The 144179-nt window shown below is 46.5% G+C and overlaps 1 protein-coding gene, 1 long non-coding RNA gene and 1 pseudogene across 3 annotated transcripts; all 3 read left to right on the top strand.

The window, feature by feature from the left end:
* The first annotated feature begins 411 nt into the window (after positions 1 to 411).
* Positions 412 to 18770, top strand: LOC147119872 (uncharacterized). The gene is made up of 3 exons (XR_015078093.1): positions 412 to 498; positions 16987 to 17149; positions 17309 to 18770. It is a non-coding gene; the product is annotated as an uncharacterized LOC147119872 (long non-coding RNA).
* A 58587-nt stretch (positions 18771 to 77357) lies between these two features.
* On the top strand, positions 77358 to 82861 carry LOC147119871 (uncharacterized). Its single transcript, XM_085985286.1, has 2 exons — positions 77358 to 77895; positions 81819 to 82861. The coding sequence occupies exon 2, from the start codon at positions 81914 to 81916 to the stop codon at positions 82757 to 82759; it is 846 nt and encodes a 281-aa protein (XP_085841412.1). The 5' UTR covers positions 77358 to 77895; positions 81819 to 81913; the 3' UTR covers positions 82760 to 82861.
* A 5790-nt stretch (positions 82862 to 88651) lies between these two features.
* LOC147119870 (uncharacterized) lies at positions 88652 to 99288 on the top strand (annotated as a pseudogene). The gene is made up of 2 exons (XR_015078092.1): positions 88652 to 93454; positions 98227 to 99288. The product of XR_015078092.1 is annotated as an uncharacterized LOC147119870 (transcript).
* Positions 99289 to 144179: the final 44891 nt, after the last annotated feature.

Below are 144179 nucleotides of genomic sequence, written 5' to 3'. Positions count from 1 at the left end.
ATATAAATAGAGACAGGGTTCAGTGGAATATAAACAGAGACAGCGTTCAGTGGAACATAAACAGAGACAGGGCCTAATCTATACATATAAAGCGGCTCTTCTGTCTGTCCCGATGTCTGTCTGTCCGTTCTCTATACGTTTGAAAGTTACAGAGCGTACCATCGCGCGCGTCGCCTCAAAAGAAAGCTTGCGATTCCGGACCGGTCATAGGCATATTTACGTTTCGGCCGGACAAAAATCCCGCCCGCGGTATCCCGAAAACGTTCAGCGTTCCGCTCATTAGCATCTCATTAGCGACCGTGTGACGTCGAGGTCCACCAATCGGACGGCGGGTTCCTTCCTACAGTTGAGTGTCGAGTGACTCGACGATTGACCAATCCTACGCTTCGGTGACTGCGTGTGTGGGCGGGCCTTATCCTTCTGAACCGAGGTGACTGGCCGCCATCTTGATTTTTCACAATTTTTTCCCCCACACTTTCTGTGTGTTAGGGAACTAAGGTAAATATTTTAATGATGTGTTAGGGAATTAAATAACAATTTAATAGCGGGGGGGAGAGCCTCGGGAAATCGCGGGGGGGGGAAGAGAGCCTCGGGAAATCGCGGGGGGGGGGGAGAGCCTCGGGAAATCGCGGTGGGGGGGAGAGCCTCGGGAAATCGCGGGGTGGGGGGAGAGCCTTGGGAAATCGCGGGGGGGGGGGAGCGCCTCGGGAAATCGCGGGGGGGGGAGCCTCGGGAAATCGCGGGGGGGGAGAGCCTCGGGAAATCGCGGGGGGAGGTGAGCCTCGGGAAATCGCAGGGGGGGGGGAGAGCCTCGGGAAATCGCGGGGGGAGGTGAGCCTCGGGAAATCGCGGGGGGCTCGCGCCGCCCGCACTGACCGCGCATGCGCCGCCCGCCCACAGCGGCCGCCCATCAGCCGCGCGATACGCGGGGGACCTCAGCTCCGGTCCGTCCCGGCCCGGCCGCTATCGCAACGGCACCGGACCTCAGGCGCTAGGCAGGGGGAGGGGCCGGAGAGAGGGACAGAGGGGAGTGGGGGTGGGGGAGGGGACGGAGACAGGGGAGGGGAGGGAGGGAGGGAGACAGGGTAGGGGAGGGAGGGAGACAGGGGAGGGGGGGAGGGATAGGACAGGGAGAGGACATGACAGGGAGAGGGGAGACACACAGGGGCAGGGAGACCAAGCGCCCCAAAATTGCCCTCGCAACGCGGGGCTCCCCAGCTAGTGTAATATAAACAGAGACAGGGTCTAGTGTAACATTAACAGAGACAGGGTCTAGTGCAACATTAACAGAGACAGGGTCTAGTGTAATAGAAACAGAGACAGCATCTAGTGTAATATCAACAGTGATAGGGTCTAGTGTAATATAAACGGAGAGAAGGTCTAGTTTAATATAAACAGAGACAGGGCCTAATGTAATATAATCAGAGACAGCGCCGAGTATAATATACACAGAGGCAGGGTCTAGTGTAACATTAACAGAGACAGGGCCCAGTGTAATATAAAGAGAGACAGGGTCTAGTGTATCATAAACAGAGACAGGGTCTAGTGTAAGATAAACTGAGACAGGGTGTAGAGTAATATTAACAGAGACAGTGCCATTGTAATATTAACAGAGACAGGGACTAGTGTAATATAAACAGCGTCTGGGGCTATTGTAAGATAAACAGAGATAGGGCTGAGTATAATATAAACAGAGACAGGGTCCAGTGTAATAGAAACTGAGACAGGGTCTAGAGTAATATAAACAGAGACAGGGTCTAGTGTAATATAAACAGAGAAAGGGTCTTGTGTAATATAAACAGAGACAGGGCCTAGTTTAATATAAACAGAGACGGAGTCTGGTGTAATATAAACAGAGATGGGGTCTAGTGTAATATAAACAGAGACAGGGTCTAGTGTAAGATAAACAGAGACAGGGTCTAGTTTAATATTAACAGAGACAGGGTCTACTTTAATATAAACAGAGACAGGGCCTAGTTTAAGATAAACAGAGACACGGCCTAGTTTAATATAAACAGAGACTGGGGGGGAGAAATTGGGTGAGTAGCGCCACCTGTTAGTGCCTAAAGAGACAGTCAGTGGCTGTAGCGCCACTGGCTGCGTCTCCGGCGATATTGAGTAGGGGCTCTAATGGTGGCGTTAGGCATTTGCGCTGCGCCGCCACCGATGACGTCATCGGTGTGCGCAGCGCCCCATTCATGCCCCGTTCGCGATATTTGGTAGCGAACGCCGCAGTTGCGCCGCTCGCTACCCGCACCCGGTTCACGGGGCCTTACTGTGCCGGCAGCAGCGCAAGTTAAGGTGGAGGTGCGGGGCGGCTGCCTGCCAGCATCTCCGTCCCCGGCCTCCTAACCCCGCCCCCCCGCGGCATTGCCGGCTGTTTCCCGAGAGCCCGGAACTTCTCCTTGGTGCCGGGCTCATTTACCGGCACTCGCGATCGGGGATCGAGCTGTTGCAGGCACCTCCCCCTTAACAGTGGGAGGAAGGCCTGCAGTCCTGCAGCGTGCCATGCTGCAGCGTGTGGCGCTGTGGCACGTTGCGCTGTGATAATCAGTTTCAGCGCCCTAAGAGGGACGAGGAGCGCCTCGAGCCTCGCCCCGTCTCCCTCGAGGGGCACTGAAACTGTATTTCTGGCGATCGGTATCACACCGATCGCTGGTCTAAATCCTGCGCTCAGCCGACTTTTGCGCCACTTGGCGCCCCAACCCAATTTCTAGGCCAGCGTCTAGTATAACATAAACAGAGACAGGGGCTAGTTTAATATAAACAGAGACAGGGTCCAGTACAATATAAACAGAGACAGTGTCTAGTGTAATATAAACAGAGACAGGGTCCAGAGTAATATAAACTGAGACAGGATCCAGTGTAAGATAAGCGGAGCCAGGGTCGAGTGTAATATAAACAGAGACAGGGCCTAGTTTAATATAAACTGAGACAGTGTCCAGTGTAATATAAACTGAGACAGTGTCTAGTGTAATATAAACTGAGACAGTGTCCAGTGCAATATAAACTGAGACAGGGTCTAGTGTAATAAAAACAGAGACAGGGTCTCGTGTAATATAAACAGAGACAGGGTCGAGTGTAATATAAACTGAGAATGGGTCTGGTGTAATAGAAACAGAGACAGGGTCTAGTGCAACATAAACAGAGAGAAGGTCTAGTGTAATATAAAAAGAGACAGGGCCTACTTTAACATAAACAGAGACAGGGACTAGTTTAATATAAACAGAGACAGGGCCTAGTTTAATACATACAGAGACAGGGCCTAGCTTAATATAAACAGAGACAGGGCCTAGTTTAACATAAACAGAGACAGCTTCTGGTATAATATAAACAGAGACAAGGGCTAGTGTAATATAAACAGTGACAGGGCCTAGTTTAATATAAACAGAAGCAGCGTCTAGTGTAATATAAACAGAGACAGGGTCTAGTGTAATATTAACAGAGACAGGGCCTAGTATAATACCAGCAGAGACAGGGTCTCGTGTAATATAAACAGAGAAAAGGTCTAGTGAAATATAAACTGAGATACGGTCTAGTGTAATATAAGCAGAGACAGGGCCTAGTGTATTATAAACCGAGACAGGGTCCAGTGTAATATAAACAGAGACAGGGTCGAGCATAATATAAACAGCGACAGGGTTCAGTGGAATATAAACTGAGACAGGGTCTAGTGTAATACAAACAGAGACAGGGCCTAGGTTAACATACACAGAGACAGGGCCAAGTTTAATAAAAACAGAGACAGGGTCTAGTTTAATATAAACAGAGACAGGGTCCAGTGTAATATAAACAGAGACAGGGTCTAGTGTAATATAAACAGAGAAAGTGTCTAGTGTAATATAAACAGAGACAGGGTGTAGTGTAATATAAACAGCGAGAGGGTCTAGTGTAATATAAACAGAGACAGGGCCTAGCTTAATAAAAACAGACACAGGGCCGAGTTGAATATAAACAGAGGCAGGTTCCAGTGTAATATAAACTGAGACAGGGTCTAGTGTAATATAAACAGAGACAGGGTCTAGTGTAATATAAAAAGAAGCAGCGTCTAGTGTAATATAAACAGAGACAGGGTCAAATGTAATATTAACAGAGACAGGGCCTAGTTTAATACCAACAGAGAGCGGGTCTAGTGTAATATAAACAGAGACAGGGTCTAGTGTAATATAAACAGAGACAGGGCCTAGTTTAATATAAACAGAGACAGGGTCTAGTGAAATATAAACAGAGACAGGGTCTACTGTAATATAAACTGAGACAGTGTCCAGTGTAATATAAACAGAGACAGGGTCCAGTGTAATATAAACAGAGACAGGGTCTAGAGTAATATTAACAGAGACAGGGTCGAGTGTAATATTAACTGAGAGAAGGTCTAGTGTAATATACACAGAGACAGGGTCTAGTGCAATATAAACAGAGAGAAGGTCTAGTGTAATATAAACAGAGACAGGGCCTAGTTTAATATAAACAGAGACAGGGCCTAGTTTAATATATACAGAGACAGGGCCTAGTTTAATATAAAGAGAGACAGGGTCTACTTTAATAGAAACAGAGACAGGGCCTAGTTTAATATAAACAGAGACTGGGGGGGAGAAATTGGGTGAGTAGCGCCACCTGTTAGTGCCTAAAGAGACAGTCAGTGGCTGTAGCGCCACTGGCTGCGTCTCCGGCGATATTCAGTAGGGGCTCTAATGCTGCCATAGGCATTTGCACTGCGCCGCCACCGATGGCGTCCTCGGTGTGCGCAGCACTCCATTCATGCCCCATTCGCGATATTTGGTAGCGAACACCGCAGTTGCGCCGCTCGCTACCCGCGCCCGGTTCACGGGGCCTTACTGTGCCGGCAGCGGCGCAAGTTAAGGTGGATGTGCGGGGCGGCTGCCTGCCAGCACCTCCGTCCCCGGCCTCCTAACCCCCCCCCACCCCCCCGCGGCATTGCCGGCTGTTTCCCGAGAGCCCGGAACTTCTCCTTGGTGCCGGGCTCATTTACCGGCACTCGCGATCGGGGATCGCGCTGTTGCAGGCACCTCCCCCTTAACAGTGGGAGGAAGGCCTGCAGTACCGCAGCGTGCCATGCTGCAGCTTGTGGCGCTGTGGCACGTTGCACTGCGATAATCAGTTTCAGCGCCCTAAGAGGGATGCGGAGCGCCTCGAGCCTCGCCCCGTCTCCCTCGAGGGGCACTGAAACTGTATTTCTGGTGATCGGTATCACACCGATCGCTGGTCTAAATCCTGCGCTCAGCCGACATTTGCGCCACTTTGGCGCCCCAACCCAATTTCTAGGCCAGCGTCTAGTATAATACAAACAGAGACAGGGGCTAGTGTAATATAAACAGTGACAGGGCCTAGTTTAATATAAACAGAGACAGTGTCTAGAGTAATAACAACAGAGACAGGGTCCAGTGCAAGATAAACAGAGCCAGGGTCGAGTGTAATATAAACAGAGACAGGGCCTAGTTTAATATAAACTGAGACAGTGTCCAGTGTAATATAAACTGAGACAGTGTCTAGTGTAATATAAACAGAGACAGGGTCCAGTGTAATATTAACAGCGATATGGCATAGTGCAATATAAACTGAGATAGGGTCTAGTGTAATATAAACAGAGACAGGGTCTAGAATAATATAAACAGAGACAGGGTCTAGTGCAATATAAACAGAGAGCAGGTCTAGTGTAATATAAAAAGAGACAGGGCCTAGTTTAACATAAACAGAGACCGGGCCTTGTTTAATATAAACAGAGACAGGGCCTAGTTTAATATATACAGAGACAGGGCCTAGTTTAATATAAACAGAGACTGGGCCTAGTTTAACATAAACAGAGACAGCTTCTGGTATAATATAAACAGAGACAAGGGCTAGTGTAATATAAACAGTGACAGGGCCTAGTTTAATATAACCAGAAATATGGTCCAGTGTAATATAAACAGAGACAGTGTCTAGAGTATTATAAACAGAAGCAGCGTCTAGTGTAATATAAACAGAGACAGGGTCTAGTGTAATATAAACAGAGACAAGGTCAAGTGTAATATTAACAGAGACAGGGCCTAGTGTAATACCAGCAGAGACAGGGTCTCGTGTAATATAAACAGAGACAGGGCCTAGTGTATTATAAACCGAGACAGGGTCCAGTGTAATATAAACAGAGACAGGGTCCAGTGTAATATAAACTGAGGCAGGGTCTAGTGTAATATAAACAGAGACAGGGTCTAGTTTAATATAAACAGAGACAGGGCCTAGTTTAAGATAAACTGAGACAGGGTCCAGTGTAATATAAACAGACAGAAGGTCTAGTGTATTACAAACAGAGACAGGGCCTAGATTAACATACACAGAGACAGGGCCTAGTTTAATATAAACAGTCAAGGCCTAGTTTAATATATACAGAGACAGGGCCTAATTTAATATAAACAGAGACAGGGTCTAGTTTAATATAAACAGAGACTGGGCCTAGTTTAATATAAACAGAGACAGTGCCTAGTTTAATATAATCAGAGAGAGGGTCCAGTGTAATATAAACGGAGACAGGGTCTAGTGTAATATAAACAGAGAATGGCCTAGAAATTCAGTTGCTTTCGCCAGCCGTTAATGCCATAAGAGGGGTAGATTTCCAGCGCTAGGCAGTTAGCGCCCGGGCGCAGGTCGAGCTGCGCCTACGCCCAACTTCAGTTGACATTTAGCGCCGGCGCAAAGTGTTTGCGCCTGCTCAGCTGCTCTCGCAGCTTCTGACGTCATTTCGTCGTGCAACGCTGTTTGTGCGCCCCAAACCGGAAATTCAGTGGCGCCCGCCCAATGTGGGTGTGGCGCTGTTAAGAACTGTGAAGTGGAACGCAGCAGAGGCCCTACGGGCCTCGGGGAGCGCTAATTAAAGGGCACTTACACTGAACTATAAAGGCCAGCCATTTTGCTGCAATGACTTCAGTGCTTTGGATTTCTGTACAGAGACCAAGGAACAGACCTTACTGATTTGGGACAACATAGGAGAGGTATTTTGGGCTTCTGGCCAGAGCTTGGAAATTTGACTCTTGTGATTTCACTGTTTGCAAGTTTATTATGGGGGCTGCATGGGGTTCCAACCCTCAGTTCCAGCATTATGTGCGAAGGGCTCGCAGACGCTGTGTGAGAGGGGCAGCCATGCCTAGACGCAGAGGGGCCATCAGGCGTCAGCAACGTAGGCCTTACCCACTCAGGGAATACCGGCAGCAGGTGTCCTATCTCACCATGACTGCCGCGCATTGTGTTAAGAGGCTGCGCTTCAGAATGGAGGTGGTTGCAGAGACCTGCCAGCTGCTTCACAGAGATCTGCGTCCACAGCTGATGTGCAGGACGTCTCTGTCGGTGGAAGTGAAGGTCACGGTGGCTCTGAACTTTTGTGCAAGCGGCTCCTTCCAAGCCGCTGCTGGGGACATAGCGAACATCTCCCAGTTCGCCGTGCATCGCTGCATCTGGCAGGTCACCGATGCCCTTTTCGCAAGGAGACACCAATTCATCTCCTTCCCCATGACCCTAGAGAAGCAGGAGCAGCGTGCAGTCGGATTTGCCAGGATCGCCGACTTCCCCATGGTGCAGGGCGCCATTGACTGCACACATGTGGCTATGCGGGCACCTATCGACAATGCCGAGGATTACCACAACCGGAAGGGCTACCATTCCCTCAATGTACAGCTGGTGTGTGACCACAGGCAGCGCATCCTAGCTGTCAATGCCCGCTTTCCAGGAAGCAGCCACGATGCATTTATCCTGCGCCAGACTACTGTGGCTGACATGTTCGAGGCACAGCCTCCACCAAGGGGATGGCTTATTGGGGACAAGGGCTACCCTTTGTGTACATGGCTCATGACCCCGCTCCGCGCGCCCAGGACCCCTGCGGAGGAGGCATACAACGAAAGCCATCAAGCCACAAGGAACATCATAGAGCAAACGATTGGCGTCCTCAAGCAACGGTTCCGCTGCCTGGATCGTTCCGGCGGATCTCTACAGTATTCGCCGGATAGAGTCTCCCAGTTCGTCATCGTTTGCTGCATGCTGCACAACCTGGCTATCCGCAGGACTCAGGCACTGCCACCTCACGTTGGACCACCACCTCAGGAGGACGAGCAGGAGGACCATGAGGAGGAGGAGGAGGAGGAGGAGTACCAGCCCAGGAGGGAGCCACAAGGTCCAAGGGCCGTCCGCCGGCGGCTTTTTGAACGGCACTTCTAGGCCCCGTCAGGGAATGGCTTGTGGCAATGAACGCACCTGAATGCAGCCGCTCCGCAAGCCCTCAGCCGGTTAACGCAACAACCACTTGAAACATGACACCTGGACAAGCTGAATAAATAAAAAGCTTTATTTAACAAACTCAGGGCCCTTCCCACATGAAACAGAGAAACAGACAAAAACATCTCTCACTCCCACAACCTGGGGAGGAATAACAAAACTTGTCAATAACATTTGCCTTCATCCTCGGCCTTCCCAAAATAAGCCCCCCCCTCCAGAACACAACCACCCCCATATAAAAAAAACAGTTGGCAACACACTCTACTTGGTGTGCCGAGAGGGCGAGTCCTTGTGCAGGCTTCTCCGGCCCCTGCCCGACCTGTTGCTCCGCCTCAACCTGGGCCCTGTGGGTGTTGCAAGGCTGGGGGAAGGCTCCTGAGGGGCACAATGCGTGACGGAAGATGCCCTTGGGGGTCGGCCTAGACGAGGTCCGGCCCTGTAGGGGCCGGCTGCTGACTGCTGCAGCTGTGGCTGGGCAGCATCAGTCTCTGCATCAGCTCGTCGCACCTTGGCTGGGGGAGTGGCAGTGGCGGCTGCAGCAATGGGGGCAAGCTGGCTGATGCCAGGCGCTCGCTGGTCGCCAGAGACACTGGCACTCGGCCGGGCTGGCACTGCAGCAAGCGCAGCAATCTGGTGGAGGCCAGACCGCTGTGCTGCAGCAGGGCGGCGGGTGCCCTGGCGATGCTTCCGTGACACCGCGAGTGTGGCAGAAGTGAGTGCCCGAACTGCCCTGGTCTGTGGCCGCATCAGATCAGCCAGTGTCTGGATGGCACCACTCATGAACTCGCGACTCGCGTCCTGTGCTGCCGCGAGTTGGTCGACACCCGTGGCCTGTGCTGCCGCGAGTTGGTCGACACCCCTGGCCTGTGAGTCCCTGAAAGCGGCCACACTATGAGCCAGGGACTCAATGGCCTGAGGCATCTGTCCCACAACCCCCATGAACTCGTTGTGGCGCCGCTCCGAGGCCGCGGACATTTCATCAAGGAGGCGCACCTCCTGGGCGAGGACCGTCTCCGGACTGGAGGGCGGACTCTCCCTCTGGGGAGAAGGCCGCCGAGCTGCCCGACCCTTCCCGCGTGCCTGGACGCCACTGGGCCCAGCAACTGCCCTCCCCTGCAACACTTCCCCCCTCTGGGGAGAAGGCAGCCGTGCTGCCCGACCCTTCCCGCGTGCCTGGACGCCACTGGGCCCAGCAGCTGCCCTCCCCTGCAACACTTCCCCCCTCTGGGGAGAAGGCAGCCGTGCTGCCCGACCCTTCCCGCGTGCCTGGATGCCACTGGGCCCAGCAACTGCCCTCCCCTGCAACACTTCCCCCCTCTGGGGAGAAGGCAGCAGTGCTGCCCGACCCTTCCCACGTGACTGGATGCCACTGGGCCCAGGAGCTACACCCCCCTGCAACACTTCCCCCTGGCTCTCCTCCAGGCAAGCCGTGTCCCCTCCATTGCCATCCCCTGGCGCGGATGAGGATTCCCCCAATGTGCCGCCTTCCTCTTGGTCCTCGTCGTCCTCCTCTTCCGAGGGACTGGCACTCTCAGCTTCATGGACCTCCTCCTCACCAGCTGAAAGCAGGGAGGCACAAGAGTAGCTTTAGAGTGAGGACAGGGCGTCTGCGAGGGAGGCATGAGTGGTGGCATTATGCGCGTTGGTCAGACAGTGGCAAAGGATGTAGATCTGAAGCGCAAGGGGAACGAGAGAGGTCCAAACGGTCATGGCCTTACCATTGGGGCCCAGCACAGGGTCCGCATCACCAATAGCAACGGGGCCAACCACCCGGCCACGCATGAGTCGAGCCACACGCTCCTCCAGCTCACTGAGCTCCTGGAACTGGGCACGGCCTCCCCCGGTGACATTCCGGTTCTTCATATTCTGGGCCAGCTTGGCCTGCAAGAGAAAGGACGGCCTCTAAGTACAGTGTGGTGCCCTGTTGTTGTGTGCACTGCCTCCCATGGTGGAATAGCTTGGCCAGTGTGGTGCCCTGTTGTTGTGTGCACTGCCTCCCATGGTCGAATAGCTTGGCCAGTGTGTAAAGTGCAGAAAGTGCTATTGATGATCATGCCAGTGCCATAGCTGTGGGAGGAGGGATGGCCATTAGGCCTTTGAGGTCCCTTTGCCCATAATGTGAGGTGCACATGCAAGGATGAGGAGGACACTGGAAAGGCTACTCACCTTGACCAACCGAGTGAGGTCGTTGTACTTCTTGCGGCATTGGTCACCAGTCCTGGGGACATCGCTGGTGGCTGACACCCTGTGGGCGATTTCCCTCCAGGCTCTCCTGAACTGCCTCCTGGGAGCCTTCTTGCCACTGTCCGGGCACAAGATCTCTCTTCTCTTTTCCAAACCCTTAAGCAGCACCCACAAAGCAGGCTCTGAGAAGCGCTGCACTCGTTCACGGGCCTTCTGCATGGCTTCAGGCGCTATTTGGGTCCACCAGCAGTGTTGAGGCCTAGCTGCAGGGCTCCACTATCCAGGGCGTGGCAGCAGACAAAGTCGACCCTTCCCCCTTTAAGAGCTGGCCGGCGTCAGGGTGTCTGCTGTCAATCAAAACATGACCGCACCTGCGCTGCGCCCGGCCTTGGCGTTATCAGTCCGCACCGCCAGCTTAGCGCCTAAAGATAGGAGTGCAACGCCAGTTTCAGCGCTCGCCCAAACTCTTGGCCAGAGCTACTGAATTTCGGCGAAGTGGCCTACACTTTCCGGCGGGCGCTAACTTTAGCGACCGCCCGACTTTAGCGCCCCAAAAGTGGCGTGACTGAATTTCTAGGCCAAAGTTTCTAGTGTAATATAAACAGAGACAGGGTCTAGTGTAATATAAACAGAGACAGGGTCTAGTGTAATATAAAAAGAAGCAGCGTCTAGTGTAATATAAACAGAGACAGGGTCAAGTGTAATATAAACAGAGACAGGGCCCAGTATAATACAAACAGAGACAGGGTCTAGTGTAATATAAACAGAGACAGGGTCGAGTGTAATATTAACTGAGACAGGGTCTAGTGTAATATAAACAGAGACAGGGTCTAGTGCAATATAAACAGAGAGAAGGCCTAGTTTAATATAAACAGAGACAGGGCCTAGTTTAATATGTAGAGAGACAGGGCCTAGTTTAATATAAAGAGAGACAGGGCCTAGTGTAATATAAACAGAGACAGGGTCTAGTGTAATATAAAAAGAAGCAGCGTCTAGTGTAATATAAACAGAGACAGGGTCTAGTTTAATATAAACAGAGACATGGTCCAGTGTAATATAAACAGAGACAGGGCCTAGTTTAATATAAACAGAGACAGGGCCTAGTTTAATATATACAGAGACAGGGTCTAGTGTAATACAAACAGCGACAGGGCCTAGTGTAATATAAACAGAGACAGGGCCTAGTGTAATATAAACATAGACATGGTCTAGTGTAATATAAACAGAGACAGGGTCAAGTGTAATATTAACAGAGACAGGGTCCAGAGTAATATAAACTGAGACAGGATCCAGTGTAAGATAAACGGAGCCAGGGTCGAGTGTAATATAAACAGAGACAGTGTCTAGAGTAATAAAAGCAGAGACAGGGTCCAGTGTAATATTAACAGCGATATGGCATAGTGCAATATAAACTGAGACAGGGTCTAGTGTAATATAAACAGAGACAGGGTCTAGAATAATAGAAACAGAGACAGGGTCTAGTGCAATATAAACAGAGAGAAGGTCTAGTGTAATATAAAAAGAGACAGGGCCTAGTTTAACATAAACAGAGACAGGGCCTAGTTTAATATATACAGAGACAGGGCCTAGTTTAATATATACAGAGACAGGGCCTAGTTTAATATAAACAGAGACAGGGCCTAGTTTAACATAAAGAGAGACAGCTTCTGGTATAATATAAACAGAGACAAGGGCTAGTGTAATGTAAACAGTGACAGGGCCTATTTTAATATAACCAGAAATATGGTCCAGTGTAATATAAACAGACACAGTGTCTAGAGTATTATAAACAGAAGCAGCGTCTAGTGTAATATAAACAGAGACAGGGTCTCGTGTAATATAAACAGAGAAAAGGTCTAGTGAAATACAAACTGAGATACGGTCTAGTGTAATATAAACAGAGACAGGGTCGAGCATAATATAAACAGCGACAGGGTTCAGTGGAATATAAATTGAGCCAGGGTCTAGTTTAATATAAACAGAGACAGGGCCTAGTTTAAGATAAACTGAGACAGGGTCCAGTGTAATATAAACAGACAGAAGGTCTAGTGTAATACAAACAGAGACAGGGCCTAGATTAACATACACAGAGACAGGGCCTAGTTTAATATAAACAGTCAAGGCCTAGTTTAATATATACAGAGACAGGGCCTAGTTTAATATAAACAGAGACAGGGTCTAGTTTAATATAAACAGAGACAGGGCCTAGTTTAATATAATCAGAGAGAGGGTCCAGTGTAATATAAACAGAGATAGGGTCTAGTGTAATATAAACAGAGAAAGTCTCTAGTGTAATATAAACAGAGACAGGGTCTAGTGTAATTTAAAGAGAGACAGGGTCTAGTGTAATATAAAAAGAAGCAGCGTCTAGTGTAATATAAACAGCGACAGGGCCTAGTGTAATTTAAAGAGAGACAGGGTCTAGTGTAATATAAAAAGAAGCAGCGTCTAGTGTAATATAAACAGAGACATGGTCTAGTGTAATATAAACAGAGACAGGGCCTAGTATAATACAAACAGAGACAGGGTCTAGTGTAATATAAACTGTGATACGGTCTAGTGTAATATAAACAGAGACATTGTCTAGTGTAATATAAACAGAGACAGGACCTAGTTTAATATAAACAGAGACTGGATCTAGTGTAATATAAACAGAGACAGGGTCTAGTGTAATGTAAACAGAGACAGGGTCTAGTGTAATATAAACAGAACAGCTTATCATGTAATATAAACAGAGACAGGGTCTAGTTTAATATAAACAGAGACAGGGTACAGTGTAATATAAACAGAGACAGGGTCGAGTGTAATATAAACCTAGAAAGGGTCTAGTGCAATATAAACAGAGAGAAGGCCTAGTGTAATATAAAAAGAGACAGGGCCTAGTTTAACATAAACAGAGACAGGGCCTTGTTTAATATAAACAGAGACAGGGCCTGGTTTAATATAAACAGAGACAGGGCCTAGTTTAACAAATAAAGAGACAGCTTCTGGTATAATATAAACAGAGACAAGGGCTAGTGTAATATAAACAGTGACAGGGCCTAGTTTAATATAAACAGAAATATGGTCCAGTGTAATATAAACAGAGACAGTGTCTAGAGTATTATAAACAGAAGCAGCGTCTAGTGTAATATAAACAGAGACAGGGTCTAGTGTAATATAAACTGAGACAGGGTCAAGTGTAATATTAACAGAGTCAGGGCCTAGTGAAATATCAGCAGAGACAGGGTCTCGTGTAATATAAACAGAGACAGGGCCTAGTGTATTATAAACCGAGACAGGTTCCAGTGTAATATAAACAGAGACAGGGTCGAGCATAATATTATCAGCGACAGGGCCTAGTTTAATATAAACAGAGACAGGGCCTACTTTAATATAATCAGAGAGAGGGTCCAGTGTAATATAAACAGAGACAGGGTCTAGTGTAATATAAACAGAGAAAGTCTCTAGTGTAATATAAACAGAGGCAGGGTCTAGTGTAATATAAACAGCGACAGGGCCTAGTGTAATATAAACAGAGACAGGGTCTAGTGTAATATGAAAAGAAGCAGCGCTAGTGTAATATAAACAGAGACATGGTCTAGTGTTATATAAACAGAGACAGGGTCAAGTGTAATATTAACAGAGACAGGGTCTAGTGTAATATAAACAGAGACAGGGCCTAGTTTAATATAAACAGAGACTGGGTCTAGTGTAATATAAACAGAGACAGGGTCTAGTGTAATATAAACAGAGACAGGGTCTAGTGTAATATAAACAGAACAGCTTATCATGTAATATAAACAGAGACAGGGTCTAGTGTAATATAAACAGAGACAGGGCCTAGTTTAATATAAACAGAGACAGGGTACAGTGTAACATAAACAGAGGCAGCGTCTAGTGTGATTTAAACAGAGACAGGGTCCAGTGTCATATAAACAGAGACAGGGGCTAGTTTAATATAAACAGCGACAGGGTCTGGTGTAATATAAACAGAGACAGGGTCGAGTGCAATATAAAGAGAGACAGCGTCTACTGTAATATAAACAGAGACAGGGCCTAGTTTAATATAAACAGAGACAGGGCCTAGTTTAATATATACAGAGACAGGGCCTAGTTTAATATAAACAGAGACAGGGTCTAGTGTAATATAAACAGAGACAGGGTCTAGTTTAAAATAAACAGAGACAGGGTCTAGTTTAAAATAAACAGAGACAGGGTCTAGTGTAATATAAACAGAGACAGGGTCTAGTTTAATATAAACAGAGACAGGGTCTATTGTAACATATACAGAAGCAGCGTCTAGTGTAATATAAACAGAGACAGGGTGTAGTGTAATATAAACAGAGACAGGGTCAAGTGTAATATAAACAGAGACAGGGTCTAGTGTAATATAAACAGAGACAGGGCCTAGTTTAATATAAACAGAGACAGGGTCTAGTGTCATATAAACAGAGACAGGGTCTAGTTTATTATCAACAGAGACAGGTTCTAGTGTAATATAAACAAAGACATGGTCCAGTGTAATATAAACTGAGGCAGGGTATAGTGTAATATTAACAGAGACAGGGTCCAGTGTAATATTAGCGGAGACGGGGTCTAGTGTAATATAAACAGAGACAGTGTCTAGTGTAATATAAAGAGAGACAGGGTCTAGAGTAATATAAACAGAGAAAGGGCCGAGTTTAAGATAAACAGAGAAAGGGTCTAGTGTCATATAAACAGAAACTGGGCCTAGTGTAATATAAACAGAGACAGGGTCTAGTGTAATATAAGCAGAGACAGGGCCTAGTGTAATATAAACAGAGACAGGGCCTAGTGTAATATAAACAGAGAAAGGTACAGTGTAATATAAACAGAGACGGAGTCTAGTGTAACATAAACAGAGACAGAGTATAGTGTGACATAAACAGAGACAGAGTCTCGTTTAATATAAACAGAGACAGGGTCTAGTGTAATATAAAGAGAGACAGGGTCTAGTGTAATATAAACAGAGAAAGGGCCTAGTTTAACATAAACAGAGACAGCACCTAGTTTATTATGAACAGAGACAGGGCCTAGTTTAATATAAACAGAGACAGGGCCTAGTTTAATATAAACAGAGACAGGGTCCAGTGTAATATAAACAGAGACAGGGCCTAGATTAATATAAACAGATACACCGTCTAGTATAATATAAACAGTGACAGGGCCTAGTTTAATATAAACAGGGACAGGGCCTAGTTTAATATAAACAGAGACAGGGTCCAGTGTAATATAAACAGAGACAGGGCCTAGTTTAATATAAACAGAGACAGCGTCTCGTATAATAAAAACAGAGACAAGGGCTAGTGTAATATAAAGTGACAGGGCCTAGTTTAATATAAACAGAGACAGGGTCCAGTGTAATATAATCAGAGACAATATCTAGAGTAATATAAACAGAGACAGGGTCCAGTGTAATATAAACTGAGACAGGGTATAGTCTAATATAAACAGAGACAGGGTCCAGTGTAATATAAACTGAAACAGGGTCCAGTGTAATATAAAATGTGACAGGGTCTGTTTAATATAAACAGAAACAGGGTCTTGTGTAATATAAACAGGGTCTTGTGTAATATAAACAGAGTCAGGGTCTAGTGTAATATAAACAGAGACAGGCCTAGAAATTGGGTATAGCCCCGCTTGAGGCGGTAGAACTGGCGGTGCGCATAGTTTATAGCCAGACAAAACTTATCGCTGCCTGGTGACATATTGGGTTGCATCACCCCCAAAGGGGATTGAGGCGTTAAATCAGCCATTGCACGGTGCTCCGAAGGCGCAAAAGTTCAGGCGCTACTCAATATCGATGCGGATGGGCGCAGCGCAGGTGATCTCAATTACGGGAAACCACGAGACTTCCAGGCGCCGGCCGGCTCTTAAAGGGGTGGGTCAGTCAGCCTGAGCTGCCACACCCAACGCCCTGTAGGCCTCAGCATCGGCGCTCGCGCTTCTCTGGCATTAGAAACTTGTTGAGCATGGAGAAGTTTAGACAGAGAGCGGAGCACTTCAGCACTGAGGCTCTGGACCAGTTGGTGGCTGCAGTTGAGCGCCGTCGAGATGTCCTGTATCCGGACAATGGCAAAAGGCCGAATCAGAAGGCTTACCGAAGATCTTGGGGGGAGGTTGCTGTGAGGGTCAACTCCAGCAGCATGGCGACCAGGACCCCTGTTCAGTGCAGGAAGAAATTCAACAACCTCACACGGATCGTTAGGGTGAGTGATGGTTTAGCAAACTTCTGATTCCCTCCATCTGCAGCTGACTTCGGGCACCCTGTTGCCATGATGCCCCAATGGCCATCTGTCAGCAAGCACCCATGGCCCTTTCAGGCCACACACATGGACAGATGTCTCAAGGCCTCATGTAAGGTCTCTTTCACCATGGGGGGCATGCGATGATGTCTCAAGGCCTCATGTAAGGGCTCTTTCACCATGGGGGGCATGCGATGATGTCTCAAGGCCTCATGTAAGGGCTCTTTCACCATGGGGGCATGCAATGATGTCTCAAGGCCTCATGTAACACAACTTCCCCTTCTTTCCTCTCCAGGCCAAGCTGGCGGCGCGGCGAAGGGACCACTTTCAAACCGGTGGCGGGCCTCCACATGTGGTCCCTCTCACGGATCTGGAGGAGAGAGTGCACCAGTTTCTTGGAGGATGTCTGCCTGGTCCTGTGACCACTGCATCTGCCGACCCCATTTCCGACAGCGAGGGTAAGTCTCTCACCTTTTTCACCTGTTGCCTTCCACTTGGTCCCCCCGCCAGCATGCTTCCTCAGTGTGCAGCCATGTCAGAGCCTTGCCGCAATCTGGCATGCCTTTCCGCAAACCTGTCCTTTTGCTAAAGCCACTCTTCCAACTCCCTGCTTTCAGATGAATCAGCACCAACTCGGGCTCAACGCACTGAAGCTGCCAGTGCCAGTGCCATCGGAGGCGAGGAGCAGGAGGAATCCGGACCAGCCATTGCAGAATCCAGGGAGCGGACACATCTACAGACTGGGGATAGTAGTCCCCTGGAGGGGAGCGGGGGGGGGGGCGGCTCTGAGGATGAACCAGCAACGCAAGGGGATAGGCAAGTTCGGCCACCGTCTCCCCGGAGGGCAAGGCAGGTAGTTATGACTGCTGCTCAGAGTGCAGAGGAGGTGCGTCGCCTGGGTGAAATGAGCAACAGGCCCGGCTCAGACAGACGGAGCTGATGGCTGCAGTGGAGAAGATGCCTCAGTCAATAGATACATTGACTAAGAGTATGTTGGACTTCGGGGCAACAATGGAGAGGACTCTCCAGGGCTTCGGGGCAACAATGGACAGGACTCTCCAGGGCTTCAGTGCAACAATGGACAAGTCTATCCAGGGCTTCGGCGCAACAATGGACAAGTCTATCTAGGGCTTCGGGGCAACAATGGACAGGTCTATCCAGGGCTTCGGGCCAACAATGGAGAGGACTATTCAGGGCTTCAGCCCAACAATGGAGAGGACTGTCCAGGGCTTTGAGGCCGCTATGGAAAGGACTGTTGAGGGCTTCGGACAATCCCTGGAAAGGTCTGTCCAGGGCTTGTCCGAGGCAGTGGAGCGGTCGGCACCTGCCTTGTCCGAGGCAATGGAAAGAACTGTCCAGGGCTTCTCCGAAGCACTGGCACCTGGCACACAGGTCCTCACTGTTGCCATGCAGTCACTTGCTGGGCTCGTCCACACCCAGATTGAGGCAACGCGATCTCACTGCAGCCACCCTCTCTGCATCAGTGAGGATCACCCCGGGCCCTTCCAGTCCCATACAAGGCCAGGAATCAGTGGAGCATGCGATTGTGGCAGATGAGCCGAGCCGCTCCCCTCAGATAGCCGGCGTGTCATCTGACAATGGTGCAGGTGTCCTCTCTCGGCAGGAGACCATTGAACATGCCAGCGCTGGGACGTCTGCAGGGCACACTGCTTCCAGCCATGGTCACATCAAGCATCCTGCATCCGCACCCTCCAAGCCCAGAGGTCGGCCAGGCCGTCCCTCAGGGGCTTCTGCGCTTCCACATAGTCAGCAGGCGTCCCCCAGCCTTGTCCCCGCCACTGGCATCCAATTATGTAGGAGCAGCAGGGAGGGAAGGGGCCGGCCACGAAAGAGAAGTCGTTCTCCCTCAAGGGGCCAGTTGTAGAGGGAGGTGCTGAAACGTTTCTTTGTCCAAATTCAAGGACACCCTCACCTGTTGTTATATTTGCAGAAGGTTTGTTGATTTTGTGGCTTTGCTGAAGAGTTCACAGTTATTTTGTTAGTTATGGTTTCTGTTGACATGATGTTGTTTTGCTGTAATGAAAGACTTTTGTGACAATAAACAGAAGTTTCAATGTGGCATGGTGCACGTGACTACTTTCAGTGATGCTGGCATTCAGAGGCCGTCAAACATCTAAAGTGCGCAGGAGTTAAGACTCTCATCATTCCGACAGATCGGTCTCGAAATGAGTCCTGATGAGCCTCTGACGTATGGCCCTTCCACTTTCAGGAGCCTTTCCATCTTCCTGCTCCTCCTCCTCCTCCTCCGCCTGCTCTTCCTCCTCCTCCTCCTCCTCCGCCTGCTCTTCCTCCTCCTCCTCATCCTCCTCCTCCTCCACCTGCTCTGCTGGTCGTTGAGGGACAGGTGGAATTGGCTGGGTGCGTCGAATCGCCAAGTTGTGGAGCATGCAGCAGATGACGACGATGTGACCCACTTGCTCCGGCGAGTACTGCAGGGATCCCCCCGAAAGTTCCAGACATCGGAAACGCTTTTTGAGAGCACCAACAGTGTGCTGTTCACTGTGTCTGGTCGCCTGATGGCCGCTGTTGCTCAGCTCTTCTGTTGGGGTGTCGGCCACACGGAGTGTTGTCATCAGCCATGAGCAGAGAGGATAGCCCTTGTCCCCAGTAAGCCAGCCTCGTCTTCGAGCCAGCCCCTCAAAAAGGTCACAAACTGAGGTCAACCGCAGGATAAAGACAGCGTGGCTGCACCCTGGGAAATGCGCGTTGACTGCCATGATGGTTTGGCGGTGCTCACAGACCAGCTGAACGTTGAGGGAGTGGAACCCCTTGCGGTTGCGGAAGTCCTAAGGATGCTGGCATGGTGCCTTCAAAGCTACGTGTGTGCTGTTAGTCGCCCCCTGCACCATGGGGAAGTCCGCAATAGAAGCGATACCCTGCACGCGCTCCGCCTGCTTGTGCAGGGTCAGAGGGAAGGTCATGAATTGACGCCTTCGCCTGTAAAGGGCATCTGTCACTTGCCGGATGCAACAGTGGACTGCAACCTGAGCGATAGTCGCAATGTCCCCAATGGATGACTGAAAGGATCCGTTGGCATAAAAATTGAGGCCATCAGTCAGTTTAGCGAACACGGACAGAGAGGTTCTGCACCGTTCACGCGGCTGCAGATCCTCAGCAAGCAGGTGGCACAGATCAGTAACAATGTCCCTCCAGAATCGGAGCCTTCGCAAACACTGCTCCTCCGACATGTCAAGGCTTGACACCTGCTGCCTAAAGACCCTTGCAGCATACCGTCGGATAGGCCGATCTCCCAATTCAGGCCCTCTTTCCCGCCGTCTCTCTGCCCCTTCACAGTGTTCGGACATGAGGCCGTCGCCCTCCAAAGCAGCTCCCATTCCGATGCCAGTTGGTCAAAAGGCTGTTAGGTGTAGTGCTCCATCTGCTCCGGACAGGTTTGAAGGTCCCAAGTACTGTAATGCTAAATTCCCAAAACTCTGCTCCACAGTAGCTCGCCAAATCTCTCCAGCAACGATCGCAATGTGCAGGCCAAGTTGCTGAAGCTTCTGCACAAGAGCTGTCCCCTTTAAATAGCGCCCCCCTAATCCGAGAAGGGCCGGCTAGCACTCCCTCGAACTGTCACTAATAGCGCTAGGCGTTAAGGCTCCGGGCGCCACCCAATATGCGCTCAGGCGCTCCTAAAAGGCGTTGCACACTGAAATGACGTCATGATCTGCTTGCACTCGCGGGCGCGTGCAAGCACTTAGCGCAGGCGTTAAATGTATAGTCAATATGCGAGTTGTCACCAACTTCATAGCGACCGCCCCAACATAGGGTATCGCCACAATTCTAGGTCTCTTTAGGCGCTCAACGCCGGCGCTACCAACCGAATTTCTAGGCCACAGGGTCTAGTGTAATATAAACAGAGACTGGGTCTAGTGTAATATAAACAGAGAAAGGGTCTAGTGTAATATAAACAGAGACAGGGTCTGATGTAATATAAACAGAAACAGGGTCTAGTGTAGTATAAACAGAGACAGGGTCAAGTGTAACATTAACAGAGACAGGGCCTAGAGTAATACAAACAGAGACAGGGTCTAGTGTAATATAAACAGAGACAGGGCCTAGGGTTGAGCATAATATAAATAGTGACAGGGTCTAGTGTAATATAAACTGAGACAGGGTCTAGTGTAATATAAACAGAGGCAAGGTCTAGTGTAATATAAACAGAGAAAGGGTCTAGTTTAATATAAACTGAGATAAGGTCTAGTGTAATATAAACAGAGACAGGGTCTAGTGAAATATAAACAGAACAGCTTATAGTGTAATATAAACAGAGACAGGGTCCCGTGTAATACAAACAGTGACAGGGCCTAGTTTAATATAAACAGAGAGAGGGCCTAGATTAATATAAACATGGAGAGGGCCTAGTTTAATATAAACAGAGACAGGGCCCAGTGTAATATAAACAGAGACATGGTCTAGCATAATATAAACAGAGACAGGGTCCAGTGCAATATAAACTGAGACACGGTATAGTGTAATATAAACAGAGACAGGGTTGAGCATAATATAAACAGTGACAGGGTCTAGTGTAATATAAACAGAGACAGCCTCTAGTGTAATATAAACAGAGACAGGGTACAGTGTAATATAAACAGAGACGGAGACTAGTGTAACATAAACAGAGACAAAGTCTAGTTTAATGTAAACAGAGACAGGTTCTAGTGTAATATAAACAGAGGCAGGGTCTAGTTTAGTGTAATATAAACAGAGACAGGGCCTAGTGTAATATAAACAGAGACAGGGTCTAGTGTCATATAAACAGAGACAGGGTCTAGTCTAATAAAAACAGAGACAGGGTCTAGTGTAATATAAAGAGAGGCAGCGTCTAGTGTACTATAAACAGAGACAGGGTCTAGTGTAACATAAACAGAGACAGAGTCTAGTTTAATGTAATCAGAGACAGGTTCTAGTGTAATATAAACAGAGGCAGGTTCTAGTGTAATATAAACAGAGACAGCCTCTAGAATAATATAAACAGAGACAGGGTACAGTGTAATATAAACAGAGATGGAGTCTAGTGTAACATAAACAGAGACAGAGTCTAGTTTAATATAAACAGAGACAGGGTCTAGTGTAATGTAAACAGAAACAGGGTCTAGTGTAATATAAACAGAGACAGGGCCTAGTGTAATAAAAACAGAGACAGGGTCTAGTGTAATATTAGCTGAGAAAGGGTCTAGTGCAATATAAACAGAGATAGGGTCTAGTGTAATATAAACAGAGAAAGGGCCTAGTTTAACAAAAACAGAGACAGGGCCTAGTTTAATATAAACAGAGACAGGGCCTAGATTAATATATACAGAGACAGGGCCTAGTTTAATACAAACAGCGACAGGGTCTAGTGTAATATAAACAGAGACAGGGCCTAGTTTAATTTAAACAGAGTCAGGGCCTAGTTTAATATAAACAGAGACAGGGTCCAGTGTAATATAAACAGAGACAGGGCATAGTTTAAGTTAAACAGAGTCAGGGCCTAGTTTAATATAAACAGAGACAGGGTCCAGTGTAATATAAACAGAGACACGGCATAGTTTAATATAAACAGAGACAGCGTCTCGTATAATATAAACAGAGACAAGGGCTAGTGTAATATAAACAGTGACAGGGCCTAGTTTAATATAAACAGAGACAGGGTCCAGTGTAAGATAAACTGAGACAGTGTCTAGAGTAATATAAACAGAGACTGGGTCTCGTGTAATATAAACAGAGAAAGGGTCTAGTTTAATATAAACAGAGACAGGGTCTAGTGTAATATAAACCGAGACAGGGCCCAGTGTAATATAAACAGAAGCAGCGTCTAGTGTAACATAAACAGAGACAGGGTCTAGTGTAATAGAAACAGAGACAGGGTCAAGTGTAACATTCACAGAGACAGGGCCTAGTGTAGTACAAACAGAGAGAGGGTCTAGTGTAATATAAACAGAGACAGGGTCTAGTGTAACATAAACAGAGACAGAGTATAGTGTAACATAAACAGAGACAGGGTCTAGTTTAATGTAAACAGAGACAGATTCTAGTGTAATATAAACAGAGGCAGGTTCTAGTGTAATATAAACAGAGACAGGGCCTAGTGTACTATAAACAGAGACAGGGTCTAGTGTCATATAAACAGAGACAGCATCTAGTGTAATAAAATAGAGACAGGGTCTAGTGTAATATTAACAGAGGCAGCGTCTAGTGCAATATAAACAGAGACGGGGGTAGTGTAATATAAACACTGATGGGGCCTAGTTTAATATAAACAGAGACAGCGTCCAGTGCAATATAAACAGAGACAGTGTCTAGTGTAATATAAACAGAGACAGCCTCTAGAGTAATCTAAACAGAGACAGGGTAAAGTGTAATATAAACAGAGACGGAGTCTAGTGTAACATAAACAGAGACAGAGTCTAGTTTAATATAAACAGAGACAGGGTCTAGTGTAATATAAACAGAGACAGGGTCTAGTGTAATAGAGACAGGGTCTAGTGCAATATAAACAGAGACAGGGTCTAGTGTAATATAAACAGAGAAAGGGCCTAGTTTAACATAAACAGAGATAGGGCCTAGTTTAATATAAACAGAGACAGGGCCTAGTTTAATATATACAGAGACAGGGCCTAGTTTAATATAAACAGAGACAGGGTCTAGTGTAATATAAACAGAGACAGGGCCTAGTTTAATTTAAACAGAGTCAGGGCCCAGTTTAATATAAACAGAGACAGGGACCAGTGTAATATAAACAGAGACAGGGCATAGTTTAATATAAACAGAGACAGCGTCTCGTATAATATAAACAGAGACAAGGGCTAGTGTAATATAAACAGTGACAGGGCCTAGTTTAATATAAACAGAGACAGGGTCCAGTGTAATATAAACAGAGACAGTGTCTAGAGTAATATAAACAGAGACAGGGTCCAGTGTAATATAAACAGAGACTGGGTCTAGTGTAATATAAACAGAGAAAGGGTATAGTTTAATATAAACAGAGACAGGGTCTAGTGTAATAAAACCAAGACAGGGTCTAGTGTAATATAAACAGAAGCAGCGTCTGGTGTAATATAAACAGAGAACGGGTCTAGTGTAATAGAAACAGAGACAGGGTCAAGTGTAACATTAACAGAGACAGGGCCTAGTGTAATACAAACAGAGACAGGGTCTAGTGTAATATAAACAGAGAGAAGGCCGAGTGTAATATAATCAGAGACAGGGCGTAGTTTAATATAAACAGAGACAGGGGCCTAGAAATTCAGTTGCTTTCGCCAGCCGGTAGCGCCTTAGGAGGAGGAGATGTTGGGCGCTAGGCGGCTAGCGGCCGGGCGCAGCGCGATCTGCGCCTCTCCCCAACTTCACTAGAGATTTAGCGTCGGCGCAAAGTCTTTGCGCATGCTCAGCTGCGCGCGCAGAACCTGACGTCATTTCATCATGCAACGCCCTTTGTGCGCCCCAAACCGGAACTTCAGTGGCGCCGCCCTTCTTTGCGCCTGGCGCCCCCAGCGACTGGTAGAGGGGAACGGTTCCCAGTCGCTGCGGGGTGCAGGGGGCGCTATTTAAAGGGGACTCCTCCTGCATTATAATTGACAGCCATTTTGTGCCAGTCCTTCTGTGTGAGAGACAAAGGCAGAGAGCTTTCTGCTTTGACTCAGCGCTCGCACAGGTACTTCTGGCTTCAGGCCAGAGCTTTGCACTTGGATTTCACTTTCAGTGCCAAAGCCTTGAGTCGCCACATATACTGTAATGGGGGCTACAATGGGTGGAAACGTTGGCTTTCTGCATTGCATTCAAAGGGATCAGAGACGTCGTGAGATAGTGCCAGTCATGGCCAGACGGAGAAGGGCCAACAGGTGTCGGCACAGGAGGCCTTACCCACCTAGGGTATACCGCCAGCAGTTCTCATATCCGAACATGTCTGAGGAGCAGTGTGTTTGGAGGCTGCGATTCAGAAGGGAGGTGGTCACTGAGATCTGCCACCTGCTTCGCAGAGATCTGCAGCCACAGCTGAGGAGCAGGACGTCTCTGTCGGTGGCAGTGAAGGTGACGGTGGCTCTCAACTTCTATGCCACCGCCTCCTTCCAATCCGCTATTGGGGACATTGCCAACATCTCCCAGTTCGCGGTACATTGCTGCATCCGACAGGTGAACAATGCCCTTTTCAGAAGGAGACGTCAGTACATCTCCTTCCCCATGACCCTGGACAAGCAGCAAGAGCATACAATGGGATTTGGAAGAATAGCGGGCTTCCCCATGGTCCAGGGCGTAGAACTGATGAACCAGCATTGGTCGGGCCTTGCTTCAGGGCTGCAGTGCACAGGGCATGGCAGCCAGACACGTCCACCCTCCTCCTTTAAGAGCTGACCGGCGCCAGAGTGTCTGCCGTCAGGGTCCAGTGTAATATAAACAGAGACAGGGTCTAGTATAATATAAGCAGAACAGCTGATAGTGTAATATAAACAGAGACAGGGTCTAGTCTAATAAAAACAGAGACAGGGTCTAGTGTAATATAAAGAGAGGCAGCGTCTAGTGTACTATAAACAGAGACAGGGTCTAGTGTAACATAAACAGAGACAGAGTCTAGTTTAATGTAATCAGAGACAGGTTCTAGTGTAATATAAACAGAGGCAGGTTCTAGTGTAATATAAACAGAGACAGCCTCTAGAATAATATAAACAGAGACAGGGTACAGTGTAATATAAACAGAGATGGAGTCTAGTGTAACATAAACAGAGACAGAGTCTAGTTTAATATAAACAGAGACAGGGTCTAGTGTAATGTAAACAGAAACAGGGTCTAGTGTAATATAAACAGAGACAGGGCCTAGTGTAATAAAAACAGAGACAGGGTCTAGTGTAATATTAGCTGAGAAAGGGTCTAGTGCAATATAAACAGAGACAGGGTCTAGTGTAATATAAACAGAGAAAGGGCCTAGTTTAACAAAAACAGAGACAGGGCCTAGTTTAATATAAACAGAGACAGGGCCTAGATTAATATATACAGAGACAGGGCCTAGTTTAATATAAACAGCGACAGGGTCTAGTGTAATATAAACAGAGACAGGGCCTAGTTTAATTTAAACAGAGTCAGGGCCTAGTTTAATATAAACAGAGACAGGGTCCAGTGTAATATAAACAGAGACAGGGCATAGTTTAAGTTAAACAGAGTCAGGGCCTAGTTTAATATAAACAGAGACAGGGTCCAGTGTAATATAAACAGAGACAGGGCATAGTTTAATATAAACAGAGACAGCGTCTCGTATAATATAAACAGAGACAAGGGCTAGTGTAATATAAACAGTGACAGGGCCTAGTTTAATATAAACAGAGACAGGGTCCAGTGTAAGATAAACTGAGACAGTGTCTAGAGTAATATAAACAGAGACTGGGTCTCGTGTAATATAAACAGAGAAAGGGTCTAGTTTAATATAAACAGAGACAGGGTCTAGTGTAATATAAACCGAGACAGGGCCCAGTGTAATATAAACAGAAGCAGCGTCTAGTGTAACATAAACAGAGACAGGGTCTAGTGTAATAGAAACAGAGACAGGGTCAAGTGTAACATTCACAGAGACAGGGCCTAGTGTAGTACAAACAGAGAGAGGGTCTAGTGTAATATAAACAGAGACAGGGTCTAGTGTAACATAAACAGAGACAGAGTATAGTGTAACATAAACAGAGACAGGGTCTAGTTTAATGTAAACAGAGACAGATTCTAGTGTAATATAAACAGAGGCAGGTTCTAGTGTAATATAAACAGAGACAGGGCCTAGTGTACTATAAACAGAGACAGGGTCTAGTGTCATATAAACAGAGACAGCATCTAGTGTAATAAAATAGAGACAGGGTCTAGTGTAATATTAACAGAGGCAGCGTCTAGTGCAATATAAACAGAGACGGGGGTAGTGTAATATAAACACTGACGGGGCCTAGTTTAATATAAACAGAGACAGCGTCCAGTGCAATATAAACAGAGACAGTGTCTAGTGTAATATAAACAGAGACAGCCTCTAGAGTAATATAAACAGAGACAGGGTAAAGTGTAATATAAACAGAGACGGAGTCTAGTGTAACATAAACAGAGACAGAGTCTAGTTTAATATAAACAGAGACAGGGTCTAGTGTAATATAAACAGAGACAGGGTCTAGTGTAATAGAGACAGGGTCTAGTGTAATAAAAACAGAGACAGGGTCTAGTGTAATATTAGCTGAGACAGGGTCTAGTGCAATATAAACAGAGACAGGGTCTAGTGTAATATAAACAGAGAAAGGGCCTAGTTTAACATAAACAGAGATAGGGCCTAGTTTAATATAAACAGAGACAGGGCCTAGTTTAATATATACAGAGACAGGGCCTAGTTTAATATAAACAGAGACAGGGTCTAGTGTAATATAAACAGAGACAGGGCCTAGTTTAATTTAAACAGAGTCAGGGCCCAGTTTAATATAAACAGAGACAGGGACCAGTGTAATATAAACAGAGACAGGGCATAGTTTAATATAAACAGAGACAGCGTCTCGTATAATATAAACAGAGACAAGGGCTAGTGTAATATAAACAGTGACAGGGCCTAGTTTAATATAAACAGAGACAGGGTCTAGTGTAATATAAACAGAGACAGGGTCTAGTGTAATATAAACAGAGACAGGGTCCAGTGTATATAAACAGAGACAGGGTCTAGTGTAATATAAACAGAGATAGGGCCCAGTGCAACATAAACAGAGACAGGGTCTAGTGTAATATAAACAGAGACAGGGTCTAGTGCAAAAAAAACAGAGACGGTCTAGTGTAATATAAACAGAGACAGGGTCGAGCGTAATATAAACAAAGACAGGGTCTAGTGTAATATAAACAGAGACAGGGTCTAGTGTAAAATAAACAGTAACAGGGTCAAGTGTAATATAAACAGAGACAGGGCCTAGTATAATTTAAACTGAGACAGGCTCTAGTGTAATGTAAACAGAGACAGGGTCTAGTGTAATATAAACTGAGACAGGGTCTAGTGTAATATAAACAGAGACAAGGTCGAGTGTAATATAAACAGAGAAAGGGTCGAGTGTAACTTAAACAGAGACAGGGGCTAGTGTAAAATAAACAGAAACTGGGTCTAGAGTAATAGAAACAGAGACAGGGTCTAGTGTAATGTAAAGAGAGACAGGGTCCAGTGTCATCTAAAAAGAGACAGGGCCTTGAGTAATACAAACACAGACAGGGTCTTGTGTAATATAAACACAGACAGGGTCTTTTGTAATATAATCAGTGACAGGGTCTTGTGTAATATAAACAGGGACGGTCGAGTGTAATATAAACAGAGAGAGGGTCTAGTGTAATATAAACAGAGACAGGGTCTAGTGTAATATAAACAGAGACGGTCTAGTGTAATATAAACAGTAACAGGGTCTAGTGTAATATAAACAGAGACAGGGCCTAGTGTAATTTAAACTGAGACAGGCTCTAGTGTAATGTAACAGAGACAGGGTCTAGTGTAATATAAACAGAGACAAGGTCGAGTGTAGTATAAACAGAGTCAGGGTCTACTGTAACTTAAACAGAGACAGGGGCTAGTGTAAAATAAACAGAGGCAGGGTCTAGTGTAATATAAACAGAGACAGGGTTTGGTGTAATATAAACAGAGAAAGGGTCTAGTGTAATAGAAACAGAGAAAGGGTCTGGTGTAATATAAACAGAGACAGGGTGTGGTGTAATATAAACAGAGACAGGGTCTAGTGTAATATAAAGAGAGACAGGGTCTCGTGTAATATAAACAGAGAAAGGGTCGAGTGTAATATAAACAGAGACAGGGTCGAGCGTAATAAAAACAGAGACAGGGTCTAGTGTAATATAAACAGAGACAGCGTCTAGTGTAATAAAAACAGAAACTGGGTCTCGAGTAATATAAACAGAGACAGGGTCTAGTGTAATATAAACAGAGACAGGGTCTAGTGTAATATAAAGAGAGACAGGGTCCAGTGTCATCTAAAAAGAGACAGGGCCTTGAGTAATACAAACACAGACAGGGTCTTGTGTAATATAAACACAGACAGGGTCTTTTGTAATATAATCAGTGACAGGGTCTTGTGTAATATAAAAAGGGACGGTCGAGTGTAATATAAACAGAGACAGGGTCGAGTGTAATATAAACAGAGAGAGGGTCTACTGTAACTTAAACAGAGACAGGGGCTAGTGTAATATAAACAGAGACTGGGTCGAGAGTAATATAAACAGAGACAGGGTCTAGTGTAATATAAACAGAGACAGGGTCTAGAGTAACATAAACTGAGACAGGGTCTAGTGTAATATAAACAGAGACATGGTCTAGTGTAATATAAACAGAGACAGGGTCTCGTGTAATATAAACAGAGACATGGTCAAGTGTAATATAAACAGAGACAGGGTCTAGTGTAATATAAACAGAGACAGGGTCTAGTGTAATATAAACAGAGACAGGGTCCAGTGTAATATAAACAGAGACAGGGTCTAGTCTAATATAAACAGAGGCAGGGTCCAGTGCAATATAAACAGAGACAGGGTCTAGTGTAATATAAACAGAGACAGGGTCTAGTGTAATATAAACAGAGACGGTCTAGTGTAATATAAACAGAGACAGGGTCTAGTGTAATATAAACAGAGACAGGGTCCAGTGTAATATAAACAGAGACAGGGTCTAGTGTAACATAAACAGTAACAGGGTCTAGTGTAATTTAAACTGAGACAGGCTCTCGTGTAATGTAAACAGAGACAGGGTCTAGTGTAATATAAACTGAGACAGGGTCTAGTGTAATATAAACAGAGACAAGGTCGAGTGTAATATAAACAGAGTCAGGGTCTACTGTAACTTAAACAGAGACAGGGGCTAGTGTAAAATAAACATAGACAGGGTCTAGTGTAATATAAACAGAGCCAGGGTTTGGTGTCATATAAACAGAGAAAGGGTCTAGTGTAATAGAAACAGAGAAAGGGTCAAGTGTAATATAAACAGAGACAGGGTCTAGTGTAATATAAACAGAGACAGGGTCTAGTGTAATATAAACAGAGACAGGGTCCAGTGTAATATAAACAGAGACAGGGTCTAGTCTAATATAAACAGAGGCAGGGTCCAGTGCAATATAAACAGAGACAGGGTCTAGTGTAATATAAACAGAGACAGGGTCTAGTGTAATATAAACAGAGACGGTCTAGTGTAATATAAACAGAGACAGGGTCTAGTGTAATATAAACAGAGACAGGGTCCAGTGTAATATAAACAGAGACAGGGTCTAGTGTAACATAAACAGTAACAGGGTCTAGTGTAATTTAAACTGAGACAGGCTCTAGTGTAATGTAAACAGAGACAGGGTCTAGTGTAATATAAACTGAGACAGGGTCTAGTGTAATATAAACAGAGACAAGGTCGAGTGTAATATAAACAGAGTCAGGTTCTACTGTAACTTAAACAGAGACAGGGGCTAATGTAAAATAAACATAGACAGGGTCTAGTGTAATATAAACAGAGCCAGGGTTTGGTGTCATATAAACAGAGAAAGGGTCTAGTGTAATAGAAACAGAGAAAGGGTCTAGTGTAATATAAACAGAGACAGGGTCTAGTGTAATAAAAGCAGAAACTGGGTCGAGAGTAATATAAACAGAGACAGGGTCTAGTGTAATATAAACAGAGACAGGGTCCAGTGTAATATAAACAGAGACAGTGTCTAGTGTAATATAAACAAAGACATGGTCTAGTGTAACATAAACAGAGACAGGGTCTAGTGTAATATAAACAGAGACTGGGTCTAGTGCAATATAAACAGAGACAGGGTCTAGTGTAATATAAACAGAGACAGCGTCTAGTGTAATATAAACAGAGACGGTCGAGTGTAATATAAACAGAGACAGGTTCCAGTGTAATATAAACAGAGACGGTCGAGTGTAATATAAACAGAGACAGGGTCTCCTGTAATATAAACAGAGACAGGGTCTAGTGTAATATAAACAGAGACAGGGTCTAGTGTAGTATAAACAGTAACAGGGTCTAGTGTAATATAAACAGAGACAGGGTCTAGTGCAATATAACTAGAGACATGGTCTAGTGTAATATAAACAGAGACAGGGTCTAGTGTAATATAAACAGAGACAGGGTCGAGTGTAATATAAACAGTAACAGGGCCTAGTGTAATATAAACAGAGACAGGGTCTAGTGCAATATAAATAGAGACAGGGTCTAGTGTAATATAAACAGAGACAGGCTCTAGTGTAATATAAACAGAGACAGGGTCTAGTGTAATATAAACAGAGACAGGGTCTAGTGTAATATAAACAGAGAGAGGGCCTTGTTTAATATAAACAGAGACATGGTCTAGTGTGATATAAACAGAGACAGGGTCTAGTGTAATATAAACAAAGACATGGTCTAGTGTAATATAAACAGAGACAGGGTCTAGTGTAATATAAACAGAGACAGGGTCTAGTGTAAGATAAACAGAGACAGGGTCTAGTGTAATATAAACAGAGACAGGGTCTAGTGTAATATAAACAGGGACAGGGTCTAGTGTAATGTAAACAGAGACAGGGTCTAGTGCAATAAAAACAGAGACAGGGTCTAGTGTAATATAAACAGAGACAGGGTCTCGTGTAATAAAAACAGAAACTGGGTCTAGAGTAATATAAACAGAGACGGTCTAGTGTAATATAAACAGAGACAGTGTCTAGTGTAATATAAACAGAGACATGGTCTAGTGTAAAATAAACAGAGATAGGATCTAGTGTAATATAAACAGAGGCTGGGTCTAGAGTAATATAAACAGAGACAGGGTCTGGGGTAACATAAAAAGAGACAGGGTCTAGTGTAATATAAACAGAGACAGGGTCTAGTGTAATATAAACAGAGACAGGGTCTAGTGTAATATAAACAGAGACAGGGTCTAGTGTAATATAAACAGAGACAGGGTCTAGTGTAATATAAACAGAGACAGGGTCTAGTGTAATATAAACAGAGACAGGGTCCAGAGTAATATAAACAGAGACAGGGTCTAGAGTAACATAAACTCGGTAAAATCATTGGACTCAAGGCGGATAAATCACCTGGACCTGATTGCTTACATCCTAGGGTCTTGAGGGAAGTGGCGGTAGGGATTGTGGATGCATTGGTAATAATTTTCCAAAACTCCCTGGACTCGGCAAAGGTCCCGGCAGACTGGAAAACTGCTAATGTAACACCCTTATTTAAAAAGGGCAGTAGACAGAAGGCTGGAAACTATAGGCCGGTTAGCCTAACATCAGTGGTAGGTAAAATTTTGGAGTCCACTATTAAGGAGACAGTAACAGGACATTTGAATAATCATAATTTAATAGGACAAAGTCAGCATGGTTTTATGAAGGGGAAGTCATGTTTGACAAATTTGCTGGAGTTCTTTGAGGAAGTAACATATAGGGTGGATAAAGGGGAACCAGTGGACATAGTGTATTTAAACTTCCAAAAGGCATTTGACAAGGTGCCACACAGAAGATTATTGCTTAAGATAAAAAATCACGGGATTGGGGGTAATATTCTGGCATGGATGGAGGATTGGCTATCTAAAAGAAGGCAGAGAGTTGGGATAAATGGTTCATTCTCAGACTGGCAATCAGTAACTAGTGGTGTTCTGCAGGGGTCCGTGCTTGGTCCCCAACTCTTTACAATGTATATTAACGATTTGGAGGAGGGAACCGAGTGTAACATATCAAAGTTTGCAGATGATACTAAGATGGGAGGGAAAGTAATGAGTGATGAAGACATAACAAACCTGCAAGGGGACATAGACAGGCTAAGTAAGTGGGCAGAGATTTGGCAGATGGAATACAATACTGGAAAGTGTGAGGTTATGCACTTTGGCAGGAAAAATCCTAGAGCAAGTTGTTATCTTAATGGCAAGAAACTGGAAAGTACTGAAGTACAAAGGGATCTGGGGGTCCTGGTGCACGAAACTCAAAAGGTTAGTATGCAGGTGCAGTAAGTGATTAAGAAGGCCAATGGAATGTTGGCTTTCATTGCTAGGGGGATTGAATATAAAAATAGGGAGGTATTGCTTCAGTTGTACAAGGTATTGGTGAGACCGCACCTGGAATACTGCGTACAGTTTTGGTGTCCATACTTAAGAAAGGATATACTTCCTCTCGAGTCATTACAAAGAAGGTTCACTCGGTTAATCCCGGGGATGAGGGGATGGACATATGAGAGGTTGAGTAGATTGGGCCTCTACTCATTGGAGTTCAGAAGAATGAGAGGCGATTTTATTGAAACATATAAGATTGTGAAGGGGTTGGATCGGGTGGATGCGGGGAGGATGTTCCCGACGATGGGTGAAACTAGAACTAGGGGGCATAGTCTTAGAATAAGGGGCTGCTCTTTCAAAACTGAGATGAGGAGGAACTACTTCACTCAGAGGGTGGTCGGTCCATGGAATATGCAGCCCCAAAAAGCTGTAGAAGCTACATCATTACATAAATTTAAAACAGAAATAGACAGTTTCCTAGAAGTAAAGGGAATTAAGGGTTATGGGGAGCGGGCAGGAATTTGGACACAAGTCTAGGTTCGGTTCGGTCATGGCCCTGTGGGTAGCGGAGCGGGCCCAGGGGCCGTGTAGCCTGATCCTGCTCCTATTTCGTGTGTCAAATTCTGTTAGGTTCAGGAGATGGTTCTGTGATACTGGATTGGCGGTTAGGATCAGATCAGCCATGATCTTATTGAATGGCGGAGCAGGCTCGAGGGGCCAATTGGCCTACTCCTGCTCCTATTTCTTATGTTCTTATGTTCTTATGTTCTTAAACTGAGACAGGGTCTAGTGTAATATAAACAGAGACATGGTCGAGTGTAATATAAACAGAGACAGGGTCGAGTGTAATATAAATACAGACAGGGTCTTTTGTAATATAATCAGTGACAGGGTCTTCTGCAATATAAACAGGGACGGTCGAGTGTAATATAAACAGAGACAGGGTCGAGTGTAATATAAACAGAGACAGGGTCTACTGTAACTTAAACAGAGACAGGGGCTAGTGTAATATAAACAGAGACTGGGTCTAGAGTAATATAAACAGAGACAGGGTCTAGTTTAATATAAACAGAGACATTGTCTCGTGTAATATAAACAGAGACAGGGTCTCGTGTAATATAAACAGAGGCAGGGTCTAGTGTAATATAAACAGAGACAGGGTCTAGTGTAATATAAACAGAGACAGGGTCCAGTGTTATATAAACAGAGACAGGGTCTAGTGTAATATAAACAGAGACAGGGTCCAGTGCAATATAAACAGAGACAGGGTCTAGTGTAATATAAACAGAGACAGGGTCTGGTGTAATATAAACAGAGACAGGGTCTAGTGTAATATAAACAGAGACGGTCTAGTGTAATTTAAACAGAGACAGGGTCGAGTGTAATATAAACAGAGACAGGGTCTAGTGTAATATAAACAGAGACAGGGTCTAGTGTAACATAAACAGTAACAGGGTCTAGTGTAATATAAACAGAGACAGGGCCTAGTGTAATTTAAACTGAGGCAGGCTCTAGTGTAATGTAAACAGAGACAGGGTCTAGTGTAATATAAACTGAGACAGGGTCTAGTGTAATATAAACAGAGACAGGGTCTAGTGTAAAATAAACAGAGGCAGGGTCTAGTGTAATATAAACAGAGACAGTGTCTAGTGTAATATAAACAGAGACAGTGTCGAGTGTAATATAAACAGAGTCAGGGTCTACTGTAACTTAAACAGAGACAGGGGCTAGTGTAATATAAACAGAGACAGTGTCGAGTGTAATATAAACAGAGTCAGGGTCTACTGTAACTTAAACAGAGACAGGGGCTAGTGTAATATAAACAGAGACAGGGTCTAGTGTAATATAAACAGAGACAGGGTCTAGTGTAATATAAACAGAGACAGGGTCTAGTGTAATAAAAACAGAGACAGGGTCTAGTGTAATATAAACAGAGACAGGGTCTAGAGTAATATAAACAGAGACAGGGTCTAGTGTAATATAAACAGAGACTGGGTCTAGAGTAATATAAACAGAGACAGGGTCTAGTGTAATATAAACAGAGACATGGTCTAGTGTAATATAAATAGAGACTGGGTCTGGAGTAATATAAACAGAGACAGGGTCTAGTGTAATATAAACAGAGACAGGGTCTAGTGCAATATAAACAGAGACAGGGTCTAGTGTAATATAAACAGAGACAGGGTCTAGTGTAATATAAACAGAGACAGCATCTGGTGTAATATAAACAGAGACGGTCGAGTGTAATATAAACAGAGACAGGGTCCAGTGTAATATAAACAGAGATGGTTGAGTGTAATATAAACAGAGACAGGGTCTACTCTAACTTAAACAGAGTCAGGGGCTAGTGTAATATAAACAGAGACAGGGTCTAGTGTAATATAAACAGTAACAGCGTCTAGTGTAATATAAACAGAGACAGGGTCTAGTGTAATATAAACAGAGACAGGGTCTAGTGTAGTATAAACAGAGACAGGGTCTAGTGTAATATAAACAGAGACAGGGTCTAGTGTAATATAAACAGAGATAGGGTCTAGTGTAGTATAAACAGAGACAGGGTCTAGTGTAATATAAACAGTAACAGGGTCTAGTGTAATATAAACAGAGACAGGGTCCAGTGTAATATAAACAGTAACAGGGTCTAGTGTAATATAAACAGAGACAGGGTCCAGTGTAATGTAAACAGAGACAGGGTCTAGTGTAATATAAACAGAGACAGGGTCTAGTGTAATATAAACAGAGCCAGGGTCTAGTGTAATATAAACAGAGACAGGATCTAGCGTAGTATAAACAGAGACAGGGTCTAGTGTAATATAAACAGAGACAGGGTCTAGTGTAATATAAACAGAGACGGGGTCTCGTGTAATATAAACAGAGACAGGGTCTAGTGTAGTATAAACAGAGACAGGGTCTTGTGTAATATAAACAGTGACAGGGTCTAGTGTGATATAAACAGAGACAGGGTCTAGCGTAGTATAAACAGAGACAGGGTCTAGTGTAATATAAACAGAGACAGGGTCTAGTGTAGTATAAACAGAGACAGGGTCTAGTGTAATATAAACAGAGACTGGGTCTAGAGTAATATAAACAGAGACAGTTTCTAGGGTAATATAAACAGAGACAGGGTCTAGTGTAATATAAACCGAGATAGGGTCTTGTGTAATATAAACACAGCAGGGTCTTGTGTAATATAAACAGTGACAGGGTCTAGTGTAATATAAACAGAGACAGGGTCTAGTGTAATAAAAACAGAAACTGGGTCTAGTGTAATATAAACTGAGACAGTGTCTAGTGTAAAATAAACAGAGACATGGTCTAGTGCAATATAAACAGAGACAGGGTCTAGTGTAATATAAACAGAGACAGGGTCTAGTGTAATATAAACAGAGACTGGGTCTAGAGTAATATAAACAGAGACAGGGTCTAGGGTAATATAAACAGAGACAGGGTCTCGTGTAATATAAACAGAGACAGGGTCTAGTGTAATATAAACAGAGACAGGGTCTAGTGCAATATAAACAGAGACAGGGTCTCGTGTAATATAAACAGAGACAGGGTCGAGTGTAATATAAACAGAGACAGGGTCTAGAGTAACATAAAATGAGACAGGGTCTAGAGTAATATAAACAGAGACAGGGTCTAGAGTAACATAAACTCGGTAAAATAATTGGACTCAAGGCGGATAAATCACCTGGACCTGATTGCTTACATCCTTGGGGCTTGAGGGAAGTGGCGGTAGGGATTGTGGATGCATTGGTAATAATTTTCCAAAACTCCCTGGACTCAGCAAAGGTCCCGGCAGACTGGAAAACTGCTAATGTAACACCCTTATTTAAAAAGGGCAGTAGACAGAAGGCTGGAAACTATAGACCGGTTAGCCTAACATCTGTGGTAGGTAAAATTTTGGAGTCCACTATTAAGGAGACAGTAACAGGACATTTGAATAATCATAATTTAATAGGACAAAGTCAGCATGGTTTTATGAAGGGGAAGTCATGTTTGACAAATTTGCTGGAGTTCTTTGAGGAAGTAACATATCGGGTGGATAAAGGGGAACCAGTGGACGTGGTGTATTTAAACTTCCAAAAGGCATTTGACAAGGTGCCACACAGAAGATTATTGCGTAAGATAAAAAATCACGGGATTGGGGGTAATATTCTGGCATGGATAGAGGATTGACTATCTAACAGAAGGCAGAGAGTTGGGATAAATTGTTCATTCTCAGACTGTCACTCAGTAACTAGTGGTGTTCCGCAGGGGTCCGTGCTGGGTCCCCAACTCTTTACAATCTGTATTAACGATTTGGAGGAGGGGACCGAGTGTAACATATCAAAGTTTGCAGATGATACTAAGATGGGAGGGAAAGTAATGAGTGATGAAGACATAAAAAACCTGCAAGGGGACATAGACAGGCTAAGTAAGTGGGCAGAGATTTGGCAGATGGAATACAATACTGGAAAGTGTGAGGTTATGCACTTTGGCAGGAAAAATCCTAGAGCAAGTTATTATCTTAATGGCAAGAAACTGGAAAGTACTGAAGTCCAAAGGGATCTGGGGGTCCTGGTGCACGAAACTCAAAAGTTTAGTATGCAGGTGCAGTAAGTGATTAAGAAGGCCAATGGAATGTTGGCTTTCATTGCTAGGGGGATAGAATATAAAAATAGGGAGGTATTGCTTCAGTTGTACAAGGTATTGGTGAGACCGCACCTGGAATACTGCGTACAGTTTTGGTGTCCATACTTAAGAAAGGACATAGTTGCTCTCGAGTCAGTACAAAGAAGGTTCACGCGGTTAATCCCGGGGATGAGGGGATGGACATATGAGAGGTTGAGTAGATTGGGCCTCTACTCATTGGAGTTCAAAAGAATGAGAGGCGATTTTATTGAAACATATAAGATTGTGAAGGGGTTGGATCGGGTGGATGCGGGGAGAATGTTCCCGATGATGGGTGAAACTAGAACTAGGGGGCATAGTCTTAGAATAAGGGGCTGCTCTTTCAAAACTGAGATGAGGAGGAACTACTTCACTCAGAGGGTGGTAGGTCCATGGAATATGCAGCCCCAAAAAGCTGTAGAAGCTACATCATTACATAAATTTAAAACAGAAATAGACAGTTTTCTAGAAGTAAAGGGAATTAAGGGTTACGGGGAGCGGGCAGGAATTTGGACACAAGTCTAGGTTCGGATCGGTCATGGCCCTGTGGGTAGCGGAGTGGGACCAGGGGCCGTGTAGCCTGATCCTGCTCCTATTTCGTGTGTCAAATTCTGTTAGATTCAGGAGATGGTTCTGTGATACTGGATTGGTGGTTAGGATCAGATCAGCCATGATCTTATTGAATGGCGGAGCAGGCTCGAGGGGCCGATTGGCCTACTCCTGCTCCTATTTCTTATGTTCTTATATTCTTATGTTCTTAAACTGAGACAGGGTCTAGTGTAATATAAACAGAGACATGGTTGAGTGTAATGTAAACAGAGACAGGGTCGAGTGTAATATAAACAGAGACAGGGTCTCGTGTAATATAAACAGAGCCAGGGTCTAGTGTAGTATAAACAGAGACAGGGTCTAATGTACTATAAACAGAGACAGGATCTAGTGTAGTATAAACAGAGACAGAGTCTAGAGTATTATAAACAGAGACCGGGTCTAGTGTAATATAAACAGAGACAGGGTCTAGTGTAGTATAAACAGAGACAGGGTCTAGTGTAATATAAACAGTGAGAGGGCCTTGTTTAATATAAACAGAGACAGGGTCTAGTGTAATATAAAGGGAGACAGGGTCTTGTGTAATCTAAAGAGAGACAGGGTCCAGTGTCATCTAAAAAGAAACAGGGCCTTGAGTAAGACAAACACAGACAGGGTCTTGTGTAATATAATCAGTGACAGGGTCTTCTGTAATATAAACAGGGACGGTCGAGTGTAATATAAACAGGGACAGGGTCGAGTGTAATATAAACAGAGACAGGGTCTACTGTAACTTTAACAGAGACAGGGGCTAGTGTAATATAAACAGAGACTGGGTCTAGAGTAATATAAACAGAGACATGGACTAGTTTAATATAAACAGAGACAGGGTCTAGAGTAATATAAAGAGAGACAGGGTCTAGAGTAACATAAACTGAGACAGGGTCTAGAGTAATATAAACAGAGACAGGGTCTAGAGTAACATAAACTGAGACAGGGTCTAGTGTAATAAAAACAGAGACATGGTCTAGTGTAATATAAGCAGAGACAGGGTCTCGTGTAATATAAACAGAGACATGGTCTAGTGTAATATAAACAGAGACAGGGTCTTGTGTAATATAAACAGAGACAGGGTCTAGTGTAATATAAACAGAGACAGGGTCCAGTGTAATATAAACAGAGACAGGGTCTAGTGTAATATAAACAGAGACAGGGTCCAGTGCAATATAAACAGAGACAGAGTCTAGTGTAATATAAACAGAGACAGGGTCTAGTGTAATATAAACAGAGACAGGGTCTAGTGTAATATAAACAGAGACGGTCTAGTGTAATATAAACAGAGACAGGGTCGGGTGTAATATAAACAGAGACAGGGGCCTAGAATTTGAGTTTGCCTCCGCCAGGGATGTAGCGCCCGAAATTTAGCACCAGCGTTAATTGCCGCTGCGCCCGCCAAAAATTCAGCTGCGCCGCGCCCAGATGGCTGCGGGCGCTAATGGAGGGTGTCAGCGCATCGCAATGGGCGCTGAATGCAGGATTGCGGCGCTAATCCCCCGCTGCGGCACCCGATGCGGTGCGGCAGGCTGGAGTACTGCAGGCCTCCTCCTTCTGTTAAGGAGGAGCTGCCTGCAGTCGACCGCTGGCCGGTGGAATCGCACGAAAAATGAGCCCGGCACCTCGGAGAAGTGCCGGGCTCGAGGCCCACACATATCTGTGCCGCGGGGGGGTGGTGGAGGAGTCCGGGGAGCGAGGTGCGGGCAGGCGGCCGCCGGGAAATCGTCTGGCCGCCGCGCCACCTTAATGCGCCGGCGCTAAGTCCAGCAAGAAACTTTTGAAAAATTGTTGGTTGCGGCTGCCACGGGCGAGGCGGCCGCAACTGAATTTCGGCGTCCGGCCGCGTTACCACGGCAACCGGGACGCTGCGCACACCGATGACATCATCGGTGCCGGCACAGCGTGACCGGCTAATGCCGATGGTAAGGCCCAAATCAATTTCCGAAGCAGCTATAATTCCGGCGCAAGGCCCTCTCGCGCCTCTAATTGGGCGCTAACCCCACTCAATTTCTAGGCCAGGGTCTAGTGTAATATAAACAGAGACAGGGTCTAGTGTAACATAAACAGTAACAGGGTCTAGTGTAATATAAACAGAGACAGGGCCTAGTGTAATTTAAACTGAGACAGGCTCTAGTGTAATGTAAACAGAGACAGGGTCTAGTGTAATATAAACTGAGACAGGGTCTAGTGTAATATAAACAGAGACAAGGTTGAGTGTAATATAAACAGAGTCAGGGTCTACTGTAACTTAAACAGAGACAGGGGCTAGTGTAATATAAACAGAGACAGGGTCGAGTGTAATATAAACAGAGACAGGGTTTGGTGTAATATAAACAGAGAAAGGGTCTAGTGTAATATAAACAGAGAAAGGGTCTAGTGTAATATAAACAGAGACAGGGTCTACTGTAATATAAACAGAGACAGGGTCTCGTGTAATATAAACAGAGAAAGGGTCTAGTGTAATATAAACAGAGACAGGGTCGAGTGTAATAAAAACAGAGACAGGGTCTAGTGAAATATAAACAGAGACAGGGTCGAGTGTAATATAAACAGAGACAGGGTCTAGTGTAATAAAAACAGAAACTGGGTCTAGAGTAATAGAAACAGAGACAGGGTCTAGTGTAATATAAACAGAGTCAGGGTCTAGTGTAATATAAACAGAGACAGGGTCTAGTGTAATCTAAAGAGAGACAGGGTCCAGTGTCATCTAAAAAGAGACAGGGCCTTGAGTAATACAAACACAGACAGGGTCTTGTGTAATATAAACACAGACAGGGTCTTTTGTAATATAATCAGTGACAGGGTCTTGTGTAATATAAACAGGGACGGTCGAGTGTAATATAAACAGAGACAGGGTCGAGTGTAATGTAAACAGAGACAGGGTCTACTGTAACTTAAACAGAGACAGGGGCTAGTGTAATATAAACAGAGACTGGGTCTAGAGTAATATAAACAGAGACAGGGTCTAGTGTAATATAAACAGAGACAGGGTCTAGAGTAACATAAACTGAGACAGGGTCGAGTGTAATATAAACAGAGACATGGTCTAGTGTAATATAAACAGAGACAGGGTTTCGTGTAATATAAACAGAGACATGGTCTAGTGTAATATAAACAGAGACAGGGTCGAGTGTAATATAAACAGAGACAGGGTCTAGTGTAATATAAACAGACACAGGGTCCAGTGTAATATAAACAGAGACAGGGTCTAGTGTAAAATAAACAGAGACAGGGTCTAGTGTAATATAAGCAGAGACGGTCTAGTGTGATATAAACAGAGACAGGGTCGAGTGTAATAAAAACAGAAACTGGGTCTAGAGTAATAGAAACAGAGACAGGGTCTAGTGTAATATAAACAGAGACAGGGTCTAGTGTAATATAAACAGAGACAGGGTCTAGTGTAATCTAAAGAGAGACAGGGTCCAGTGTCATCTAAAAAGAGACAGGGCCTTGAGTAATACAAACACAGACAGGGTCTTGTGTAATATAAACACAGACAGGGTCTTTTGTAATATAATCAGTGACAGGGTCTTGTGTAATATAAACAGGGATGGTCGAGTGTAATATAAACAGAGACAGGGTCGAGTGTAATATAAACAGAGACAGGGTCTACTGTAACTTAAACAGAGACAGGGGCTAGTGTAATATAAACAGAGACTGGGTCTAGAGTAATATAAACAGAGACAGGGTCTGGTGTAATATAAACAGAGACAGGGTCTAGAGTAACATAAACTGAGACAGGGTCGAGTGTAATATAAACAGAGACATGGTCTAGTGTAATATAAACAGAGACAGGGTCTCGTGTAATATAAACAGAGACATGGTCTAGTGTAATATAAACAGAGACAGGGTCGAGTGTAATATAAACAGAGACAGGGTCTAGTGTAATATAAACAGAGACAGGGTCCAGTGTAATATAAACAGAGACAGGGTCTAGTGTAATATAAACAGAGACAGGGTCTAGTGTAATATAAACAGAGACAGGGTCTAGTGTAATATAAACAGAGACGGTCTAGTGTGATATAAACAGAGACAGGGTCGAGTGTAATATAAACAGAGACAGGGTCTAGTGTAATATAAACAGAGACAGGGTCTAGTGTAACATAAACAGTAACAGGGTCTAGTGTAATATAAACAGAGACAGGGCCTAGTGTAATTTAAACTGAGACAGGCTCTAGTGTAATGTAAACAGAGACAGGGTCTAGTGTAATATAAACAGAGTCAGGGTCTAGTGTAATATAAACTGAGACAGGGTCTAGAGTAATATAAACAGAGACAAGGTCGAGTGTAATATAAACAGAGTCACGGTCTACTGTAACTTAAACAGAGACAGGGGCTAGTGTAAAATAAACAGAGACAGGGTCTAGTGTAATATAAACAGAGACACGGTTTGGTGTAATATAAACAGAGAAAGGGTCTAGTGTAATAGAAACAGAGAAAGGGTCTAGTGTAATATAAACAGAGAGAGGGCCTTCTTTAATATAAACAGAGACAGGGTCTAGCGTAATATAAACAGAGACAGGGTCTAGTGTAATATAAACAGAGACAGGGTCTAATGTAATATAAACAGAGACAGGGTCTAGTGCAGTAAAAACTGAAACAGGAATAAAAACAGAAAATGCTGGAAATGCTCAGCTCAGGCAGCATCTGAAGAGAGAGAATCAGAGTTAACATTTCAGTTCAATGTCCTTTCGCCAGAACTGGCAAAAGTTAGAGATTTAACAGATTTTAAGCAAGGGCAGGGGCAGAGAAGGTGGGGAGGGGAGGAAATAACAAAAGGGAAGGTTTGTGATAGGGTGGAAGGCAGGAGCAATCAAATGACAAAGGTACGATTGTACAAGGCCAAAGGAGATGGTAATGGGACAAGTAAAGAAACAAAAGATGAGTCTAGAGGAGGTGTAAATGGGAATGGGAGAATCATTAACAGCTGCCGTCTCAAAAATAGGGACAGAGGTTACAGTCTGAAATTGTTGAACTCGATGTTGAGCCCAGAAGGCTGTAAAGTGTCTAATTGAAAGAGGAGGTGCTGTTCCTTGAGCTTACGCTGAGCTTCATTGGAATACTGGACAAGGCCGAAGACAGAGGTCAGAGTGGGAGTGGAGCGGAGAATTAAAGTGACAGGTGACTGGAAGCTCGGGGTCACGTTTACAGACTAGCCGGAGGTGTTCCGTAAAGTGGTCACCCAATCTGCATTTGGTCTCCCCAATGTAGAGGAGACCACGTCGTGAGCAGTGAATACAATATACTAAATTGTAAGAAGTACAAATAAATCGCTGTTTCACCGAAGGAGCATTTCGGGCCCTGGACAGTGGGAAGGGAGGAGGTAAAAGGGCAGGTGTTGCATCTCCTGCGCTCGCACGGGAAGGTGCTGTGGGATGGGATGGGATGGGATGGGGAGAGGGTGCTGGGGGTGATTGAGGATTGGACCAGGGTATGGCAGAGGGCGTGAACCCTTCGAAGTGCTGAAAGGGGAGGGGAGGGGATGATGTGTTTGGTGGTGGGATCACACTGGAGGTGGCGGAGGAAGATCCATTGAATGTGGAGGCTGGTGGGGTGAAAGATGAGGACAAGGGGAACCCTCTCGTGGTTCTGGGAGGGAGGGGAAGGGGAAGGGGTGAGAGCAGAAGTGTGGGAAATGGAACGGACATGATCAAGGACTCCTCTTTCACCCCTACTCTCCAACCCCCCTCACCCCATCTCCTCTTTCACCCCAACTCCTCTTTCACCCATAATCTTCAACCCCTCACCCCAACTCCTCTTTCTTCCCTACTCTCCAACCCCCCTCACCCCAACTCCACTTTCACCCCAATTCCACTTTCACCCCTGCTCTCCAAGCCCCTCACCCCAACTCCTTTCACCCCGACTCTCCAACCCCCTCACCCCAACTCCTCTTTAACCCCAACTCCACTTTCACCCCTACTCTCCAACACCCCTCACCCCATCTCCATTTTCACCCCTACTCTCCAAGCCCCTCACCCCAACTCCTTTCACCCCTACTCTCCAACCCCCCTCACCCCAACTCCTTTCACCCCTACTCTCCAACCCCCTCACCCCAACTCCTCTTTAACCCCTGCTCTCCAACCCCTCACCCCAACTCCCCTTTCACCCCTACTCTCCATCCCCTCACCCCAACTCCCCTTTCACCCCTACTCTCCAACCCCTCACCCCAACTCCCCTTTCACCCCTACTTTCCAACCCCTCACCCCAACTCTCCAACCCCTCACCCCAACTCCTCTTTCACCCCTGCTCTCCAACCCCCTCACCCCAACTCCTCTTTCACCCCTAATCTTCAATTCCTCTCGAAGGTAGAACTGAAATAATCTCGAGTTAGAAAAGACCCAAAAATGCAGCAGTCAGTAACAGGATATCGATTATTCTCCTCTTATCTTGGAGACAGCAAATATCGACACACTGTGTTATTTGAAATATCAAAATATTAAACTCCAGTCAGTTATAGTGGTTATTAACATCAGCAGAAACAAACCCCAACTTTCAGAATGAACACGATTCAGTCCAGGATGCGATTAACAGCAGGAACAACAGCAGAATCCAACCCCTGATGTCATTGTGAGTTTGCTGGTGTCATGGCAGGTGGGATAACGCAGTGAATCCCTTCCCACACACTAAGCAGGTGAACGGCCTCTCCCTAGTGTGAACTCGCTGGTGTGTCAACAGTTTGGATGAATGGGTGAATCCCTTCCCACACACTGAGCAGGTGAACGGCCTCTCCCCACTGTGAACTCGCTGGTGTAACAGCAGGTCGGATGACCGAATGAATCCCTTCCCACACTCAGAGCAGGTGAACTGTCTCACCCCAGTGTGAACTCGCTGGTGTTCAGTGAGGTGGGATGAACACTTGAACTTCATCCCGCAGTGAGAGCAGGTGAACGGCTTCTGCCTGATGTGACTGCGCCGATGAGTTTCCAGCTGGGACGGGGAAACAAATCCCTTCCCACAGTCCCCACATTTCCACGGTTTCTCCGTGGTACAGGTTTCCATGTTTTCTCCGTGGTACGGGTGTCCTTGTGTCTCTCCAGGTTGGATGATCTGTTGAAGCCTCGTCACACACAGAACAGGTGTACGGTTTCTCCCTGCTGTGAATGGCACTATGTTTTTTCAGGCTGTGTATCTGGTTAAAGCTCTTTCCACAGGCTGTGCACGGGAACACTCTCACTCAGGTGTGTTTCTTGGTGCTTTTCCAGTCACACTGATGTTTGAAATCTTTTCCCACAGACAAACAATTCTTCTTCCACATTCAAAGGCTGATGATATTCAGGTCCTGTTGAATCGAGTGACGCTGTCAGATCTTGACGTGATGTTTGGATTAAGTTTCCCTTCTGCAAATCCTCCCCTTCAAATAATCTGTAAAAGGAGTTTACAAAACTCATCACTGTAAGTACATGACAGAAATTCATAACAAACAATTCTAGTTTCTATGGAACATTCTTTCCTCTCTTGTGCCTCCAAATCCCCGCCCACACATTGTCCCTCCTCCCTGTGCTAAAATCCAAATACATTGCACGTCTCAAGGCTGTTTGTTCTCCGCTCCCAGTTTTCACCAACTCTGGCTGGGTTCAGATCTAAACTCAAGGGTTCAGATCTACACTCAATGGTTCCCCTCCCTCCCCTCCCCTGAAGGTGCTGACTCTGGCTGGGTTCAGTTCACTTACTGGTTCCCCTCTCTCTCCTCCCCTGAAGGTGCTGACTCTGGCTGGGTTCAGTTCACTCACTGGTTCCCCTCCCTCTCCTGCCCTGAAGGTGCTGACTGGCTGGGTTCAGTTCTACACTCACTGGTTCCCCTCCCTCTCCTCCCCTGAAGGTGCTGACTCTGGTTGGGTTCAGTTCTCACTCGCTGCATCCCTGAAGCCCCGCACACTACTGGTTCCTTTTCAAAGATGGCGGCACATGCGCTCTACTGCTCAATGAAGCAAGATGGCGATGAACAAAACCTCAGTTTTTCTTCGCAAAGATGGCTGCCATTAACCTGGGCCTGCTACCGGGAAAAAGCCTCCGAGCTGCAAACGTGGAACCTGTAGATTCTCATTCCGGGCTTGCAGCCTACATCAGGTATTTATGAAGCCCTGCCACTGGGTGCGTTACCTCCCTGCGCCCTGTTGATTCGCAATCGGCGCAAAAATTGCGACTGCAACCTTTCAACGCTTGTCGCCCTACCTGGCACTGATCACAGTGACACTGCGCGTGCTCCAAATACTGGTGGGCACTGGGCTCCTGCAGTGTGAATAGGGCACAATGCTGGGGAACAGCCCCGCCATTGAAAGCCGCAATTAGTGAATGGAGAATGAGTTTCTGTGATCCCATTGAGAGAGAATTCATCAATAATTCACACAGAAACCCAAGTGCATGGGCACTCTGCCATGGTTCAGTCCTGGATGTGATTAATAACAGAATCCAAACCCCTGCAGTCACATGTGAACTCACTGGAGTCTCAGCAGATGGGGTGAATTTCTTCCCACACACAGGATATTGAATGTGTATCTCTCTCCAGTATCAATGCGCTGATCGTGCATCAGCTGCTTTGAACTGGAAAAGCTTTTCTCACAGTCAGAGTATTTACAGCAACTAGTACAATAGCAAAATACTGCAGATGCTGGAAATCCGAAATACCAACAGAAAATGCTGGAAAAACTCAGCAGGCCAGGCAACATCCTAATCTAGAGCCGTCTGTTGTCTCCACTAGTCCTATCACCATCTCGTCTCGTTTTGAATACCTCTTAATGTCTCTTCTTCTCTTTTGTTCTCTCCCAGCCTGGCCTCTTAATCTATTTCATTTCCTGTGCTTCTTTAGTCTTGACAAAGGGTTTTCACCCGAAACGTTGACTCTATTTTCTCTCCACGGATGTTGCCTGGTCTGCTGAGTTTTTCCAGCATTTTCTGTTGTTATTTACAGCAACTGTTCTCAATGTGGACACTCTGGAGTGTCAACAGTTGGGACAACGGAGTGAATCCCTTCCCACACATGAAGTATCTAAACGGTCTCTCTCCGGTGTGACTGTGCTGATGTGTCAGTAAATGGGATGATCGATTGAATCACTTTCCACACACAGAGCAGTGAATGGATTCTCCCCCTTATGAATATGTTAGGGTGGGAATAGATGAGATAAGTGAGTGACTCTCTATCCACGCTCAGCTGGTGAACAGCCTCTCCCTGGTGTGACTGTTTCGATGAGTTTGCACCTCAGACGGGCAACTGAATCCGTTCTCACATTCCCCACATTTTCACTGTTGATTCAGGTGGGCTCACGTGTCTCACAGACTAGATGATTTGTTAAAAGTGGATCCAGGCACAGAACATGTGCCCTGTTTCTCCCCGCTGTGATTGGTGCTTTTTCATTCTATATAAGGTGGATGAATTAGCTGCGCAAATAGAGGTAAATGAATATGATTTGGTTGGGATTATGGAAACATGGCTCCAGGGTGACCAAGGCTGGGAACTCAACATCCAGGGGTATTCAATATTCAGGAAAGATAGGCAAAAAGGAAAAGGAGGTGAGGTAGCATTGCTGATTAAAGGGGAGATTAACACAATTGAAAGGAAGGATATTAGCTCTGATGATGTGGAATCTGTATGGGTAGAACTGAGAAATACCAGGGGGCAGAAAATGTTAGTGGGAGTGGTGTACAGACCTCCAAACAGTAATGCGGAGGTTGGGGATGGCATTAAACGGGAAATTAGAGATGTGTGCAATAAGGGCACAGCAGTTATCATGGGTGACTTTAATCTACATATAGATTGGGCTAACCAAATTAGTAACAATACTGTGGAGGAGGAATTCCTGGAGTGTATACGGGATGGTTTCCTGGACCAATATGTCGAGGAACCAACTAGAGATCAGGCCATCTTAGACTGGGTATTAAGTAATGAGAAAGGATTAATTAGCAATCTTGTTGTGCGAGGCCCCTTGGGTCGGAGCAATCATAATATGATAGAATTCTTCATTAAGATGGAGAGTGAAGTAGTTGACTCAGAGACTAGGGTCCTGAATTTAAATAAAGGAAATTATGATGGTATGGGGCGCGAGTTGGGTAGGATTGATTGGGGAATGTTACTCAAAGGGTTGACGGTGGATAGGCAATGGCAAACATTCAAAGATCGCATGGATGAACTACAGAATTTGTTCATCCCTGTTTGGCATAAAAATAAAACAAAAAAGGTGACTCAACCGTGGCTAACAAGGGAAATTAGGGATAGCATAAGATCAAAGGAGAGGACATATAAATTGGCCAGAAAAAGTAGTAAACCTGAGATTGGGAGCAGTTTAGGATTCAGCAAAGGAGGACAAAGGGATTAATTAAGAGGGGGAAAATAGAGTATGAGAGTAAGCTTGCATGGAACATAAAAACTGACTGTAAAAGCTGAAGTAATCAAATTACTGTTGTACTTTAGTTTTGTATGTTAGAATATGTATAATGTAGCACCAATGTACAAGGTGGAGATAATGAGTTAATTCATACCCTGAGTTAAACGATATATAGTTCTGTATATTGCATTTACCCAGTTAAGCTTTAAAAACATGATTAAGTGACTTCAAATGCTGAGAAATCAAACTGCAGTGCAACTCGTGGGAAGATTGGGGAGGATGTCTGTTCGGCCAGGTGAGGCAACACATTTTCAAGATAACATACGTCAGAATTTGTTTGTTTGTAAACTCACAACAGGGTTCCATTACATCAAAGTATGGTGGGACTAATCAGAATGTGCTTGCTTTGCAGAAGTAACCCGAGGCAAGGTCAAAAATCTGTGCTTTGCATAGACTGAATGAGGACTGTTATCTTAAGAAAACATGTAACAGCAAACCACCTGGCTAGGGACAAACAGATGGTTGTAAAGCAATAGATTAAGATGAGGCCACAGTCACAGAAGGCCACGGGACCAACTGATAACAGGACTGTGATTTGTAGGTGGCAGGATGGATGAAATGTCACAGTTTATAATTGCCATTTGGCAATAAATCTGTATATGCTGATAAGCTTTGCACCCGCCCCTAGGGCAGGGATTTGATTTTTGTATAATTGTGAACGTTGCTAGGGAATCGGTAGAGTCGGATCTGAGAAGGGTCTCAGAAGGTTCTCCCCAGGCCAGTGAATAAAGTCCGTTTTGAAACAACCTTCACTCGAAGTCTGTCATCTGTACCAAAGCTAAGCGTCGACTTTGTATATCACATGGTACGCTTTTGGCTCACATCAATTGGCGTAGTCGGCAGGATCACAGACTCTGACCAGTACACAGGAACGTTGAGCTAAGAAGGGTGAGTACATTTTAAATTAACTCCCATAAATTAGAAAGCTCAGAACGTACTGTGAGATCTGGTAAGGCTGTGATTAAAAGAACTAAATTAGAGACAGACTCGAGAAAGGGGGGTGCAGTCTGGTGAGCCGGGAGGTGGCAAGCCTCTAGGATAGAGAGGCAGATAAGTGGGCGATAAAGACCTACAAGGGAGCCGGGAGGCGGCAAACCAAATCCTCAGAGCCGTTAAGGTGGCAAAGCCTCTTGGGTAAAGAGGGGGTTAAGTGGGTGATAACGTCCTACGAATAGTGGATCCTTGGGAGTCACGGGGTGATCGACACGGACAAGGGTGGTTGACTATCCCAAACACCTAGCCTGAGCCCGAATTAAGAGGACGTAGTCCCACGTGACGGCCAGGACCAAGTAGGTGTAGGGAACGAAACACCACAGGATCGTGATCGCATGACGAGTGAGTGTGCGCAAAATAAGTGTGTGTGGGTGAATGATAGGGTAACATAAGAACCATTGAGAAGTAATTCGGAAGCTATATAGAATGCCTAAAAAGGATGCAGAGATACAGGAGGAGGGACCGTCCCCTTGGGGAGATCCCGACTCCGTCACCCACTATTTAGCGGACAGGAATCAAACACTTATCGAAACTATGAAAAAGAAAGGATGGGATCCCGAAGACAGTGCAGAGAGCCAAAGGGCTTGGTGGAGGGGACAAACCAAAGATAAAGAGGGAAAATGGGGAATGGTAGTCTTAGCTTGTTACCAGAAAACATTTAAGGAGTTGAAACAGAAGGGAGAGGGGGAAAGGGAAGAGAAAGAAGTAACAGCTCCCAAACCAGGAGGGAAGAGACACCCGGTGGCCAGTTCCAGCAGTACGCCCGTATACCCAAAACTACCAGAAAAAGGTAATATAGATGGGGGTGGGTTAGAAAAGGAAACAGCAGGAGACAGTAAGGAAAGGGACTGGCCGGAGCCATTGCCCTGGCCAGAAGAAAATCATTTCCCACCACCCTATAATCCGGTGTACCGCACGGTAAAAACAGCCCCGGTAAAAACTGAAGTAATCCCAGTACACCCAGTTCCGGCAAGACCCCAGGTAATTCGAACTACCTACCAGCCCTTTAAACCCTTAGAGAAACAAATTCTGGTGGATAAATTAGCCCAGCTGCAACATCGGGGGAATAACTACCCATTTTGGCAAAAGATGAGGGAATTGAGGATCAGTCATAATTTACACAAAAAAGTGTAATTTACAGTTGTTGCGAGCAAAAATTTTGGATGACCATTGGGACCAATTGCCCGTGAATTTCAGGGACGGAACTTGGTGCCTGGAGTGTAATCCCGCCCCGCAACAGTCAGACCAAATCTACGAGGCATTCAAGCGAGCAGTAGAGGAGGTTATGGGACAGGTCCCGGTGAACTGGGCAGCCATAAGCAATATAACTCAGGAGAAGGGGGAATCTGCCGTAGACTATAGTAAACGGAAATGGGAAAGGTTTGTTGGATGTTCCGGCATCCTAAACCCCACCACAGAGAACCAATGTTTCCTGCAATCATTTAAAGCCGGACTAGGTCCCGCATATCAGGCAGCCATACGATTAGGAATTCTTACAATGAACAACAATGAGGATTTAATTAGGTGGGCGACAGAAGTGGATAACATGCAAAAGGCTAAGATAGCTGCCGCAGAGGTGTTGGGGGAACAAGAGGAAGCAGTGGGGATAGCAAGCTGTTATGCTGGCGGGGAGGAGGGACATTTCGTTAAAGAAACCAAACAGAAGCAGAGAAGAGCAGTGAGGCGAGAAGGAGCCCGGTATAAAAACCGGCGTGAGCACCGAGGCCCGACCAGTTCCAAGGAGCAGTGAGGCGAGGAGGAGCCCGGTATAAAAACGGGCGCGAGCACCGAGGCCCGACCAGTTCCAGGAAGCAGTGAGGCGAGGAGGAGCCCGGTATTAAAACTGGCGCGAGCACCGAGGCCTGACCAGTTCCAGGGAGCAGTGAGGCGAGGAGGAGCCCGGTATAAAAACCGGCGCGAGCACCGAGGCCCGACCAGTTCCAGGGAGCAGTGAGGCGAGGAGCCCGGTATAAAAACCGGCGTGAGCACCGAGGCCCGACCAGTTCCAGGGTGCAGTGAGGCGAGGAGGAGCCCGGTATAAAAACCGGCGCGAGCACCGAGGCCCGACCAGTTCCAGGGAGCAGTGAGGCGAGGAGCCCGGTATAAAAACCGGCGTGAGCACCGAGGCCCGACCAGTTCCAGGGAGCAGTGAGGCGAGGAGCCCGGTATAAAAACCGGCGTGAGCACCGAGGCCTGACCAGTTCCAGGGAGCAGTGAGGCTTACCAACTCAGCAGCGGGGAGAGAGGTAAAAAGTAATCAGAGTGTGACATCACCAGGGAGCAGGTAAGTGATTGGTTGGTGAGTATTTCTCTTTTTTAAACTTTAACTCTGTGGTTTATAGCTGCGGCTACTAGCAGACCGCATTGCGGCGCTGGAGCTGCGGATGGATGAGCTTTGGAGCATTCATGATGCTGAGAGGGTCGTGGATAACACGTTTGATGAGGTGGTCACACCGCAGGTAAGGGCTGCACAGGCAGAAGGGAAATGGGTGACCATCAGGCAGAGCAGTAGAGGCAGGCAGGTAGTGCAGGGGACCCCTGTGGCCATCCCCCTCTCCAACAGGTATACCGATTTGGATACTGTTCAGGGGGATGACTTACCAGAAGAAGGCAGCAGCAGCCAACTTCCTGGCACCAGGGGTGCTTCTGCTGCTCAGGAAGGGAGGGAAAAGAGTGGGAGAGCAATAGTGGTAGGGGATTCTATCGTAAGGGGAACAGATAGGCGTTTCTGTGGCCGTAGACGTGACTCCAGGATGGTTTGTTGCCTCCCTGGTGCCAGGGTCAAGAATGTCACTGAACGGCTGCAGGGCATTCTGAAGGGGGAGGGTGAACAGTCAGAGGTCGTGGTTCACATTGGGACCAATTACATGGGTAGGAAGAGGGATGAGGTCCTGCACCAAGAATTTAGGGAGCTAGGTAGCAGATTAAAGAGCAGGGCCTCAAAGGTTGTAATCTCTGGATTACTCCCGGTGCCACGTGCTAGTGAGTATAGGAATAGGAGGACAGAGCAGGTGAATGCGTGGCTAAAGAGTTGGTGCAGGAGGGAGGGCTTTAGTTTCCTGGATCACTGGGCCTGCTTCTGGGGAAGGTGAGACTTGTACAAGTCGGACGGGTTGCACCTGAACCAGAGCGGGACAAATATCCTTGCGGGAAGGTTTGCTAGCACTGTTCGGGGGGGTTTAAACTAAAATGGCAGGGGGTTGGGAACCTGAGCAGGGAGACAGAGGAAAGGGAAACAGAGATAAAAGCAAAAGATAGGAAGGAGAAAAACAAAAGTGGCAGTCAGAGAAATAAACGGTTTAAATCAAATGTGGCCACAGTAAATAATAATTCTAATAGGTCTAAGAGCGTTAAAAAAACAAGCCTGAAGGCTTTGTGTCTTAATGCGAGGAGCATTTGTAATAAGGTGGATGAATTGGCTGCGCAAATAGAGGTAAACAAATATGATTTGGTTGGGATTATGGAAACGTGGCTCAAGGACGGCCAAGACTGGGAACTCAACATCCAGGGGTATTCGATATTCAGGAAAGATAGGCAAAAAGGAAAGGGAGGTGGGGTAGCATTACTGGTTAAAGAAGGGATTAATACAATTGTAATGAAGGATATTAGCTCTGATGATGTGGAATCTGTATGGGTAGAATTGAGAAATACTAAGGGGAAAAAAACATTAGTGGGAGTTGTTGTATCCGTGTGTTAATGGAGACACGGAATGCAGGAGTAGGTTTCACAGGTGTTTACTGAACAAAGTCTGGAGGTGAACTAACAGATACAAGACACTATACAGGCTTATATAGCCCGAGTGGCCATTACCGGCATTACAGTATACAGGGGCTCTTAAAGGCACATACACCACAATTCCTCCCCTTTTAGACAACCAGGACATAATATTTTAAGTAATCATTAATTAACATATTACAAGAACAATAATCTATACATTTGCTGCAGTTAATCAATTATAAGTCAGTCTCTCTGGAGGCTTCCTGACTCGGTCCGGATAACGCCTCGGTGGTGTAGTAGGTTTTGGTGGTGTAGTAGGTTCTTTTGGCAAGGTCGATTCAGCTTGAATGCCAGTGTCGGGTTCATCTGGTTCCAGTATCACCGGATCGGAGGTAGATACTATGGGTATCTCTACTTCATCATTAGGTGTATAGAGTTGTGGTGTAGGTTGTCCCTTTTCGGAGGACTCTATGATCTGGTCAGCATGGCGCCTTATTATGCTTTCTCCAATGTCCACGGTATACATCAGCGGTCCTAGTCGTGTGCAAATAGTTCCAGGCTGCCATATCTCAGTACGGTAGTCCCGGGCCAAAACTTGTTGACCTATCTGGAAGGTTCTAGTTGGCCTTTCATTCATGCCTTGAAATTGCCGGTTCTCCACGTCCCTTCTGATGTTTGGCTTGATCAAATCCAGCCGGCATCTTAGGCTTCTATTGAAGAACATCATGGCGGGTGTTTGGTTTGTAACCACATGTGTTGCATTCCTGTATGCAAACAAGAAGTTATCTACCTTATGCTGAAGTTTTATGTCTTCGTTACCCATGGCCTTTATGGCCTTCTTGAAGGTCTGGAAAAACCTTTCAGCCAATCCATTGGTGGCGGGATGGTATGGGGCGGACGTGTAGTGCTTAACCCCATTGTTTTTTAAGAACGTCCTGAATTCTTCGGACACAAATTGCGGTCCATTATCAGAACAGATCTGTTCAGGCAGCCCATTCCTGGCAAATATGGTCCTTAATACTGTGATGGTTTTTTCCGTGGTGGTGGAGGACATCTTTATTACCTCCAGCCACTTGGAGTGTGCATCAACCGCGATTAAGAACATTGGGTCCATAAATGGACCAGCAAAGTCGATGTGTACCCTTTGCCATGGAGATGAGGGCCACTCCCATGGATATAGAGGGGCTTGTGGTGGGGCGTTTTGGACCTTCTGGCATCCTAGGCAGCTCTTGGTCATTTCTTTGATGTCTCCATCGATACCTGGCCACCACACAAACGCTCTGGCTAGGTTCTTCATTTTCACTCCACCCAGATGCCCCTCGTGAAGCTCCTTTAGCACTTTATCCTGGAGTTTGGGTGGAATCACCACTCTGGATCCACACATCAAGGTTCCTCGGCACACTGACAGCTGTTCTCTTCTTTGCGAGAAGGCTGGCAACAGTGGTTCGCCATGTGCTGGCCATCCCTTCACCGTTAAATCGTAGACTCATGAGAGAGTCGGGTCTTTCCTTGTTTCCTTTTCAATGGCAGAATTTGTTACTGGTAGACATTCCACTATGGTTGAGTGGAACATCTCCACTGGGTCCACTGTAGGTGCCTCTTCTACCGTTGGCAACGGTAGGCGCAATAAACCATCAGCATTCCCATGCTGTTTTGATCCTTTGTATTCTATGTCATATTGGTGCGCCCCTAGGAAAAGGGACCACCTCTGTAGCCTTTGCGCTGTCATAATGGGAACACCCTTTTTAGGGTTGAATATGGAGACGAGGGGTTGATGGTCAGTCAATAAGGTAAATTTTTGTCCGTGTAGGTAATGGTTGAATTTCTTCACTCCCCACACCAGGCTAAGTGCTTCCCTGTCGATCTGGGCATAGTTACGCTCAGCTGAGTTCAATGAGCATGACGCAAAAGCTATTGGCCGCTCCGAGCCATCAGGGAATTTATGCAATAATACCGCTCCTACGCCATAAGGGGATGCATCGCACGCCAGTCTGATTGGCGGTGATGGGTTGTAATGAGCCAAAACTTCCTTGGACGTGATCAAGCCTTTGCATTTATGGAAGGCACGTTTACAGTCTTCGCTCCATTTCCAAATTACTCCCGTTTGTAGCAGTTCGTTAAGAGGGTGCAGAAGAGTTGACAAGTTCGGTAAAAATTTATGATAGTAATTTATCAATCCCAGGAACGACCTTAATTATGAGACATTTTCAGGTGCTGGGGCTTTAATGACCACTTCAATTTTTTCAGGTGACTTATGCAACCCTTCCTCATTAATTATGTGGCCACCATATGATATTTGTTTCTGGAAAAATTCGCACTTGTGGCGATTTGCTCGTAGGCCCCGTTCTCTCAACCTAGTGAACACCTGCTCCAAATTGGCAAGGTGCTCGTTGTCATTTTCTCCTGTTACAAGGATGTTATCTAGGTAGCATTGAGTCCCCGGAATCCCTTGGAGGACTTGCTCCATAGCTCTTTGCCAGATAGCTGGAGCTGATGCTACTCCGAAAACCAGTCGATTGTACTGGTACAGGCCTTTGTGTGTATTTATCGTGAGATACTTTTTAGAGGCCTCTTCAACCTCCATCTGTAGATATGCCTGAGCCAAGTCAATTTTGGTGAAACGTTTTCCTCCGGATAGTGAGGCGAAAATATCTTCTATCCTCGGAAGAGGATACTGTACCATGTGAAGGACCGGGTTTACAGTCACCTTGAAGTCCCCACAGATGCAAATTTTTCTCTGTTCTTCAGATTTATCATTATTCAACGTTTTCTTCATGACCGGGACGATGGGTGTTGCCCACTCGCTCCAATCTATCTTGGATAATACGCCTGCCTTTTCCAAATTCTCCAGCTCTGCCTCGACTGCTGGACGAATTGTGTATGGCACCGGCCTTGCCTTAAAAAACTTGGGAATTGCCGCATCTTCCACTTTTATTGAGGCGGTGACGCCTTTCAAGGTTCCTAGTTCCTGTTGAAACACTTCCTTGGCATTGACCAAGATGTTTTTTAATCGTTCAGGTATGACGTCATCCTCACTTTTTTTCTTACTGGTCACCGTCAGTGCCTGAATGGAGTGCCAGTCTAAATGTATCTTCCTGATCCATTCACGTCCCATCAGCGGTGGACCACCATCTTGCAGAACGTATAAATACAACTTCTGTATTTCCTTGCTGTTGTATACAACAGGCATCTTTATTTTCCCTTTTGGGTATACTTTCTGCCCCATATATGTTTTCAAGATAATGGATGTGTCTTTCAAAGGTATAAGCGGAAATAGCCGCTCGTAATCCCATCGACTTATGACGGTCAGAGCTGATCCTGTACCTAGCTCCATTTTAACTGGGGACCCCGCTATCATGAGGGTAACCCAAATGGTCTGGTAATCTTCTTTGGCAATTACATTATGTAATTTGAGACAGCTTAGTCTCTTGTTTCTGGAGTCGCTATCGCTCTTCTGGTCTTCGGAGCTACTGTCCGTCATCATTTGTACCTTTCTGTACTTTTCCTTATTGATTTTTTTCCTGTCCGTGCATTTTTTGTGTCCAGATCGGCATACACGTGCAATGTGTCCAATCTTTCCGCATTGCCTGCATGCTTTGTCCTTGAACGAGCAGTCCCTCTGGTTATGGGTGGATCTGCCGCAGCGATAACATCTCTCGAAACCCTGTGTCATTTCATGGGTGCCGAAGTCCTGTGGCTTTTGCTGTATCTCTGCAGCTCCTCTTGCGGCTGCTTCGTATGATACAGCCATACTGAAAGCCTTGTCCAGTGTCAAATCTTTCTCAGAAAGTAGCCTTTTCTGTGTTCCTTCACTTAGGAGACCGCAGACGAATTTGTCTCGAAGAGAATTCGGCAGTCCTGCCCCGAATTGGCAGTGCTTTGACAGCTTCCTTAATTCGGTGAGGTAATCAGCGTTACTTTCATTCTTGTGCTGATTTCTCTTGAAGAATTTGAATCATTCCACTATCAGCAGCAGTGTTGTGTTTAAGTGCTCCTGTAGGGTATCAACAATCTCCTTAAAATTCTTGTCCTTTGGTTTGGCTGGAGTGATTAAGTTTCGTAACAGCCCGTATGTCTTTGCGCCCATTAGATTTAGAAGTGCTGATGCCTTTTTATTATCTTCTATTTCATTTGCTGTGCAACATACCTCCACTCTTCCCACATATGTGGTCCAATCCTCTATATCGCTATCGAAAGCATTAATATTGCCAGCCTTAGGCATCCTGGAAAAAAAATGGTGCCTCCCGCACTTTCCTTTCTTCCCTGCAGACAAAAAATGGCGCTTCCCGCATTTCCCGCCGCTGTTGCTGCTGACAACGATTTTCTCCGTGGTTTTTATTTACATCGGTTTTTTCAATTAGTGGAGACTCGTTCCCGCCGGACTCTCTGGGACTTTTCCCTCCCTCTGCTTGATCCGAACGCCGACCTGCTTTGCAGCGCCGGCCGTCTCCCGAGTGCTCCCCCCCTCTGTCTCTGTTTACCTCTGCCTTCGCTGCTTGGCTCCGCTGCAGAGCCAGCCGATGGAGCCCCAGCCCACCCAGGAAGGACAACTGCAGTACCTGCCACCAGCTCGGCCAGCCGGTGAAACCACAGCCTTTCCCTTATTTCTTTTCTTTCTTGTTTTTCTTTGACTTTCGTCTGAGGAATCGATCCCCTTGAGGTGCTGCCGAATTGCAGGTAAGTCCATTTCCAATTCGTCGCCACTGTTGTATCCGTGTGTTAATGGAGACACGGAATGCAGGAGTAGGTTTCACAGGTGTTTACTGAACAAAGTCTGGAGGTGAACTAACAGATATATAGCTTATATAGCCCGAGTGGCCATTACCGGCATTACAGTATACAGGGGCTCTTAAAGGCACATACATCACAGGAGTGGTATATAGACCTCCCAACCGTAAGGCGGTGGTTGGGGATGGCATGAAAAGGGAAATTAAAGAAGCATGCAATAAGGGCACAGCAGTCATCATGGGTGACTTTAATCTACATATAGATTGGGCCAACCAAATTAGTAACTATTAAATCCGTGTGTTAATGGAGACACGGAATGCAGGAGTTGGTTTAACAAGTCTTTACTGAATGGAGACAATCTGGAAACTGAAACTACAGAAGCCTGCCAGGGCCTTTTATACAGGGATGGTCACTGCCGGTACTGCAGTCTGAGACCAGTTATTCCCTTAAAGGGACATACACAACAATTCCTCCCCTTTTAGATAAACAGTACATAACATTCATTTAACAACTAAATAATAACTAATTACAATTACAATTACGGTTGCTAGATACATTAGTTGAAGTTAAGCAATTATAAGTTCAGTCTTTGAGGAGGCTTCCTGATTCTGTCTGGATAACGCCTCTTTGGGATATCAGGTTCTTCTGGTAACGTTGAGTCGGGATCAATGTTGTTGTTTGGTTCATCTGCTTCCAATATCACCGATTCTGCGGTAGATGCAATTGGTACTTCGGTTTCATCGCCAGGTGTCTCAGATCGTGGTGTGGAGTTGAGGTTTTCCAGTGACTCTAGAATCTGGTCAGCATGGCGTCTTACAATGCTTTCTCCAACATCCACGGTATACATTAGAGGTCCTTGCCATGTACAGATCATTCCTGGCTGCCATTTCTCTGTGCGGTAGTCCCGGGCCAAAACTGGTTGACCTATCTTAAAATTCCTGGTCGGCCTTTCATTCATATTCTGAAACTGCCTGTTCTCCACATCTCTTCTGATGTTTGGCTTAACCAAATCCAAGCGGCATCGTAGTCTTCGATTGAAGAACATCATGGCTGGAGTTTGGTTGGTAACCGCATGTGTCGCATTCCGGTAGGCAAACAAGAAGTTATCCACCTTGTGTTGTAGGGGTATATCTTCATTACACATTGCCTTGATAGCCTTCTTGAATGTTTGAACAAACCTCTCGGCCAATCCATTAGTGGCTGGATGATATGGGGCGGATGTGTAATGCTTTACACCATTGTTCTTTAAGAACCTCTGGAACTCTTCAGACACAAACTGTGGTCCATTGTCAGAGCAAATCTGTTCAGGCAGCCCATTCCTGGCGAATATGGTTCGTAAGACTGTGATAGTTTTTTCTGTGGTGGTTGAGGACATTTTTATTACCTCTGGCCACTTTGAATGTGCATCCACCCCAATTAAAAACATCGAGTCCATAAAGGGACCAGCAAAATCAATGTGCACCCTTTGCCATGGAGATGAAGGTTTTACCGTGGAGTTTGCACATTCTCCCCGTGTTTGCGTGGGTTTCCTCCGGGTGCTCCGGTTTCCTCCCACAGTCCAAAGATGTGCGGGTTAGGTTGATTGGCTATGATAAATTGACCCTTAGTGTTAGGGGGATTAAATACGTGGGGTTACGGGGATAGGATGGGATATGTGTTGGTGTAGGGGTTACAGGGATCGGGTGGGATATGTGTCGGTGCAGGCTCGATGGGCCGAAATGGCCTCTATCTGCACTGTGGGGTTTCTGTGATTCTGTGATTCTGTGAGGGCCACTCCCATGGATGTAGAGGGGCTTGTGGTGGGGAGTTTTGGACCTTCTGGCATCCTGTACAGCTCTTGGTCATCTCTTCGATTTCTCTATCGATTCCCGGCCACCACACAAATGCTCTGGCTAAGTTCTTGAATTTTACCCCTCCCAGATGACCCTCATGAAGCTCATTGAGCACTCTATCCTTCAATTTGGGTGGAATTACTACTCTGGATCCACACATCAAGGTTAATCTGCACACTGACAGCTGTTCTCTTCTCGGCGAGAATGCTGGCAGCAGTGGTTCGCCATGTGCTGGCCATCCCTTCACCGTTAAATCATAGACCCTGGAGAGCGTCGGGTCATTTCGTGTTTCCTTTTCAGGGAATTGGATGCAATATTTCCAAATTCGCTGACGACACTAAACTAGGAGGAGGGGTGGGCTCTGATGAGGATGTCAGGAGGCTACAGTGCGATTTGGACAGGTTGGGGGACTGGGCGGATACGTGGCAGATGCACTATAATGTGGATAAATGCGAGGTTATCCACTTTGGGGGTAAAAACAGGAGGGTGGATTATTATCTAAATGGCAATAGATTGGGAGATGGGGAAGTGCAGAGGGACCTGGGTGTTCTTGTGCACCAGTCACTGAAGGAGAGCATGCAGGTGCAACAGGCGATTAAGAAGGCAAATGGTATGTTGGCCTTCATATCAAGGGGGTTCGAGTATAGGAATAGGGATACCTTACTACAGCTGTACAAGGTGCTGGTGAGACCGCATCTGGAGTATTGTGTACAGTTTTGGTCGCCCCATCTGCGGAAGGATGTTCTTGCCATGGAAAGAGTGCAGCGGCGATTCACCAGGCTGATACCTGGAATGGCGGGAATGACCTACGAGGAGAGATTGAATAGTTTGGGCTTGTACTCACTGGAGTTTAGAAGATTGAGAGGGGATCTCATCGAAACATATAAAATTATGGCAGGCCTGGACAGGCTGAATTCAGAGAGAATGTTTCCAATGGCAGGGGAGCACAGAACCAGGGGCCACAGTCTAAAAATAGCGGGCAAATCATTTAAAACAGAGATGAGGAAGAATTTCTTCACTCAAAGAGTGGTGAGCCTGTGGAATTCCCTGCCACAGAGGGCTGTGAAGGCTAATTCAATAAATATTTTCAAGAGAGAATTGGATATATTTCTGAAGGCTAAGGGGATTAAGGGTTACGGAGAAAAGGCGGGGACGGGGTACTGAACTGGTAAGATCAGCTATGATCTCAGACGAAGATCAGCCATGATCTCATTGAATGGCGGAGCAGGCTCGAAGGGCCGAATGGCCTACTCCTGTTCCTATCTCTATGTTTCTATGTTTGCATTTGTCGCAGGGAGACATTCGACAATAGTCGAGTGGAATAACTCCACTGGATCCACTGCCAGTTCTTCTTCCACCATCGGCAACGGTAGGCGCGACAATCCATCAGCATTCCCATGCTGTTTAGTTCCTTTGTACTCGATGTCATATTGGTGTGCCCCTAGGAATAGGGACCACCTCTGTAGCCGTTGTGCCGTCATTATCGGTACGCCCTTCTGAGGGTTGAAAATGGAGATGAGAGGTTGATGATCAGTTAGTGGAGTAAATTTCTGACCATGCAGGGGTGATTGAACTTCTTCACCCCCCACACCAGCCTGAGGGCCTCTCTGTCAATCTGGGCGTAGTTACGCTCGGCTGAAGTTAACGAGCATGATGCAAAAGCTATCGGCCTCTCAGAACCATCAAGGAATTTATGTGACAGTACCGCCCCAATGCCGTAGGGAGACACATCACACGCCAGTCTTATCGGTAGTGATGGGTTGTAGTGAGCCAATGCTTCTCTTGAAGTGATTAGGTCCTTACTCTTCTGAAAGGCCCACTTACATTCATTGCTCCATTTCCATGCTACTCCCGTTCGTAGTAGGGCGTTCAGTGGATGCAGAATTGTGGACAAATTCGGCAAAAACTTATGGTAGTAATTCACCAATCCGAGGAATGACCTCAGTTGTGACACATTTTCAGGTGCTGGAGCCTTAACTACTGCTTCAATTTTGTCAAGGGACTTATGCAACCCCTCTTCATCAATCACTTGGCCACAATACGATATCTGTTTCTTAAAAAACTCGCACTTGGGGCGATTGGCTCATAGCCCATGTTCACGTAGTCTAGTGAGCACCTGCTCTAGGTTGGCAAGGTGTTCACTGTCATCTTCACCTGTCACTAGGATGTCATCCAAGTAACACTGAGTCCTCAGAATCCCTTGCAGGGCTTGTTCCATCGCTCTTTGCTATATCGCCGGAACTGATGCTACTCCGAATACCAGTCGATTATACTGGTAAAGACCTTTGTGAGTGTTTATCGTGAGATACTTCCTAGAGGATTCTTCAACCTCCATCTGCAAATATGCTTGCGCTAGGTCAATTTTTGTAAAACGCTTCCCTCCGGATAGTGAGGCGAAGATATCTTCTATCCTTGGAAGAGGATATTGTACTGTGTGAAGGACTGGGTTCACTGTCACCTTGAAGTCCCCACAGATGCGAACCTTCGTTGGATCCTCAGACTTATTGTTTAACGTTTTCTTCATGACATGAACGATGGGTGTCGCCCACTCGCTCCAGTCTACCTTAGATAACACGCCTGCATGCTCCAGATTCTCCAGCTCTGCCCCGACGGCTGGGCGAATTGCATATGGTACCGGTCTTGCTTTGAAAAACTTGGGAATTGCATTCTCCTCTATTTTTATCGAGGCGGTTACGCCTTTAAGAGTGCCCAGTTCTTGTTGAAATACCTCTTTGGCGTCAGCTAAGATTGTTGACAATCGTCCAGGAGTGACGTCGTCATCCTTTTTACCAGCCACCGTCAGTGCCTGAATGGAGTGCCAGTCTAAACTTATCTTTCTGATCCATTCACGTCCCAATAACGGTGGTCCACCATCTTGCAGAATGTAGAGATACAATTTCCGTATTTTCTTGCCGTTGTATTCGACAGGCACCCTTATTTTTCCTCTGGGGTATACATTTTGCCCTGTATACGTCCTCAAGACAATGGATGTCTCTCTCAAGGGTATGTGTGAGAATAGCCGCTCGTAGTCTCGTCGATTCATGATGGTTAGAGCTGATCCTGTATCCAATTCCATTTTGACTTGAGACCCTGCTATCGTGAGGGTGACCCAAATGGTTCGGTGATCCTCTTTTGCGATTGTGTTGTGAAGTTTGAGACAGCTTAGTCTCTTGTTCCCGGATTCACTATCGCTCACCTGGTCTTCGGAACTACTGTCCGTCATCTTTTGTAGTTTCCTGTATGGTTCCTTAGTAGCCTTTTTATTGTCGTTGGTCTTCTTCTCAGACCTGCAAACTCGTGCAATGTGTCCCATCTTTCCGCATTGCCTGCATATTTTGTCCATGGATCAGCAGTCCTTCTGGTCATGGTTTGTTCTGCCGCAGCGATAACATTTTGCAAATCCCCATGTCATTTTGTGAGTGCCATGTTCCTGTGTCTTTTGTTGTATTTCCACAGCTCCCCTTGCTGCTGCTTCGTACGATACTGCCATGCTGAAAGCCTTATCTAGCATCAGCTCTTTCTCTGAGAGTAACCTCTTCTGGGTTCCTTCACTCAGGAGTCCACAGACAAATTTGTCCTGTAAGGTATCTGCCAGTCCTGCTCCGAACTGGCAATGCTTTGATAGCTTGCGTAGTTCCGTAAGGTAATCAGCATTGCTCTCATTTTTATGCTGATTTCTCCTGTGGAATTTAAATCTTTCTGCTATCAGCAGCGGTGTAGGATTTAGGTGTTCCTGTAGGATAGCAACAATTTCATTAAAACTCTTCGCCTTCAGTTTGGCTGGAGTAATCAGGTCCCGCAATAGGCCGTACATTCTTGCGCCCATTAAATTTAGCAATACCGATGCCTTTTTCACCTCGGCTATTTCGTTTGCCTTGCAATATACCTCGACTATTTCCACATACGTGGTCCAGTCTTCTAATGCTTTATCGAAGGCAGTGATATCGCCAGTCTTTGGCATCTTGAAAATCTAAGATGGCGTCTCCCACGCTTTTCCTCTGTCCCCGATGGATCAAAATGGCGCCTCCCGCGCTTTTCCTTCTTCCCCGCCGAGTTAAGATGGCGCCTCCCGCGCTTTCCCACCGCTGCCACTGCTGTCAACGCCGCTCTCCGCGGTATTTTTATTTTTAACCGTTCCCGTCATGGAGCGGACCCTCTGGGACACTTCCCTCCCTCTTCTTAGGTCCGAACGCTGCCCGGCTGCGAAGCACCGGCCGCGCCCTGTGTGCTCCACCCTCTCTCTCTCTCTCTTTGCTTCCCGACTCGCTGCCCGGCCCCGTTGCAGAGCCACCCGATCGAGCTCTAGCCCGCCGCAGCCCAGGAAGGATCAGTGCACTACCTGTTACCAGCCCAATTAGCTGGGAAACCACAGACTGGGGAACCAAGCCTGGCTCTTGACAGTCTCCCCTGCAAGTTTTCAATCCAATGATTTGGAGGGCGGTTGACCACGGTCGACGCCCGTTTCTCGAGTTTCTTTGGATTATTTTTTTTTTTTCTTTTCTGGCTTCGACCTTCAATAACGTCGTCTGAGGTGCTGCCGAGTTGCAGGTAAGTTCGTTTCTTACTCGTCGCCAGTATTAAATCCGAGTGTTAATGGAGACACGGAATGCAGGAGTTGGTTTACCAAGTCTTTACTGAATGGAGACAATCTGGAAACTGAAACTACAGAAGCCTGCCAGGGCCTTTTATACAGGGATGGTCACTGCCGGTACTGCAGTCTGAGACCAGTTATTCCCTTAAAGGGACATACACAACAGTAACAATACTGTGGAGGAGGAATTCCTGGAGTGTTTACGGGATGGTTTCCTGGACCAATATGTCGAGGAACCAACCAGAGATCAGGCCATCTTAGACTGGGTATTATGTAACGAGAAAGGATTAATTAGCAATCTTGTTGTACGAGGCCCCTTGGGTCGGAGCGATCATAATATGATCGAATTCTTCATTAAGATGGAGAATGAAGTAGTTGACTCAGAGACTAGGGTCCTCAATTTAAATAAAGGAAACTACGATGGTCTGAGGAGCGAGTTGGGTAGGACTGATTGGGGAATGGCACACAAAGGGTTGACGGTGGATAGGCAATGGCAAACATTCAAAGACCGAATGGATGAGCTACAGAATTTGTTCATCCCAGTTTGGCATAAAAATAAAACAAAAAAGGTGACTCAACCGTGGCTAACAAGGGAAATGAGGGATAGCATAAGATCCAAGGAGATGACATATAAATTGGCCAGAAAAAGCAATAATCCTGAGGATTGGGAGCAGTTTAGGATTCAACAAAGGAGGACAAAGGGATTAATTAAGAAAGGGAAAATAGAATATGAGAGTAAGCTAGCAGGAAACATAAAAACTGACTGTAAAAGCTTTTATAGATATGTGAAGAGAAAAAGATTGGTGAAGTCAAGCGTAGGTCCCTTGCAGTCAGAATCAGGGGAATTTATAATGGGAAACAAAGAAATGGCTGACCAACTAAATTCATACTTTGGTTCTGTCTTCACAAAGGAGGACACAAATAACCTCCCAGAGATGCCGGGGAACATAGGGCCTGATGAAAGGGTGGAACTGAAAGAAATCAGCGTTTGTAGGGAAATGGTGTTAGGAAAATTGATGGGACTGAAGGCCGATTAATCCCCAGGGCCTGATAATCAACATCCAAGGGTACTTAAGGAAGTGGCCCGAGAAATAGTAGATGCATTGCTGGTCATCTTCCAGAACTCGATAGACTCTGGAACAGTACCCATGGTTTGGAGGGTAGCTAATGTTACCCCACTATTCAAAAAAGGTGGTAGAGAAAAAGCGGGGAATTATAGACCGGTAAGCCTGACATCGGTAGTGGGGAAAATGCTAGAATCTATTATAAAAGATGTAATAGCAGAGCACTTGGTAAGCAGTGACAGGATCGGACAAAGTCAACATGGATTTACAAAAGGTAAATCATGCTTGACTAATCTACTGGAATTTTTTGAGGATGTAACTGCTATAATAGATAAGGGAGAACCAGTGGATGTGGTATATTTGGACTTTCAGAAGGCTTTCGATAAGGTCCCACATAAGAGATTAGCGTGCAAAATTAAGGCACATGGGATTGGGGGCAAGGTATTGACTTGGATAGAGAACTGGTTGGCGGACAGAAAGCAAAGAGTTGGAATAAACGGGTCGTTTTCCGAGTGGCAGGCAGTGACTAGTGGGGTACCGCAAGGATCGGTCCTAGGACCCCAGCTGTTCACAATATATATTAATGATCTGGACGAGGGAATTGGATGTAATATCTCCAAATTTGCAGACGACACAAAGCTGGGTGGGAGGGTAAGCTGTGAGGAGGATGTCGTGAAACTCCAGTACGATTTGGACAGGTTGGGTGATTGGGCAGAAACATGGCAAATGCACTATAATGTGGATAAATGTGAGGTTATCCACTTTGGTGGCAAAAACAGGAAGGCAGATTATTATTTGAATGGCAATAGATTGGGAGACGAGGAAGTGCAAAGAGACCTGGGTGTTCTTGTGCACCAGTCGCTGAAGGTAAGCATGCAGGTGCAGCAGGCGGTTAAGAAGGCAAATGGTATGTTGGCCTTCGTAGCAAGAGGGTTCGAGTACAGGAACAAGGATGTCTTGCTACAGTTGCACAGGGCCTTGGTGAGAACGCACCTTGAGTATTGTGTGCAGTTTTGGTCGCCTTACCTGAGGAAGGACGTTCTTGCCATGGAAGGAGTGCAGCGAAGATCCACCAGGCTGATACCTGGGATGGCAGGAATGACGTATGAGGAGAGATTGTGCCGATTGTGCTTATACTCACTGGAGTTTAGAAGATTGAGAGGGGATCTCATCGAAACCTATAAAATTCTGTCAGGCCTGGACAGACTAGATGCAGGAAGGATGTTTATGATGGCCGGGGAGTCCAGAACCAGGGGTCATAGTCTGAGGATAAGGGGTAAGCCATTTAGGACTGAAATGAGGAGGAATTTCTTCACCCAGAGAGTGGTGAACCTGTGGAATTCTCTGCCGCAGAGGGCGGTGGAGGCAATACATTAAATATATTCAAAAAAGAGTTGGATATATTTCTTAAGGCTAAAGGGATCAAGGGATATGGGGAGAAGGCAGGGACAGGGTACTGAATTTGGATGATCAGCCATGATCTCATTGAATGGCGGAGCAGGCTTGAAGGGCCAAATGTTCTTCTCCTGCTCCTATCTTCTATGTTTCTATGTTCCTATGTAAGAGCTGTCAGACCAGCATCGGATACAAAATTAATTTGCTATAATTGTAACAAGCCAGGACATAAGAAATTAGACTGCTGGAGGAAAGGGGGAGGAAGGGAAGGACAGGGGCCAAACCAAAGTGGGGAGGTCCCCAAAGAGGACAGCCAGGAGGAGACGGGGAAGGGAGGATTTTAAAAGATGGATGAGGGAAGAAAAAGAGGAACAGAAGGAAAGGGATAGAACAGAGATAGAGATAGGGAAAGACAGAGATGAAGGGATAGAGAAGAAAGGGATTGGTGAAGTCAAGCGTAGGTCCCTTGCAGTCAGAATCAGGGGAATTTATAATGGGGAACAAAGAAATGGCAGACCAATTCAATACATACTTTGGTTCTGTCTTCACAAAGGTGGACACAAATAAATTCCCAGAGATGTCGGGGAACATAGGGACTAATGAGAGGGCGGAACTAAAAGAAATCAGTATTTGTAGGGAAATGGTGTTAGGGAAATTGATGGGATTGAAGGCCGATAAATCACCAGGGCCTGATAATCTGCATCCTAGGGTACTTAAGGATGTGGCCCTAGAAATAGTAGATGCATTGCTGGTCATCTTCCAAAATTCGATAGATTCTGGAACAGTTCCCATGGATTGGAGGGTAGCTAATGTTACCCCACTGTTCAAAAAAGGTGGTAGACAGAAAACGAGGAATTACAGACCGGTAAGCCTGATATCGGTAGTGGGGAAAATGATAGCGTCCATTATAAAAGATGTAATAGCAGAGCACTTGGAAAACAGTGACAGGATCAGACAAAGTCAACATGGATTTACAAAAGGTAAATCGTGCTTGTCTAATCTACTGGAATTTTTTGAGGATGTAACTGGTAGAATAGATAAGGGAGAACCAGTGGATGTGGTGTATTTAGACTTTCAGAAGGCTTTTGATAAGGTCCCGCATAAGAGATTAGCGTGTAAAGTTAAGGCACATGGGATTGGGAGCAAGGTACTGACATGGATAGAGAACTGGTTGGCAGACAGGGAGCAAAGATTTGGAATAAACAGGTCTTGTTCGGAGTAGCAGGCAGTGACTAGTGGGGTACCGCAGGGATCAGTGCTAGGACCCCAGCTATTCACAATATATATAAATGATCTAGACGAGGGAACTAGATGTAATATCTCCAAGTTTGCAGATGACACAAAGCTGGGTGGGCGTGTGTGCTGTGAGGAGGATGCTGAGAAACTCCAGTATGATTTCGACAGGTTGGGTGATTGGGCAGAAGCATGGCAGATGCAGTATAATGTGGATAAATGTGAGGTTATCCACTTTGGTGGCAAAACAGGAAGGCAGATTATTATCTGAGCGGCAATAGATTGGGAGAAGAGGAAGTGCAACGAGACCTGGGTGTCCTTGTGCACCAGTCGCTGAAGGTAAGCATGCAGGTGCAGCAGGCAGTTAAGAAGGCAAATGGTATGTTGGCCTTCGTAGCGAGAGGGTTCGAGTACAGGAATAAGGATGTCTTGCTGCAGTTGTACAGGGCCTTGGTGAGACCACGTCTTGCGTACTGTGCGCAGTTTTGGTCGTCTTATCTGAGGAAGGATGTTCTTGCCATGGAGGGAGTGCAGTAAAGATTCACCAGACTGATACCTGGGATGGCAGAAATGACGTATGAGGAGAGATTGGGTCGATTGGGCTTATACTCGCTGGAGTTTAGAAGAATGAGAGGGGATCTCATTGAAACTTATAAAATTCTAACAGGACTAGACAGATTAGATGCAGGAAGGATGTTCCCGATGGTCGGGGAGTCCAGAACCTGGGGTCATAGTCTAAGGATAAGGGGTAAGCCATTTAGGACAGAGATGAGGAGGAATTTCTTCACCCAGAGAGTGGTGAACCTGTGGAATTCTCTACCACAGAGGGCAGTGGAGGCCAATTCATTAAATATATTCAAAAAAGGAGTTAGATATATTTCTTAAGGCTAAAGGGATCAAGGGATATGGGCAGAAGGTAGGGACAGGATACTGAATTTGGATGATCAGCCATTATGTCATTGAATGGCAGAGCAGGCTAGAGGGGCTGAATGGCCTACTCCTGCTCCTATCTTCTATGTTTCTATATCCAAAGGCCGATAATATTCAGGTCCTGATAATCCAATTAATATGTCAGATCTTGGTACAATCGTCTGGGATTTTGTGTCTCCCCTTCTCTCCAGAAGGAACTGAATCTGGCTGGGTGCAATTAGTTAACCTCTACATTTTGGTAGGAAGAACGAGGAGAGGCAATATAAACTAAAGGTACAATTCTATAGGGGGTGCCTGAACAGAGAGACCTGGGGGTTTATGTGCACAAATCGTTGAAGGTGGCAGGGCAGGTTGCGAAAGTGGTTATAAAAGTATACGGGATCCTGGGCTTCATAAATAGAGGCTTAGAGTAGAAAAGCAAGGAAGTTATGATGAAATTTTATAAAACACTGGTCCGACCTCTCTGGAGTTTCGAATAATGAGAGATGATCTCATTGAAACATTCAAGATTCTGAAGGGGATTGACAGGGTAGATGCTGAGAGGTTGTTTCCCCTGGCTGGAGAGTCTAGAACTAGGGGGCATAGTCTCAGGATAAGGGGTAGGCCATTTAAGACCGAGAGGAGGAGGAATTTCTTCACTCAGAGGGTTGTGAATCTATGGAATTCTCTGCCTCAGAGGGCTGTGAATGCTGAGTCTTTGAGTATATTCAAGGCTGAGAGAGAGAGATTTTTGGACTCTACTGGAATCAAGGGATATGGAGATCGGGCGGGAAAGTGGAGTTGAGGTCGATGATCAGCCATGATCTTATTGAATGGCGGAGCAGGCTCGAGGGACCGTGGGACCTACTCCTGCTCTTATTTCTAATGTTCTTATGAGCTCAACTGGAGTATTGTGTCCAATTCTGGGCACCGCACTTTAGGAAGGACATGTAGGACTTCAAAATAGTGTGGAAAAGATTTGTTCCAGAAAAAATAGTACCAGGGACGAGGGACTTCAGTTACGTGGATAGACTAGAGAAGCTGGGGTTGTTCTCCTTGGAGCAGAGAAGGTTGAGAGGAGATTTGATAGAGGTGCTCAACATCATGAGGGGTCTAGACAGAGTAGATAGAGAGAAGTTGTTCCCATTGCCGGAAGGGTCGAGAACCAGAGGACACAGATTTAAGATGATTGGCAGAAGAAACAAAGGTGACATGAGGCAAAACTTTTTTACGCAGCGAGTGGTTACGATCTGGAATTCACTGCCTGAAAAGGTGGTGGGGGCAGATTCAATCATGGCTTTCAAAAGGGAATTGGATAAGTACCTGACGGAAAAATGTTGGCAGGGCTACGAGGAAAGGGTGGGGGAGTGGGACTAGCTGAAGTGCTCTTGCAGAGAACCGGCACGGGCTCGATGGGCCTCCTGCTGGGCTCTAACGAGTCTATGATTCGATGATTCTAGAGCCTCACCATCAGCCGACTCAGTGAGTGTCAGCAGTGACAGCAGTCCAATCCTGCCCTCAATGGACATCCATACACTTCCCAGTTGATGTCACTGGCTCTCCATCAAGAGTAGGGGCAGTGGCTGATTCTTACGCTTAGTTAGCCCAGTGGTACTGAGGATAATTATAGCCCCTGAACTGCTGCCTTGTTCGAGATCAACTAACAGCCCAGATCAAGGATTGAACTGGGTACCTTCCTTGTCAGTAGCGCAGAGTGTTTTAAAGTGGAAGGGGGAGGGGGAGAACAGAATATTTTGAAACAAATGCTATTCCACCTTTAAACAAAAGCTTTGTCACACTGCCAAAATCTGAAGACTTTCAATATTAAACAAACAAGTCAAATGTATCTTCAATAATAGTGAGGCATTTTAGAAAGGCTGAAGCCACTGAAACAGACAGGTTACAATCAATGTACAGTACAGAAGGGAGCGACTGTTAATGGGAGCTCTGTTAGTGAAGTCCGTCGACACTCCAAGATAAACGGGTCTGTCCCTTTAACTATAAATAGGCAGAGAAAGGAGAGTCCCTGTCCCTTTAAATATCTGGCCCATTCCCCCAAGCAATGGGAGGAGGAACAGCGCACGGTCTCTTTGGGCAGGATTTTTAATGGGCCGTGGAGGCGGGATTGGAGGCGTGTGGGGGGTTAAAATCCCAAAATCGGGGGGCACCAACCCATCCCGCCTCCATGGCGTTTCAAAGGAGGCGGGTACCCGACCTGCACTGGGACCCGCCTCCCCGAGGCGGGAAGGGGATTAGTGCCAATTAACTGCCTGTTAACCTAATCCCTATTTTCATTCTTGAAGTGTAGGATTCCCGACGGCTCCAAACCACGCCAAGTTAGTGAGGCAGGCCATCGAGCTGAAGGGCTTGCAGGGGTCGAGATGTCCGGTGTTCAGGTGAGTGATGGGCGCATGAGTGCAGAGGTAAGTGTGTTTGGTGTGTTTAAAGTGTTTAAAGAAGTTTTACTTACCTTTACAGCCTTCCTTCCTTCAGGTCTCGGGAATCCCTCATCTCACCGGCACAGAAAGCAGAATGGCCGTGAGCTGTCAAAAATTGCAGCATTTAGCTTTCTGTTCCAGTGAGATCTCTAAATCATCCTGAGAGGAAGGAAGGAGTAGGGTTTCGACCCAAAACGTTGACTCTATTTCTCTCTCCACAAATGTTGCTTGGCCTGCTGAGTTTTTCCAGCATTTTCTGTTGTTATTTTGGATTTCCAGCATCCACAGTATTTTGCTATCATAACTTAGAGTGCAGTTTGTCAGTGTTTGACAGCTTCAAACAACTGTGAAACGCTGATATTTCACCTGTCAAAAGGTCTTGACAAATGAAATGTCAATCTGTGACGTCACTTGTTGTCGGGTGGCCCTTAATTGGCCTGCTGAGCCCGGTGGCGGGCTCAACAAGGTCAATCAAGTCAAAATCACGTGGGTTGGCGAGAACTCGATGGAGGCGGGATTACAACCCCGAAAGTTACAGTCCCGCCTCCTACCTGCCTCCTCAATGAAAATCCAGCCCAATATATCCTGACCCAGCGGGAACCCGCTCTGTGTGGGGGCGGGGCCTGGAGAACCCGCTCTGTGTGGGGGCGGGGCCTGGAGATCTCGCTCTTTGTGGGGGCGGGGCCTGGGGAACACGCTCTTTGTGGGGGCTGGGACTGGGGAACCCACCCTGTGTGGGGGCGGAGCCTGGGGAACCCACCCTGTGTGGGGGCGGAGCCTGGGGAACCCGCTCTGTGTGGGGGCGGGGCCTGGGGAACATGCTCTGTGTGGAGGCGGAGCCTGGGGAACCCACCCTGTGTGGGGGGCGGGGCCTGGGGAACCCACCCTGTGTGGGGGTGGGGCCTGAGGAACACACCCTGTGTGGGGGCGGGGCCTGGGGAACCCACCCTGTGTGGGGGCGGAGCCTGGGGAACCCGCTCTGTGTGGGGGGCGGGGCCTGGGGAACCCACCCTGTGTGGGGGTGGGGCCTGAGGAACACGCCCTGTGTGGGGGCGGGGCCTGGGGAACCCACCCTGTGTGGGGGCGGAGCCTGGGGAACCTGCTCTGTGTGGGGGCGGAGCCTGGGGAACCCACCCTGTGTGGAGGCGGAGCCTGGGGAACCCGCTCTGTGTGGGGTCGGGGCCTGGGGAACCCACCCTGTGTGGAGGCGGAGCCTGGGGAACCCACCCTGTGTGGGGGGCGGGGCCTGGGGAACCCACCCTGTGTGGGGGGCGGGGCCTGGGGAACCCACCCTGTGTGGGGGTGGGGCCTGAGGAACACACCCTGTGTGGGGGCGGGGCCTGGGGAAACCGCCCTGTGTGGGGGCGGGGCCTGGGGAACCCGCTCTGTATGGGGGCGGGGCCTGGGGAACCTATTCTGTAAAGGGACCACTTACACGGAGACACCAGATTCCGCGACAACTTACATTGAGACACCAAATTCAGGGACCACTTACACTGACACCAAATACAGGGACCACTTACTCTGAGACACCAAATACAGGGACCACTTACACTGAGTCGATAAAATGTGAATCAGAAATCCTCAGTATGGGATGGTCATGGAGGTGAAATCAGCTCCAATTCATTAAATATATTCAAGAAGGAGTTAGATATATTTCTTAAGGCTAAAGGGATCAAGGGATATGGAGAGAAAGCAGGGACAGGGTACTGAATTTGGATGATCAGCCATGATCTCATTAAATGGTGGAACAGGCCCGAAGGGCCGAATGGCCTACTCCTGCTCCTATCTTCTATGTTTCTACGTGAGGGTGAAGGGCAGGTAATGGATGAAGATATGACGGTGGAATCAGATGGCGACTGGTGGGGCCTGGTGACAGGTTATTCTCACAAGACCTTTTCAGGCAGGCTGATGATTGGATGTAACCACAACAACACCTGGATCCACCTTTTCCTGTCCAAAGTCTAATGACCCTGATGTGTTTTTTTGCGGCAAATGTAGAGATGTGAAAGAAGGGAGGAAATCAGGCTTGGGCCAGAAAGAAGTTTAATTGAATGAACAATTCATGAGGCTGTTTTCTGACTCATCTGAGGATAAAACACCATGAAATGAAAGAGAACATGGCTAGTGACACTGGCGTTGTCAATAGTGGTTTCTATCCCTAATCACTGTCTCATAGACTAACATCCTAAGCCGAACCCCAGCCCCTAAACCCTAACCAAGGATTACTAACAGGGATCAATGGAGGAGCTAAAGACCCGATAAAGGAAGTATTTGAAACAATTATCTCGCATAAAGAAATAGTGCAAGGTATGTTAGTAACATGAGATTAAATCAAAGAGACCATCAAAATCAGCAATGATAATTACAAAGATCAGAACATTTCAAAGGCGATCACATGCAATATGTGTGGAGGAGTTTTTACTAAATCAGATCCAAAAAGGGTTAAGTGATACAGAAAATAACGGATTTCAAATCTTATGCAGGATAGTTCTATAAAGGGGTGGACACTGCAGTTCAGTCTATAACACCCACAAGCCATGTACTCAAACGGAACAAGCTTGGGGTTAGATGTGGTAGAAAGTGAACTAGGTGAGAATCGTTATAATCTAGAGTAAGAAATGCCCCAAAATGGAACAGTCAGTAACAGAACATCACTGTGTCTCCTCTTATCATGGAGAAATCAAATATTCAATACACTGTACAACCGCAAAATACTGTGGATGCTGGAAATCTGAAATAACGACAGAAAATGCTGGAAATACTCAGCAGGTCAGGCAGCATCCGTGCAGAGAGAAACAGAGTTAACGTTTCAGGTCTGTGACCCTTTGTCAGAACTGGAAAAAGTTAGAGATGTAACAGATTTTAAGCAGGTGCAGAGGCAGGGGAAGGGGGAGGGGAGGAAAGAACAAAAGGGACGGTCTGTGATTGGGTGGAAAGCAGGAGTGGTGAAATGTTACAAATGGGGATGGCAGAATCAGCAACAACTGCTGCCTGAAAAAATTGGGGCAGAGGTTATAGTCTGAAACTGTTGAACTCAATGTTGAGTCCAGAAGGCTGTAATGTGTCTAAACAAAAGATGAGGTGCTGTTCCTCGAGCTTACATTGAGCTTCTTTGGAACAGTGTAAGAGACCGAGGTCAGAGAGGTCAGAGTGGGAGTGGAGCGGAGAGTTAAAGTGACAGGCGACTGGACGCTCAGGGTCACCCTTATGGACTGAACAGAAATGTTCCGCAAAGTGGTCACCCAATCTGCGTTTGGTCTCCCCAGTGTAGAGGAGATCGCATCGTGAGCAGCGAATACAGTATACTAAATTGCAAGTACATGTAAATCGCTGTTTCACCTGGAAGGGTGTTTGGGGCCCTGGACAGTGGGAAGGGAAGAGGTAAAAGGGCAGGTGTTGTATCTCCTGCGCTTGCACGGGAAGGTACTGTGGGGAGGGGAAGGGCTGTTGGGGGTGATTGAGGAGTGGACCAGGGAGCTGCGGAGGGAGCGGTCCCTTCGGAAAGCTGAAAGGGGAGGTGAGGGGAAGATGCGTTTGCTGGTGGGATCACGCTAGAGGTGGTGGAAATGGCTGAGGATGATCCGTTAAATGTGGAGGCTGGTAGGGTGAAACTGAGGACAAGGGGAACACTATTGTGGTTCTGGGAGGGAGGGGATGGGGTGAGAGCAGAAGTGCTGGAAATGGACGGATACAGTTGAGGGCCATGTCAACCATGGTAGAGGGGAATCCTCAGTTGAAGAAAAAGGAAGGCATATCGGAAGCACTAGTATGGAAGGTGGCACCGTCAGAACAGATGCGGCGGAGACGGAGAATGGAATAGAGTCCTTACAGAAAATGGTGTGGGAGGAAGTGTAGTCCAGTTAGCTGTGGGCTTATAGCGGATGTTTGTCGTTAGCCTATCCTCAGAAATGGAGATAATGAAGTCGAGGAATGGAAGGGAAGAGTCAGACTTGGACCATGTGAAGGCGAGTGAAGGGTGGAAATTGGAAGCAAAGTGAATGACATTTTCTATTTCAGGGTGAGAGCCAGAAACAGCACCAATACAGTCATCAATGTACCAGAAAAAGAGGTGAGGGAGGAGACCTGATTAGGACTGGAACAAAGAAAGTTCCACTTATCCCATGAAAAGGCAGGCATAGCTAGGGCCCATGCAGGTTCCCATAGCAACACCTTTAATTTGGAGGAAGTGAGTGGCGTCAAAGGAGAAGTTGTTCAATGTGAGAACAATTTCAGCCAGGCGGAGGAGGGTAGTGGTGGATGGGGACTGGTTGGGCCTCTGTTCATGGAAGAAGCAGAGCGCCCTCAGGCCATCCTGGTGGGGGATGGAGGTGTATAGGGATTTGACATACATAGTGAAAAGGAGACGGTTGGGGCCAGAAAACCGGAAACTATTCAGATGGCGGCGGGCATCGGAAGAGTCGCAAATGTAGGTGGGAAGAGCCTGGACAAGGGGAGCAAAAATAGAGTCGAGATAGGAAGAAATCAGTTCCGTGGGGCAAGAACAGGCTGAAACAATGCATCTACCAGGGCAGCCCGGTTTGTGGATCTTGGGAAGGAGGTAGAAGCGGGCTGTGCGGGGTTGGGGGACTATGAGGTTGGCGGCCATGGAGGGAAGATCTCCAGAGGAGATGAGGTCAGTGACAGTCTTGGAAACAATGGCTTGATCTTTGGTAGTGGGGTCATGGTCCAGGGGGAGGTAGGAGTAGATGTCAGAGTTGGCGTTCAGCCTCCACACAGTAGAGGCCGATTCGCCAAACAACAACAGTGCCACCCTTGTCAGCAGGTTTAATGACAATGTTAGGGTTGGATCGGCGAGAACGGAATGCTGCAAGTTCAGAGGGAGGTCGGTTGGAATGAGTGAGGGGAGCAGAGAAATTGAGACGGCTGATGTCATGCCAGCAGTTCCCAATGAGAAGATCTAGAGAAGGTAGAGGTGAATTCTGAAAGCGGGAGAAAGGTTCCGCTGTGCAGAGGGAAGACTCCTGGCCAAAGAAGTGGGGAGTGAGACAAAGGCGATGGAAAAAGAGCTCAGCGTCATGCCGAGCTCGAAGTTCATTGAGGTGGGGGCATAAGGGGATGAAGCTCAGGCCTTTGCTGAGGACTTATCGTTCGGCGTCAGAGAGGGGAAGGTCAGAGCGGATAGTGAAAACACGGCAGAGGGTGAGATTGGAAGAAGGGATGGTGTCAGAAGAAAGTGAAGGGGAAGAAGGTTCCGGAGGGGCGTTGGTGTCCAAGAGTTGTTGAAGCCTGCGATCCTTGACAGCTGAAAGGAAGAAAAAAAGTTTCATATTCAAGCACCAGATGAGGCGAAGGATGAAATGGAACTGTGGACCAGGACAGCTCTGAGATAGAGTGAGTCGGTGCTGCTGAAGAGAGAGGTCGAGAGTGTTCATGTGGCGGCGCATGGCATTGAGCGTGGATCTCAGGATGTGGCGAGAGCAGTGGTTCAACACTGAGTTCAACAGTTTCAGACTATAACCTCTGCCCCTATTTTTTCAGGCAGCAGCTGTTGATGATTCTGCCATCCCCATTAGTAACGTTTAATCACTCCTGCCTTCCACCCAATCACAGACCGTCCCTTTTATTCTTTCCTCCCCACCCCCTCCCCTGCTTACATAGAAACATAGAAGCTCGGAGCAGGAGTAGGCCATTCAGCCCCTCGAGCCTGCTCCGCCATTCAATGAGATCATGGCTGATCATCCAAATTCAGTACCCTGTCCCTGCCTTCTCCCCATATCCCTTGATCCCTTTAGCCTTAAGAAATATATCTAACTCCTTCTTGAATATATTTAATGAATTGGCCTCAACTGCCTTCTGTGGTGGAGAATTCCACAGGTTCACCACTCTCTGGGTGAAGAAATTCCTCCTTGTCTCTGTCCTAATTGGCTTACCCCTTATCATTAGACTGTGATCCCTGGTTCTGGACTCCCCCGCCATCAGGAACATCTTTCCTGCATCTAGTCTGTCTAGTTCTGTTAGAATTATATAAGTTTCAATGAGATCCCCTCTCATTCTTCTAAACTCCACTGAGTATAAGTCCAATCGACCCCTTAAAATCTGTTACATCTCTAACTTTTTCCAGTTTTGACGAAGGGCCACAGACCTGAAACGTTAACTCTGTTTCTTTCTCCACGGATGCTGCCTGACCTGCTGTGTATTTCCAGCATTTTCTGTTGTTATTCAATAGTGTTTGAAACAAAGCTGATTTATTAAATATTTATACAGAATATTAATCTCCAGCCCAGGTATAGGGGTTATAATGATCAGCAAAAAACACACTCTAACTGCTAGAATGAACATGGTTCAAAGCGCAATGTAATCCCAGTAAATCCTGTTCTATTCACGAACGTGGCCTTTCAAAGGTGGGGTTTTTACCCAGCATTCCCCGCGGGGGAGAAGGTGCCGCACCCAGACTACAGGTGCCCAGTGCGCAGGCGCGGATCCCCCTGGCTTTGGAGCATGCGCGGTGCGTTTCATCGCGGAAGACAGTGTGCCAATTAGGTCCTGATAAATTACTGAGAAGCGAATGGACAGAGCGGAGTAATTTACCGGCAGGTGGGCGGAGAGGCTTCATAAACAACTGGTGTAGGACGGAAGCCGCGAATAAAAACCTGAAGGTCCCGCGTTTGCAGCTTCGGGGCTTCTCCCGGTCACAAATCCAGGATAACGGCCGCCATCTTGATGCAGTGAGTAGCAAAGCGCATGCGCAGACATTTTGGGCACGAACAGAGAGTGGGCGGGCTTCAGTGTCTCTTCCGAACCGGGTCCTAGTGCCCGGGGAGTATGTGTCTGACTCAGTTATTTGATTCAGACTCTCCACACTTAGGGTTTCTCACCATCTCTCCTGAAGGCGCTGGGAAAAGCAGGTCAAACGGATAACATCCCACACAATGGCCCCCCTTTTACAGTCCCAGGGTTGGAATCCCCATGTACAGTCCCAGGGTTAGAATTCCCATGTACAGTCCCAGGGTTGGTATCCCCAAGTACAGTCCCAGGTTTGGAATCCCCATGTACAGTCCCAGATTAGAATCCCCAAGTACAGTCCCAGGGCTGGAATCCCCAAGTACAGTCCCAGGGTTGGAATCCCCATGTACAGTCCCAGATTAGAATCCCCAAGTACAGTCCCAGGGCTGGAAGCCCCATGTACAGTCCCAGGATTGGAATCCCCATGTACAGTCCCAGGGTTGGAATCCCCATGTACGGTCCCAGGGTTGGAATCCCCCTGTACAGTCCCAGGGTTGGAATCCCCATGTACAGTTCCAGGGTTGGAATCTCCATGTACAGTCCCAGGGGTAGAGTCCCCATGTACAGTCCCAGGGCTGGAATCCCAATGTACAGTCTCAGGGTTGGAATCCCATGTATAGTCCCAGGGTTGGAATCCCCACGTACAGTCCCAGGGCTAGAATGTCCCACGTACAGTCCCAGGGCTAGAATGTCCCACGTACAGTCCCAGGGCTGGAATCCCCATGGCTAGTCCCAGAACTGGAATCCCCATGTACAGTCTCAGGATTGGAACCCCCGTGCACAGTCCCAGGGTTGGAATCCCCGTGCACAGTCCCAGGGTTGGAATCCCCGTGCACAGTCCCAGGGTTGGAATCCCCGTGCACAGTCCCAGTGTTGAAATCCCCATGTACAGCCCCAGGCGTAGAATCCCCATGTACAGTCCCAGGGTTGGAATCCCCATGTACAGTCCCAGGGTTGGAATCCCCATGTACAGTCTCAGGGTTGGAATCCCCATGTACAGTCCCAGGGTTAGAATCCCCATGTACAGTCCCAGGGTTGGAATCTCCATGTACAGTCCCAGGGTTGGAATGCCCATGTACAGTCCCAGGGTTGGAATCCCCATGTACAGTCCCAGGGTTGCAATCCCCATGTACAGTCCCAGGGTTGCAATCCCCATGTACAGTCCCAGGGTTGCAATCCCCATGTACAGTCCCAGGGTTAGAATCCCCATCTGCAGTCACAGGGTTGGAATCCCCATGTACAGTCCCAGGTTTGCAATCCCCATGTACAGTCTCAGGGTTATAATCCCCATGTACAGTCCCAGGTTTGGAATCCCCATGTACAGTCCTAGGGTTGGAAACCCCATGTACATTCCCACGGTTGGAATCCTCATGTACAGTCCCTGGGTTGGAATCCCAATGGCTAGTCCCAGGGCTGGAATCCCCATGTACAGCCCCAGGATTGAAATCCTCATGTACAGTCTCAGGGTTGGATTCCTCATGTACAGTCTCAGGGTTGGATTCCCCATGTACGGTCTCAGGGTTGGAATCCCCATGTACGGTCCCAGGGTTGGAATCCCCATGTACGGTCCCAGGGTTGGAATCCCCATGTACGTTCCCAGGGTTGGAATCCCCATGTACGTTCCCAGGGTTGGAATCCCCATGTACGTTCCCAGGGTTGGAATCCCCATGTACGTTCCCAGGGTTGGAATCCCCATGTACAGTCCCAGGGTTGGAATCCCCATGTACAGTCCCAGGGTTAGTATTCTCATGTACAGTCCGAGGGTTGGAATCCCCATGTACAGTCCCAGGGTTGGAATCCCCATGTACAGTCCCAGGTTTGGAATCCCCATGTACAGTCCTAGGGTTGGAAACCCCATGTACATTCCCACGGTTGGAATCCTCATGTACAGTCCCTGGGTTGCAATCTCAATGGCTAGTCCCAGGGCTGGAATCCCCATGTACAGTCCCAGGGTTGGAATCCCCATGTACGGTCCCAGGGTTGGAATCCCCATGTACGGTCCCAGGGTTGGAATCCCCATGTACGGTCCCAGGGTTGGAATCCCCATGTACAGTCCCAGGGTTAGAATACCCATGTACAGTCCCAGGGTTGGAATACCCATGTACAGTCCCAGGGTTGGAATCCCCATGTACAGTCCCGGGGTTAGAATCCGCATGTACAGTTCTGGGGCTGGAAGCGCCATGTACAGTCCCAGGGTTGGAATCGCCATGTACAGTCCCAGGGTTGGAATCCCCATGTACAGTCCCAGGGTTGGAATCGCCATGTACAGTCCCGGGGTTGGAATTCCCATGTACAGTCCCAGGGTTGCAATCCCCATGTACAGTCCCAGGGCTGGAATCCCCATGTACAGTCCCAGGGTTGGAATCGCCATGTACAGTCCCAGGGCTGGAATCCCCATATACAGTCCCAGGGTTGGAATCCAAATGTACAGTCGCATGGTTGGAATCCCCATGTACAGTCCCAGGGTTAGAATCCCCATGTACAGTCTCAGGGTTAGATTCCCCATGTACAGTCTCAGGGTTAGAATTCCCATGTACAGTCCCAGGTTTGAAATCCCCATGTACAGTCCTGGGGTTAGAATCCCCATGTACAGTCCCGGGGTTGGAATCCCCATGTACAGTCCCAGGGTTAGAATCCCCATGTACAGTCCCGGGGTTGGAATCCCCTGGTACAGTTCCGGGGTTGGAATCCCCATGTGTAGTCCCAGGGTTGGAATCCCCAGATACAGTCCCAGGGTTTGAATCCCCAGATACAGTCCCAGGGTTGGAATCCAAATGCATAGTCGCATTGTTGGAATCCCCATGTACAGTCCCAGGGTTAGAATCCCCATGTACAGTCCCAGGTTTGAAATCCCCATGTACAGTCCTAGGGTTAGAATCCCCATGTACAGTCCCAGGGTTGGAATCCCCACGGCTAGTCCCAGGGCTGAAATCCCCATGTACAGTCCCAGGGTTAGAATCCCCACGTACAGTCCCAGGTTTGAAATCCCCACGTACAGTCCCAGGGTTGGAATCCCCACGTACAGTCCCAGGGTTGGAATCCCCACGTACAGTCCCAGGATTGGAATCCCCACGTACAGTCCCAGGGTTGGAATCCCCTCGCACACTTCCAGGGTTGGAATCCCCGCGCGCGGTCCCGGGGCGGGGGCTCCCCGCGCGCGGTCCCGGGGCGGGGGCTCCCCGCGCGCGGTCCCGGGGCGGGGGCTCCCCGCGCGCGGTCCCGGGGCGGGGGCTCCCCGCGCGCGGTCCCGGGGCGGGGGCTCCCCGCGCGCGGTCCCGGGGCGGGGGCTCCCCGCGCGCGGTCCCGGGGCGGGGGCTCCCCGCGCGCGGTCCCGGGGCGGGGGCTCCCCGCGCGCGGTCTCGGGGCGGGAACCCTCAGCCACTCCGAGTGCGGTTCTCAGACCCCGAGCCCGCGGCAACATCGAGTAGGAACGGCGATATATGTCCAAATCGGGGTCGAGTGTGACTTTGAGGGGAACTGGGAGGTGATGGTGTTCCCATGCACCTGCTGCCCTTGTCTTTCCAGGTAGTGGAGGTCACGTGTTTGGGAGGTGATGTCAAAGTTCTAGTCGCGTTACAGATGTATAAAGTCGCTCTCCTTCACTCCTCCCCCTTCCACCTGACTCTCCTCCCATTGAGGCCAGAATCTTGTGTTGGCCAAAACGGGTGGCGGGTTTCCTTCCCTGAAGGACATTAGTGAACCAGTTGGGTTTTTACGACAATCCTGCAGCTTTCATGGTTGCTTTTTTTCTAGTACTGGCCCCAGAAATTCCCAGATTCATTCAGCTCAATTTCACAACCTGCCTTTGTGTTTTTGTGGGTTCTCTCTCACTCTCCCTTTTTCCTGTTTTAAATTCATTTTGCAGGGTGTTCGAAGGGGAGGATTTGCAGACGGGAAACTCAAACCAAACATCACTTCAAGATCTGACAGAGTCACTCGATTCATCAGGACCTTTTGAACATGGAAGCAGAAAGCACCGTTCAGAGTGGGGAGAAACCGTACACGTGTTCTGTGTGTGGACGAGGCTTCCGCCGATCCTCTGGCCTGTCGAGACACAAGCGCAATCACACTGGGGAGAGGCCGTTCGCCTGCACTGTGTGTGGGAAGGGATTCACTCAGTCATGCAACCTGCTGCAGCACTGCCGAGTTCACACTGACGAGAGACCTGTTGAATGTCAGGACTGCAGGAAGAGCTATAAAAGCTCCAGGGAACTGACACACCATCAATGTGTTCACACTGACGAGAGACCGTTCAAGTGCTCTTACTGCGGGACTGGGTTCAGGCGATCGTCTCACCTCACTGTACACCAACGCACTCACACTGGGGAGAGGCCGTTTACCTGCTCCAAGTGTGGGAAGGGATTCACTCGTTCATCCAACCTGCTGATACACCAGCGAATTCACACCGGGGAGAGACCGTTCACCTGCTCTGAGTGTGGGAAGGGATTCGTGTGTTCATCCGACCTTCTGACACACCAGCGAGTTCACACCGGGGAGAGGCCGTTCACCTGCTCCGAGTGTGGGAAGGGATTCACTCAGTCTTCCCACCTGCTGATACACCAGCGAATTCACACTGGGGAGAGACCGTTCAACTGCTCTGAGTGTGGGAAGGGATTCACTCGGTCATCCCACCTGCTGATACACCAGCGAGTTCACACTGGGGAGAGACCGTTCACCTGCTCTGAGTGTGGGAAGGGATTCATGTGTTCATCCCACCTGCTGAAACACCAGCGAGTTCACATTAGGGAGAGGCCGTTACCTGCTCCGTGTGTGGGAAGGGATTCACTCAGTCATCCGACCTGCTGAGACACCAGGTGTCAAACTGCGATCTGTTCCTGACTGAAAGTGAAACGGCAGGGTTAAGTTCCCAGTCTAAAAATGACTGGTAATTACTCTATGAAGGTTTAACGTGTTCATAGAATGGTTACAGCACAGAATGTGGCCATTCGGCCCATTGAGCCCGTGTTGGCTCTGTGCAAGAACACTTCAGCTAGTCCCACTCCCCCACCCTTCCCTCGTAGCCCTGCAAATTTTTGTCCTTCAGGTACTCATCCAGTTCCCTTTTGAAAGCCACGATTGAATCTGTCTCCACCACCCTTTCAGGCAGTGCATTCCCGATCCTAACCACTCACTGTGTAAAAAGTTTTTCCCCATGTCACTTTTGATTCTTCTGCCAATCACCTTAAATCTGTGTCCTCTGGTTCTCGACCCTTCCGCCAATGGGAACAGTGTCTCTCTATCTACTCTGTCTAGACCCCTCATGATTTTGAACACCTCTATCAAATCTACTCTCAACCTTCTCTGCTCTAAGGAGAACAACCCGATCTTCTCCAGTCTATCCACGTAACTAAAGTTCCTCATCCCTGGAACCATTCTTGTAAATCTTTTCCGCACCCTCTCTAAACCTTCACATCCTTCCTGAAGTGCGGTTCCCAGAATTGGACACAGTATTACAGTTGTGGCCGAACCAGTGTTTTATAAAATAGCAAAATACTGCGGATGCTGGAAATCTGAAATAACAACAGAAAATGCTGGAAATACTCAGCAGGCCAGGCAGCATCCGTGGAGAGAGAAACAGATGAAGTGTCCCAGACCTGAAACGTTAACTCTGTTTCTATCTCCACGGATGCTGCCTGGCCTGCTGAGTATTTCCAGCATTTTCTGTTGTTATTTCAGTGTTTTATAAAGGTTCATCATAACTTCCTTGTGTTTGTACTCTCTGCCTCTACCGATAAAGCCCAGGATCCCGTAAGCTTTTTTAACCACTTTCTCAGCCTGCCCTGCCACCATCAACGATTTGTGCTCATAAACCCCCAGGTCTCTCTGTTCATGCACCCGCTTTAGGATTCTACCCTTTCCTTTATATTGCCTCTCCTCGTTCTTCCTACCAAAATGTAACACTTCGCATTTTTCTGTGTTAAATTCCATCTGCCACATGTCTGCCCATTCCACCAGCCTGTCTCTGTCCTCTTGAAGTCTGTCACTATCTTCCTCACTGTTCACTATACTTCCAAGTTTTGTGTCATCTGCAAATTTTGAAATTGTGCCCTGTACACCCATGTCCAAGTCATTAATATATATCAAGAAAAGCAGTGGTCCTAGAACCGACCCCTGGAGAACACCACTGTATAACTTCCTCCAGTCCGAAAAACAACCGTTCACCACTACTCTGTTTCCTGTCACTTAGCCAATTTCGTATCCATGCTGCCTGTTCCTTTTATTCCATGGGCTTCAACTTTGCTGGCAAGCCTATTATGTGGCACTTTGTCAAACGCCTTTTGGAAGTCCATGTTCACTACATCAACTGCATTGCCCTCATCAATTGTTTCTGTTACCTCATCAAACAACTCAATCAAGTTAGCTAAACACGATTTGCCTTTGACAAATCCGTGCTGGCTTTCCTTAATTAATCCACACTTGTCCAAGAGACTGTTAATTTTGTCCTGGATTATAATTTCTAAAAGCTTCCCCACCATCGAGATTAAACTGACTGGCCTGTAGTTGCTGGGTTTATCCTTACACCCTTTTTTGAACAAGGGTGTAACATTTGCAATTCTCCAGTCCTCTGGCACCACCCCCGTATCCAAGGAGGATTGGAAGATTATGGCCAGTACCTTTGCAATTTTCACCCTTACCTTCAGCATCCTGGGATGCATCCCATCTGGTCCTGGTGACTTAGCTACTTTAAGTACAGCCAACCTTCATAGTACCTGCTCTTTATCAATTTTTCTCCCATCAGTATCTCAACTAGCTCCTCTCACTGTGACTTTGGCAGCTTCTTCTTGGTAAAAACAGATGCAAAGTACTCATTTAGTACCTCAGCCATGTCATCTGCCTCCATGCATAGGTCTCCTTTTGGTCCCTAATCTCCCCCACCACTCCTCTTACTATCCATTTATTATTTATACGCTATAGAAGACTTTAGGATTGCCTTTTATGTTAGCTGCCAGTCCATACTCATACTCTCTCTTTGCCCCTCTTATTTCCTTTATCACTTCCCCTTTGAACGTTCTATATTCAGCCTGGTTCTCACTTGTATTCTCAACCTGACATCTGTCATACTCTCCCTTTTTCTGCTTCATCTTACTCCCTATCTCTTTCATCATCCAAGGAGCTTTGGCTTTGGTTGTCCTACCTTTTCCCCTCGTGTGAATGTACCTTGACTGTACCCGAACCATCTCCTCTTTAAAGGCAGCCCTCTGTCCCTGCACACTCTTTAAAACTGTGCCATTAAGTGTATATTGCCTCTCCCTGTTCCTTCTGCCAAAATGCATCACCTCACACTTCTCTGTATTAAATTCCATCTGCCGATTGTCTGCCCATTCTGCTAGTCTTTCTATGTCCTGTTGCAGTCGATTGGTATCATCCTCACTGTTTGGCACACCCCCAAGTTTGGTGTCATTGGGAAATTTAGAAATTCTACTCTGTATTCCAATATCCAGGTCATTTATTTTTATATATATAGATATATATCAAAAAAGCAGTGGCCCCAGCACTGACCCTTGGGGAACACCACTGTCCACCATCCTCCAGTCTGAAAAACAGCCATTTACCACAACTCGCTGTTTTCTGCCCTTAAGCCAATTCCTTATCCAAGCTGCCACTGACCCACCTATTCTATGAGCCTCAATTTTGTTAACCAGCCTTCTATGTGGTACTTTGTCAAACGCCTTCCTAAAATCCATGTAGACAACATCCATTGCATTCCCTTCATCAATCCTCCCTGTAACTTCATCAAAAAGTTCAATTAGATTAGTCAAACACGATCTGCCTTTTACAAATCCGTGTTGGCTCTCCTTAATGAGCTTAAAGCTCTCCAAGTGCCCGTTATATCCAGGAATATTTAGTACCCAATCCTGCCATTTTTTGAGCCAGATCTCCGTTATTGCCACGACATCATATTTCCATGTGGCTATCTGCGCCTGCAACTCACCAACCTTATTTACCATGCTTCGTGCGTCTACACACATGCACTGTAAACCTATCTTAGACCTTCTTGTATTCTCTCTTAGTCTGATTCCATCTATTACCTTACTCTGTCTTACTATAATGCTATCTGTCTCTCCTAATCCTTTGTTTCTATTTTCTAATGCTACATCCTGGTGCCCATCCCCCTGCAAAATTAATTTAAACCCTCCCCAACAGCACTAACTTCTGGACCCTCCAGCCAGGGGGAAAAACCTCTCAATCCCCCCTCAGAATCTTATGTTTCAATGAGATCACCTCTCATTCTTCTAAATTCCCGAGAGTATAGGCCCAATCTACTCAATCTCTCCTCATAGGACAAGCCTCACATCCCAGGGATCAATCTAGTGAACCTTCGTTGCACCGCCTCTAAGGCATGTATGTCCTTCCTCAGATAAGGAGACAAAAGCTCCAGGTGTGGTCTCACCAAGGCCCTGTACAATTGTAGCAAGACTTCCTCACTCTTGTATTCCAACCCCTTGCAATAAAGGCCAACGTGCCATTTGCCTTCCTAATTACTTGCTGTACCTTCATGCTATCTTTGTGTGTTTCCTGTACGAGGACACCTAAATCTCTCTGAACTCCAACATTTAATAGTTTCTCACCATATAAAATATATTCTGTTTTTCTACAGTTCTGACCAAAGTGAATAACCTCACATTTCCCCACATTATACTGCATCTGCCTCCTTATTGCCCACTCACTTAACCTGTCTATATGCCTTTGCAGACTCTGTGTCCTCCTCACAGTTTACTGTCCCACCTAGCTTTGTATCATCAGCAAACTTGGATACATTGCACTCGGTCCCTTCATCAAAGTAATTGATATAGATTGTAAATAGCTGAGGCCCAAGCACTGATCCTTGCAGCACCTCACTAGTTACAGCCTGCCAAACAGAAAATGACCCATTTATCCCCACTCCCTGATTTCTGCCCGTTAACCAATCCTCTATCCATGCTAACATATTACCCCCAACCCCACGAGCCCATATCTTGCGTAGCAACCTTTTATGTGGCACCTTATCGAATGCATTTTGGAAGCCCAAATATACTACATCCACTGGTTCCCCTTTATCTACCCTGCTAGTTACATCCTCAAAAAACTCTAATGAATTTGTTAAACACAATTTACCTTCTAAAACCATGTTGACTCTGCCTAATCATGTTATTATTTTCTCAGTGTCCTGTTACCACTTCCTTAACAGTGGATTCCAGCATTTTCCTGACGACTGATGTCAGGCTAACTGGCCTGTAGTTCCCTGTTTTCTCTCTCATAAGAACATAAGATAAGAACATAAGAAATAGGAGCAGGAGTAGGCCAATCGGCCCCTCGAGCCTGCTCCACCATTCAATAAGATCATGGCTGATCTGATCCTAACCTCAAATCTTCTATCACTGTGCATCCACCCGAACCCATGTGATCTCCCGGGAGAGGCGAAACACCAGATAAAGACCCAATGGCCAATTTGGGAGAAAAAAATCTGGGAAATTCCTCTCCGACCCATCTACGCGATCGAAATTCTTCCAGGAGATCACTCTGTCCCTATATTTTCTACAGTACTTACCTTCTGTAAAGGCGATCTCAACCCCAGCCAGGAACAGGAATATAACCATCTCCTGAAATCTAACACAGAATTAGAAAACAGTAGGAGCAGAACCAGGCTACACGGCCCCTGGGCCCACTCCACTACCCACAGGGCCATGACCATTCCGAACCTAGACTCATGTCCAATTTCCTGCCCGCTCCCCGTAACCCTTAATTCCCTTTACTTCTAGGAAACTATCTATTTCTGTTTTAAATTTATTTAATGATGTAGCTTCCACAGCTTTCTGGGGCAGCAAATTCCACAAACCTACCACCCTCTGAGTGAAGAAGTTTCTCCTCATCTCAGTTTTGAATGAGCAGCCCCTTATTTTAAGATTATGCCCCCTAGTTCTAGTTTCACCCATCATTGGGAACATCCTCACCGCATCCACCCGATCAAGCCCCTTCACAATCTTATATGTTTCAATAAGATCGCCTCTCATTCTTCTGAACTCCAATGAGCAGAGTCCCAATCTACTCAACCTCTCCTCATATGACGACCCCCTCATCCCCGGGATTAACCGAGTGAACCTTCTTTGTACTGACTCGAGAGCAAGTATGTCTTTTCTTAAGTATGGACACCAAAACTGTATGCAGTATTCCAGGTGCGGTCTCACCAATACTTTGTACAACTGCAGCAATACCTCCCTGTTTTTATATTCCATCCCCCTAGCAATAAAAGCCAACATTCCATTGGCCTTCTTGATCACTTGCTGCACCTGCATACTAACTTTTTGAGTTTCGTGCACCAGGACCCCCAGATCCCTTTGTACTACAGTACTTTCCAGTTTCTTGCCATTAAGATAATAACTTGCTCTATGATTTTTCCTGCCAAAGTGCATAACCTCACACTTTCCAGTATTGTATTCCATCTGCCAAATCTCTGCCCACTTACTTAGCCTGTCTATGTCCCTTTGCAGGTTTTTTATGTCCTCCTCACTCACTACTTTCCGTCCCATCTTTGTATCATCTGCAAACTTTGATATGTTACACTCGGTCCCCTCCTCCAAATCGTTAATATAGATTGTAAAGAGTTGGGGACCCAGCACTGACCCCTGCGGAACACCACTAGTTACTGGTTGCCAATCTGAGAACGAACCATTTATCCCAACTCTCTGCTTTCTGTTAGAGAGCCAATCCTCCACCCACGCCAGAATATTACCCCCAATCCCGTGATTTTTTATCTTGAGCAATAATCTTTTGTGTGGCACCTTGTCAAATGCCTTTTGGAAGTCTAAATACACTACGTCCACTGGTTCCCCTTTATCCACCCTGTATGTTACTTCCTCAAAAAACTCCAGCAAATTTGTCAAACATGACTTCCCCTTCATGAAACCATGCTGAGTTTGTCCTATTAAATTATGTTTATCCAAATGTCCCGCTACTGTCTCCTTAATAATGGACTGTAACATTTTACCAACCACAGATGTTAGGCTAACAGGTCTATAGTTTCCAGCCTTCTGCCTACTACCCTTTTTAAATAAGGGTGTTACATTAGCAGTTTTCCAATCTGCCGGGACCTTTGCTGAGTCCAGTGAGTTTTGGAAAATTATTACCAATGCATCCACAATCCCTACCGCTACTTCCCTCAAGACCCTAGGATGCAAGCCATCCGGTCCAGGGGATTTATCTGCCTTGAGTCCCATTATTTTACCAAGTACCACTTCCTTAGTGATTTTAATCGTATTTAGTTCCTCCCCCCCCCTAGAGCCCCCTGTTTGTCCAGTGTTGGGATATTCTTAGTGTCCTCTACTGTAAAGACTGATACAAAATAATTGTTCAGTGTTTTTGCCATCTCCATGTTTCGCACCATTAATTTCCCGGTCTCATCCTCTAAGGGACCAACATTTACTTTAGCCACCCTTTTTCTTTTTATATAACTATAGAAACTTTTACTGTCTGTTTTTATATTTTTTGCTAATTGACTTTCATAATCTATCTTCCCTTTCTTAATCAATCTTTTAGTTATTTTTTGCTCTCTTTTAAAGACTTCCCAATCTTCCATCCTCCCACTAGATTTGGCTACCTTATATGCCCTTGTTTTTAGTTGGATACTATCCTTAATTACTTAGCCACGGATGGCTATCTTTTCTTTTACACCCTTTTTTCCTCAGTGGAATATATATTATTTGGAAGTTGTAAAATAACTCCTTAAATGTACACCACTGATCATGCACCGTCTTACCCTTTAATCTATTTTCCCAGTCCACTCTAATCAATTCCGCTCTCATACCTTCATAGTCTCCTTTATTCAAGCTCAGCACGCTTGTTTGAGATCCAACCTTCTCACCCTCTAATTGAATATGGAACTCAACCATGTTATGGTCACTCATTCCAAGGGGATCCTTTACTAGGACATTTTTAATTCATCCTGTCTCATTACACAGGACCAAATCTAAGGTTGCTTGCCCACTGGTCGGTTCAGTTACATACTGCTCAAGAAACCCATCCCTAATACACTCAATGAACTCATCCTCAAGGCAGCCCTGCCCAATTTGATTTGTCCAGTTAATATAATTAAAATCCCCCATAATTATAGCTGTTCCCTTATTACAAGCCTCAACTATTTCCTGATTAATACGCCGTCCAACAGAGTTGCAACTGTTCGGAGGCCTATAGACTACACCCACTAGTGTTTTTTTCCCCTTATTATTCCTTATCTCCACCCAAACTGTTTCACTATCCTGCTCCTTTGACCCAATATCATTTCTCTGTATTATAGTGATTCCTTCCTTTATTAACATAGCCACCCCACCTCCTCTCCCTTCCTGCCTGTCCTTCCTGATGGCTAAATAACCTGGCATGTTTAATTCCCAGTCATGGTCACCCTGCAGCCATGTTTCTGTAATGGCCACAAGATCATACCCATATGTCGTTATTTGTGCCATTAACTCATTCATTTTGTTACGAATGCTACGTGCATTCAGATAAAGAACTTTCAAATATGTTTTGTAACACTTAGTTCCTGTTTTTTCCCTTTTTAGTACTTTACTTTTTGCTCCATACCTTCTGTCCCTTCCTGACACATTCTGTTTTTTAATTGCCCCACTGCTACCTAAGTCTGTGACCTTCTCTGTTGTCATTTCTATTATTTGCTCTCAAGAACCTCCCCCCCACTAATTAGTTTAAAGCCCTCTCTACAGCCCTAGTTATATGATTCGCCAGGACTCTAGTCCCAGCACTGGCCAAGTGGAGTCCGTCCCAACGGAACAGCTCCCTCCTGTCCCAGTATTGGTGCCAGTGTCCCAAGAAGCAAAACCCATTTCTCCCACACCAGTCTTTGAGCCACGCATTTAACTCTTTAATTTTATTTATCCTAGCCATACTCGCTCGTGGCTCAGGTAATAACCCAGAGATTATTACCCTTGAGGTTCTGTTTTTTAATTTGACCCCTAGCTGCTCATACTCCTTTAACAGAACCGTCTTCCTTGTCCTATCTACGTCGTTTGTACCAACATGGACCACGACAACTGGATCCTCCCCCTCCCACTCCAAGTTTCTTTCCAGCCCAGAAGAGATGTCCTTAACCCTCGCACCGGGCAGGCAACACAGCCTTCGGGACTCCCGCTCTTGACTGCAGAGAACCCTATCTATCCCCCTAATGATACTATCCCCTACCACTACAACATTTCTTTTTACTCCCTCCACTTGAATGGCCCCCTGTACCACGGTGCTGTGGCCAGGTTGCTCATCCTCCCTGCAGTCCCCGCTCCCGCCCTCACAGGGAGTAAGAACCTCAATCCTGCTGGACAAGAACAAGGGCTGCGTCTCCTTCAACACTACATCCTAGATCCCTGTACCTTCCTCACTCGTAGTCACACCGTCCTGTCCCTAACCACGGACTACATCTGCAGTAATTAACTTCATAGGTGTGACCATCTCCTGAAACATAGAGTCCAGGAACTTCTCCCCCTCCCTGATGTGTCGCAGTGTCTGAAGCTCGGTCTCAAGCTCCATAACATGGAACTTGAGTTCCTCTAGCAGCAAACACTTGTCGCAGATGTAATCACCATGAGCCTCAATGGGGACCACTGGCTCCCACATCTCGCAACAGTAACACATCACCTGCTCCATTCTATATAATTAATTAAATTTCTTATTATTAGTTATGAAGACCCTGCCTGGATATAGATGATAATGTCACACCACTATTCAAAGGACTTACCAACTTAAAGGCATAAAAGAGAAGAGAAGGAAGAAAACCAACCAACCAGCTGATCACCAACCTCCTCCTTGAATACTGTCTGTGGGGCCTGTTTGGTTGACTCGTCTCGCTGCTCCGCCTCCGCAGTGTTGTCCAAGCCTGGGAGTGGGGAACAAAACAGAGCAAAAAACACACCCTCACCTCCCACTTGTCCGAACTCTCCCACTTAGCAAAACTCCAGCACCACTCAATGCACAAGGCACTCCGTGCACTGCACTAGCCCCTCCCCTTTTAGACCCGGATTCTACTTCCGGTTTAAACTGCCCAAGAGTTTAAAAAACCCTTTCTTGAATGGCGGTGTTACATTTGCTATCTTCCAATCTGCTGGGACTGTTCTAGAATCTGGGAAATTTTGGAAGATCACAACCAATGCATCCACTATCTCTGCAGCCACCTCTTAGAACCCTCAGATGTAGGCCGTCAGGTCATTGGGATTTGTCGGATTTTAGTCCCATTAGTTTCTCAAGTACTTTTTCTCTACTGATATTAATTACTTTAAGTTCCTCACTCTCATTAGCCCCTTGGTTCCCCACTATTTTGGGTCTGCTTTTTGTGTGTTCTACTATGAAAACAGATATACAATATTTGTTTAAAATCTCTGCCATTTTCTTGTTCCCCAATATAATTTCTCTTGTCTGAGCCTCTAAGGGACCAATGTTTACTTTTGCTTCTCTCTTTTTACTTGTAGAAGGACTTACAGTCTGTTTTCATATTTCTTGCTAGTTTACTCTCATTCTATTTTCACATACTTGAAGAGGACTAATTTGTAATGATATGGGAAAAAGCTGGAGTGTGGGACTACACGGGATAGGAGCAGGAGTAGGCCATACGGCCCCTTGATCCTGCTCCACCATTCAATAAGATCATGGCTGATCTTTGACCTCAACTCCACTTTCCCACCCGCTCCGCATATCCCTTGATTCCCTTAATATCCAACAATCTATTGATCTCAGCCATGAATATACTCAATGACTGAGCATCCACGGCCTTCTGGGGTAGAGAATTTTAAAGATTCACAACCCTCTCATCTCAGTCCTAAATGACCTACCCTTATCCTGAGACTATGCTCCCTAGTTCTAGACTCTCCAGCCCGGGGAAGCAGCCTCTCAGCATCTACCCTGTCAAGCCCTCTCAGAATCTTATATGTTTCACTGAGATCACCTCTCATTCTTCTAAACTCCAGAGAATATAGGACCAATCTACTCAATCTCTCATCATAGGACAGCCCTCTCATCCCAGGAATCAATCTAGTCAACCTTTGTTGCACCCTCTCTAAGGCCTGTATATCCTTCCATAGGTACAGAGACCAAAACTGTCCACAGAACTCCAGGTGTGGTCTCACCAAAGCCCCGTACAATTGTAGTAAGACTTCCTTACTCTTGTACACCAACCCCCTTGCAATAAAGGCCAACATGCCATATGCCTTCCTAATTGCTTGTTGTACCTGCATGCTAACTCTCTGTGATTTGTGTTCGAGGAAACCCAAATCCCTCTGAACAACATTTAATAATTTCTCACCATTTAAAAAATATTCTGTTTTTCTATCCTTCCTACCAAAGTGAATAACCTCACATTTCTCCACATTATATTCCATCTTCTTGCCCACTCACTTATCCTGTCTATATCCCTTTGCAGACTCTGTGTCCTCCTCACAGGTTACTGTCCCACCTGGCTTTGTATCGTCAGCAAACGTGGAGACATTAAAAGGCCGACAGAAGCACAGCGGCTGAATGGTCTTTTTCTGTGCGGTAAGATTCTATAATTCTTAGGTTTAGTCTGACTTCCTTGTTTGTGTACTCAATGCCTCTGTGTATAAAGCCAAGTATCCCATAAGCTTTCTTAACAGCCTTATCAACTTGCCTTGCCACCTTCACAGATTTGTGAATATTCCCCCTCAGTGTCGAACCATTTCGATTGTCCTGCCCCTCGATGATCTTCCCCCCACAGTGCATCTCTTCAAAATGATCCACATTAAACTGCACCTGCCATGTGTCCGCCCATTTCACCAACCACTCGAAGTCCTCCTGAAGTCTGCTGCTATCCTGCTCACACTATGTTGCCAAGTTTTGTATCATCCGCAAATGTTGAATTGTCCTCCTGATACCCGTCCAGGTTATTTCTATATAACAGGAAAGGCAATGGTCCTAATACCCACCCCTGGGGGACCCCACTGCCCACTTCCCTCCAGTCAGACAAACAATTCTTCATTAGTTAGAAAGCAAGACTTCCTTACACTTGTCCTCCAACCCCCTGCAATAAAGGCCATTGGTGGAGTTTAATGGGCTGCTTGTGTCAATGGGCCACAGGAGGAGATTGTTTAACAGAAGGGGAGCGATTCTGGTCACCATATAAAAGGATATAGAGAGGCACTGGAGAGGGTGCAGAGAAGATCTACAAGGATGACACCAGAAATACGAGGGTACACCTGTCAGGAAAGGATGGACAGGCTGGGTCTCTTTTGAAAAAAGGTCTAATTTCATGAAAGGTCTTTAAGTTCATGAACGGTTTTGCTACAGTAGATACAGAGAGAATGTTTCCACTTGTGGGGAAGAGCATAACTAGAGGCCATCAATATAAGATAGTCGCCAAGAAATCCAATCGGGAATTCAGGAGAAACTTCTTTACCCAGAGAGTGGTGAGAATGTGGAACTCGCTACCACAGGGAGTGGTTGAAGCGAATAGTATCGATGCATTTAAGGGGAGGCTAGACAAGCATATGAGGGAGAAGGGAATAGAGGGTTATGCTGATAGAGTTATATAGGGAAAGACGGGAGGAGGCTCGAGTGGAGCATAAATGCCAGCATGGACTGGTTGGGCCGAATGGCCTGTCTGTGCCGTATACCCTGTGTAATCCTGTGTAGTCACAGCAAACAGAGAGTTTAACAGACTGCCCATGGTCCACTGTAACCCCCACCTTCTCTCTCTCACTATTCACGGACACTGCTGCAGTAATTGCTCCTCTGACCTTTCCTCTCTTGTCCCTCCTACACCCCTAATACACGGCCCGACACAATCTCCCTCCCCCTACATCCTCACTGTGCTGGAATCCACACCAGTCTCCCCATCTGCTCCTTGTTCTCTCCCTGGATCATAAAACTACTGAACTCAGTCTTCCCTCCTGAAGTCTACAGGCTCTAAAATTGAAGGTTGGTGTCACTCAGTCCCGACTCCTCCCCTTCTCTCCTCTTTTCCCCCTTGGTGGTGTTTCGCATTCTGGGCCTTGGGCCTTGCCCGGGGATTCTCAGTATGAACAGGTGGGATGTGTTTGGAGACAGGGTGTCCCCGCTCTCCTCCTCTTTACCCCTTGGTTGTGTTCCACACTCTGGGCCTTGGGCCTTGCCCGGGGATTCTCAGTATGAACAGGTGGGGTGTGTTTGGAGACAGGGTGTCCCCACTCTCCTCTTTCCCCCTTGGTTGTGTTCCACACTCTGGGCCTTGGGCCGTGCCCGAGGATTCTCAGTATGAACAGGTGGGATGTGTTTGGAGATAGGGTGTCCCCGCTCTCCTCCTCTTTCCCCCTTGGTTGTGTTCCACACTCTGGGCCTTGGGCCGTGCCCGGGGATTCACAGTATGAACAGGTGTGATGTGTTTGGAGACAGGGTGTCCCCGCTCTCCTCCTTTAAAGGGACAAGTAGACGACCAGCTGGGCTGAATGGCCCTGCTTTATGACATCACTGCAGTGCCTAGCAACCAACCTCCCTAAGCCCTGCTCATTATGGGCTGGCAGTGTTTGTTGGGACAGTGTAGAGGGAGCTTTACTCTGTATCTAACCCATACTGTACCTGCCCTTTTGTACTCTACACCCCTATTTATAAAATCTATGATCCAATGTGCTTTTTAAACACTTTATCAGCTTGTCCCTCCCACTTTTAAAGGTTTGTGTATCTGAACCGCTTGTTGGTTTTAGTGATATTAACAGAACATGGCTAAAGTACATTAACATAAATTGCTGATATAATGTGTAATATGGGAGAGAGAAGTTTAGTCTGAGTTAGAAACTCACATGTGCTTCACTGCAAACAGGTCACCATGGCAACACTGATAAGACATTCCATTCCACAAATTCCACTGGGGGAAACTCTAATCAGACCAGGGGAAAGAACCGGGTTTGTCTGTTAATAACCACAATATAAGCTTAAACCAGAGTGAGTAATAGAATAGATCAGATTATAAGGTGTGATGTTTATACCTATAACTGAAACTGTAAAATAACATCATTAACAACAGGCAGGGTAGTTTGGGGATAAAGAGAACATTACTGAAGAAAAGTAACTGCTGGGAACCAGGGAAAGTGTCCTTGTAAATCACAGATTAGAGAAGTTCCAGCTGTCTTTCCCTCGCTTCCTGCTGAAACCCAGCAGAGAAGACAAAAAAGAGTCAGGTGCCAGAGATGGATCACTACAGGGTATAAAAGTGAGGGGATCCTGATGTAAGGGGGCAGTCGGGACTGGAGACACCGGAGACCAAGCTCGGGGCGCCTGAGGTTCCATCCAGCGGGCTGACCTCGTGTAAGTTACTGTGGACACGCGGGACTTGCAAGTTTACTCTGATTGATGGATCAATGTAAGGTACGGGAGAGGACGGAGAATCTGCTCATCTTATATTTCTAATAAGGTATTAATGTTGTTGACATGAGACTCTAGAACCTGCTAATTAATAAGACAAGGCATCAGCTAGAATCTTACACCACTTTACTGTTCTGCTCCTCTACTCCTTTTAAATGTTTCCCATTTAATGTAGATTTTATCTTTTTCCAACTCACAAAATGCAGGACATTTCAGCGGACATCTACCGGCCCCATTTACTAACCTGTGTATTCACACTGAAGTCACTTACAGTCCTCTTCACAGTTGGCCAGGGTCCCTATTTTGGTCTCATCTGGAGATTTTGATCTTGTGCCCCACATACCCAAGCCCAGATCATTTCTCTATTTTGAGAAGAGCAGCGGTCCCAACACTGACCCTGGGGGACACCACTGTGTACACCCCTCCAGTCTGAAGAACATCCATTAACCACTACTCTCTGTTTTCTGCCCTTTATCCAACTTCCTATCCACGCTGCCCCACTCCCTTTAATACCATCAGCCTTAATTTGATCAACAAGCCTCCTGTCCGTCACCTGATCAAACACCTTTTAACAATCCATTTACACAACATTGACTGCATTTCCTTTCTCGCTACACTGTGTTATTTCCTGAAATAATCCCTGCTGTCTGTCCTGAGTGAATCCATTTCACTGCCAAATGTTGCAATGTTTGCTCCACCCCACAAGGTTCCATCTGTTCAAAGCCACAACAGAAAGGTTCAGTTTTCTCCTGGAGTTTGAGAGAAAGCAGCTTGGACAATGAGGCAGAGTTTCAGCCAATGAGGGAGATCCGGGTTCAGCCCAGCCCATTGGGTGCCGCAAGCCCCGCTCCTCACGCATTCCGATTGGTTGGAGGACCAGTCGCCTGTTCGGTCCTCCAGCCCCGCCCCACTCTTCCTATTGGTCCGGAGCTCCCGTCAATCACCCAAGCAGCGTGAATTGAGCATGCGCGGGAGAGGCTCATTGTTGGGCAGTGGCGGAGACTGAGTGACCCGACAGGAGAAACAACAAGTGGCCTTAACACAACAGAGGGAGCAACTCAGCCGGTTAGCATCAGGGTGGATCTCGGTCCCTGGCCTGTGTAGGGCTTTCTTGTTGCATCAGTTTGAGCTGGAGTGGAGAGGGGGAAGAAGCTGCTGGGTTTAACCCCCAGTACTTCTGAGCCCAGTGGGACCCAACAATTTCCAACGTGGAATTGTGAAGGGAGGTGGATTCTAGGTGAGATTAAGTTGCTAAACAGACACTGTCCGCACAATGTAAAAGATTATCGTTTTAGGAACAAGTATTTCTGTAGAGGCTTTCAATCCATTTTATATATACAGATTTTTTTAATTCATTCGGGTGCCGCTAGCAAGGCCAGCATATATTGCCAGTCCGCAGCTTCCCATTGAGAAGGTGATGCTGGGCCTCCTTCTTGAACCTCTGCAGTCCATGTGGTGAAGGTATTCTCAGAATGCTGTTAGGTGAGGAGTTCCAGGATTTTCACCCAGTGGTGATGTAGGAACGGCAATATATGCCCAAGTCAGGATAGTGTGTGACTTGGAGGGGAACTGGGAGGTGATGGTGTTCCCATGCACCTGCTGCCCTTGTCCTTCTAGGTGGTGGGAGGTCATGCGTTTGGGACGTGCTGTCAAAGTTTTAGTCGAGTTACAGATGTATAAAGTCACTCTCCTTCACCCCTCCCCCTCCCACCTTGCTCGCTCTCCTCCCAAAGAGGCCAGAGTCTTGTGTCGGTCCAGACCGGGTGGCGGGTTCCCTTCTCTGAAGGACATTAGTGAACCAGTTTGGTTTTTACGACAATCGGCAGCTTTCATGGTCACTTTTCGAGTGCCGGGCCCACAAATTCCCAGATTCATTCAGCTCAATTTCACAACCTGCCTTTGTGTTTTTGTGGGTTCTCTCTCACCCTTTTTCCTGTTTTAAATTCATTTTGCAGGGCATTAGAAGGGGAGGATTTACAGATGGGAAGCTCAAACCAAACATCACTTCAAGTCGCTCGATTCATCAGGACCTTTGAACGTGGAAGCAGAAAGCCCCGTTCAGAGCGGGGAGAAACCGTACATGTGTTGTGTGTGTGGACGAGCCTTCAGCCTCTAGCCTGTCGAGTCACAAGCACAATCACATGCGGGAGAGTACAGTCACCTGCTCTGAGTGTGGGAAGGGATTCACGTGTCCATCCGACCTTCTGAGACGCCAGCGAGTTAACACTGGGGAGAGACCATTCACCTGCTCAGAGTGTGGGAAGAGATTCACGTTTTCATCCGGCCTACTGAAACACCAGTGAGTTCACACTGGGGAGAGGGCGTTCACTTGCTCCGTGTGTGGGAAGGGATTCACATGTTCATCCAGCCTGCTGACACATCAGCGAGTTCACACTGGGGAGAGGAGGCCGTTCACCTGCTCTGAACGTGGGAAGGGATTCCCTCGTTCATTCAACCTGCTGCAGCACTGGCGAGTTCACACCGACGAGAGACCTTTTTAAATGCCCGACTGCGGGAAGTTCTATAAAAGTTCCGGGGACCTGATGCGCCATCAACATGTTCACACTGACGAGAGACTGTTCAGGTGCTCGCACTGTGGGACTGGATTCAGGCAATCATCTCGCCTCACTGTACACCAGTGAGTTCACACCAGGGAGAGGCCATTCACCTGCTCTGAGTGTGGGAAGAAATTCACTCTGTCATCTAGCCTGCTGACACACCAGCGAGTTCACACCGGGGAGAGTCCATTCACCTGCTCCGTGTGTGGGAAGGGATTCACGTGTTCATCCAGCCTGCTGACACACCAGCGAGTTCACACTGGGGAGAGTCCATTCACCTGCTCTGAGTGTGGGAAGGGATTCCCTTGTTCATTCAACCTGCTGCAGCACTGGCGAATTCACACTATGTGGCACTTTATCAAACGCCTTTTGGAAATCCATGTACACTACATCAACCCTCTCTGTTACCTCATCAAAAAACTTGATCGAGTTGGTTAAACACGATTTGCCTTTAACAAATCTGTGCTGGCTTTCCTTAATTAATCCACAGCTATCCAAGTGACTTTTCATTTTGTCCCTGATTACTGTTTCTAAAAGCTTCCCCACTACCGAGGTTAAACTGACTGGCCAGTAGTTGCTGGGTTTATCCTTACACCCTTTTTTGAACAAGGATGTAACATTTGCAATTCTCCAGTCCTCTGGCACCACCCCCGTATCCAAGGAGGATTGGAATATTATGGCCAGTACTTCCCTCAATTCCCTCAGCATTCTAGGATGCATCCCATCCACTCCTGGTGATTTATCTACTTTAAGTACAGTCAGTCTTTCTAATACCTCCTCTTTATCAATATTTATCCTATCAAGTATCTCCACTACCTCCTGCTTTACTATGTCTATGGCAGCATCCTCTTCCTTGGTAATGACAGATGCAAAGTACTCGTTTAGTACCTCAGCCATACCCTCTGCCTCCAATCATAGGTCTCCTTTATGGTCCCTAATCGGCCCTACCCCTCCTCTTAATACCCGTTTACTATTTATATTCCTATAGTAGACTTTTGGATGACCTTTTATGTTGGCTGCCATTCTATTCTCATTCCCTCTTTGCCCCTCTTATTTTCTTTTTCACTTCTCCTCTGACCTTTCTATATTTAGCCTGATTCTCAGATGTATTTGCAACCTGACATCTGTCATACGTGATCTTTTTCTGCTTCATCATATTCTCTCTTTTGTCATCCAGGGAGCCCTGATTTTAGTTGCCCTGCCTTTCCCCCTAGTGGGAATGTAGCTCAACTGTACCTGAACTACTTCCTCTTTAAAGGCAGCCCATTGTTCCATTACAGTTTTGCCTGCTAATCTTTGATTCCAGTTTACCCGGGCCAGATCCGTTCTCATCCCACTGAAATTGGCCTTCCCCCAGTTAAACATTTTTACTCTAGATTGCTCCCTGTCCTTTTCCATAGCTAATCTAAACCTTATGATACTATGATCACTGTTCCCTAAATGTTCACCTACTGACACTTGCTCCACTTGACAAACCTCATTCCCCAGAACCAGATCCAGCAATGCCTCCTCCCTCGTTGGGCCGGAAACATACTGATCAAGAAAGTTCTCCTGAACACACACCAGAAATTCTTCCCCTTCTGTGCCCTTTACTCTATTACGATCCCAGTCTATATTAGGACAGTTGAAGTCCCCCATTATCACTACTCTATAGTTCTTGCACCTCTCCGTAATTTCTCTGCAAATTTGCTCCTCTATCTTTCCCACTATTTGGTGGTTTATAGAATACACCTAGTAGTGTAATGGCACCTCTATTATTTCTTAACTCTAGCCATATAGATTCTGTCCTTGACCCCTCCAGGACATCCTCCCTCTCCAGCACTGTAACATTCTCCTTGACCAATACTGCCACACCACCCCCTATCTTTCCTGAAAACTTTATAACCAGGAATATTTAATACCCAATCCTGCCCTTTTTTGAGCCAGGTTTCAGTTATTGCCACAACATCATATTCCCATGTGGCTATTTGTGCCTGCAGCTCACTTACCTTGTTTACTACACTTCGTGCGTTCACATAAACCCATCTTAAACCATCCTGTATTCTCTCTTAGTTTGACCCCACCTAATACCTTACTATTTCTTACTTTAGTGCTCTCTGCCTCTCCCAATCCTTTGAGCACTTTATTTCCCCTTTCTAATGTTACATCCTGGTGCCCATCCCCCTGCCAGCTTAGTTTAAACCCTCCCCAACAGCACTAGCAAACCTCCCCGCGAGGATATTTGTACAGGCTCTGTTGAGGTGCGACCCATCCGGCCTGTACAGGTCCCACCTCCCCCAGAACCGGCCCCAATTCCCCAGGAATCTGAAGCCCTCCCTCCTGAACCATCTCTCCAGCCACACATTCATCATCTCCATCCTCCTATTTCTATACTCACTCGTGCGTGGCACCGGGAGTAATCCAGAGATGACTACCTTTTGAGGTCCTGCTTTTTAATCTCTTTCCGAGCTCCCTAAAATCTGTCTGCAGGACCTCATCCCTCTTTCTACCTACGTTGTTGGTACCGATATGGACAACGACCTCTGGCTGTTCACACTCCCCCCTCAGAGTGTCCTGCAGCCACTCAGTGACATCTTTAACCCTGGCACCAGGGAGGCAACATACCATCCTGGAGTCAGGTCTGTAGCTGCAGAAACGCCTGTCTCCTCCCCTAACAATTGAATCCCTTACCACTATTGCTTTCCCTGTCTTCCTCCTCCACCCCTGTGCAGCTGAGCCACCCCGTGGTGCCATGGATTTGGCCCTGGCTGTACTCCCCAGAGGAACTATCACCCTCACCAGTACTCAGCACAGAATACTGGTTGGAGAGCGAGATGGGCTCCGGGGACTCCTGCACTACCTGCCTGGTCCTCCTTCTGTCTGGCAGTCGCCCATTCCCTCTCTGCCTGCACACTCATTAGCTGGGGGGTGACCACCTCCTGAAACATGCTATCCACGTAGCTCTCAGCCTCGTGGATGCACCGCAGTGACGCCAGTTGCTGTTCAAGCTCTGAAACCCGGAGCTCGAGCTCCTCCAGCTGACGACACCTCCTGCACACATGGTTGTCCAGGACACGGGAAGCATCCTGGAGTTCCCACAATTTCTTTTTATTCATTCATGGGATGTGGGCATCGTTGGCAAGGCCAGCATTAATTGCCCATCCCTAGTTGCCCTTGAGAAGGTGGTGGTGAGCCGCCTTCTTGAACCACTGCAGTCCATGTGGTGAGGGTACTCCCACAGTGCTGTTAGGAACGGAGTTCCAAGATTTTGACCCAGCGACGATGAAGGAACGGCGATATATGTCCAAGTCAGGATGGTGTGTGACTGGGAGGGGAACTTGGAGGTGCTGGTGTTCCCATGCACCTACTGCCATTGTCCTTCTAGTTGGAAGAGGTCGCGGGTTTGGGAGGTGCTGCTGAAGAAGCCTTGGCGAGTTGCTGCAGTGCATCTTGTAGATGGTACACACTGCAGCCACGGTACGCCGGTGGTGGAGGGAGTGAATGTTTAAGGTGGTGGATGGGGTGCCAATCAAGTGGGCTGCTTTGTCCTGGATGGTGTCGAGCTTCTTGAGTGTTGTTGGAGCTGCACTCATCCAGGCAAGTGGAGAGTATTCCATCACACTCCTGACTTGTGCCTTGTAGATGGTGGAAAGGCACAGGATGTGCATCCGCTGGACCGAGTGGCCCTACTGTGCCTTTATTTATTCGACTATTAACTAACTTCTTTTTCTTAAGTATCTTAACAGAAATAAGCAAAGACTTAAAAAAACAATACCTCCCCAATCTGCTCCTTCCCTTGTGCTGAGGTCACTTACCTTTCTCCCTGAAACTGGTGCTCCCTCCAGACTCTTGGCCGCTCCTCTCGCTGTCCCACAGCTCTGCTCTCGCGCCTAGTAACTTGGGTTCTGTGGCTCCACTCCTCCTTTTCACTCAGACTTCTCCACCACCTTCTCCCTCTCCACCAATTCCTGCGTCCACTCTGCTTGTGAATCACTCCGTTTGCGAATCTCCCGGCTCTGTCTCCAAGCTCTGTGCTCAAGCTCAGTATTTGAAACAATGATCTCGATGCAGGAAATAGTGCACAATATGTTAGTTCCAGGAGATTAAATCAAGGACACCATCACAATCAGCAAAGGCAATGACAAAGATCAGAACATTCCAAAGGCTGTCACATGCAGTACCTGTGGAGGAGTTGTACTAACCGCATCCAAGAAGTGTTAAACCATGCACACAATAGTTGATTTCAAATCTGAAGCAAGAGAGTTCTTTCAAGGGTTGGTTGAAAGGAATTTCAGAGGAGTATAAAGTTCAGTCTATGACACCCACAAGCCATGTAGTCAAACGGAACCAGCTTGGGATTAGATGTGGTAGAAGGTGAACTAGGTGAGAAGTGATATAATCAAGAGTAAGAAAAGCCCAAAAATGGAACAGTCGGTAACAGAACATCAATAAGTCTCCTCTGGTCATGGAGAAATCAAATATTCAATACACTGTGTTTGAAACAAAGCTGCTTTATTCAATATTGATACAGAATATTAATCTCCAGTCCAAGTGTAGGGGTTATTAAGATCAGCAAAAACACACTCTGACTGTGTACTGGAGGTGGAAGTAGTACCATATATAGGAGCAGACTAAGAAAGACTACGAAAAATTCAAAAATGGGTTTAGAATGCATGTACGTAAACGCTCAAAGTGTGGTGAATAAGGTTGGTGAGCTACAAGCACAATTAGCCGTGCGGCAATATGATGTTGTGGCAATAACGGAAATGTGGCTTAAAAATAGTCAGGACTGGGCACTTAATATTCAAGGGTACAAGGTTTTCAGAAAGGATAGGGGAGGAAAAAAGGGAGGTGGGGTGTGATGAAGGAAGACATTGTAGTGTTGGAAAGGGAGGATGTTCTTGAGGGGACAAGGACAGAATCCATTTGGTTAGAGTTGAGGAGCAAAAAGGGTATGATCGTGCTATTGGGGGTATTCTACAGGCCTCCAAATAGTGAGAGGGAGGTAGAGGAGCAAATCTGCAGGGAAATCGCAGAGATATGCAAGAGCTATAGAGTGGTGATATTGGGGGACTTTAATTACCCATATATCGATTGGGATAATGCTAGGGTAAAGGGAAAGGAGGGGGAGGAATTTCTGAAATGTGTTCAGGAGAAATTCCTTCACCAATATGTTGTTGGTCCAACTAGGAAGGAGGCATTGCTGGATCTGGTGCTGGGGAATGAGGTGGGCCAGGTCGACCGAGTGTGGGAGAACACTTGGGTACGAGTGATCATCGTACCATAAGATTTAGATTAGCAATGGAGAGGAGCAAGGAACGAGCTAGAGTGGAACTTCTAAACTGGAATAGGGCTAACTTCAGTGGGATGCGAAAAGATCTAGCCAGGGTAAAATGGAACCAAAGACTGACAGGAAAAACTGTATCAGAACAATGGGTGATCTTTAAGGAGGAGATGTTCCAAGTACAGGCTAGGTACATTCCAACAAGAGGGAAGGGTAAGGGAACCAAAGCAAGGGCTTCTTGGATGATGAGGGAAATAGAGAAGATGATGAAACAAAAAAAGAGGGTGTATGATGAATGTCGGGTGAATTCTTCAAGGGAGAACCAGACCAAATACAATAAGTTGAGAGGGGAAGTGAAGCTGAAAATAAAATTGGCAAAAACAGAATATGAGAGTAGAATGGCGGTTAACATAAAAGGGAACCCCAAAATCTTCTACCGGCATGTAAACAGTAAGCGGGCAGTAAGAGGCGGGTGGGGCCTATTAGGGACAAAGAAGGTGATATATACTTAGAGGGGCAGGGCAAGGCTAGAATACTCAATGAGTACTTTGTATCGGCGTTTACTAAGGAGGTGGATGCTGACAAAATATCGGTAGAAGTGGAAAAGACAGAAGCAATGGAAGGGGTGAAAATTGATGGACAGGATTTACTAGAACGGCTGGGTATGCTTAGAGTGGATAAGTCACCTGGTCCAGATGGGTTGCATCCCAGGTTGCTAAGGGAATTGGGGGAGGAGGTAGCGGAAGGGCAATCCATAATTTTCCAACCTTCTCTAGATAACTAGGGAAAAAATAAGGCCCATTAGGGACAAAAGTGGCAATCTGTGTGTGGAGCCGGAAGATGTAGGAGGGGTTCTAAATGAATTTTTTGCATCTGTTTTCACTATGGAGAAGGACGATGTAGACATAGAAATAGGGCGGGGGGACTGTGATATGCTCGAACATATTAACATCGAGAGGGAGGAGGTATTGGCGGTTTTAGCTGGCCTAAAAATGGATAAATCCCCAGGCCCGGATGAAATGTACCCCAGGCTGCTGTGTGAGGCAAAGGAGGAGATTGCGGGGGCTCTAACACATATATTCAGGACCTCTCTGGCCACAGGGGATGTGCCAGAGGACTGGAGAACCGCTAATGTAGTACCATTATTCAAGAAGGGTAGTAGGGAAAAACCGGGGAACTACAGGCCAGTGAGCCTAACATCAGTGGTAGGAAAATTACTGGAAAAAATCCTGAGGGACAAAATTTGTCTCCACTTGGAGAGGCAAGGATTAATCAGGGATAGTCAACATGGCTTTGTCAAGGGAAGATCATGTCTGACTAATTTGATTGAATTTTTTGAGGGGGTGACTAGGTGTGTGGATGAGGGTAACGCAGTGGATGTGGTATACATGGATTTCAGTAAGGCCTTCGATAAAGTCCCGCACAGGAGACTGGTCAAGAAGGTAAGAGCCCATGGAATCCAGGGTGCCTTGGCACATTGGATACAAAACTGGCTTAGTGGCAGAAGGCAGAGGGTGATGGTCGAAGGTTGTTTTTGTGACTGGAAACCTGTGGCCAGTGGGGTACCACAGGGATCGGTGCTGGGTCCCTTGCTGTTTGTGGTCTACATTAATGACTTGGATATGAATGTAAAGGGTATGATCAGTAAATTCGCGGATGATACTAAAATTGGTAGGGTGGTAAATAGCGAGGAGGGTAGCCTCAGTCTGCAGAACGATATAGATGGGTTGGTCAGATGGGCGGAACAGTGGCAAATGGAATTTAACCCGGAAAAGTGCGAGGTGATGCACTTTGGGGGGTCTAACAAGGCAAGGGAATACACAATGAAGGGAAAGACCCTAGGCAAGACGGAGAGTCAGAGGGATCTGGGTGTGCAGGTACACAGATCCCTGAAGGCGGCGGAACAGGTGGATAAGGTGGTAAAAAAGGCATATGGGATACTTGCCTTCATTAGCCGAGGCATAGAATATAAGAGCAAGGAGGTTATGATGGAGCTGTATAAAACACTGGTTAGGCCACAGCTGGAATACTGTGTGCAGTTCTGGTCGCCACACTACAGGAAAGATGTGATCGCGTTAGAGAGGGTGCAGAGGAGGTTCACCAGGATGTTACCAGGGCTGGAGCGCTTCAGCTATGAAGAGAGACTGGGCAGATTGGGTTTGTTTTCCTTGGAGCAGAGGAGGCTGAGGGGGGACATGATTGAGGTGTACAAAATTGTGAGGGGCATAGATAGGATGGATGCTGAGGAGCTTTTCCCCTTAGTAGAGGGGTCAATAACTAGGGGGCATAGATTCAAGGTAAAGGGCGGGAGGTTTAGAGGGGATTTGAGAAAGAACTTTTTCACCCAGAGGGTGGTTGGAGTCTGGAACTCACTGCCTGAAAGGGTTGTGGAGGCAGAAACCCTCACAAAATTTAAGAAGCATTTGGATGAGCATTTGAAATGCCATAGCATACAAGGCTACGGGCCAAATGCTGGAATATGGGATTAGATTAGACAGGGCTTGATGGCCGGCATGGACACGATGGGCCGAAGGGCCTCTATCCGTGCTGTATTACTCTATGACTCTATGACTCTATGTGAGGGGAAGTGCCTGAGGATTGGAAAGTGGCAAATGTGACACCATTGTTCAAGAAAGGGTGTAAGGACAATCTTAGTAACTATAGGCCGGCCAGTTTAACATCAGTGGTGGGTAAAGTTTTAGAAACAATAATCAAGGAAAAATTGAATGGGCACTTGGAAAGGTTTAAGCTAATTAAGGAGAGCCAACACGGATTTTTAAAAGGCAGATCGTGTTTCACTAATCTAATTCAAATTTTTGATGAAGTAACGGGGAGATTGATTAAGGGAATGCAATGGATGTTGTCTACATGGATTTTAGGAAGGCGTTTGACAAAGTACCACATAGAAGGCTGGTTAACAAAATTGAGGCTCATAGAATAGGTGGGTCAGTGGCAGCTTGGATAGGAATTGGCTTAAGGACAGAAAACAGCGGGTTGTGATAAATGGCTGTTTTTCAGACTGGAGGATGGTAGACAGTGGTGTTCCCCAAGGGTCACTGCTGGGGCCACTGCTTTTTTGATATATACAAATGACCTGGATATTGGAATACAAAGTAGAATTTCTAAATTTGCAGATGACACCAAACTTTGATTTGATAGAGATGTACAAGATTATGACGGGTTTGGATAGGCTAGATGGGAAAAGGCTGTTCCTACTAGATGATGGTACAAGGACTAGGGGACACAAATTTAAGGTATCGGGCAAGAGATACGGGGGATGTGAGCAAAAACGTTTTACGCAGCGTGTGGTGAGGACCTGGAACTCGCTGCCAATGGAAGTGGTGGAAGCGGAGACACTTAATGTTTTCAAGGGGAGACTGGATGGGCGCTTGAGGGAAATAAACTTGTAGGGCTACGGGGATAGAGCGGGGGTATGGGACTCAATAGATTGCTCTACAGAGAGCTGACACGGACTCGATGGGCCGAATGGCCTCCTCTGTCCTGTCATGTCTCTATAAAGGTGCTGACACTGGCTGGGTTCAATTCTACACTCACTGGTTCCTCTCCCTCTCCTCCCCTGAATCTGCTCACTCTGGCTGGGTTCAGTTCACTCACTGTTTCTCTTCCCTCTCTTCCCCTGAAGGTGCTGACTCTAGCTGGGTTCAGTTTCACACTCACTGGTTCTCCTCCCCTGAACGTGCTGACTCTGGCTGGGTTCAGTTCTACACTCACTGGTTCCACTCCCTCTCCTCCCCTGAAGGTGCTGACTCTGGCTGATTTCAGTTTACTTGCTGGGACCTGGAAGCCCCGCCTTCTCGTGGTTCCTTTACAAAAATGGCTTCACATGCACTCTACCGCTCGACGATGCAAGATGGCGGCGGAAAAAACCCACAGCTTTCCTTTGCAAAGATGGCCGCCATTAATCTGGGCCTGTTATTGGGGAAAAGCCTCCGAGCTGCAAACGCGGAACCTGTAGGTTCCCATTCGTGGCTTGCGGCCTACAGCAGGTGTTTATGAAGCCAACCTGGCGAGTGCGTTACCTCCCCGCGCCTGCTGATTCGTAATCGGCGTAAAATCGCTTCACCGACCTTTCTGCGCTTATCCCACTTACCCGGCTCTGATCACATTGGCAAAGCGCATTCTCAAAATACAGGCGGGTGCTGCGCCTGCGCACTGGGCTCCTCCAGTGTGAATGGGGCACATTCTCCCCCGCGGGGCATGCTGGGGAACATTGAAAACCCCAAACAGTGAATGGAGAATGAATTTCTGTGATCCCAGTGAGAGAGAATTCATCAATAATTCACTCAGAAACCCAAGTGCACGGGCACTCTGCCATGGTTCAGTCTGTACTATTTGCATATTGAATTATCATTGGCCCGCAGACATCTGTAAGGAAAAGCTATTATATTCACATGTGATCACATGCTGAGTTGTCATTGGCCTGCAGGCATCTGTAAGGGGTCCTAACTCCATCTTGTCCCCACTGCGCTGTATGAGTCAGATCACAGACCTGATGCTTCATAAAAGAGTTTAAACTGTAATACTCCGTTGTCCTGCAATTTATTATTTTTGTACAAAGTGTGCAAAACAAGACCTATTATATTCAAAATAACAACAGAAAATACTGGAAAAACTCAGCAGGCCAGGCAACATCCGTGGAGAGAAATTAGAGTTGACGTTTCGGGTGAACTCTTTTTCAAAACTGGAAAGGAAATGAAATAGATCGAAGGCAGGGCTGCGATAGAACAAAAGAAGTAAAGAGACATTAAGAGGTATTCAAAACCAGACGAGATGGTAATAGGGCTAGTGGAGACAAAAGACGGCTCAGATTAGGTGTGAAGTGTACTGGCAGGAAGAGAGACAGCTGCCATGTGGGAGAGAGAGAGAAAAATGGAAAGGGGGGTGGAGGGAAAGCCCAAAACAAAGGGGTGGAAAAAATATATAAGTAAAAATGTAATAGCGGCCAAGGTTATGATCTGAAATTGTTGAACTCAATATTGAGTCTGGAAGGCTGCAAAGTGCCTAATCAGAAGATGAGGCGCTGTTCCTCAAGTTTACGTTGAGCTTCCGTGGAACAATGCAAGAGGCCAAGGACGGTGAGGTCCGAGTGGGAATGGGGCGGTGAATTAAAGTGACAGGTGACCGGAAGCTCGGGGTCAAACTTACGGACTGAACAGTGGTGTTCTGCAAAGCGGTCACCCAATCTGCGTTTGGTATCCCCAATGTAGAAGAGACCACATCGTGAGCAGCGAATACACTATACTAGATTGCAAGAAGTACAAGTAAATTGCTGTTTCACCTGGAAGGGCTGTTTGGGGCCCTGGACAGTGGGAAGGGGGAGGTATAGGGGCAGGTGTTACATCTCCTGTGCTTGCACGGGAAGGTGACAGGCGAAGGGGAATAGCTGTTGGGGGTGATAGAGGAGTGGACTAGGGTGTCTCAGAGGGAGCGGTCCCTACGGAATGCTGAAAGCGGAGGGCAGGGGAAGATGCATTTGGTTGTGGGATCACTTTGGAGGTAGCAGAAATGGTGGAGGCTGATCCGTTGAATGTGGAGGCTGGTGGGGTGAAAGGTGAGGACAAGGAGAACCCTATCGTGGTTCTGGGAGGGAGGGGCAGGGGTGAGGGCAGAAGTGCGGGAGATAGAACGGACACGGTCGAGGGCCATGTCAACCACGGTAGAGGGGAATCCTCAGTTGAGGAAAAAGGAAGACATGTCGGAAGCACTGGTGTGGAAGGTGGCATCGTCGGAGCAGATACGGTGGAGACGGAGAAACTGGGAGAATGGAATAGAGTCCTTACAGGATGGGTGTGGGAGGAAGTGTAGTCCAGGTAGCTGTGGGAGTCAGTGGGCTTGTAGTGAATATTGGTCGATAACCTATCCCCAGAGATGGAGACGGAGAAGTCAAGGAAGGGAAGGGAAGAGTCAGAGATGGACCAGGTGAAGGTGAGGGAAGGGTGGAAATTGGAGGCAAAGTGAATGAAATTGTCTAGTTAGGGGCGAGAGCAGGAAACGGCACCGATACAGTCATCAATGTATCAGAAAAAGAGGTGAGGGAGGGGACCTGAGTAGGACTGGAACCAAGAGTGTTCCACATATCCCACGAAAAGGCAGGCATAGCTAGGACCCATGCGGGTACCCATAGCAACACCTTTGATTTGGAGGAAATGATTGGAGTTAAAGGAGAAGTTGTTCAATGTGAGAACAAGTTCAGCCAGGCGGAGGAGGGTGGTGGTGGATGGGGACTGGTCGGGCCTCTGTTCAAGGAAGAAACGGAGTGCCCTCATGCCATCCTGGTGGGGGATGGAGGTGTAGAGGGATTGTACGTCCATGGTGAAAAGGAAGCGGTTGGGGCCAGGAAACTGTAAACTGTTAAAGTGGCGGAGGGTGTCCGAAGAGTCGCGGATGTAGGTGGGAAGAGACTGGACAAGGGGAGAAAAGATGGAGTCAAGATAGGAAGAGATAAGTTCCGTGGGGCAAGAACAGGCTGAAATGATGGGTCTACCACGGCAGTCCTGTTTGTGGATCTTGGGAAGGAGGTAGAAGCGGGCTGTGCGGGGTTGGGGAACTATGAGGTTGGTGGCCACGGGGGAAGATCTCCAGAGGGGATGAGGTCAGTGACTGTCTTGAAAACGGTGGTTTGATGTTCGGTAGTGGGGCCATGGTCCAGGTGGAGGTAGGATGAGGTGTCGGAGAATTGGCGTTCAGCTTCCGCTAGGTAGAGGTCAGTTCGCCAAACAACAACAGCACCACCTTTGTCAGCGGGTTTAATGAAAATGTCAGGGTTGGATCAAATTGAATGGAGTGCTGCAAGTTCAGAGGGAGGTAGGTTGGAGTGAGTGACGGGAGCAGAGAAATGGAGATGGCCAATGTCATGGCGGCAGTTAGCGATGAAAAGATCTAGAGAGGGTAAAAGGCCAGGGGGAGGGGTCCAGGTAGAACGGGAATTCTGCAAGCGGGAGAAAGGGTCAGTCATGCGGGGGGAAGACTCCTTGCCAGAGAAGTGGGCACGGAGATGAAGGCGGCGGAAAATGAGCTCAACATCATGCTGAGCTCGAAATTCATTGAGGTGGGGGCGTAAGGGGATGAAGCTCAGGCCTTTGCTGAGGACTGATCGTTCAGGGTCAGAGAGTGGAAGGTCAGAGGGGATAGTGAAAACACGGCAGGGGGTGAGATTGGGAGAAGGGGGGTCAGAGGAAAGTGACGGGGAAGAAGGTTCCGGAGGGGCGTTGGTGTCCAAGAGTTGATGAAGCTTGCGATCCTTGACATCGGAAAGGAAGAAAAAAAGTTTTTTGTTGAAGCCTCGGATGAGTCGAAGGATGAAATGGAACTGTGGACCCGGAGAGCTTTGAGATAGAGTGTGCCGGTGTTGCTGAAGAGAGAGGTCTAGAGTGTTCATGTGGCGCCGCATGGCATTGAGCGTGGATCTCAGGATGTGGCGAGAGCAGTAGTTCGAGGAACGATGAATATCTTGGAGATATTTGAAATCCTGGGTGGATCCGAAACACGAAGGGTGGAAGTTTAGTTGGAATCCATGTGGAATAAGTCGGAACTGGAGACAGATGCTGAGGAAAATGATATGGCTGTGAAACTGAGTCTTGGCAGATTCCTGATCAAACACGAGAAGGGAAACTGAAAGTAATGAAGATGAACAAGCTTGAAGAGCCAAATGGAGATCCCGTCGAAGAGAAGAGCAGAACTTCTTAAAGTAGGCATTCCTAGAAGAGGTGAGGCAGTGAACCAAACACTAGTATGATAGCAAAATACTGCAGATGCTGGAAATCCGAAATAACAACAGAAAATGCTGGAAAAGCTCAGCAGGCCAGGCAACATCCGTGGAGAGAAATTTGAGTTGACGTTTCGGGTGAACCTATTATATTCACCTGTGATCACATGCTGAGTTATCATTGGCCTGCAGGCATCTGTAAGGGGTCCTAACTCCATCTTGTCCCCACTGTGTTGTATGAGTCAGATCACGGACCTGATGCTTCATAAAAGAGTTTAAACTGTAATACTCCGTTGTCCTGCAATTTATTATTTTTGTACAACGTGTGCAAAACAAGACATGGTGTCAGAATAGAGATTTGAAATGGACATCGTTGGAGCTCCCTTACCTCGAATGAATTGGGAATCTTTGAACTTACATAGAGAATGGAGCAAGTTCAAGCAACATGTGGAGTTAATGTTCTCAGGTCCGTTGAAAAGCAAAGGGGAGGAAGAAAGATGCAGCTACCTACTCCTGCGGATCGGAGAAAAAGGGAGAGACATTTTTAACACATGGTCTCTCACCGCGGATGAAGCAAAGGTACTGAAAAGTTATTTTGACCGTTTTGAAGCATATGTGATGCCCAAGACAAATACGATATTCGCTAGGTACAAGTTTCAGGAGAAAGTGCAAGGAGCTAGTGTGTCGTTTGAACAGTTCGTGACTGAGTTAAAACTGCTGGTAAATGACTGTGAATATGCAGATAAAGATGAGATAGTCAGAGACCGCATCGTGTTTGGAATACATTCAGCTAAAGTGAGAGAGAAACTTTTGAATGTTGGGTCCGGGCTAACACTGGACAAAGCTATGGACATCGCTAGATCGCACGAGATAGCCCAAGCGCAGTTGAAAATCATAACCGGCACCACAAGCAGCTCGAGTGAACAGACAGTGCACGCAGTTAATAGACACACACCAAAGAACACGCCCAGAGAGCGTGTTTCAGAACAGAAAGAACAGAGAGAGTTCTAAAAATGGGCGACACAGACATAAAACGCTTCAAAAACTGTGGATATTGTGGAAACAACTGGCATGGGGAAAAGGAGAAACGTCCTGCCAAAGGAAGGCGATGTGCTAAATGTGGGAAACAGAACCACTTTGCTAAAGTCTGCAGGACTGTTTTCGGAAAAGCAGTACACACAGTGAGTGACAGCCAAATGCCAGATAGAGAGCCAAATGCAGAGGAATTGTTTATTGATTCTATGTCACAGAAAAAACAGATTTCCGAGACTGAGCAAGCCTATGCCGATATTGAGATAGGAAAACAGGGCACAGAGCTTAAGTTTAAACTAGACACTGGATCTCAAGTTAATGTAATTCCTCCGAGTGAGTATCACAGCTTGAAGGATGAGTGTGAGCTACAGCCCACCTCATGCAGAATGACCGGCTATGGGGGTGAGCAGCTCATTGTAAAAGGCACATGCGTGATGAAATGCAAGTACAAAGAAAGCGACATGATGTTGGATTTTTACATTGTTGACACTCAAGCACCTCCAGTGCTAGGTCTAAAGGCATGTTTAGACATGGACCTCGTCAAGCTAGTGCTATCATTGACAGCACCAGTTGAGAAGCAGACAGTCATGGAGGAGTTTGCTGACGTTTTCAAAGGAATTGGACTATTCCCAGGTGAATGCACTATTCACCTTGACCCAACAGCAACCCCTGTGGTTTGCCCACCGAGAAGGATACCCCTTGCTCTATGTAGTCGCCTGAAGGAGGAGCTGCAGAGCATGGAGAATACAGAAATCATCGTACGGGAAACAGAACCGACAGAGTGGATCAACGCGTTAGTAGTGGTTGACAAACCACGTACAGGCAAGCTCAGAGTCTGTCTTGACCCCAGAGATTTGAACAAGGCTATCAAACGCCCTCACTACCCTCGACCAACGCTAGATGACATCACACCCAAGTTAGTGGGAGCACGTTACTTCAGTGTAATGGACGCATGATCAGGATACTGGACTATCAAGCTCACGGTAGAGTCATCTAAGCTAACAACGTTCACCACACCATTTGGACGCTACCAATTTCTGTGTTTACCATTTGGTCTTATCTCAGCTCAGGATGAATTCCAGCAGAAGATCGATGAAACCTATGAAGGCCTCGATGGAGTAGTCGCAATCATAGATGGCATCCTCATCTATGGCAGGAATAGAGAGGAACCTGACAGGAACTTCTGTGCGATGCTACAAAGATCACGGGCGAAAGGTATCCGGCTCAACCCCGAGAAAAGCATAATCGGATCCATCGAGATCAGTTATTTCGGGCATTGCCTCTCAACTGATGGCATTAAGCCGGATCAAGAGAAAATCTCTGCCATCAAGAAGATGGAGCTGCCGAAGAACCGCGCAGAGCTAGAGACAGTACTAGGCATTGTTAACTACTTAGCTAAGTTTGCCCCAAGCCTCTCCGAAATCAATGCACCCATGCATCAGTTGCTCAAACAATCCAATGAGTTCCTGTGGGACAAACAACATGACACTGCATTTCAGAAAATGAAAGACCTAATCACCAGAGAACCAGAACCAGTTCTTGCCTACTTCGACCCCAACAAAGATCTCAGACTACAAGTGGACGCGTCAAAGTACGGACTAGGTGCAGTATTACTGCAAGAAGGAAAGCCCATCGGCTACGCTTCCAGATCTCTCACAGACAGTGAAATCAACTATGCTCCAATTGAGAAAGAGCTATATGCAATACAATAATACAATACAAATCGCTTTATTGGCATGATAAGGTACATCTTATGTTGCCAAAGCATCAAAATACATTTATGGTTGAACACATAAACGCGGTTCCATTCATACAGTGTATAAACAGGTATATCCCTGAGTTTATAAATATATTTTCGCCTTGTTTATATATACTCTTGTCTTAGTTTACTGGTTGTCCCTCTGTTCATGGCAAGCTGTAACATAGTGTGCCGCCAGTGTTACACAGCTTCTCTCCTCCCCCAGTAGGAATGGGAGTTTTTGGTTGTCAGTCAGATTTCTGAATTCAGGGCATATTTGTGAGAATTTTTGATAGAAATTCTCTCTGATGCCCTGATATTTTCCACAGGCTGTGAGGAAGTGCATCTCTGTCTCAACTACTCCCTGACTGCAGTGAGAGCATATCCTGTCTTCTCTTGGCAGCCTGGTCTGCCTGTGTCTGCCTTTTTCGATCGCTAGGCTATGTTCGCTAAGTCTGTACCTTGTCAAGGTTCTTCTCAGTTTGTTATCCTTTACCATGGTCAGGTAATCAGCTATGTTGTATTGTCTGTTTAGGGCCAAGTAGCAATTGAGTTTGCTTTGGGTTTTTGTTGTTTCTGCCCAATATGACAGATATTTTTCCTTTTGCTTAGCGACGATTGTGTTGGGTCGAATTCTTTGTGTTACCCTGTCACTGTCCTGGGGCTGGTTATTGTTAGTATTGTTATTAGTTACTTTATTGAGTCCCAGGACTAGTTGACTGAGGGTATTCTTCTTTATGGTCAGCTCTTGGCATTTCAGGGCGTCGTAGTGATAGCATTGGGGGTTGCTCATTTGTAGGTGATTCCAAAATTTGGTGGCTCTTTTTTGGATAGTGATTATTAATGGGTATTGGCCTAGTTCCGCCCTGCATGCGTTGTTTACTGTTTTCCTTTGAGTCCGGAGGATACTTTTACAGAATTCCGCATGTAGGATCTCAATTGGGTGTTTGTCCCATTTTGCAAAATCTTGTTGTGTTAGTGGTCCCCAGACCTCACTGCCATAGAGTGCAATTGGTTCAATTACTGATTTGAAAATTTTGAGCCAAATGCTAATTGGGATTTCTATTTGGATTGATTTTTTGATGGCATAGAAAGCCCTTCTTGCTTTCTCTTTCAGTTCATTCACAGCCAGTTTGAAGTTTCCCGTAGAACTGATTTTTAAGCCCAAGTATGTGTAGTGAGTGGTTTGTTCAATTTTGGTTGTTCCTACTGTGAAATTTATTGTGGGTCCATGTTGTTTGGATCTTTGCTGGAACACAAGGACTTTGGTTTTTTGGGGATTTATTGTCAGGGCCCAAGTCTGGCAGTACGACTCCAGCAGGTCCAGGTTCTGCTGTAGACCCTCCTTAGTTGGTGACAGCAGAACCAGGTCATCGGCATAGAGGAGGAATTTAACCTTGGATTCATATAGGGTGAGGCCGGGTGCTGTAGATTGTTCAAGTAGTTTTGCCAATCCATTAATGTAAATATTAAAGAGTGTCGGTGAGATTGGCGAGCCCTGCGTCACCCCCCGCCCCTGTGGGAAGTATTTTGTTTGTTTGTCTCCAATTTTAACTGCACATTTATTGTTTGTATACATTGATTTAATTACATCATATGTTTTCCCTCCTACCCCGCTTTCGATAAGTTTCAGGAATAAACCGTCATGCCAGATGGAGTCGAAAGCCTTCTGGAAATCTACAAAGCATGCGTAGATTTTGCTTTTGTTATGGTGAACGTGTTTGTCAATTAGGGTCTGTAGGGTGAAGATATGATCGGATGTTCTATAGTTTGGCAGGAATCCAATTTGGCTTTTACTCAAGACATTGTGCTCTTCAAGGAAGTTTATAAGTCTTTTGTTTATGATGCTACAGAATACCTTCCCCAGGTTACTGTTTACACAGATGCCTCGATAGTTGTTTGGGTCGATTTTGTCCCCACTTTTGTATATGGGTGTTATGAGTCCTTTGTTCCAGATGTCAGGGAAATAACCGACACTCAGAACCAAGTTGAAGAGTTTTAGGATAGCCAGTTTCAGTTTGTCGTCTGCGTGTTTAATCATCTCGTTTAGTATGCCGTCTGTCCCGCAAGCTTTTCCTGGTCGCAGGTCCTTGAGTTTTTCAAGAAGTTCTTTTTCTGTTATTATGGCGTCTAGCGGGTTTTGGTTATCTTTTATGGCCATTTCAAGCTTTTCAAGTTTTTTGCGTATTTGGTGTTGCTCTGGTCCTAGTGTGTTTTTCTGGTATAATTTTTCAAAGTGGTATATGCAATTCTGTATGGATGCAAGCATTTCCACCAGTACGTCTATGGCCGACAAGTCATTGTGGAATACAACCACAAGCCCCTCGAGTCAATCATGAGGAAACCACTAGCCACAGCCCCACCAGGGCTACAGAGAATGATCCTTCAGCTACAGAAGTACTAATTCCTAATCATTCACCGTCCAGGCAAAGACATTCCTGTCGCAGACACGCTCTCCAGAAAGTCTCTTAGCTACCAGGACAGCAGCCTCAGTGAAGGCATGGATGTGCAGGTGCACATGGTGTACAACAGCTTACCTGTGAGTGACTCAAAACTGAAGGAGATCCGAGCAGGAACAGAGAAAGATGCACAACTCACACTGCTGAGCAAAGTCATACATGAAGGATGGCCTGAGGAAAGGAGGAAATGCCCTCAGAGCATATCTGAATTCTGGAACCACAGAGACGAACTGTCACAAATCAACAAAATCGTCTTCAAAGGGGAGAAAATCATCATTCCTACCAGTCTCAGAGAAGAGATGTTGACAAAAATTCATGCTGGACATATGGGCATGGAAAAATGCAAACAAAGAGCACGTGACATTATATTTTGGCCTGGAATGTGCAAACACATTGAGGACATTGTCGGAAAATGTTCCATTTGTCTAGAACGCCGCCCATCAAATGTCAAAGAGCCCATGATACCTCACCGTATCCCAGACAGGTCCTGGCAGGTCGGGGCAATGGATCTGTTCACATGGAACAATGAGGACAACTTCAAGTCACCAGCACAGCTGTTGTTGATGAGCCACAGACTTCGCTCAATCCTTCCAAGCACCAACAAGCAGCTGCAGCCAGAGGTTGTCGGCTGCAAGCAAGTGCATGCAAAATGTGTACAGAGACAGCAACACCAAAAGAGATACTATGACAGGTCAGCTAGACTACTGCCGCCACTGTACAATGGAGAATCCATCAGAATACAGGAGCATGACTACTGGAAGCCAGCAGTCATCATCCAGCCAGCAGTCGTCATCCAGCCAGCTGACACTGAGCGATCGTATCACGTCCGCACCCCAGAAGGACAGGTGTACCGCCGCAATTGCAGGCACCTCCCGAACACCAAGGAACAACACCGTCATTCCAACGAGAGGATCAGTTCAACAGAGTGTGATGAACAGAGCAATACACAAAACACATCATACTTACCTAAACCTGAACCTGATTTGTTGACTGATTCAGGAGCATGCTCAGTTCCATACCGTACAAGATCGGGATGAGAAGTCAAGCCTAGAGTTATCATTGACTTGTAAACTGTCAAAGGGTGTAGGCGGATCGCTGCCCTAAAAAAAACTGTACATCGTTATTGAAACGTTGAAATGTTTCCAGTGCTAGTTAAATGCTGAGTTTACTTATATGTTTATGCTACCGAGAACATTATGTAAAAGAAAGGTATAGAGTTATACAGCACAGAAAGAGGCCCTTCAGCCCATCACGTCCGTGCCGGCCATCAAGCCCTATCTAATCTAATCCCATTTTCCAGATTTGGTCCGTAGCCTTGTATGCTATGGCATTTCAAGTGCTCATCCAAATGCTTCTTGAATGTTGTGAGGGTTCCTGCCTCTACCACCCTTTCAGGCAGTGAGTTCCAGATTCCAACCACCCTCTGGGTGAAAAAGATTTTCCTCAAATCCCCTCTAAACCTCCTGCCCCTTACCTTGAATCTATGCCCCCTTGTTATTGACCCCTCTACTAAGGGGAAAAGTTCCTCTTTATCTACCCTATCTATGCCCCTCATAATTTTGTATACCTCAATCAGGTCCCCCCTCAGCCTTCTCTGCTCCAAGGAAAACAACCCCAGCCTGTCCAGTCTTTCTTCATAGCTGAAGCGCTATAGCCCAGGTAACATCCTGGTAAATCTCCTCTGCACCCTCTCCACAATCACATCCTTCCTATAGTGTGGCGACCAGAACTGCACACAGTACTCCAGCTGTGGCCCTACCAGCGTTTTGTACAGCTCCATCATAACCTCCCTGCTCTTATATTCTATGCCTCGGCTAATGAAGGCAAGTATCCCATATGCCTTTTTACCCACCTTACCCACCTGTTCTGCGGCCTTCAGCGATCTATGTACATTCACACCAAGGTCCCTCTGATCCTCTGTCTTTCCTAGGGTCCTACCATTCATTGTGTATTCCCTTGCCTTGTTAGTCCATCCAAAATGCATCACCTCACACTTTTCAGGGTTAAATTCCATTTGTCACTGTTCCGCCCATCTGACCAACCCATCTATATCGTCCTGTAGCCTGAGGCTTCCCGCCTCACTATTTACCACCCCACCAATTTTTGTGTCATCTGCGAACTTACTGATCATACCTTTTACATTCACATCCAAATCATTAATGTAGACCACAAACAGCAAGGGACCCAGCACTGATCCCTGTGGTACCCCACTGGACACAGACTTCCAGTCACAAAAACAACCTTCCACCATCACGCTCTGTCTTCTGCCACTAAGCCAGTTTTGGATCCAATGTGCCAAGGCACCCTGGATCCCATGGGCTCTTACCTTCCTGACCAGTCTCCTATGCGGGACTTTATCAAAAGCTTTACTGAAATCCATGTAACCCACATCCACTGCACTACCCTCATCGACACACCTAGTCACCCCCTCGAAAAATTCAATCAAATTGGTCAGACATGATCTTTCCTTGACAAAACCATGCTGGCTATCCCTAATTAATCCCTGCCTCTCCAAGTGGAGACCAATTCTGTCCCTCAGAATTTTTTCCAATAATTTCCCTACCACTGATGTTCGGCTCACTGGCCTGTAATTCCCTGGTTTATCCCTACTACCCTTCTTGAATAATGGTACTACGTTAGCTGTTCTCCAGTCCTCTGGCACATCCCCTGTGGCCAGAGAGGTTCTAAAAATTTGTGTCAGAGCCCCTGCAATCTCCTCTTTTGCCTCACATAGTAGCCTGGGATACATCTCGTCTGGGCCTGGGGATTTATCCACTTTTAAGCCTGCTAAAACCGCTAGTACCTCCTCCCTCTCGGTGCTAATATGTTCAAGTATATCACAGTCCCCCTGCCCGATTTCTATGTCCACATCGCCCTTCTCCATAGTGAACACAGATGCAAAAAATGCATTTAAAACCCCACCTACATCCTCTGGCTCTACACACAGTTTGCCACTTTGGTCCCTAATGGGCCCTACTCTTTCCCTAGTTATCCTCTTGCCCTTAATATACTTATAAAACACCTTAGGATTTTCCTTTATTTTGCTCACCAGTGTTATTTCATGGCCCCTCCTCGCTCTCCTAATTTCTTTTTTAAGTATCCCCCTGCACTTTCTATACTCCTCTAGGGCTTCCTCTGTCTTTAGTCCTTTGTATCTGCCAAAAGCCCCCCTTTCTTTCCTAATCCATTCTCGTATATCCCTTGACATCCAAGGTTACCTTAAAAGTAATGCATAATATTTTTCTTTTAAAAGAAAGGGGATGTAACATTTGCATATTGAATTATCATTGGCCCGCAGGTATCTGTAAGGAATACCTATTATATTCACGTGATCACATGCTGAGTTGTCATTGGCCTGCAGGCATCTGTAATGGGTCCTAACTCCATCTTGTCCCCACTGTGCTGTATGAGTCAGATCACAGACCTGATGCTTCATAAAAGAGTTTAAACTGTAATACTCCATTGTCCTACAATTTATTATTTTTGTACAAAGTGTGCAAAACAAGACACAGTCCTGGATGTGATTAATAACAGAATCCAAACCCCTGCAGTCACATGTGAACTCACTGGAGTCTCAGCAGGTGGGGTGAATTTCTTCCTACACACAGGATATTGAAACAGCCTCTCTCCAGTATCAATGCGCTGATCGTGCATCAGCTGCTTTGAACTTTGAAAGCTTTACTCACAGTCAGAGTATTTACAGCAACTGTTCTCAATGTGGACACTCTGGAGTATCAACAGTTGGAACAACGGAGTGAATCCCTTCCCACACGTGAAGTATCTAAACGGTCTCTCTCCGGTGTGACTGTGCTGGTGTGTCAGTAAATGGGATGTTTGATAGAATCCCTTTCCACATACAGAGCAGTGAATGGATTCTCCCCCTTACGAACATGTTAGGGTGGGAATAGATGAGATAAGTGAGTGACTCTCTTTCCACACTCAGCTGGTGAACGGCCTCTCCCCGGTCTGACAGTATCCAAGAGTTTGCAACTCAGACGGGCAACCGAATCCATTCCCACATTCCCCATATTTACACTAATACAAAAAGAAAATACTGCAGAAGCTGGAAATCTGAAATAAAAACAGAAAATGCTGGAGATGCTCAGCGGGTCAGGCATCATCTGTGAAGAGAAAAGCAGAGTTAACGTTTCAGGTCGATGACCCTTCGTCAGAAGTGAAAAAAAGCAAGAAATGGAACAGATATTTAAGCAAGTGTAGGGGCTGGGAAATGCGGGAGGGGATGAAAGAACAAAAGGGAAGGTCTGTGATAGGATAGAAGGCAGGAGTGATTAAGGGATATTCAAGGCAAAAGGCGATGGTAATGGGACAGGTTAAAAATCAAAGGGTGGCTCCAGACTGCTGAGCATCTCCAGTATTTTCTGTTTTTACCCCACATTTACACTGTTGATTCAGGTGGGCGCACGAGTCTCACAGGCTAGACGATTTATTAAAAGTGGATCGAGGCACAGAACATGTGTCCTGTTTCTCCCCGCTCTGATTGGCGCTTTTTCCTTCTATATCCAAAGGCCGATGATATTCAGGTCCTGATAATCCGGAGAATCTGTCAAATCTTGACGCAATGTTTGGATTCAGTTTCCATCTGCAGATCCTCCCCTTCTAATACCCTCATATGGCATTTACAACAGAATAGACCTTCAGAACAAACAAATCTAGTTTCTATACAACATTCTTTCCCCTCCTGTCCCTCCTAAGCTGTAAATTCCCCATTCTACACACACTCCCTTCATCTTTAATGTCTAAAAACAACATTCATTACATCATCTGGGATTTTGTGTCTCCCCTTCTCTCCAGAAGGAACTGAATCTGGCTGGGTGCAATTAGTTAACCTCTACATTTTTGTAGGAAGAACGAGGAGAGGCAATATAAAATAAAGGGTATAATTCTATAGGGGGTGCCTGAACAGAGAGACCTGGGGGTAATTGTGCACAAATCGTTGAAGGTGGCAGGGCAGGTTGAGAAAGCGGTTAAAAAAGCATACGGGATCCTGGGCTTCATAAATAGAGGCATAGAGTGCAAAAGCAAGGAAGTTATGATGAACTTTTATAAAACACTGGTCTTTCTGGAGTTTAGAAGAATGAGAGGTGATCTCATTGAAACATATAAGATTCTGAAGAGGATTGACAGGGTAGATGCTGAGAGGTTATGTCCCCTCGCTGGAATGTCTAGAACTAGGGAGCATAGTCTCAGGATAATGGGTAGGCCATTTAAGACTGAGATGAGGAGGAAGTTCTTCACTCAGAGTGTTGTGAAACTTTGGAATTCTCTGCCCCAGAGGGCTGTGAATGCTGAGTCTTTGAATATATTCAAGGCTGAGGTAGATAGATTTTTGGACTCTAGGGGAATCAAGGGATATGGAAATCCAGCGGGAAAGTGGAGTTGAGGTCGATGATCAGCTATGATCTTATGGAATGGTGGAGCAGGCTCGAGGGGCCGTATGGCCTACTCCTGCTCTTATTTCTTATGTTCTTATGACCTCAACTGGAGTATTGTGTCCAATTCTGGGCAGCACACTTTAGGAAGGATATGAAGGCCTTCGAGATAGTGTGGAAAAGATTTGTTGCAGAAAAAATGGTTCCAGGGACGAGAGTCTTCAGTTACATGGATAGACTAGAGAAGCTGGGGTTGTTGTCCTTGGAGCAGAGAAGGTTGAGAGGAGATTTGATAGAGGTGTTCAAAATCATGAGGGTTCTAGACAGAGTAGATAGAGAGAAACTGTTCCCATTGGCGGAAGGGTCGAGAACCAGAGGACACAGATTTAAGGTGATTGGCAGACGAACTAAAGGTGTCATGAGGAAAAACTTTTTACGCAGTGAGTGGTTAGGATCTGGAATTCACTGCCTGAAAGGGTGGTGGGGGCAGATTCAACTGTGGCTTTCAAAAGGGTATTGGATAAGTACCTGAAGGAAAAATGTTGGCACGGCTACGAGGAAAGGGCAGGGGGAGTGGGACTAGCTGAAGTGCTCTTGCAGAGAGCTGGCACGGGCTCGATGGGCCTCCTGCTGTGTTCTAATGAGTCTATGATTCTAGAGCCTCACCATCAGCCGACTCAGTGAGTGTCAGCAGTGACAGCAGTCCAATTCTGCCCTCAATGGACATCCATACACTTCCCAGTTGATGTCACTGGATCTCCATCAAGAGCAGGGTCAGTGCCTGATTCTTGCTCTTAGTTAGCCCAGTGGTACTGGGGATAATTATAGCCCCTGAACTGCTGCCTTGTCGGAGATCAACTCACAGCCCAGATTAAGGATTGACCTTGGTACCTTCCTAGTCAGTAGTACATAGTGTTTTAAAGTGGAAGGGGAGAGTGAGAACAGAATATTTAGAAAGAAATATCACTTCACCTTTAAACTAAACCTTAATTACACTGCAAAATTCGGAAGACTTTCACTATTAAACAAACAATGTCAAATGGATCGTCAAAAACAGTGAGACATTTTAGAAAGGCTCAAGTCACTGAAACGGACAGGTTTACAATCACTGCACAGTACAGAAGGGAGCGACTGTTAATGGGAGCTCTGTTAGTGAAGTCCGCCGACACTCCAAGATAAACGGGTCTGTGCCTTTAACTATAAATAGACAGAGAAAGGGGAGTCCCTGTCCCTTTAAATATCTGGCCCATTCCCCAGGCAGTGGGAGGAGGAACAGCGCGCGGTCTCTTTATATCCTGACCCAGCGGGCCCCGCCGGATGGGCTGCCGCAGGGTCGTAAAGCCCACCATGGTAGTGTCCATCGGGTTAAACAGAACAACTGATAAGAGCCTCACACAAAGTGTTTGTTATATGTGTGAGTGTGTAAACAAAACACATCATCCTTTATGTGTGCGAGTGAACTTCACAGAGATAAATTATCTTCAATTATTTTTCAGCATTTTATTTCCTTTTAATGTAACTTCCGAGCGTTGAATCCCTTTAACATTTAATGATAACCCATTGTCTTGTGGGCTCTTGTTTAGAAAGTGATGTCACAGTGACCATTCCGTTACCAAGGTGAGCCTGTCTGTCCGCAGTATTCAGTGGGAAAGGGGATTAAATCACACCGAGGATAATGAGCAGCCACCAGTCTCTGCACTTTATTGTCCAGTGATCACCTCACCATCACACACAAGCTCTTGATATAAACCTCCAGTGTGTAATGATTGGTGCAGGGTCAATGGTGGAGTTCCACAGCGGGAGTGATCCTGGAGTAACCCCGTGGATGTTCTAGGTTATGTATTTTTAGTTATCCTGGTGTCTAACACACACATCAACAAAACGGGGAATTCCTGGAAACATGCTGCAGGTCCTTCTTTATCTGGAGATCAAATGTCTGTTGTATAATTGTACCAGCAGTTAACAGGCTCCTGTGAACTCCTCCCTCTGCTATTTTAATGCAGACTTCAACCAATTTATTTTAAACGGGTTTATTTTAAATGAGCTAACACCTGCCTTAAAATGGTAGACTCAGGACTGTCACACACACATATTAAATCTCTGTGGAATAATTTCCAGTCATTTTTAGACTGGAAACTTAACCCTGCCGTTTCACTTTCAGTCAGGAACAGATCGCAGTTTGACACCAATCTCTGATTTGACAGCACGTTTCCAGCATTCACAGTTGCTCTTCCTGACTCTAAACACAGTTGTAAAGGAGCCTTCTGTTCCATGCCGAGGAGCTCTGACCCATGGAAGAGAGCAGCTGGGACACATTCCTTACAGGCCCAAGATTAACCTGCACGGGGACATTGGTCTTTCTCGTCTCTCTTCACTGACAGCAAAGTGCCGTTTGCCCCTCTCAGTGTGGCCCTGAAGGACTGTGTCCAGACTGTAGTTCTGTTCCCATCGTACGATCCTCCCCCAGATTGTCCTTTCTGAGCTCCAGCCAGGTGATGCTAAACACTCAGGTGGGAACGTCAAAAATCCACAACAATGTGTTTAAAGCTAAGCTGATTTATTTCACATATATCCAGAATATTAATAACCCCTGTAACTGGGCTGGAGTTTAACATCAGCAGAAACAAACCCCAACTGTCAGAATGAACACGGTTCAGTCCTGGATGTGATTAACAGCAGCAACAACAGCAGAATCCAACCCCTGCGGTCACTTGTGAACTTGCTGGTGTCTCAGCAAGTTGGATAAACAAGTGAATCCCTTCCCACATTCAGAGCAGGTGAACGGCTCTCCCCAGTGTGAACTCACTGGTGAGTCAGCAGGTGGGATGACCGAGTGAATTCCTTCCACCACTCAGAGGAGGTGAATGGCCTCTCCCCAGTGTGAACTCACTGGTGTGTCAGCAGATCCATTTTTCTTTTAAGTATCTTCTCACGGTCAGAACATTTAAAAGGTCTCTTATCAGTATGAACAAGTTGGTGTCTCAGCAGGTTGCTTAACTGAGTGAATCCCTTCCCACATTCAGAGCAGGTGAATGGTCTCTCCCTGGTGTGAGTGCGCTGGTGTACAGTGAGGTTAGACGATTGGCTGAACCCACTCCCGCAGTGAGAACACCTGAACGGTCTCTCGTCAGTGTGAACAAGTTGATGGCACGTCAGTTCCCTGGAACTTTTAAAGCAATTACCGCAGTCCAGGCATTTAAAGGGCCTCTCGGCAGTGTGAACTCACCAGTGCTGCAGCAGATTTGATTAATTAGTGAATCCCTTCCAACACTTGGAGCAGGTGAACGGTTTCTCCCTGGCGTGAACTCGCTGGTGTTTCAGCAGTTGGGATGAACACGTGAATCCCTTCCCACACACACAGAGCAGGTGAATTGACTCTCTCCAGTGTGAACTCGTCGACGATTTTCCAGCTCAAATGGGTAGCTGAGTCGCTTCCACGGTTCCCACATTTACACGGTTTCTCCCCGGTGTGACTGCGCTTGTGTCTCGACAGGCCAGAGGATCCATTGAAGCCTCATCCACACAAAGAACACATGTACGATTTCTCCCCGCTCTGAACGGTGCATTCTGCTTCCATGTTCAAAGGTCCTGATTGTAGGATTCACAAAATTGAACATTGTCCTATAAGGGTCTATTGGCAGAAAAGGCCTTAAAATTAAAGACTGTTTTAAAAGAAGCCCAGAAAAAGGGGCACACAAAATGGCCGCCAGACCCCGTGACCAGCTTTTTGGGGCATTTTAAAATGGTTCCTGCAGTCCGCAGACAGCTTTTGTGGATTCAGCCCATTGTAAGTTCTGGAAAGCAGTTTTGGAGAAAACAAAACCAGACAGAACCCCATACATATAGATTAGCTGCAGATCCGATCAGATCGGCCTGTAGTTAAAGGCCATCTAAATGTTTACCCAGACAAAGGGAAACAGCTTCAAGTTCAAAGGGGGACATCAAGACCCATTAAAGACAATACAAGGTCATTCCAGACCAGAGATGGCATTTACCGGCCATCCCGAAGGTACTTTAAACACAAAAATTACCCCGCTGTGCTACAAGCCCGCCAAAAGTTAAACAAAGACTAACCTTGATTTGACGGGAGATAAGGGCCTCAATGAAAAGTATAATTGGGGACCCGGGATAGCTATCAGTAGCCTTTCGAGCTTTTTGGAGAGCCAGTCAATGTTGTTGATAGAGAAAGCGAAGATTATTCGATCTTGAACATTCGAGCCTTTCAGGCTGTTCAGAAGAAGAAGACGAGACCCGGGGTAGTTATCGGGAGATCATCAACAAACCCCGGGCTGTTGACGAGACGAAGAGAATGGCGAAGAAGAAGAAGAGACGAAACGCCCTACAGAATGGGTGGCCATCGATGTATGCAGGAGCACGGAGAAATTGGGACTGTGACCACCATCGTGGTGTGAAGGAGCAGCGAGAAAACGGCCCATGGGTGAAACGATGGTCGGCGCGTCTTGCTGAAATAAAGAAGCCATCAGCTTGAGCAGCCCGCTGCTCCTACAGCCCAACGACCACGTGGAGACAGGACGCCTGAGAGGACCAAAACGCAGACTTTCAAAACCCTATACTTTCTAACTGGATTGGTGAGCATGTTTCTGGCCCCTCATAATCTGATCTAGCTAGGTTTAGGGGGTGCACATTTTAGGGGATAGTCCCTCAATGTTCCGTGTGTTTCGCCAATTCATGGTGACCATTGTAAAGTATAATATGTCTGTATATATATTGGTTAGTACTGTATTATGATTTGTTTTTCCCTCCCATGTGCCTTATTGGCTTACATTCAATTTTTCCTTTATGCAATAAAATTTCATTTCGTTTCATTAAACTTGGTCTGTAGAGTATTCTCTGCATTGTAGTTCCTGCCTCAAAGCCAGTGTATAGAACCTAAGGGGTGAGTGGGTCGAACCACTCGGTAAATTACTGTGCAAGAGAGAGAGGCCTCTAGAGTGAGAGAGAGACCTCGACACTCAAAACCCCTTACATGACGAATCGAGTGACTTTGTCAGATCTTGAAGTACTGTTTGCTTTGAGTTCCCCATCTGCAAATCCTCCACTTCTAACATCCTGCAAAATTAATTTAAACTGGACACAGTGAGTGCGAAAGAGAACCCACAAAAACATAAAGCAGGTAGTGAAATTGAGCTTAACGAATCTGGGAATTTGTGGGGCCGGCACGAGAAAAAAGTGACCATGAAAGCTGCCGGATTGTCGTAAAAACCCAACTGGTTCACTAATGTCCTTCAGGGAAGGGAACCCATTTCCCGATCTGGGCCTACACAAGACTCTGGCCTCTTTGGGAGGAGAGAGAGCGAGGTGGGAGGGGGAGGGGTGAAGGAGAGTGACTTTATATATCTGCAACTTGACTAGATATTTGACAGAACCTCCCAAACATGTGACCTCCACCACCTAGAAGGACAAGGGCAGCAGGTGCAAAGGAACACCATCACCTCCCAGTTCCCCTCCAAGTCACATACTGTCGTGACTTGGACATATATCGGCGTTCCTACATCGTCGCTGGGTGAAAATCCTGGAACTCCTCACCTAACAGCATTCTGAGAGTACCTTCACCACACGGACTGCAGAGGTTCAAGAAGAAGGTGCAGCATCACCTTCTTAACGGGCAACTGGGGACTGGCAATATCTGCTGGCCTTGCTAGTGGCACCCACATCGAATGAATTAAAAAAATCTGTATATATAAAATGGATTGAAAGCCTCGACAGAAATACTTGTTCCTAAAACGGTAATCTTTTACACTGTACGGACAGTGTCTGTTCAGCAACTTAATCTCCCCTAGAATCCTCCTCCCTTCACAGTCTCCCATTGGAAATTGTTGGGTCCCACTGGGCTCAGAAGTACTGGGGGTTAAACCCAGCAGCTTCTCCCCCCTCTCCACTTCAGCTCAAAATGATGCAACAAGAAAGCCCTACACAGGAGGCCAGGGACCGAGTTCCACATCCACCGCCCACCCTGATGCTAACCGGCTCTGAGTTGCTTCCTCTGCTGTGTCAAGGCCACTTGTTGTTTCTCCTGTCGGGTCACTCAGTCTCTGCCACTGCCCAACAAGGAGCCTCTCCCGGCAGCGGTGGACCTGATTGGAGCGGCAGCGGAGGAGTGGTGATATAAAAGCAGTGGTGATATAAAAGCAGCAGCAGCTAGGCCGCACAGCAGTGGCGGACCTGGTTGGAGCTGTGGCGGAGGAGCGGTGATATAAAAGCAGCAGCAGCAGCAGGTAGATTTACCAATCTCGGAGCGGGAGAGAGAAGTAAAAAGTAATCGAAGTGTGACATCACCAGAAAGGTGGTGAGTATTTCTCTCTTTTTCCAAAATTTAAATGTGTGGTTTATACTTTCTAAGGTATCTGTGGTATAGCAGGGACTGTTGTTAAACGAGGGCCCTTAAGTTTATCATTTAACTGTAGTGTAATTGGTTGTATTGATTTGATTTAATTTAATTTAAATTAATTAAAGGGTAAGTCATGGCAGGACAGCTCGGCCCCGTGGCATGCTCCTCATGCACTATGTGGGAAATCAGGGACACTTCCTGTGTCCCTGATGACCATGTGTGCAGGAGGTGCATCCAGCTGCAGCTACTGGCAGACCGCATTGCAGCACAGGAGCTGCGACTGGATACATACTGGAGCATTCGTGATGCTGAGGACGTCATGGATATCATGTTTAATCAGTTGGTCACACCGCAGGTAAAGGTTGCACAGGCAGAAAGTGAATGGGTGACCATCAGGTAGAGTAGTAGGCGCAGGCAGGTGGTGCAGGGGTCCCCTGTGCTCATCCCCCTTTCAAACAGATATACCACTTCGGATACTGTTGGGGGGGATAGCATATCAGGGGAAAGCAGCAGCAGCCAACTTCCTGGCACCAGGGGTGGTTCTGCTGCACAGGACAGGAGGAAAAATAAGGGTAGAGCTATAGTAATAGGGGATTCTATTGTAAGGGGAATAGATAGGCGTTTCTGCAGCCGCAAATGAGAGTCCAGGATGGTGTGTTGCCTCCCTGGTGCAAGGGTCAAGGATATCTCAGAGTGGCTGCAGAACATCCTGGAAGGCGAGGGTGAACAGCCAGTTGTCGTGGTGCATATAGGTACCAACGATATAGGTAAAAAACGGGATGAGGTCCTAAAAGCTGAATATAGGGATTTAGGAGGTAAATTAAAAAATAGGACCTCTAAGGTAGTAATCTCAGGATTGCTACCAGTGCCATGTGCTAGTCAGAGTAGAAATAGAAGGATATTTCATATGAATACATGGCTAGAGGAATGGTGCAAGGGGGAGGGATTCAAATTCCTGGGACATTGGAACCGGTTCTGGGGGAGATGGGACCAGTACAATCTGGATGGTTTGCACCTGCGCAGGACCAGGACCGATGTCCTAGGGGGAGTGTTTGCTAGTGCTCTGGGGGAGGGTTTAAACTAAAATGGCAGAGGGTTGGGAACCTGAGCAGGGAGACAGAGGAAAGGGAAACAAGGATAAAAGCAAAAGACAGGAAGGAGAAAAGCAAAAGTGGCAGTCAGAGAAATCAAGGGTTTAAACCAAACATGGCCACAGTAAATAATAATTCTAAAAGGTCTAAGAGTGTTAAAAAAACAAGCCTGAAGGCTTTGTGTCTTAATGCGAGGAGCATTCATAACAAGGTGGATGAATTAGCTGCGCAAATAGAAGTAAACGAATATAATATGATGGGATTACGGAAACATGGCTCCAGGGTGGCCAAGGCTGGGAACTCAACATCCAGGGGTATTCAATATTCAGGAAAGATAGGCAAAAAGGAAAAGGAGGTGGGGTAGCATTGCTGGTTAAAGAGGGGATTAACACAATTGTAAGGATGGATATTAGCTCTAATGATGTGGAATCTGTATGGGTAGAACTGAGAAATACCAAGGGGCAGAAAGCGTTAGTGGGAGTGGTATATAGACCTCCAAACAGTAATGCAGAGGTTGGGGATGGTATTAAAAGGGAAATTAGAGAAGCGTGCAATAAGGGCAGAGCAGTTATTATGGATGACTTTATTCTACATATAGATTGGGCTAACCAAATTAGTAACAATACTGTGGAGGAGGAATTCCTGGAGTGTATATGGGAAGGTTTCCTGGACCAATATGTCAAGGAACCAACTAGAGATCAGGCCATTTTAGACTGGGTATTATGTAATGAGAAAGGATTAATTAGCAATCTTGTTGTGCGAGGCCCCTTGGGTCCGAGCGATCATAATATACTAGAATTCTTCATTAAGATGGAGAGTGAAGTAGTTGACTCAGAGACTAGGGTCCTGAATTTAAATAAAGGAAATTACAATGGTATGAGGCGCGAGTTGAGTAGGATTGATTGGGGAATGTCACTCAAAGTGTTGACGGTGGATAGGCAATGGCAAACATTCAAAGATCGCATGGATGAACTACAGAATTTTTTGATCCCAGTTTGGCATAAAAATAAAACAAAAAAGGTGACTCAACCGTGGCTAATAAGGGAAATTAGGGATAGCATAAGATCCAAGGAGAGGTCATATAAATTGGCCAGAAAAAGCAGTAAACCTGAGGATTGGGAGCAGTTTAGGATTCAACAAAGGAGGACAAAGGGATTAATTAAGAGGGGGAAAATACAGTATGAGAGTAAGCTTGCAGGGAACATAAAAAATGAGTGTACAAGCTTTAATAGATATGTGAAGAGAAAGAGATTGGTGAAGTCAAACGTTGTTCCCTTGCAGTCAGAATCAGGGGAATTTATAATGGGGAACAAAGAAGTGGCAAACCAATTACATAAATACATTGGTTCTGTCTTCACAAAGGAGGACACAAATAACCTCCCAGAGATGTTAAGGAACATAGGGTCTGAAGAAATCGAGGAACTCAAAGAAATCAGTATTTGTAGGGTAATGGTGTTAGGGAAATTGACGGGATTGAAGGCCGATAAATCCCCAGGGCCTGATAATCTACATACTAGGGCACTTAAGGAAGTGGCCCTAGAAATAGTAGATGCATTGCTGGTCATCTTCCAACATTCGATAGACTCTGGAACAGTACCCTTGGATTGGAGGGTAGCTAATGTGACCCCACTATTCAAAAAAAGGTGGTAGAGAGAAAACGGAATTACAGACCAGTAAGCCTGAATTCGGTAGTGGGGAAAATGCTAGAGTCCATTATAAAAGATGTAATAACAGAGCACTTGGAAAACAGTGACAGGATCAGACAAAGTCAACATGGATTTACAAAAGGTAAATCGTGCTTGACTAATCTACTGGAATTTTTTGAGGATGTAACTGGTAAAATAGATAAGGGAGAACCAGTGGCTGTGGTGTATTTGGACTTTCAAAAGGCTTTCGATAAAGTCCCACCTAAGAGATTAGCGTGTAAAGTTAAGGCACATGGGATTGGGGGCAAGATATTGACTTGGATAGAGTACTGGTTGGCAGACAGAAAGCAAAGCGTTGGAATAAATGGGTCTTTTTCTGAGTGGCAGGCAGTGACTAGTGGGGTACCGCAGGGACCGGTCCTTGGGCCCCAGCTATTCACAATATATATTAATGATCTAGACGAGGGAACTAGATGTAATATCGCCAAGTTTGCAGATGACACAAAGCTGGGTGGGCGTGTGTGCTGTGAGGAGGATGCCGAGAAACTCCAGTACTATTTGGTCAGGTTGGGTGATTGGGCAGAAGTATGGCAGATGCAATATAACGTGGATAAATGCATTGTTATCCACTTTGGTGTCAAGAACAGGAAGGCAGATTATTATCTGAATGGCAATAGATTGGGAGAAGGGGAATTGCAACGAGACCTGGGTGTCCTTGTGCACCAGTCGCTGAAGGTAAGCATGCAGGTGCAGCAGGTGGTTAAGAAGGCAAATAGTATGTTGGCCTTCGTAGCAAGAGGGTTTGAGTACAGGAACTAGGATGTCTTGCTGCAGTTGTACAGGGCCTTGGTGAGATCACATCTTGAGTATTGTGTGCAGTTTTGGTCGCCTTATCTGAGAAGGATGTTCTTGCCATGGAGGGAGTGCAGCGAAGATTCACCAGGCCGATACCTGGGATGGCAGGAATGATGTATTAGGAGAGATTGGGTCGATTGGGCTTATACTCGCTGGAGTTTAGAAGAATGAGAGGGGATCTCATTGAAACTTATAAAATTCTAACAGGACTGGACAGACTAGATGCAGGATGTTCCCGATGGTCGGGGAGTCCAGAACCAGGGGTCACAGTCTAAGGATACGTGGTAAGCCATTTAGGACAGAGATGAGGAGGAATTTCTTCACCCAGAGAGTGGTGAACCTGTGGAATTCTCTACCACAGAAGGCAGTAGAGGCCAATTCATTAAATATATTCAAGAAGGAGTTGGATATATTTTTTAAGGCTAAAGGGATCAAGGGTTATGGAGTGATGGCAGGAACGGGGTACTGAGTTTGGCTGATCAGCCATGATCTCATTGAATGGCCGAGCAGGCTCGAGGGGCCTAATGGCCTACTCCTGCTCGTATCTTCTATGTTTCCCGCGCATGCTCAGCTCACGCTGCCCGGATGATTGACGGGAGCTCCGGACCAATAGGAAGAGCGGTGTGGGACTGGAGGACCGAACAGGCGACTGGTCCTCCAACCAATCTGAGTTTGTGAGGGGTGGGGCTTGCTGCACCCAGTGGGCGGGGCTGAGCCCGGATCTCCCTCATTGGCTGAAACTCTGCCTCATTGTTCAAGCTGATTTCTCTCAAACTCCAGGAGAAAACTGGACCTTTCTGTTGTGGCTTTGAACAGATGGAACCCTGTGGGGTGGAGCAAACATTGCAACATTTGGCAGTGAAATGGATTCACTCAGGACAGACAGCAGGGATTATTTCAGGAAATAACACAGTGTAGTGAGAAAGGAAATGCAGCGGATGTTGTGGAGATGGATTGTCAAAAGGTGTTTGATAAGGTGCCGGACAGGAGGTTTGTTGATCAAATGAAGGCTGACGGTATTAAAGGGAGTGGGGCAGCGTGGATAGGAAGTTGGGTAAAGGGCAGAAAACAGAGAGTAGTGGTTGATGGATGTTCTTCAGACTTACACAGTGGTGTCCCCCAAGGTCAGTGTTCGGGCCACTGCTCTTCTCAATATAGAGAAATGATTTGGGCTTGGGTATGTGGGGCACAAGATCAAAATCTCTAGATGAGACCAAAATAGGGACCCTGGCCAACTGTGAAGAGGACTGTAAGTGACTTCAGTGTGAATACACAGGTTAGTAAATGGGGCCGGGAGATGTCAGGTGAAATTTAATGCAGAGAATTATAAGGTAATGCATTTTGGGAGGAAGAAAAAAGTAGGAAATCTACATTAAATGGTAAAAGTATAAAAGGAGTAGAGGAGCAGAACAGTAAAGAGGTGTAAGATTCTAGCTGATGCCTTGTCTTATTAATTAGCAGGTTCGAGAGTCTCGTGTCAACAACTTTAATACCTGATTAGAAATATAAGATGAGCAGATTCTCCGTCCTCTACCGTACCTTACATTAATCCATCAATCAGAGTAAACTTGCAAGTCCCGCGTGTCCACAGTAACTTACACGAGGTCAGCCCGCTGGATGGAACCTCGGATGCCCTGAGCTTGATCTCCGGTGTCTCCAGTCCCGACTGCCCCCTTACATCAGGATCCCCTCACTTTTATACCCTGTAGTGATCCATCTCTGGCACCTGACTCTTCTTTGTCTTCTCTGCTGGGTTTCAGCAGGAAGTGAGGGAAAGACAGCTGGAACTTCTCTAATCTGTGATTTACACGGACACTTTCCCTGGTTCCCGGCAGTTACTTTTCTTCAGTAATATTGTCATTATCCCTAAACTGCCCTGCCTGCTGTTAATGATGTTATTTAATATAGTTTCACTGTTATAGATATAAACATCACACATTATAATCTAATCTATTCTATTACTCACTCTGGTTTAAGCTTATATTGTGGTTATTGACAGACAAACCCGGTTCTTTCCCCTGATCTGATTAGAGTTTCACCCAGTGGATTCAGTGGAATGGAATGTCTTATCAGTGTTGCCATGGCGACCTGTCTGCAGTGAAGCGCCTGTTTGAGTTTATAACTCAGACTAAACTTCTCTCTCCCACAATACACATTATATCAGCAATTTATGTTCATGTACTTTAGCCATGTTCAGTTAATATCATTAAAACCAACAAGCGGTTCAGACACACAAACCTTTAAAGGTTGGAGGGACAAGCTGATCAAGTGTTTAAAAAGCACATGGGATCTTAGATTTTATAAATAGAGGTGTAGAGTACAAAAGGGCAGGTACAGCACGGGTTAGATACACAGTAAAGCTCTATCTACACTGTCCCATCAAACACTCCCAGGGCAGGTACAGCACGGGTTAGATACAGAGTAAAGCTCCCTCTACACTGTCCCATCAAACACTCCCAGGGCAGGTACAGCACGGGTTAGATACAGAGTAAAGCTTCCTCTACACTGTCCCATCATACACTCCCAGGGCAGGTACAGCATGGGTTAGATACAGAGTAACGCTCCCTCTACACTGTCCCATCAAACGCTCCCAGGGCAGGTACAGCACAGGTTAGATACAGAGTAAAGCTACCTCTACACTGTCCCGTCAAACACTCCCAGGGCAGGTACAGCACGGGTTAGATACAGAGTAAAGCTCCCTCTACACTGTCCCATCAAACGCTCCCAGGGCAGGTACAGCACAGGTTAGATACAGAGTAAAGCTCCCTCTACACTGTCCCGTCAAACACTCCCAGGGCAGGTACAGCACGGGTTAGATACAGAGTAAAGCTCCCTCTACACTGTCCCATCATACACTGCCAGGGCAGGTACAGCACGGGTTAGATACAGAGTAAAGCTCCCTCTACACTGTCCCGTCAAACACTCCCAGGGCAGGTGCAGCACCATTTAGATACAGAGTAAAGCTCCCTCTACACTGTCCCATCGAACACTCCCAGGGCAGGTACAGCACGGGTTAGATACAGATTGAAGCTCCCTCTACACTGTCCCGTCAAACACTCCCAGGGCAGGTACAGCACGGGTTAGATACAGAGTAAAGCTCCCTCTACACTGTCCCATCATACACTGCCAGGGCAGGTACAGCACGGGTTAGATACAGAGTAAAGCTCCCTCTACACTGTCCCATCAAACACTCCCAGGGCAGGTGCAGCACCATTTAGATACAGAGTAAAGCTCCCTCTACACTGTCCCATCGAACACTCCCAGGGCAGGTACAGCACGGGTTAGATACAGATTGAAGCTCCCTCTACACTGTCCCGTCAAACACTGCCAGGGCAGGTACAGCACGGGTTAGATACAGAGTAAAGCTCCCTCTACGCTGTCCCATCAAACACTCCCAGGGCAGGTACAGCACAGGTTAGATACAGAGTAAAGCTCCCTCTACACTGTCCCATCATACACTGCCAGGGCAGGTACAGCACGGGTTAGATACAGAGGAAAGCTCCCTCTACACTGTCCCCATCAAACACTGCCAGGGCAGGTACAGCACGGGTTATATACAGAGTAAAGCTCCCTCTACACTGTCCAATCAAACACACCCAGGGCAGGTACAGCCCAAGTTAGAATATTCACAAAGCTGTGAAGGTGGCAAGGCAAGTTGATAAGGCTGTTAAGAAAGCTTATGGGATGCTGTTTTGTACACCGAGGCATTGAGTACAAAAAAAAAGGAAGTCAGACTAAACCTTCGAACTATAGAATCTTAACACACAGAAAACAATTCAGCCGCTGTACTTGTGTCCATATTTTAATGTCTCCAAGTTTGCTGATGATACAAAGCTAGGTGGGACAGTAAGCTGTGAGGAGGACACAGAGTCTGCAAAGCGATATAGACAGGATACGTGAGTGGACAATAAGGAGGCAGATGCAGTATAATGTGGGGAAATGTGAGGTTATTCACTTTGTTCGGAACTCTTGATAAACAGAATATTTTTTATATGGTGAGAAACCATTAAATGTTGGTGAGATTTAGGTGTCCTCGTACAGGAAACACATTGGCCCAGTAATTCGGGTCGGTGGCTTGCCGCGCGTGCAAGCCCCTGATATGCACTTACCCGACGCGCTGACATTTCACCTCCAGGGACGCCTGGAATTCGTGTTTGAAAAAGAAGAATCCCGGGCAGCGTCTGACGTCACGCCGCCCAGGAGTGCAGCCAGCGCGAAGCCTGGAGCGCGCTGTGCGAGTGAGACACGCCCCTTGAGGTCTCAGTTTAATAGGACACGCCCCCAATGTTTCTCACAAGCTGCTAAGCATTTTTACATGCAAAGCAGCATTTTAAATAGGTTTTTGGTATTTTTATGAAGCTTTTGGTAACTTTTATAAACTTTTAAAAACGTTTACATTATTTTGAAGAATCTGAAGTAGTTTTAAACAGAATTAAAGCTATTTAAAGACTTTTAAAAGCCCTAAAATAATTTTTTTATTCCATTTATTTATTTACCAATGTCGTCGTCATACATGTCTTCACACTGTTCCCTTTGGGGAACTGTATGAAGTGGTGGAAGGATTTATGGCCATGATTAACACTCATTCCGTGACCATAACCATCTTTGAACCAGCCATTAGGGTGGTTAGTCCTATGGCGGGAGGGCTTTACGGGCTCCCACAAGCTATACAAGGAGGGGGGGCCACCCACACCCACGGATGCAAATATCCCACTGGATGTCAACCCAGAATTTAGAGCCGGAGCTCCGACTCCACTTGCCGGGACTGTCTGGTGCGGGGTTCGAAACCCTACCCCGTTTGGCCCAGCGGGGGGGATCCTACCGCTACGCCAAAGGCCCAATCCGATTAGCAACGTGAAATGGCTGGAATGAGCACAATTCACGGCATTAAAAGAACTCACAATTGAACTGATGATGACCTCAGCAATCTCCTCAACGAGGTGGAGGCGCAGCGCCTGCTCATCATTGGTAATGAGAAGTCAAAGGCGCCGCAAAAAGGACAGATGATAGCTTGGTCTTTCAAGTGGCAACATAGGGCTCCAGTCACGTGGAGGGAAAAGGCGCAGGAAACGTATGGGTGTCACCTTTTGCGTGGAGTGCGCCTTTTGCGTAGCTGTAAGCATCCCCGCCGCTGGGCCAGAAGGAGTAGGGTTTCAAACCCCGCTCCAGACAGTCCCGGCAAGTGGAGTCGGAGCTCCAACTATAAATTCTGGGTGGACATCCAGCGGGATACTTGCGTCCGCGGGTGTGGGTGGCCCCCCCCCCTCAGATGGGTTGTGGGAGCCCGTAAAACCCTCACGCCATAGGACTAACCACCCTAATGGCTGGTATGAAGATGGTTATGGTCACGGAAGGAGTGTTAACGTGGCCAGAAATCCTTCCACCACTTCATACAGTTCCCGAAAGGGAACAGTGTGAGGATACGTACGATGATGACCTGTTGTGCAATGCACCTCCTTGGACCCTCAGTCGCAGATGCGAGGGTGCAAATCGTGCAATTGTTAAATTTTTCATTTTATTGACATGTAAAATGTTGGCCCAGTAATTCCCTTCCAAATGCGCAAGTACGGTCGGGGTACTTAGGCGTCTGTCCGGAGGAAATGCCGGTTTTCAGCATGCACAGCGCATGCGGGGAAAACCGGCATTTCCTGTCCTCTGAACGAAGGGGTTCAGCGGCAGAACGCGTGCAACTGTACAGGCAGTGCGTGCGCAGTACAATTCACCGCTTTCATTCATGCTTTCAGTGAGGTCAAGTCAATACAACTTACACATGAAAAAAGCATGAGTACAGTTGCTCCAGAGGCTGCGGTTGTTTGGGAAAGGGAGGAAAGTTATTTTAAGAAATGCTGAGGTAAGTTTTAAAGTTTATTTTTGTTTTTTAAAACAGGTTTTCAGTACTGTAGGTAGAAGGATCAATTGTGGCTATGTGAATTGAATTTGCTGTGTTTATTAAATGTGAAAATGACTCCAACATTTTTAAGAAAGAAACTTTTCATCAGTAAAATATTCTTTTAAGTAATTATGTATGTATGTCTGTATATATTCCTTTGTGTGTATGAATATATTCCTTTACTTATGTGTATGAATGTATATATTTAATTATGACTTTCAGAGAAAGTAACTTATTGGAAAATCATAATTAAAAACATACATTCATACACATAAGTAAAGGAATATAAAACATACATACATATATGTAAAGGAATATATGCGGACATACATACATACATAATTACTTATTACTGATGAAAAGTTTCTTTCTTAAAAGTGTTGGAAATGTTACATTACTCATTTTAGCACACTCATTCTCACATTCAATTCACATAGCCACAATTGCTCTTTCTACCTACCGTACTGAAAACCCATTTAAAAAAAAAAAATTAAACTTTAAAACTAACCTCAGCATTTCTTAAAATAACTTTGCTCCCTTTCCCAAACAAAAATATTGCCTTTCAGAAGCTCCACGATAAAATATATCGTCCTCCGCAGCCTTGGACCAACTTTACACATGCTTTTTTCAAGTGTAACTTGTAAGGACTTACCCTCACTGAATCCATGAATGAAATCGATGAAGTTCACTGCGCACGCGCTGCCTGTGCAGTCGCACGCGCTGTGCCTCTGAACCCCTTTGTTCAGAGGACCGGAAATGCCGGCGTTCTCCGCATGCACGGTGTTTCCTGAACGCCGGCATTTCATCCGGCCAGATGCGTGAGTACCCAGACCGTACTCACGCATTTGGACCCGAATTACTGGGCCATAAAGATAGCATGAACGTACAGCAAGCAATTAGGAAGGCAAATTGCATGTTGGCCTTTATTACAAGGGGCTGGAGTGTAAGAGTGAGGAAGCCTTGCTACAATTGTACAGGGCCTTGGTGAGACCACACCTGGAGCTTTTGTCTCCTTATCTGAGGAAGGACATACGTGCCTTAGAGGCGGTGCAATGAAGGTTGACTAGATTGATCCCTGGGATCAGAGGCTTGTCTTATGAGGAGAGATTGAGTAGATTGGGCCTATGCTCTCTGGAATTTAGAAGAACGAGAGGTGAGCTCATTGAAACATAAGATTCTGAGGGGGGATTGAGAGGTTTTTCCCCCTGGCTGGAGAGTCCGGAAGTTAGTGCTGTTGGGGAGGGTTTAAATTAATTTGGCAGGGGGTTGGGCACCAGGATGTAGCATTAGAAAATAGAAACAAAAGATTAGGAGAGACAGATAGCATTATAGTAGACAGAGTAAGGTAATAGATGGGATCAGACTAAGAGAGAATACAAGAAGGTCTAAGATTGGTTTACAGTGCATGTGTGTAAACGCACGAAGCATGGTAAATAAGGTTGGTGAGCTGCAGGCGCAGATAGGCACATGGAAATATGATGTCGTGGTGATAACGGAGATCTGGCTCAAAAAAGGGCAGGATTGGGTCCTAAATATTCCTGGATATAACGGGCACTTGGAGAGCTTTAAGCTCATTAAGGAGAGCCAACACGGATTTGTGAAATGCAGATCATGTTTGACTAGTCTAATTGAAATTTTTGATGAAGTAACAGAGAGGATTGATGAAGGGAATGCAATGGATGTTGTCTACATGGATTTTAGGAAAGCATTTGACAAAGTACCACATAGAAGGCTGGCTAACAAAATTGAGGCTCATTGAATAGATGGGTAAGTGGCAGCTTAGATAAGGAATTGGCTTAAGGACAGAAAACAGCGAGTTGTGGTAAATGGCTCTTTTTCAGACTGGAGGATGGTAGACAGTTGTGTTCCCCAAGGGTCAGTGCTGGGGTCACTGCTTTTTTTGACATATATAACTGACCTGAATATTGGAATACAAAGTAGAAATTTTAATTTGCCGATGACACCAAACTTGGGGGGGTGGCAAACAGTGATGATGATACCAATCGACTGCAACAGGACATAGAAAGGCTAGAAGAATGGGCAGACAAGTGGCAGATGTAATTTACTACAGTGTAGTGTGAGGGGATGCATTTTTGGCAGAAGGAACAGGGAGAGGCAATATATACTTAATGGCACAGTTTTAAAGAGTGTGCAGGGACAGAGGGCTGCCTTTAAAGTGGAGATGGTTCGGGTACAGTCAAGGTACATTCACACGAGGGGAAAAGGTAGGACAACCAATGCCAGAGCTCCGTGGATGGCAAAAGAAATAGGGAGTAAGATGAAGCAGAAAAAGCGGGAGTATGACAGATGTCAGGTTGAGAATACAAGTGAGAACCAGGCTGAATATAGAACGTTCAAAGGGGAAGTGATAAAGGAAATAAGAGGGGCAAAGAGAGAGTATGAGAATGGACTGGCAGCTAACATAAAAGGCAAACCTAAAGTCTTCTATAGCGTATAAATAATAAACGGGTAGCAAGAGGAGGGGTGGGGTCGATTAGGGGCCAAAAGGTAAACTATGCATGGAGGCAAATGACATGGCTGAGGTACTAAATGGGTACTTTGCACCTGTCTTTACCAAGGAAAAAGATGCTGCAAAAGTCACAGTGAAAGAGGAGGTAGTTGACATACTGGATGGGAGAAAAATTGATAAAAGGAGGTACTAGAAAGGCTGGCTGTACTTAAAGTAGATAAGTCACCAGGACCAGATGGGATGCATCCCAGGATGCTGAAGAAGGTAAGGGTGATAATTGCAAAGGTACTGGCCGTAATCTTCCAATCCTCCTTGGATACGGGGATGGTGCCAGAGGACTGGAGAATTGCATATGTTACACCCTTGTTCAAGAAAGTGTGTAAGGATAAACCAAGCAAATACAGACCAGTCAGCTTAACCTTGATTCTGGAGAATCTTTTAGAAACGATAATCCGGGACAAAATTAACAGTCACTTGGAGGATTGTGATTTAACTAAGGAAAGCCAGTACGGATTTGTAAAGGCAAATCACAGAAATCACAGAAACCCCACAGTGCAGATAGAAGCCATTTCGGCCCATCGAGCCTGCACCGACGCATATCCCACCCGATCCCCGTAACCCCTGCACCAACACATATCCCACCCTATCCCCGTAACCCCACGTATTTAATCCCCCTAACACTAAGGGTCAATTTATCATAGCCAATCAACCTAACCCGCACATCTTTGGACTGTGGGAGGAAACCGGAGCACCCAGAGGAAACCCACGCAAACACGGGGAGAATGTGCAAACTCCACACAGACAGTCACCCGAGGCCGGATTCGAACCCGGGTCCCTGGCGCTGTGAGGCAACAGTGCTGTTTAACTAAAATCGTGTTTAACTAACTTGATTGAGTTGTTTGATGAGGTAACAGAAACAGTTGATGAGGGCAATGTGGTTGATGTGGTGTACATGGACTTCCAAAAGTATTTTGGTAAAGTGTCTCAAAATAGGCTAGCCAGCAAAGTTGAAGCCTATGGAATAAAAGGAACAGTGGCAGCATGGATACGTAATTGGCTAAGTGACAGGAAACAGAGAGTAGTGGTGAACGGTTGTTTTTCGGACTGGAGAAAGTTATACAGTGGTGTTCTCCAGGGGTCAGTTCTAGGACATAGAAACATAGAAGATTGGAGCAGGAGTAGGCCATTCGGCCCCTCGAGCCTGTTCCTCCATTCAATGCAATCATGGTTGATCATCCAAATTCAGTACCCGGTCCCTGCTTTCTCCCCATACCCCTTGATCCCTTTAGCCTTAAGAAATATATCCAACTTCATCGTGAATATATTTATATAATAATGTATATAAAGCGGTTGGTTTGTCTGTCTGTCCGCTATACACTCAAACGTTGTAGAGTGTACCTACATGCATGTTATATCAACAGAAATCTTATCATTAGGGGAGTCTAATAGGCGTATTTATTTTTTGGTCAGACAAAAATTGTTCGGACAGTATACAAAAAACGTTCAAAAATCCGCTCATTAGTGGTTGACCAATCCTACCGCTCATTAGCGTTCAGTGACGTGATGGTTAACCAATCCTACACTTCAGTGACCTGATGGTTGACCAATCGGTGTGTCATGTGTGGGACCTATTCCTGCAGCCTCCCGAAACTTCGCCGCAATTTTTTAAATCCCCACAACCACAGCACCAGCCAAACAAACCCCCACAATGCTGCTCCGGGAGCGGGAGGTGAGTTGGGGTCACTTGGGCCGGGCCTCACAACCGCTCGGATCGAGACACACATCGGGCGGGGGGGCGGCAGCGACCGGCCGTCAACCGCGTGATCCACCGGGGAGCTCAGTTGCGGTCCGTCTCGGTCCGAGAGCCTGGCCGGGCCTCAACCGCTAGGCCCCGCACGGCCGGTATCACAATGGCACCGGACCTGAGGTGCTAGGGAGGGAGAGGGGAGGGAGGGACAGAGAGGAAATCAGGGAGAGACAGGGGGACGGAGAGAGAGGGGTAGGGAGGGGATGGAGGGAGAGGAGAGGGGGAGAGGGAGAGAGAGGGAGGGAGAGGGACAGGGGACAGACAGGGGGAGGGATAGAGAGGGTGGGGAGAGACAGAGGGGACAGAGAGAGGGGCAGGGAGAGAGAGGGGCACGGAGAGAGAGGGGGAGGGTGACAGAGAGGGTCAGGGAGGGAAAGAGTGACACAGAGCGGGGGAGCAGCAGCGCCCGGCCGTAAACTGCGTGGCCCAAAATTGCCCTGGCAACGTCGGGCCCCCCCAGCTGGTATTTAATGTATTGGCCTCTACTGCCTTCTGTGGTAGAGAATTCCACAGGTTCACCACTCTCTGGGTGAAGAAATTCCTCCTAATTTCTGTCCTAATGGCCTACCCCTTATCCTTAGACTGTGACCCTTGGTTCTGGACTCCCCGACCATCGAGAACATCCTTCCTGCATCTAGTCTGTCCAGTCCTGTCAGAATTTTATAAGTTTCAATGAGATCCCCCTCTCATTCTTCTAAACTTCAGTGAGTAAAAGCCCAATCGTCCCAAACTATCCTCATACATCATTCCTGCCATCCCAGGTATCAGCTTGGTGAATCTTCGCTGAACTCCCTCCATGGCAAGAACATCCTTCCTCAGATAAGGCGACCAAAACTGCACACAATACTCAAGGTGTGGTCTCACCAAGGCCCTGTACAACTGCAGGAAGACATCCTTGTTCCTGTACTCAAACCCTCTCGCTATGAAGGCCAACATACCATTTGCCTTCTTAACCGCCTGCTACACCTGCATACTTACCTTCAGCGACTGGTGCACAAGGACACCCAGGTCTCATTGCACTTCCCCTTCTCCCAATCTATTGCCATTCAGAAAATAATCTGCCTTCCTGTTTTTGCCACCAAGGTGGATAACCTCACATTTATCCACGTTATATTGCATCTGCCATGCTTTTGCCCAATCAGCCAACCTGTTCAAATCATCCTGGAGTTTCTCGGCATCCTCCTCACAGCACACACGCCCACCCAACTTTGTGTCGTCTGCAAATTTGGAGATATTACATCTAGTTCCCTTGTCTAGGTCATTAATATATATTGTGAATAGCTGGGGTCCTAGGACCGATCCCTGCGGTACCCCACTAGTCACTGCCTGCCACTCGGAAAAAGACCCATTTATTCCAACTCTTTGCTTTCTGCCTGCCAACCAGTTCTCTATCCAAGTCAATACCTTGTCCCCAATCCCATGTGCCTTAACATTACACGCTAATCTCTTATGCGCGACCTTATCAAGAGCCTTCTGAAAGTCCAAATGCACCACATCCACTGGTTCTCCCTTATCTATTTTACCACTTACATCCTCAAACAATTCCAGTAGGACCACTGCTTTCCTTGATATATATTAATGGCTTGGACATGGGTATACAAGGCACAATTTCAAAATTTGCAGATGGCACAAAT

Source organism: Somniosus microcephalus, chromosome 4, assembly GCF_052327205.1.
Source record: "Somniosus microcephalus isolate GS21.2 chromosome 4, FLI_Smic_1.0, whole genome shotgun sequence".
In the NCBI taxonomy this organism is placed as follows: Eukaryota; Metazoa; Chordata; class Chondrichthyes; order Squaliformes; family Somniosidae; genus Somniosus; species Somniosus microcephalus.
Note: the sequence above shows the minus strand (reverse complement) of the source record. Positions and strands in the feature narration are given on the sequence as shown.

Coding starts and splice junctions, on each gene's coding strand:
- LOC147119871 (XM_085985286.1), top strand. CDS start 81,914: ATGGAAGCAGAAAGCACCGTTCAGAGTGGGGAGAAACCGTACACGTGT.